Source organism: Saccopteryx bilineata, chromosome 5 (assembly GCF_036850765.1).
Source record: "Saccopteryx bilineata isolate mSacBil1 chromosome 5, mSacBil1_pri_phased_curated, whole genome shotgun sequence".
NCBI classification, from domain to species: domain Eukaryota; kingdom Metazoa; phylum Chordata; class Mammalia; order Chiroptera; family Emballonuridae; genus Saccopteryx; species Saccopteryx bilineata.
This window is the reverse complement of record NC_089494.1, coordinates 17,610,655-17,732,550: the sequence shown is the minus strand read 5'-3', so window position 1 is coordinate 17,732,550 and position 121,896 is coordinate 17,610,655. Positions and strand designations below refer to the sequence as shown.

The 121,896-nt window shown below is 51.5% G+C and overlaps 10 protein-coding genes and 1 long non-coding RNA gene across 25 annotated transcripts; 5 read left to right on the top strand and 6 right to left on the bottom strand.

Annotated features, from left to right (window-relative positions):
* The first annotated feature begins 6,792 nt into the window (after positions 1-6,792).
* ZFAND2B (zinc finger AN1-type containing 2B) lies at positions 6,793-9,990 on the top strand. Of its 3 annotated transcripts, none has more exons than XM_066279392.1 (10): positions 6,793-6,851; positions 6,975-7,047; positions 7,301-7,395; positions 7,570-7,701; positions 7,835-7,986; positions 8,233-8,328; positions 8,404-8,464; positions 8,549-8,616; positions 9,313-9,385; positions 9,689-9,990. In XM_066279392.1, exons 2-10 carry the CDS (start codon positions 6,993-6,995, stop codon positions 9,725-9,727), a joined length of 771 nt encoding a protein of 256 aa, XP_066135489.1. In that variant the 5' UTR covers positions 6,793-6,851; positions 6,975-6,992; the 3' UTR covers positions 9,728-9,990. The 3 variants fall into 3 exon arrangements, with proteins under 3 accessions (XP_066135489.1, XP_066135487.1, XP_066135488.1); XM_066279390.1 differs by having other exon boundaries at positions 9,589-9,990; XM_066279391.1 differs by having other exon boundaries at positions 6,794-6,851; positions 6,972-7,047; positions 9,589-9,990.
* Positions 9,991-10,108: 118 nt separating this feature from the next.
* Positions 10,109-17,290, bottom strand: ABCB6 (ATP binding cassette subfamily B member 6 (LAN blood group)). The gene is made up of 19 exons (XM_066280907.1): positions 16,476-17,290; positions 16,006-16,143; positions 15,563-15,749; positions 15,265-15,366; positions 14,908-15,091; positions 14,200-14,321; positions 13,576-13,685; positions 13,315-13,380; positions 13,019-13,144; positions 12,794-12,870; positions 12,642-12,705; positions 12,440-12,525; positions 12,171-12,228; positions 11,856-11,960; positions 11,275-11,449; positions 11,056-11,168; positions 10,721-10,815; positions 10,579-10,647; positions 10,109-10,390 (listed from the first exon to the last, which is right to left on the bottom strand). Exons 1-19 carry the CDS (start codon positions 17,022-17,024, stop codon positions 10,285-10,287), a joined length of 2,532 nt encoding a protein of 843 aa, XP_066137004.1. The 5' UTR covers positions 17,025-17,290; the 3' UTR covers positions 10,109-10,284.
* A 382-nt stretch (positions 17,291-17,672) lies between these two features.
* On the bottom strand, positions 17,673-27,385 carry ATG9A (autophagy related 9A). 5 transcript variants are annotated; one of them, XM_066279230.1, is made up of 16 exons: positions 27,215-27,385; positions 26,187-26,248; positions 25,711-25,842; positions 25,542-25,585; positions 24,620-24,684; positions 23,682-23,843; positions 23,345-23,486; positions 22,359-23,107; positions 22,119-22,272; positions 21,837-22,016; positions 21,206-21,454; positions 20,822-21,000; positions 20,598-20,715; positions 19,364-19,586; positions 19,024-19,169; positions 17,673-18,741 (listed from the first exon to the last, which is right to left on the bottom strand). In XM_066279230.1, the coding sequence occupies exons 3-16, from the start codon at positions 25,811-25,813 to the stop codon at positions 18,736-18,738; spliced, it is 2,520 nt and encodes an 839-aa protein (XP_066135327.1). In that variant the 5' UTR covers positions 25,814-25,842; positions 26,187-26,248; positions 27,215-27,385; the 3' UTR covers positions 17,673-18,735. The 5 variants fall into 5 exon arrangements, with proteins under 5 accessions (XP_066135327.1, XP_066135329.1, XP_066135330.1 ...); XM_066279232.1 differs by having other exon boundaries at positions 26,187-26,245; XM_066279233.1 differs by lacking the exons at positions 26,187-26,248; positions 27,215-27,385 and having other exon boundaries at positions 24,620-24,686; positions 25,711-25,803.
* Positions 27,386-27,591: 206 nt separating this feature from the next.
* ANKZF1 (ankyrin repeat and zinc finger peptidyl tRNA hydrolase 1) lies at positions 27,592-34,149 on the top strand. Its single transcript, XM_066279014.1, has 13 exons — positions 27,592-28,153; positions 29,578-29,690; positions 29,916-30,018; positions 30,137-30,330; positions 30,697-30,809; positions 30,901-31,048; positions 31,324-31,552; positions 31,739-31,888; positions 32,541-33,024; positions 33,187-33,298; positions 33,431-33,598; positions 33,727-33,812; positions 34,011-34,149. The coding sequence occupies exons 1-13, from the start codon at positions 28,006-28,008 to the stop codon at positions 34,132-34,134; spliced, it is 2,172 nt and encodes a 723-aa protein (XP_066135111.1). The 5' UTR covers positions 27,592-28,005; the 3' UTR covers positions 34,135-34,149.
* A 293-nt stretch (positions 34,150-34,442) lies between these two features.
* On the bottom strand, positions 34,443-46,206 carry GLB1L (galactosidase beta 1 like). Of its 3 annotated transcripts, none has more exons than XM_066279015.1 (17): positions 46,051-46,205; positions 44,721-44,840; positions 44,369-44,535; positions 43,950-44,100; positions 43,734-43,794; positions 37,670-37,764; positions 37,396-37,570; positions 37,249-37,307; positions 37,025-37,146; positions 36,879-36,919; positions 36,581-36,699; positions 36,194-36,268; positions 35,988-36,077; positions 35,732-35,845; positions 35,304-35,435; positions 34,868-35,083; positions 34,443-34,712 (listed from the first exon to the last, which is right to left on the bottom strand). In XM_066279015.1, exons 2-17 carry the CDS (start codon positions 44,799-44,801, stop codon positions 34,443-34,445), a joined length of 1,968 nt encoding a protein of 655 aa, XP_066135112.1. In that variant the 5' UTR covers positions 44,802-44,840; positions 46,051-46,205. The 3 variants fall into 3 exon arrangements, with proteins under 3 accessions (XP_066135112.1, XP_066135113.1, XP_066135114.1); XM_066279016.1 differs by having other exon boundaries at positions 46,170-46,189; XM_066279017.1 differs by lacking the exon at positions 36,194-36,268 and having other exon boundaries at positions 46,051-46,206.
* Positions 46,207-46,217: 11 nt separating this feature from the next.
* STK16 (serine/threonine kinase 16) lies at positions 46,218-49,713 on the top strand. Its single transcript, XM_066279026.1, has 8 exons — positions 46,218-46,347; positions 46,698-46,887; positions 47,464-47,683; positions 47,938-48,071; positions 48,235-48,355; positions 48,480-48,575; positions 48,991-49,112; positions 49,227-49,713. Exons 2-8 carry the CDS (start codon positions 46,802-46,804, stop codon positions 49,363-49,365), a joined length of 918 nt encoding a protein of 305 aa, XP_066135123.1. The 5' UTR covers positions 46,218-46,347; positions 46,698-46,801; the 3' UTR covers positions 49,366-49,713.
* Positions 49,714-51,168: 1,455 nt separating this feature from the next.
* LOC136337595 (tubulin alpha-4A chain) lies at positions 51,169-55,286 on the bottom strand. Its single transcript, XM_066279025.1, has 4 exons — positions 54,875-55,286; positions 52,918-53,140; positions 52,461-52,609; positions 51,169-52,209 (listed from the first exon to the last, which is right to left on the bottom strand). The coding sequence occupies exons 1-4, from the start codon at positions 54,875-54,877 to the stop codon at positions 51,238-51,240; spliced, it is 1,347 nt and encodes a 448-aa protein (XP_066135122.1). The 5' UTR covers positions 54,878-55,286; the 3' UTR covers positions 51,169-51,237.
* On the top strand, positions 54,729-66,849 carry LOC136337594 (tubulin alpha-1D chain). Of its 6 annotated transcripts, none has more exons than XM_066279018.1 (5): positions 54,729-54,832; positions 63,349-63,535; positions 63,978-64,200; positions 64,551-64,699; positions 65,842-66,849. In XM_066279018.1, the coding sequence occupies exons 1-5, from the start codon at positions 54,744-54,746 to the stop codon at positions 66,823-66,825; spliced, it is 1,632 nt and encodes a 543-aa protein (XP_066135115.1). In that variant the 5' UTR covers positions 54,729-54,743; the 3' UTR covers positions 66,826-66,849. The 6 variants fall into 6 exon arrangements, with proteins under 6 accessions (XP_066135115.1, XP_066135121.1, XP_066135119.1 ...); XM_066279022.1 differs by lacking the exon at positions 54,729-54,832 and adding an exon at positions 60,592-60,659; XM_066279020.1 differs by lacking the exon at positions 54,729-54,832 and adding an exon at positions 61,232-61,257.
* Positions 66,850-73,652: 6,803 nt separating this feature from the next.
* DNAJB2 (DnaJ heat shock protein family (Hsp40) member B2) lies at positions 73,653-81,293 on the top strand. Of its 2 annotated transcripts, XM_066280781.1 has the most exons (10): positions 73,653-73,847; positions 74,123-74,223; positions 74,808-74,917; positions 76,323-76,376; positions 76,546-76,668; positions 77,632-77,724; positions 77,924-78,026; positions 78,201-78,271; positions 79,095-79,301; positions 80,369-81,293. In XM_066280781.1, the coding sequence occupies exons 2-10, from the start codon at positions 74,159-74,161 to the stop codon at positions 80,377-80,379; spliced, it is 837 nt and encodes a 278-aa protein (XP_066136878.1). In that variant the 5' UTR covers positions 73,653-73,847; positions 74,123-74,158; the 3' UTR covers positions 80,380-81,293. The 2 variants fall into 2 exon arrangements, with proteins under 2 accessions (XP_066136878.1, XP_066136877.1); XM_066280780.1 differs by lacking the exon at positions 80,369-81,293 and having other exon boundaries at positions 79,095-79,594.
* A 2,873-nt stretch (positions 81,294-84,166) lies between these two features.
* On the bottom strand, positions 84,167-102,098 carry PTPRN (protein tyrosine phosphatase receptor type N). The gene is made up of 23 exons (XM_066280977.1): positions 101,901-102,098; positions 100,413-100,463; positions 100,079-100,192; positions 99,459-99,555; positions 98,337-98,598; positions 97,907-98,258; positions 97,368-97,499; positions 96,364-96,398; positions 95,424-95,698; positions 95,142-95,228; positions 94,777-94,856; positions 94,537-94,601; positions 93,720-93,938; positions 93,085-93,285; positions 92,841-92,988; positions 92,616-92,689; positions 92,112-92,189; positions 91,882-92,001; positions 89,928-90,094; positions 86,008-86,061; positions 85,252-85,316; positions 85,036-85,109; positions 84,167-84,827 (listed from the first exon to the last, which is right to left on the bottom strand). The coding sequence occupies exons 1-23, from the start codon at positions 102,013-102,015 to the stop codon at positions 84,756-84,758; spliced, it is 2,937 nt and encodes a 978-aa protein (XP_066137074.1). The 5' UTR covers positions 102,016-102,098; the 3' UTR covers positions 84,167-84,755.
* Positions 102,099-109,357: 7,259 nt separating this feature from the next.
* Positions 109,358-113,887, bottom strand: LOC136338383 (uncharacterized). Its single transcript, XR_010731957.1, has 3 exons — positions 113,781-113,887; positions 110,992-111,115; positions 109,358-109,440 (listed from the first exon to the last, which is right to left on the bottom strand). It is a non-coding gene; the product is annotated as an uncharacterized lncRNA (long non-coding RNA).
* Positions 113,888-121,896: the final 8,009 nt, after the last annotated feature.

Sequence of the window (121,896 nt, the reverse complement as noted above, 5' to 3'; positions counted from 1 at the left end):
TCACATTATCACTCCCAGACCAATTATCTTTGGCAGAGGCAGAAACATGGCTGCCTAGAGCTTACCCCAGGGCGTGAGAGTAGGTTAAAGAAAGCAGCTGCCAGAATTTCCCTGAAGGTTTGGCCAAAGATGTTGCATAAATACTACTAACTGAATGTTTGGTTGAATTTTTGCATAGAAGTAGATCAAAGTGATCAGTGTTTCCTGCAGATAAGGTTGAATATTTTTTTCTGAGCCATGGCTGGATGGCTCAGTTGGTCAGTGTCATCTCAATATGCAAGGGTTTGACACCCAGTGAGGGCACATACAGGAACAGATTGACGTTTCTGTCTCTCTCCCTTCCTTTCTCTCTCCCTTCCTTTCTCTCTAAAATCAATAATTAAAATTTTTTTTCTGAATACAGACGCTCCTCAATTTATGATGGGGTTAAACTCCATAAGTTAAAAATAACATTAAGTAAAAATGCCTTTAACCTACTGATAATCAGAGCTTAGCCTAGCCAGTTTGTACTATTCGTATCTCACTTATGCATTATCATAAAGTTGAAAAATCATTGCCAAATCATCAATATCGGGGACCATGTGTAATTTGTGATCACTGTGGAAATAGATTTTTTTTTTCATTTTAGTCTTACAGCGACACTCTTCAGTGTTGTTTTTTTTAAAAAACTCGATCTCATAGCTAACCTCTCTAATGAGCTCTTGTTAATTCTAAGCATTGGCCCCATTCTGGTTCAGGCCATCATTTCTTGCCTGGATTACAAAAGCCTCCTACCTGATGTCCCTTCTATACTTCCTCCAATCTCTTCTCCACTCTGAAGCCAGAGTGACCTTCCCAAAACACAATTCTCATGTCACTTCCCGCTTAAAGTCATCTATAGTCTGTCACTACATTCATGGTAAAATTCTCAATACTAATGCGGCCTCCCCCACCTGAGGTGATTTGGCCTCTGCTAGCTCTCCAGCTTCACTTCCCTTCTAGCCTGCCTCCTATACTCTAAGACTCAGACGCTCCAAGCTCTTTAAGAGCTCATTTAAAGGACTTTATTCTCTCTTATCTCCAGGTGTTTGTCCCCACTGTTTCCTCTGCCTGAAATACTATCTCCTTCCACTCCATTCCTTTCTCTCTTGGACTTCAGCTAGTGCAGGGGTTGGGAACCTATGGCTTGCGAGCCAGATGTGGCTCTTTTGATGGCTGCATCTGGCTCGCAGACAAATCTTTAATAAAAAAGAATAACATTAAAAATATAAAACATGGTCCTGGCTGGTTGGCTCAGTGGTAGAGCGTCGGCCTGGCGTGTAGAAGTCCCGGGTTCGATTTCCGGCCAGGGCACACAGGAGAAGCGCCCATTTGCTTCTCCACCCCTCCCCCTCTCCTTCCTCTCTGTCTCTCTCTTCCCCTCCCGCAGCCGAGGCTCCATTGGAGCAAAGATGGCCCGGGCGCTGGGGATGGCTCCTTGGCCTCTGCCCCAGGCGCTAGAGTGGCTCTGGTTGCGGCAGAGTGACGCCCCGGAGGGGCAGAGCATCGCCCCCTGGTGGGCGTGCCGGGTGGATCCCGGTCGGGCGCATGCGGGAGTCTGTCTGTCTCTCCTGGTTTCTAGCTTCAGAAAAAAAAAAAAAAAAAAAAATATATATATATATATATATATATGTTTTATATATATATAAAACATAAAACATTCTCATGTATTACAATCCATTCATTTCCTACCACTCATGTTCATGGTTGTGGGTGGCTGGAGCCAATCACAGCTGTCCTCCGGGACACCACCAAATTTTTATTGGATAATGTATAACATACACAGATTGTTGTGTGGTCAGGAAGTAAACTTCCCTCCTTTTAATCAAGTAGTCAGCTAGCTATTGCAGAAACCCTTTTGACAAAGAAGATGGCTAAAAGAAAAAAAGGTGAGGAGTGATATCATACTTTTCAGCAGGAATGGACAGAGGAATTCGCCTTTGCAGAGAGAGCGGGTTCTGCAGTGTGTCTACTATGCAATGATAAAATTGCATCGATGAAACGGTCAAATATAAAGTGGCACTTCGACACACGCCATACTACATTTGCATCGAAATATCCAGGGGGGGACAGCAGGAAGAAAGCATGTCAAGAGCTACTGTGCAGAGTGCAAGCTAGTCAGCAGCAACTCCGTGTTTGGACCCAACAAGGTGACTGGAATTTGGCTAGCTTTGCTGGTGCTTTAGCAATTGTGAGAAACAGAAAGCCATTCACAGATGGGGAGTATGCCAAAACATTCATGCTTGATGTTGCCAATGAAATTTTTGACGACTTTTTGGATAAAGACAAGAAAATCAAACAAATAAAAGACATGCCTCTGTCAGCAAGAACTGTTGACGATCGTACCATCAAGATGGCAAATCAAATTGAGGCAACACAAGTGAAGGACATAAATGCAGCACCATTCTTTTCTCTTGCTTTGGATGAGTCAACAGACATAAGCCATTTATCCCAGTTCAGCGTGATTGCAAGGTATGCTGTCGGTGACATACTACATGAGGAAAGTCTTGCTGTTTTGCCTATGAAAGAGACAACAAGAGGGGAGGATTTATTCAAGTCTTTCACTGAATTTGCTAAAGAAAAAAATCTGATGGATATACTTATTTTGGTGTGTACTGATGGTGTTCCGTGCATGGTGGGGAAAAACAGAGGATTCATAGCGCTTCTTCGTGAACATGAAAAGAGACCCATCCTATGTTTTCACTGCATTCTACATCAGGAGGCGCTTTGTGCTCAGATGTGTGGCAAGCAGCTTGGTGAGGTGATGTTGCTGGTCATTTGGGTGGTCAACTTTATTGTTGCCCGAGCTTTAAATGATTGCCAGTTTAAAACACTGCTGGATGAAGTTGGGAATAATTATCCTGGTCTGCTTCTGCACAGCAATGTGCGTTGGTTGTCAAGAGGGAAGGTGCTCAGCCGTTTCGCAGCTTGTTTGAGCAAAATCCGGACTTTTCTTGAAATGAAAAACGTCGAGCATCCTGAGTTAGCTAACACTGAGTGGCTCCTGAAGTTCTACTATCTCATGGATATGACTGAACATCTGAACCAGCTCAATGTGAAAATGCAAGGCAGTGGAAATACAGTCTTATCCCTTCAACAAGCAGTGTTTGCATTTGAAAACAAGCTGGAACTCTTCATCACCAACATTGAAACAGGTCGTTTACTACACTTTGAAAAACTGGGGGAGTTTAAAGATGCATGCACAGCAAGTGACCCTGCTCAACATCTTGATCTCCAGCAGCTAGCGGGCTTCACATCTAATCTCCTGCAGTCATTCAAAGCGCGCTTTGGAGAATTTCATGAGCGCACTCGTCTTTTTAAGTTCATCACCCATCCACACGAGTGTGCAGTGGACAGCGCCGACCTGAGTTACATCCCTGGTGTCTTCATCAGAGATTTTGAGCTACAAGCTGCTGACCTGAAGGCCTCAGATATGTGGGTGAATAAGTTCAAGTCACTGAATGAAGATTTGGAAAGACTTGCACGACAGCAAGCAGAGTTGGCGAGCAAACACAAGTGGGGAGAAATGAAAAAAACTTCAACCCACGGACCAGCTGATTGTCAAAACTTGGAATGCACTTCCCATCACATACCACACACTGCAGCATGTGAGTATTGCTGTACTGACAATGTTTGGTTCTACGTATGCATGTGAGCAGTCTTTCTCACATCTAAAGAATGTTAAGACCAACCTACGATCACATTTAATGGATGGAAGTCTCAACACCTGCATGAAGCTTAACCTCACCATGTATCAACCAGACTACAAAGCCATCAGCAAAACCATGCAGCACCAGAAGTCGCATTAATGGTAAGAAGTACTTTATTCATCATTGGTTAGCAACAGCATATAACAATGTTATTAAAAAGAATTCAGAGACTTATTGTACTTTAAAAGTATTGGTCTTACATAAAATGCACACATTTATTGTATTTAGTGTTAAACATATTGTATGGCTCTCACAGAATTACATTTTAAAATATGTGGCGTTCATGGCTCTCTCAGCCAAAAAGGTTCCTGACCCCTGAGCTAGTGTAATGCTGGTGGCCAAGGCCAGGCAAGTTCACATTGGATTTGGGCAGACGGTAGAGAAACTGCGGAGCCAGAAAGCATTGGACCATTACCATTTAATAGAGTCTTGCAAGGGCGGACGAGCAAATTGGCAGGGGCAAAGCTCTTCTCATGGCAGCAGGCGAACAAACAGCAAAAATGACCCCTCACAGTGGTGGGAAGACAATCCTCTAATCCACAATCCACACTGAGGGCAAGCACCCATCATCTTATGTAGACTATACACACATGGCACTGCCATGTGCTCAATGCACTAATCAGGCAAAGTACAAGCGAGCAAGCCTAACACAGCTGTTTTCCCAACACCTAGCCAACATCGACTCAGCCCTCAGGTTTGGGCTTGAATAACACTTGTCAACCCCAGAATGGGACACCTGAAATGTACTGCCATATTACCCTGTATGCTTTTCTTTGAATATATCATCCAGTGATAGGCATGTAGGAAGAGATATATTGTTGAATGAAGGAATAAATGAGTTGAATGGATTCCCTTGCATTTTTGGAAGGATTGTTTAAGCCAGTTGGGTGATTTTCCTTTTAGGTGGAGCTGACTCCCTTCCACCAAACTTGAGACTTGGGCCTGGTCCACATACCCTGGCCATAAGGCCACAGGTCAGGGCTTGGCAGGTGATTCAAGTCAAGATAATAGGGAACAGTCAGAGCTGAGATCAGGCCTTCTGTTTAAGGAACCAAAAAAAGTATTATTATTATTATTTAGCAAGAGAAAGAAAGGAACAGGAGGGACAGACAGACAGGAAGGGAGAGATGAGAAGCATCAACTCATAGATTGTTGTGGCACCTTAGTTGTTCATTGATTGTTTTCTCATATGTGCCTTCACTGGGAGCTGCAGCCGACCCAGTGACCCCTTGCTCAAACCAGCGACCTTGGGTTTCATTTTTTTGTTTGTTTCATTTTTCATTTTTCTGAAGCTGGAAACGGGGAGGCAGTCAGACAGACTCCCGCATGCGCCCGACCGGGATCCACCCCGCACGCCCACCAGGGGGCATGCTCCGCCCATCGGCGTCGCTCTGTCGGGACCAGAGCCACCCTAGCGCGTGAGGCGGAGGCCACAGAGCCATCCCCAGTGCCCCGGCCATCTTTGCTCCAATGGAGCCTCTGCTGCGGGAGGGGAAGAGAGTGACCTTGGGTTTCAAGTCAGCAACCTTTTGGCTCAAGCCAGCAACCATGGGGTCATGTCTATAATCTCGTGTTCAAGCTGGTGAGCTCACATTCAAGCTGACAACCTCGGGTTTTTTAACCTGGGTCCTCAGCATCCAAAATCAACGCTCTGTCCACTGAGCCACTGCCTGGTCAGGCAAGAAAAATGGTTTTAATATCTGCTGCCCTTAGAGCTGTGAGGCTGGAAGAAGCAGACACATAGGGAAACAGCCAAAAGTTGGAAGGGGAGTGTAGGAAAAACAGCTGTGGTTAGGCTTGCTCACTATTTTTCCGTTAGTGTGTGAGCATGTGGTAGAAAGCCACGTGTGTTTAGCCTATTTAAGGCTAGGGGTATTTTCCCACGGTGGGTGTTCCTGATTGCTTGCCCACCTCCTCAAGGTACGGTTTTCCTGATTGCTGGCCTTCTGTGGTGAGAAGCAGTTTCCCCCTGCCTGTTTGTTTGCCGGCCTCTGCAAGACGCCAATAAATGGGAATGGCCCAATGCCTTTCAACTCCACAGTTCTTCTATGGTCTGCCCAAATCCAGTGTGAACCTGCCTGGCTTCAGCCACCAGCATTACACAGAGGGGGAAAAATGAGAAGAGTGTCTCCTCATTTCCAATTGTGTCCTGGGTTATCCCATTTGGGAGGACGCTGCTCAGCTCGCCAGGCACAAGAGGCCAAAGAGGCATATAAGAAGCAAAATGTCCTGAAGCTGAGAGGTCTCAACCTGGGTCTCCCAGAGGAAAAGTAGGACATTAGTCGGGTGACTCTCATGCTTGAAGCATTCCAGAAATATTTGATGAGCACTCAGAAGATTCAATGCCCATGTTTTTCAAAATGTAGTACATGGATAATCTGTCAGGATTCTCTTGCGTGCTCTCTACTGAATCAGAGGTTCCAGGACCCAAAAGTCTGCATTTAAAACCAACTCTGTAGGTAATTCGCATTTACACTGAAGCCGCAGTTACAGGCACTGCACTGGGTGCTGGAGACCTGACACAGGACCAGGTAGCTATGGTTCCTGACTTCCCAGTGTATTTGTGTGTGTGAACAGCTGATTATAAGAAGATGATATGGGTGCTAGAATTGGACCAGGAAGATCATATAGCCGGTGTGCCTAGCTTAGTCCGGGAACTCCTACAGAAATGGTGTCAAGCTAAATGAACCTAGAGGAAGGATCTGCAGTTCTGGAGAGAAATCTGTACTTCAGAGAAACGTGGGAGTAGTCAGCTCGCGGAGAGTAAGCACAACTGTGACACTGAACGAAAAGGCTAGGTGCAGAGTGAGAAGCTGGCGAAGAACCGACTTGTGGAAGACGTCAAACCACCCCAGACCTCTTTCCGCAACATATCCCCGTCCTCGCCTTCTCAGGCCCTTTCGCCCCGGGTGGAGGAAGCCACGCGCAGAACCTACCCCATTGGCTGCCTGGCGGCGCTAGGGACGCTCCTCCAGCCGCCCTGCGCCCCTGGCGGCGCTAGGGACGCTCCTCCAGCCGCCCTGCGGCAGTGCGAGACGTGCCCGCCCTGCGCGATGACGTCAGAGCGTCTGTGCGCGCTGGGGGAGGAGTGGGGGCCTCCGACCCGGAGGCGCAGAGCCTGGGGTAACTCAGGCCAGGCGGGGGAGAGGAAGGGGGAGGGCAGGGAGCCCCCCAGAGTGCGGGGTCGCGGTCCAGACCCGGAGCGGGAGCCCTAGAGATGTTTAGCGTCGCTTCTTCTCCCAGCAGGCCCCGCCCGGCCCGGCGATGGAGTTTCCAGACCTCGGGGCTCACTGCTCCGAGCCCAGCTGTCAGCGTTTGGGTGAGGGGTGGAGCGCGTGGGGGTGGGGCCGAGTGGAGAGGGGCTTGGAGCTGAAAGTGGGGCGAAGTGTGGGCTCCCGCTGGAAATACCAGAGGGGCGGGGTTCGGAGTTGGGGCGGTGTCAAAGAGGGCGTGGCTAAGGGTAGTGGACTAGGGCCGGGGCGGTTTGTTGCAAACAAGTTAGTGGAAGGCTTGACTGACCCAGAACGATGTCAAGGTGCCACTGGACTTGCAATCTGACATACTCCCTGTAGATTTTCTGCCGCTTAAGTGCGACGCCTGCTCCGGCATATTCTGCGCAGACCATGTGGCCTATGTTCAGCATCACTGTGGATCTGCTTACCAGAAGGTGAGGGGGCTGTCTGAGGGTAATAGCGGGTGGGTGAACGATGCATGCAGAATCTCCGCAACCCCTCTGCCTCCTGTTTCCTCTCCTTTAATGTCTTTCTGGGGTTTTTTCAGGATCAGAGATTTGGTGGAAATGGGAGTGGGTCACAGACTAAGCCCTGTTCCTTAACTACAGGATATCCAAGTACCTGTATGCCCACTCTGTAATGTGCCTGTGCCTGTGGCTAGAGGGGAGCCCCCTGACCGCGCTGTGGGGGAGCACATTGACCGAGACTGTCGCTCAGATCCAGCACAGCAAAAACGTAAGGTAAGTGTTGGAGGGGTTGGCCATGACCCAGCTGGGCCCACAGATACCTGGAAACCTGAACAGCTAGCTGTTGACTGGGTTGGAAAAGGGAGTCAGCATCCCAGCAGAGACAAAGTTTCCTACTCTACCTCAGATCTTCACCAATAAGTGTGAACGCTCTGGCTGCCGGCAGCGGGAAATGATGAAACTGACCTGTGAACGCTGTGGCCAGAATTTCTGCATCAAGCATCGTCACCCACTGGACCATGATTGCTCTGGGGAGGGGCACCCAACCAGCCGGGCAGGGTAATTGCATCTGAGTCTTCTTGCCTTGGGGACCATCCCATCCTTCTGAACTGACAGCCTTTATCACTCAAAGCTGGGAAGCTTGAATCTTGGCTCCTTTGACTAGAGGAGTCTTAGTTTCCTATTCAAGTGCTCATTTTTCCAGACTGTTTGGGGGAAGTCTCCTCCTGACTTTTGGTAAGGCCTGGGGAGAGCATGCAAGCTGACTGCTCTTGAAGATATGCCAAGAGTGTCTCTTCCCTACAGACTTGCTGCCATCTCCAGAGCACAAGGTCTGGTTTCTTCTACAAGCACTGTCCCCAGCCCAAGTCGGACCTTGCCTTCATCTACCTCTCCCAGCAGGTAGGCCTGCCCATTTCTTCTCTCCTTTTCTTCCCTTCACATCTCTGACCTCCGCCTCTTGAATGTCTGCCTTAGAGCCACAGCCCAGTCTCTACCATGGACTGCCCCTCCAGTGATTGCTTTACAGAATGGCTTGGTGAGTTGGGCAGAGGTTGGGGGGACAAAAGCAAACCCAACACAGTAAAATCCAAGGCAACTGGTCTTGTTTCTCCTTTTGCAGAGCGAGGATGAGGCTCTGCAGCGAGCCCTGGAATTGTCCCTGGCAGAGACCAAACCCCAAGCCCCAAGGTACCCACTCTCTGGTGATAGATGGTGGGATGTGGGCAAGGTCTCTGGGCAACCCATTGCAAGATAAGTTAGGAACTTGGGCCCCAAATTAAGCTTAACAACTATATGACCTTTGGCAAATTCTTTAACCCACTAGGGTCTTAATTTCCTCTATAAAATGGGAGTATACTAATACCTACCTTATAGGATTATACAGAGATTGAAGTAATACACAGAAGTGCTCAGCACAGAAATGTCTAACAGATTGGATGCTTATTTACATTTTAAATATTGTCATCCGGGGCCCTGGCCGGTTGGCTCAGCGGTAGAGCGTCGGCCTAGCGTGCGGAGGACCCGGGTTCGATTCCCGGCCAGGGCACATAGGAGAAGCGCCCATTTGCTTCTCCACCCCTCCGCCGCGCCTTCCTGTCTCTCTCTTCCCCTCCCGCAGCCAAGGCTCCATTGGAGCAAAAGATGGCCCGGGCGCTGGGGATGGCTCTGTGGCCTCTGCCCCAGGCGCTAGAGTGGCTCTGGTCGCAACATGGCGACGCCCAGGATGGGCAGAGCGTCGCCCCCTGGTGGGCGTGCCGGGTGGATCTCGGTCGGGTGCATGCGGGAGTCTGTCTGACTGTCTCTCCCTGTTTCCAGCTTCAGAAAAATGAAAAAAAAAAAAAAAAAAAATATTGTCATCCAACTTAAGCTGTCCCTCTCTCCCAGTTCTCAGGAGGAAGAAGACTTAGCTTTAGCACAAGCACTGTCAGCCAGTGAGGCTGAGTACCAACGGCAGCAGGTATGCGTATGGGTCGAAATGGGATTCTGCACTGGGAGGGGGTGAGGAGTTTGAGGAGCGGGTCCTTCCAAGTGGTTGATAGTTTTGGAGTGGTGGCTATCCTTTTGCTTTCAGTAATACTCCATGCTGAGCTTGGAAGTGAGGATTGTCCCCTCATTTCCTTGACATCATACCCTGTCTTCCCATCCCTTTCCTTGCTCCAGGCCCAAAGCCGCAGCTTGAAGCCGTCCAACTGCAGCGTGTGCTAGGGCCTTGGGCTTGGGTAGGAGGCTCAGCTGAGAACTGTGGCCCTCACACCTCTAGGGTTCACAGGGAGAGGAGGCCTGGAGCAGCCTGGAGTGAAGACAAGAAGTGACACAGAGGCTGTTTCCAGGGAGCATCAAGAGAAACAGCTTGTGGACCTAAGGCTACAGAAGTCCCTACTGGCCTCTCCAGCTGCGTGGGAGAGGGCAGCTATGAACTGTTCCCTGGCTGGGCCCTTGGAGGATGCTGACCAGGCCCCATTCAACCCCCTGCATCATGTCATCCCCTTTACACTGGGGCTGCCCCACGTGGCAAGGCAGGGAGGGGCCTGGGATTAAAGGATACTGGTAGTTAATAAGACATCCAAGTGGTGTGTTTCTCTTTTCCAACCAAAACCAGGACGGGACAGTCCTGCCAACAATGCTCACCTGACCTGAGGGAACAGGCCCAATGCAATATGCCAAACCATGAAGTCAGTAATCCCAGCACAGTTCACACTTTTATTTCCCCAAAACGTGCTTCACTGAAAGGTTCCTCTCCCTCCCTATAGCTAGCACCACACCCCAAGACCAGGATGAAATATGCCAGGGAAGAAGGATACCTCTTACTCCCCTCTGAGTTACTCTTTGGGAAGGAAGTGGCCATAGCTTTGGTCACTATGCCTCAGACTGGGATTTGGTGTCTTCGGGGACTTCATCCTGTCCCCGCTGCAGCTGCCACATATCAGCATACACGCCACCTCGGGACAATAGAGCCTCGTGCCTGGGGCAAAGAGGAAAATGTAAGTCCCAACTATCAGTTTTGCCACAAGAGTCCTCACCACCAGCCCTCAGTGATGACGGGTCTGACGAGAGACGGCTCCTCCAGAAACGCCTCCCTAGGACTTCACAATTGAATCCAGGGCCCACAACCCAGAGGCCCAGCCCTGTTCACCCTGCTGTGCCTCTTACCGTCCTCTCTCTATAATGCAGCCATCCTTGATGACGAGGATCTGGTCAGCATTGACCACAGTTGAGAGCCTGAGAATTCAGAGACCAGTTACCCAGCACAGTATCAAAAGCGGGCCCTGCTGCCCGCTGCCCAGCCCTGTACCTGTGTGCCACTACGATGGTGGTGCGGTTGGCGCAGACTTTGGCCAGGGAGGCCTGGATGGCCCTCTCGTTAGATGTATCCAGCGCTGATGTTGCCTACAGAGAGGGTCTGGGTAAAACTTCCCCTGCCACCCAAATCCCCAGTGGAAGGAGGATGCAAGCTGCTTGCTGGGGCCTTGGCAATCAACAAGAACCTTGTTTGTGTTGAGAGCTGTAAGGTGTTTTGTAAAACATGGATTTGTGATCTCTCTCCCAGATGAGAAACAGTGCCCAGCAGGAATGGGGCAGGCGCAGGCGGGTCGGGAGGAAGGGGCGAAGGCTGCCCAGGGCCCTCACCTCATCCAGCAGAATGATGTTGGGGGCCTTGAGGATGGTGCGGGCGATGGCCACGCGCTGCTTCTCCCCGCCACTCAGCTTCAGGCCCCGCTCGCCCACCTGCGTCTCGTACCCTGTGGGTATTGCCCACCTCGCTCAAGTCACACATGATACACTTGGCTTCTGTGGCCAGATGAGGCAAGGAAGGGACGGGACAGTTCAGAGGGAGTAACGGCTAACCTTCGGGGAAAGCCATAATGGCATCGTGGATGCCTGCAGCCTTGGCAGCAGCCTGCACCTCGTCGTTCCCAGCTGTGATGCGGCCGTAGCGAATATTGTTGGCAATGGTGTCATTAAAGAGGACGGTGTCCTGGGGCACGACTCCAATTTGAGACCGGAGAGAGACCTGTGTCACCTGGGGCCAAGAGACCATATCGCCCTGGCCTGTGAGATCCACCCAGGCCTGGGAGGTAGGATGGACTGGTGGAAAGCACAGGGCCCGCAAGGCCCTGGGTGAAACTCCTGCTGCCACCACCCCAAATCCGAGCTGGGTGGGCAAATCACTCAACCTCGGTTTCCCCATCAACATAGAGAAATTTCCTTCTCTCCTGCTTCCCTAGACTGCTGATCTTGTACCCTGAATAGCACCATACAAACCATTCTTGTGACTCTTTCGCTTCTGTAGGTCAGATGGTGCTAGAAAGGCTGAGGTCTGCCCCAGCTTTTTGCCAAGGTGACATCTCCTTCTCTCCCTGGATGCTCAGTACTTCTTCTTTTACACACAGGACCCTAAATGACAGTTGTCTCCCCAACCACCTCACCTGTGAAATGTCCTGATTATCTATTCGGATGCAGCCAGAGCTGATGTCATAGAAGCGAAACAGCAGACGCAAAACTGTGCTCTTCCCTGCTCCAGATGGGCCCACCTGTTGGAAAGAAGGAAACCATTCTAGGCCCAACGGTTTTCAAGGCTTTTTCAAGGTGGTGCAAGAGACCACCAACGAACGCTTCCACATTCACTACTGTGACCTCTCGTGACAGGGCTCTCTGACTCCCAGCCTGAGTCACAAGCCACTATGAACACTGCAATAGGGAACATCGAGGAGGCTGGGCCGAGTGGCTGGGTCTCCTCATACCAGGGCCAGGGTCTGTCCAGGCATCACAGTGAAGGACACATCCTGCAGGGTCTCCCGTCTGCAAGGAAGAAGGGGCATATCAGCAGGCCTGCACTCCCAAGCGCCCCCTTCTGTCACCAGAGCCACTACTACGCTCTGATCTTCCCTTGCTTGGGCTCTCTTTCCAAGAAGCCGGGGTGACTGAGAAGCAGGAATAAAGAGCAGGAATGCAGTGTGTAAGTGGACAGAGGAAAAGAGGGCCATAAGATGGCAAACGGGGAGGGGCTCACCCACTGGTGTAGCTGAAGTGCACATTCTCGAACTCTATCAGGCCTCTCTGAAAGCGAAGGGGCCCTGCTCCAGGAAGGTCCTTCACCTGGGAGAGTGCCACCAACGTGTGGCGCTGTTACAGGAGCCTGGTAGTCTCCAAACACAAGAAACACCATGCAGGCTCCCACTCCCCAAAAACCCCACTCCTCTCTCTTTACTCACTTCTGTCTCCTCCTTCAGCAGGTCAAACATGTTCTCCATGTCAATGAAGTTGGTCTGGATCATCCTGCAAGAAGAGCAGTGGTTGGAGCTCCTCTGAAGAGCTGGAGAAATAACAATGCACCTGGACAGGTGAGGGCCAGGGATCAGGTTACCTGTAGTAGGTGCCAAACCAGTTTAGAGGCATATATAGCTGAATGATGTAAGTGCCAAAGAGTACGAAGTCCCCAACCTGTGGAGATCCAGGGTAGAGGACCAAGTCACAAGATGCCTTTGGGTTGTCACCCTGCCCACTTCCTGTCATATCTCCATTTCCCACTCAGGAGCCCTGTGGCCCAGGGAGAGGCCCCTCTGCTCTATCTCTGGCACAGTTCCCTCACCTGTAGCTTCTGTTCGCTGACAAAGTATGCACAGAGCAGTGAGCCAGCAAGAAGCCCAATTCCAATCACCAGGTTCTGAGTCTGATTTAGTAAGACCAGTGAAGCACTTGACTTCCACTCCAAACTCTGTGGACGTAATACAGGAGAGAAGAATGTCACATATGCTCTCACCATCACCAAATCCGAACCTGGACCCAGGCACCTTCAAAGTCACAGCCCAAAGTTTACTCCCCAGCCCTAGCAGTTCCACAAGGCCAGGCCACTGCTCTCGGGAGTCCGCAAACTGGCGTCCTCACCTGGTATTTGATGATGGCCTCTCGATAGCGGTCCACTTCATAACCCTCCGCATTGTAGTACTTCACCTGATGAGTTCAGAGCACCGTTGTTTGACATGGCGGCAGCATTCAGCACCTGGGTCATTGCTCCAGACCTCCAATCCCGCCTTCCTAACTTTAAACAGCACACCTTGCTCCCCCCAGCTCCCTGGCAGCCCCAGCGGTCCCAGGCACATTCCACCTTTCTGTACCTCACACCACTGCCACTGAGGCCTCTGTTACCGTCTCAAAGTTCAGCAAAGAGTCCACAGCTCGTGCCCGGGTAGCATTCTCCTGTGTGTTCATAGCACGTCGAAACTTTGTTCTCCACTCGGTGACCACAATGGTCAAGGCTGAAGAGTGGAAGGAGGAGGGGAAATAAGAAAACATCAAGCTGTCATTCCCAACAGCAGAGACCACATGTGTACGTCTGCTGCCTACTCACAGTAACCCTACGCTACAGTTCAGGGGCCGGGAGTCTGAAGAGAGGACACCCTACGCTCCGTGGGGGAAGGCAGTGTGTCCAAGATAATCTTAGCAGCCTGTACAGAGCCTCACGTGTAAACATGCATTTGATGAACAAATCAAGGCCAAGCTGCATCTGTTACATAGTGAGGTTGCTCTTTGACCCGTATCTACAATGGCCACTTAATGTGACCAGCATGCCCTGGTTCCCCACCCAGGTTGAGCTAAGGTTCCCTTGGCAGAGGAACATACACACACACACCATGTTGGGGAGCAGCAGGAGACTCTTCAAGTCCACTAATCTATAGCCTTCCATACCAGGTCACCCAAGTGGGGTCAGGGCTCAAGCGCAGGGCAGTCCCTGGTGAGTTCAGGGGGCTGGTTTCACCAAGCAGCACTCACTGAGGTAAAGACTCATGCACAGGAACACAATGAGGCCAAACCAGGCATTGAAGAACATGCTGAAGTAGATGATACCAATGATGATGTCAGCCAGCGTGGGCAGAATGTTGAACACCAGGTAGCTGGGAGGGGAAGTCAGGCGACAAAGACAGGTTTAGGGGCTTGGATCCAGCACCTCCTCCTCTAGGAGTTTCAGTCTAGTGTTTTGTTTTCAACAGCAACAGGCTAGAATCAAGCTAAACACCCCTCAAGAGGTGGATGGCTATGTGGAACCCAGCATGCCGGAACTACAGAATGCTCTGGGCCGATCATAATGATAAAAGCAGACCCTCACGCTCAGCGAAGACTACATCTCCATAACGTTTCGTTAATAAAGGAACTCTGAGAATGACGCCCATATTATAACACTTATTTTAGGAAGAACTGGCACAATACCACTTTAGTTTTGGGAGTCTGCACTTATAGACGTAAAAATGCAGAGTATCAGACTCAACATACTAAACGAGGTGGGAACTTCTGGAGAAGTGAGTGGAATTCAAGAGATTTGCTCTCAATCTACTTTATGTTGTTATGAGAGCACATGTTCGTTAATCTTACTAGGAAACGAAGGCAGAGAGGCAGCTCCTCAAGCTGGGGCTGCTCTGACAGCCCCTCCATCCCACTCTTCCATCCCCACCCTCCCACATTCCTTTTCCATGGGTTTGGCACCTGAGCAGCCCAGTGACACTGGATGTGCCCCGGTCCACGATCCGCAGCACCTCGCCTGTGCGGCGCCCCAGGTGCCAGCGCAGTGACAGCTCATGCAGGTGACAGAAGAGGCGCAGCTCCACCTGCCGTGATGTGAACTGCTGCACCTTGATCCACAGGAACGTGCGAAGGTTGCTCACGAAGCCTGGGGGGGGAGGGGCAGAGGAGGCTTCAGTAAGGCTGAGGAGCCAAATGACTCAGCCCAGCACCCAAATGTGAAAAGTCAGAGGGCACCAAAGGGCCCAGGGGAGGAATGCTTGTGGGAGGGGACTATAGGGAAGAGGGGCCAGTACCAACCAGGGTGAGAGTCCCTCATACCTGTACTGCCAGTGCCACCCCCCTGGAGGAACTTGAGGAAGACATAGATGGTAACAGTCCAGGCCAGGGAGTGCCAGGGAGCCTTCTCAGTCAGCAAGTTCACTATGGAGAAAATGAGTTGGAGACCACTCGTTAGGAGAGGCTGCTCTGGTCAGCAGAGACTGGCCCAGGCAACAGCCATAGCTTCTTTCTGACCACCCAGCTCCCAACTCTGTCACACTGCTCCAGGCTAGGCCCCCCACCCACCCACCAGGCCAATGAAGGACCACAGTACTGAGCTGGCACGCCTCCCCCTCACCTATGTCCCTATAGAAGATGGGGACCAACACGTTCAGTCCCCTGTCCAACCCTACGAGCCCCAGGCAGATGAGCACAACAAGCTGCAAAGCTGGACTCCCCTGAGGCCACAGGTAGCCACTCAGTAGGCGGAGCTTCCTGCCCAGGTCTCTCCAGGTAGACCGCGGTGGCCCCTCTGTTGACTGAATCTAGGATGGTGAGACACATGGGGGAGGGAAGCTCAGAAACCAAAGAGAAGTGCACTGTCCAGAATCTTCTAGGGAAAATGTGGGGGATTACTGCTCTTGCTCTCAGGCATTTTGGTCGCACAAGTAATCCCTGATGGGGTCATAAAAGCTAACAGGGTACAATCTGAGATTTGGAAAATAGTTTATTATGGTGGGGAAAAATGATGACAAGAAATGAAATTAAGACAGACCCTAAGGCTCAGAAATTGAGGTGTACCTGACTCCTCTCTACATCCTGATCCTCTTCATTGACCCGAAAGGTGTAGGACTGGGGACGAAGTCCAGGGGCCCAGAGTCCCAGGGCAAAAAGTCCTCCAGAGACCACATACCGGAGTACCCAGAGGCTAAACTGAACCTAGAATGAACACATGTGGGGAGAGTATCAAACAGGGCCAAATCCCATTGTTATTAACAGGGCTGGGGACTGGTGTACACACCCAGGTCCTCCTCAGTGTCCCAGCATCTAATGGGCTGAAAAAAAAAAACAAAACCCAACAAAAAAACCCACAATGACTCAGCACAGACACGCCCCACCAGCTGGCTATCAGCTCCCAGCCAGAACCAGCCCCTCCCTTCTTCCCTTTCTTAAGAGTCGCCCCAAAGCGTGAAGCCAGTAAAACAGAACCTGACATCTTTCTTCCCAGCTCCTCCCACCCATGCGACCCCTCTCCCAATTAAGTCCCTCACCTGCTGGCCCAAGTCCGCCCTTGCCCACCACCATTGTGGGCTGTTCCAAGATACGAGGGCCAAGTTTTCAGCTGCAAACGCCACAGTCCAGAAGATCAGGAGCCCCGGGCTGTGACTGAATTTGATCCAGACGCCCATTGCTAGCTTCTGCCGTGCCTGGCTCCTTTCCACGATGAGCAGCCCCAAGCCACAGGCGCTGGCCAGAGTCCCCAGTACGGAAGCCAGTAGTAGGTAACCTGGTAGCGGGGCCCCATGGGCAGTGCCCACTCGACCAGCCAGGCCGGCTAGGGGCAATGCCACCTGTAGTGTGGCCAGAAGCAGCTGCAGTATGTAGGGAGCGACACGACGGCCGGCCCCCCAAGACAGCACGTCGGCGATACCTGGCCGCTCCCGACGCTTACGAGGAATGGCCAGCACCAAGGCCAGAGCCCCCAGGGACATCAGCATCGAGGGCACGAGCGTGAAGAAGAAGCAAGGACTCAGGCCACCCTTCGCCCAGGCTGGACCCGCGGGCCCTTCGGCCTCGCAGTAGTTGCCCACAGTCACCATAGCAGTGCGTGGCCGCAGACCGAGTCTGCAGGGACTGCGGTACCGGAGAACGGGACCTGCAGCTCGGGGAGGGGCACGGATGCCGGAGAGTCTCGGGTCATGGAGCCGTGGGGGTCGCTGTCAGAGACGCACGTGGACCCAGCCACACCGCCCACTCGCTTCGCGCACGCGCCACCGCCACGCACTCACGCAGGGCACGTACGCCGTCTCCTCGCTGACCGGGACCCTCCGGCTAAGTCCCGGCCCACAAAAATGTTCAGTGTTTAACTCAAGCCACTGGTTCGCAGCAGACCCGCCCATTGTAACCACTCCTAATCCCTATCCAGGGTCCCTATTGGCCAAATGTTACAGAAGGGGCGGGGGTAAGTGGTGCACGCGGGCAAGACAAAATAGACTGGCGCAGTCAGCTTGGTCACGTGCTCAGAGCGGGAAATCTGACCTCCAGCCTAGCTGGAGACCTTGACCTCCACGGAATGATGGACGGAAACGGCCCTTCCGCTAAGCCAGCTAGCTTGGTGTGATTGCTTCACCGCACAGGCCCATTTTCCTACAGGGCCCGTCCCAGTCCCCAGCCACCTGGAAGAATAACACGCACCCTACTCCGCGTGTTCCCAGAACCCGAGAAGCGCGAAACAACGCCACGACCTGGTCAAAGTCCCTTCTTTATTAAGGGTTATCAAGCTGTACACAGTCCCCACCGTGTTCCGCTGTGAGTTCAGGCAGCGCAATTCACCATTCACCCGCAGTGGACCAGAGCTGAGGGGTGGGGTGGAGGGTAAGGGCTGGGTCCCAGCATGCAATGCGGCAGCGCAAAGCCTAGGGCGGAGCCATCCTGTCGCCCCTTTATATACCCCTTTACGGGACAGCAGGAGGCAGGCTAGAGCTCTCTTGCTGGGAGGTAGACAGACCAGGGCATACTCCAACCCTGTCCTTTGTGCAGTTGGTGGGGGAGAGGGAGAAGGATACTAAGCAGTAATGGGGGCCAGGAAGACCTCAATCTCCTAGGGGCCCCTCTGAAAAATTGGACAGGGCACAAAAAATTTCCATCCTGCTCCTGCAATTGAGAAACTTTCCTTAGTGTCAACAGAGCGTGAGAGGAGCTGGGAGTTAGGGCCTCTACGCTAATGCAAATCAAAAGCTGAACAGAAGGGGAGCAAGCGAACAGAACCAGAGCAAGCAGCACACATGCCAGTGATGTGCAGGAAGGAGAGGGGTGAGCAGGCTGCAGCACTGGGAGAGAACTGGGGGTGAGGTAAGGGCCACAGCCTGAGCTGCTCATCTGTTCAGGGCAGGGAGAGGGCGCCGCAAAGGTTGAGGGTCCAGACCCAAGCTCCCCACTCCACAGTTGGCACAGGTTCTCCCTGGTTGGCAGCTTCTGTGGTGGGCAGTCCTCTGGAGACTGTATGGGTGGGTGCAAAGGTGGCAGTACTGGGGCTGGGCTGGGGACCAGTTTCTAGCACCACACTCTGAGCCAAGGGGTTTCCTGGGAATGAGGCTACAGTCCTGTGTGCCCTGGTTCCTAGGCCCCCAATTTCTCTCCTAGGGCTGTGGCAAGCCCAGTATTGGCACCTCCCTCGGCCAGGCACGGACACACAAACACCACACACGTGGAGCCAGGCAACACTCAGAGAAGCCCTCCATGACAGGCGGATGGGATGGCAGGACAACAGAGGCCTCCATCCTGGGGCATAGGGACCCTGCTCAGTCTTCTCTATACCTGTGGAGAGAAAAGGGTCCTTAGTAGAGACAGTCTTCAGCTATCTGCTTACTCAACAGAAGCCTGGAGATAAGGGGAAAGGAAAGTTTGATCCTTTGAGAGGTAAGCGAAGGAAAAGTCAAACCCTGGATTCAGAGATGAGGGGAGAAGGGGAAGTGTATTTTGGAGGGGAGGGTGCAGTATGTCTGCTTCAGAGGCACACCTTCCTCCCCAGGAAAAGCTCTGGCCTCAGCCTGGAAGTTACCCCTCCTGGCAGCTGTTACCAGGTCCTGGAGCCTTTACCTTGTGCACCTGAGGGGGAAGCTCATCCTCCGAGCCCTCCTCGGGAACGGGCTCTGGGTGCCTTGATGCTGACTGTCCATCTTCAGCCCACCCTCCAAGGGGCAGCCGAGAGAAGTGAGAGGGAGCCCGGGGCATTGTGCCAGGGTCTAGAGACACAAGTAAACACACTCTTAGCACAAATGCAAACAGGAATGAGCAGGGCTCCGGGACTGCACTGGGTGGGGGCACGGACAGATTCTTCTCCTTGGCCTGGTTCCTCTGACCTCTTCCTTCTCTGCAAGGCCCCAAGAGAACCACCCTTTCCTGGAGGCTGTGTCCTCCTGTATGCCCACTTGGATACCTGTGATGCCCCCATAGCGCCTCTGGAAGCCCCCCTGCAGGGCAGTGGTCTCGGGTGCTCCAGGACGGGGTGCAGCACAGGGATAGCTGGCAGAGCGGGGGATAGGTTGGGGGGCTCGGGCGCCCTCTGCCCCCTCTTCAGGGGCACTCTCCCCACTCTCGTCACTCTCCCGGCGGTGCCACACATGCCGCTCAGGTTCGGCCTGGGCCTGCTGCTTGTGGAGCTGAGAAGTGGGAGACTCATTAGTTGGGAACAGAGGGACATGTGTCTGAAACAATTGCTCCCCACCATGCTATCAGCTAGTTCCCATTTATACCAACGCACCTAGAATCACTGACCCAGAGTACACACTGTGGTAGTAGTGTCTAACATTCATATGATGGTTTACAGGTTAAATTCTGAGACTCTCACTCCTGGAATGAGCCTGTGCATGGGTTATAAAAGTACTCAGTGTACCTAGTCATTTGATTCAAGAACTAACTGCAGCCCTGGCTGGTTGGCTCAGTGGAGAGAGCGTTGTCCCAGAGCAGCAAGGTTGTGGGTTCACTCCCCAGTCAGGGCACATATGAGAAGCAACCAGTGAGTACACAACTAAGTGGAACAAAAAGTTGATGCTTCTCTCTCTCCCCTTTCCCTCCCTCTCTCTCTCAAATCAATGGAAAAATTAAAGAAGATAAAAAACAAACTGCAGATTTAAGTGCCAGGTACTCTTTTAGGTGCTAGGGATATAGCAATGAAAAACAGACAAAAATCCCAGCCCTGGTGGGGCTTATCTACTCTGGAAGGATGTGGGGAGAGGACAGACAATGAACAGATAAATAAGGAAAAAATACAATTATCAGATGGCACTAAATGCTATGGAGAAAAATAAAGCAGGGTGATTCAGAAAGTTGGGCAAGAGAAGCTTTTACTCAGGGTGGCCAGTGACAGTCTCATAGAAAAGGTAGGAGCAAGGACCTAAATAAGGAGAAGGAGGGAGCCATACGCATATCTCAGGGAAGGGGATTCTTGGCAGGGGAAATCACGGTGTATAAAGGCCCTAGATGAGAATAAGTTTGGCTAACAGATAGTACGAGGGTATATGTTCGAATGGAGATTGCAGACCAGGTAAATGGCAGAGCATGGATTTGAAACTATGTCTTGCTTCTCCACATCTAAGACTGTAGAGAGTAAAGGGTTCTACTTTTCAACTGCCATCTTTGTTCTATGGCCCTGCCCCTTGCTGCCCACTCACCTGGTGCATATAGAGGGCGTGCAGGCTCATCTCGGTGGACGCATACTCCGACAGCACCAGGCTCTGCAGCTGTCCTTCCCACACGCTGCTCCCGGAGCTGGCTGTCCTGGCATCCACCCTATACCTCCCAGCAGAGGCAGACAGCACTGTCAACATTTCTGAGACCCACACAAGTCGTTAGGTGCTGCTGCCACGCCCTCCCATCTCGGCCCACTGCTACTCACCCAGAGCCTGTCATGGTACTGGGAGCCCGGCCTGTGGGAGCCTGACCAGGCTGTAGAGGGGAGAAGGAGCGCAGGGCAGAGGCGACTTCAGCCCTGTGCCTGGAACCCTGCAGGTCTCTGGGCAGTGAGGGGCCCCGACAGGACGGGCCAGCTACCACATTTGCAATAAGGCTCAGAGGCTACGAAAGAAAGGGGTGAGCAGAATTCTCAGGGCAAGAGGGAGGCCCCAGGGGCCCCCAGTATTCTGCATGTCAGGACCCAATGGCACAGACTGAACAAACAGAAGGAAAACTATAGGATAGGCCCTTGTACCCCATGCCTAGTTCTCATCTCCAGCTCCTGGAGGCCCCTCTACCCACCACCTCCCGGACCCCAGGAACGCACCTCCGACTCGGACTGTAAGGACTGGATGGACGTAAAGAGGGCATTTTCAGGGAGTAGACCCCCTTGGGCAAGGCCAGCAGCCGCTCCATCCCGCTGCACCTGCTCCTTGAGGAAACCCAGGAAGGCCGTGCTCTCACGTGGTGGCTGCCAGCCAGGGTTGGTGATGGCAAAGTGCATGAGTGACAACTCTGTCTTCCCATCTTCAGCTTGCTGGTACACTGAAGCCTCGGTCTGGCCAGCAGAGAGCCACTGCGCAAGGGAGGCCACAGTGAGCAGGACAGTTAGTTCTCTTACAGCAACCCTTTCTGTGCCTTCCCTGCTAGGGGAAGTCTTTGCCCTGGAGGACAGAGACCACAATGACCCAACAGACTGCTGTTATCTTGCCCAGGGGCCCGGCTGCCTGCAGGAGTGGCCACGTGTGGGGCTAATTGTTTGGCTGTGCCTTTCCCAAAGAAGCTTCTTGGCCAAGGGTGCAAATTTAGGGCTAAAATCCAGCCCAGGCTCCTGTTTATCGAGCAGCGTGTGCCCTGGCACAGGGTTGCCTTTGTGTGATGTGTTGGCTCAGAAGGGGCGCCCTTCTGCAGTTTGCCAGCACTGCCTCTGGCCAGCTGCCCCTCTCCTCTTCCAGTACCTGGGGATGCCCGTGCTGGCGAACGTCCATCTGGGCGAAGGAGCAGGTATCTCCGACACCAACAACCTCCACGGTGAAATTACGGAAGAAGTCTATAATCTCCAGCGCCCGAGGACGCAGGCAGAAGATGAGGATGAGGGGTGTGACAATGGGGCTCAGTAGCTCTTCCAAGATGAACACCTAAAAGGGAGGGACCAAGGTCACAAGAGCAGGAGGGATCCCAGCCCTCACCACCGATCTATCAGCCAGTTTCTAGCAGGCCCTAACTCCAACTCCACTCACTGCCTTGTACTGGAAGAGCTGGGCAAACTCGTCCCGGGTCTGCGAGCGGTGGGCATTACCCTGCCAGTGGTCAGGCATGTAGTGAATGTGAGCGAGGATCACGCGGAGCAGCTGCTCAGGGCAGAACACCAGGTGCTGGTCCGGGATAAAGGACCTATGGGATGGGATCAGGGTTATGGTGAGAGGTCAGCCTTGCCAGGGAATGCCGGTTGGCTTGTTCCCACCTGCTGCCCTACCCACCTGCACACGGTCACAGTGACCCCCAGGAGTGTGACCGTGGTGAGGACATGTTCCACAGCTAACACATCTTCGTCGTAGATGGTGAGGGCGATAAGCACAGCCAGGATGGAGCCAGCAAAGAAGGCGCCATTCTTAGCCAGCAGTGTCAGCAGAGGTGACAAGAAGCAATTCATGTACTTGGAGGCGGGCTTGTAGCCCCGGCTCAGGCGGGACTGCAGCTCGTGCTCCAGCTCGTTGAAGTGGCGGAGGTAGCAGCGGCCGTAGAGGGACCAGCAGCGTGCTCCCAGGGCCCCCGGCTCCCGCTTCAGCACCTCAGCGTAGCTGAAGAAAGCGTAGAGGATCTGCCAGATGAGGATGAGGGGGCACAGCAGGAAGTTGGCGATGCCAATCCACAGGATACGGTTGCTGAGGCGCTGGGCCAGCTCAAGCCGTTGCCCTCCACGCTTGTACTCGGCCTTGAGGCTCCATTCATTGAGAAACAGAGAGCCAGGTCCCCAGAAGAGGATCAGCTCAAAGTTGTACTTGAGGCCACGGGTAAAGAAGACAACCTCCCCAAGGCCAGGCAGGCGGAAGCGCAGGGGCAGGAGGGACTTGTTAACCAGCGCCACCATGTAGTTCTGGAAACGGAGGATGCGGTGGTAGATGTCCAGCTCCGTCAGCTCACGCTTGTGGATGCAGATCTGGTGCTCTTTCTGGGTCTGCACGATCCGGGCCTGCACTTCCTGCCACGTGCAGTATGGAAGGGCAGACTGCAGGGTGGGGAAGAGACAAGCTATGGCACATTGGGTAGCTGCCTTGACCCCTTGCCCTGCATTAGCTATGAGGCTCAGGGGTCCTGTGCTTAGGTGAGTGGAGCCCTTAAGCAGATGCTCCCTGACCTGCCATGGGCAGCTCAGGGTGCCTCGTGCCCAGGAATACACCCCACCCGTCCCATCCGCAGAGGACGTCTTGGGCTGTGGTGCTAGCTGCCCACTCCCTAGTCTCACCATGGGGATGCGCAGAGCATGCAGGTAGAAGGAGTGGATCTCCCAGTAGCAGCAGATGTTATAGATGAACTTGATAAGCCGGTGAACCCAGAAGACAGCGGCGATGACCAGGATGGTGATGAGGGAGCCGTTTTCCTGAATCCTGGTGGGGAAGAAAGGGAGGGAAGGGTGCTCTTTCAAGAGTCCTGGCAGACATGCTACTCTCCGGGAGGTTTCAGTGAGGCTGAGCCTGAGTCCAGGTTCTAGGGAATTTGTCACTGCCTCATATTACACTCCATTCCCCACCTACTACTAGCAGAACTACAGACTGTGATGCCCCCTGACCTGCAGCCCTTACCTGGCACTACAGACTTGGGCAGGCAGAAAGGCATCTGGCAGAGTGACCTTGACAGGCTCAGTAGGGTGAAGACTGTGGTTCACCATCTTGTTGGCAAACAGGATGTCATAGTCCACACAGCTGACCAGAAAGGTGGTGAAGGCAACCACAAAGAGGAACTGCCTGGGAAGTTGGGAAGAGGGGGCGCAGCCCAAGAGTCAGAGAGGGACCAGTGAATTAACATAAGCAGCAGAGGAGTCTGGAAGCAGCAGAACAAGAGTAGGGAGCAGCCTCTGAGAAATGGAGGGTGGAGAGCTCCCAGTGGGCTCTCTCTACTGCCCAGCCCCACAAACCAGCTCCTACTTTTTTGCTCTTAGCCTGGGCCCTACCGAATCAGTCTGCTTTCCTTCCTCACAGTAATCTCTGACTGCTTACTGGACACTTTCGAAAGTCTTATGATTGTTGTCTCTGATTCATGGTGCCTGATTTCCTTTTAAGATGGTAGTTAAGCAGCCATTCAGGGATTTGAACTCTTTTCTTACTGAGAGAGAGTTTCCCAACCTCTTCCTCTTTGGCAAGGCCATATGGCTCCTTCCTCTTAGAAGGCTCTCTGCCCAAGCACAGGCCTAAGGTGCAACCAAGAACAGAACAGAGACTCCTTTCTCAAGTGGCTGGCATCTCTGACTGAACCACGCCCATTCCACTGGAGCGCTGATGAAATGACCAAATCTGAGCTCTCTTCATGGAAGAGATAGAATTTAGAAAGCTTTCCTTACATGGGAAATAAAAAAAGGTGAAGCCTGTAAATTTTGGTTCCATACCCAGTCCCTGAAATACAAAGGTTTGCAAAATGTTGAGCCTAGGACTGAGAGGCACTGGCAGGTAGGGTCAGGGGGTGAGCTCAAGGAAAGACTGAGCTGTATTACTACAGCAAATCATCCATCCCTTTTTATACTTACATGAGCTCAAAGATCTCCCCGATGAGCATACACGTGAAGCCATTTTTCTGGTGCAGATTATAAACGTGTAATTCTTAAGAAAAAGTGGTTGGTAAAGACAACAATTAAGAGCATAGACTTTGGTGTCACATACCTGAGCTTAAGTCCTGGTTCTATAACTTTCTTTTTTTTTTTTTTTTTTTTTTTTTTTTAAGTGAGAGGGGGAGAAAGTGAGACAGACTCCCGCATCTGCCCCATTTGGGATCCACCCAGTAATCCCATTAGGGCGATGCTTGATGCTTGAGTACTAAGCTACTTTTAACGCCTGAGGCTGATGTGCCTCAGGGCCAGGGGCCACACTCAAACCAATTGGCCACTGGCTGCAGGAGGGGAAGAGAAGGAGGGAAAAGATAGTGTCGCTTCTCCTGTGTGCCCTGACTGGGTCTTGAACCCAGGACGTACATACGCTGGGCCGACACTATCCACTGAGCCAACAACCAGGGCCTATGACTTTCTAGTTATGTGATTTTGGCCAAGTACTTAACCTCTTAAGCTTTTTTCTGCAGTGGTATATTGGGAATAATAGCACTTGTCTCATAGGATTATTAGGTCTAAGATAATGCACATAAAGTATTTAAAACAGAGCTGACACAGAATGAATCAAAGGATAATAACTATAAGGTTATTAGAATCCCATCATAAAGGAGGATCACCCTTACAGAGCTTCCTTATAAATTAACACCACAAAGTGAAAAGCACATAGCTCTTGGTAAATGTGGGGTATCGTTATTTACAATGATCATTATTCCCCGCCCTCTTTTAGCCTCAAGAGTTACATCCCCTTTCAGGGATGGAGTCAAACCCACCCCAACTTCCCATCAGGGGCCTAGCTTGGAGAGGGGCTAAAGGTCCCATAGCTCCAACACAGAGACACAAAGGATATTCGAGAGAAGAAGAGGTCGAGGTTTTCGATGTGATGCCAAGGTGCTGTGGGCACAGAAGCAGAGATGTCAGAGCCTGAAAGGAACGGAAGCCCCTTGCCCCCGCAGTGCTCCTCCACCACCTCTCCCCTGTGCCCCAGCAATGGCTGTCATGGCCAGCAAGAAACTCACACTTGCTCCCCTCAGGGACGTGCACCAACAGGTCCTCCTCTCCTGGGGGTGAATCGCTGTAGGAGGCCTCTAGGCGCTGGTATTCAGTGTCAAACTGCGCCATCACCGCCGCCCCCTGTCCGCCTTGTCCACCTGCAAGGAATGAGGAAGAAGAGACCCAGGGTCAGCCCCGGGTGCTGCCTGTCTACTGCCCTACCTACTAGACCAGGAGTCTCTACTCCCAGTCTCCACTACCCAGTCTTCTTGGCTCAAAAGAGGAGAAACAGCAATGAAAGGAGAGCAGCAAGCTCGGGGCTGGGAGACCTTAACTGACCAATAGAGTCAGTCCCCAGAGCCTTTACTGAGTGTCTGCCCCTTTGGGGGAGCTGTTTTAGCTCTTGTTAGTGGAGAGAAGGAGCCCTCTTCCTGCCCTTCTGGGCACTAGCAGTTTGGAAGCACTTTGTAAACAAAGGTTCGAAATAAGCACATGGCCTTACCAGCTCCATGGACAGTCAGGGTCTGCTCCACTCCAGCCCTTGATGCCTTGGCCCGGTAGCTGCTGGAGGAGGTGTCAGGCCGAGAGTGGGGAGTGAGGAGAGTAAAACCGACCTTCCCAGGTACCCGCCCGCCCCACACTAAGGAGGCCAAGCATGAGACAGGGAGGTACCCTTCCAGCCTAGGGTAATGGGCGTTTCCTCTGGTAGTACTATACAGGGCCACACATTCAATTCAAGAAGTGACTTGTTAAAAAAAGAAAAGAAAGAAGTGACTTGTTGAAGCTGCAAAGACTGAGTCAGTACAGATCTGAGGTCGGGAGACCCTTCTGGACCGTTTCTCCATTGCTGCAGCTCAACCTCAAAAATTAGGCCACCAGGGTCCGCACTGCCCCAAACCCAAGGAGTCTTTTCTGAAGAGGGCCTTCTGGTCAACCCCTTCCTCTGCTTCCCTAGCACTGAAGGACGGGCAGGCTGGCAGAGCTCCCGGTTGGGAAGTCCCGAGTGGGTCAGCGTGGACCCAGATCCTAGGGGAACTGTGTTCCGTAGGTCTGTGGGGCCAGGCATGGTCTGGGTGGCACTCACCCAGTCAGTGGAGACCCTGGGGCCCTGGAGCACGGCCCAGCCTGGCCTCGCTGGGATTCCCTACGTTAGTGAGAACCCTGGGTCCAGAGGAGTAGACCCAACCCTCAGGGAACTCGCCACTTCCCGGAGCAATGTGGACCCCGGGACCATGGAACCCCAGCCAGCCAGGCCTGGGCTCAAGGGTTCCTGTGGATGTTGGGAGGAAGGAGCCAGTCCGACAGCCGATACCCGGGATGGGCTGGGTTGCCTCGCTACACCCAGCAGGCAAGACCCAGCCCAGCTTGCCCCAGGGCTGTCGGTCCCCAGGCCAAGGGTTCGGCTCCCCACAGCGGACAACCTTGCGCGCGGTCCCGTAGCCCGCGCGCGTCCCCGCCCGCGCGCCCCCGCTATCAAAACATTCCGGCTGCGCGCCTCCACCCCGCCCGTGGCGCCCCTTCCCCCGTTACCCGCCGTGAGCTCGCTTAGGTCTCTGCGGGCACTTTTGGCCTGGTCCGGCCCGGGTCCTGAGATACCAGTAACCAAGCTCGCGTTTCACCTCAGGAACCGTGACCCGGGTGGCTCCAGGCACTCCGACAGCTCCGTTGGGCTCAGCCCGACCCTGAGCGCTAGGCCCGGTGTCTGCCACTCACTGTCACACTCAGCCATGCTGGCCAATGAGCTTGGGGGGTGGAGAAACGACGGCCAATTCTTGGCTTCGGGGGCGGGACTAATGGCTCGAAGTGGGTCTTGAGCAGTCAGAAGACCAATAGGACGCTCTACATGGGGCGGGGCTCAGGTGTGGTCGCTGCTGTTTGTCCTCTTCGCTGCTCCGTAGTGAGAAGATTGCTGTGGTGTTGCAGAAATCCGGGCTTGGAATTGTGGATGTATGTTCCGCTCAGCTGCTGGGGAGCTGTGGTTCAGCTTAGAGAGCTGGGAGGAGTTCACCCGGTGAAGTCATTGCTGGAGCTCATCGCACGGGTAACGAAGAGCGGTCGATAGGGAACCTCAGCGATTTTAACTCTGTTGGACTCGATTTGAAACCTGGATGCTCCCCCATTTCACTCTTGTGTGGTCAGATACTGGAGGTTTGAGAGAGCGGGCTGGAATCACGTATTGACCTCAAAGCTGACTCCTGGTACCTGGGTGAGAGCCGAGGTGCCTTGCGGCGCGGTGGAGACCAAGACAGGCAGGCAGGAGACGCGGCAGTCGGATCTCGCTTTCGAGGGGCTCTATTTTTCCCCCTTTTTTCTGCTCAGCCATGTCGCCGGCTCCAGCTGCAGCCCAGGCTCCTACTTCGGTCTCCCTGTTTGATCTCAGCGTGGATGCTCCGGTACTTCTGGGCCTGAGCCTAGTGAGACATCTTCCCGGGGAGACTCCGGCCCCAGCTCTGCGGATTTCCAGTCCAGGTATCAGGGAAGAGTTGAGGTGGACCCATGAGGAACATGACTGGGCTCTTTGCAGTTTACTGCTTGTGCAGAGAACACATTCTTAATTGGTATTTACCAGCGTATGAGCCGTTATTGACATCTCTTTCGACGAGATAAAATTTATCTTAAATTTATTCAATCTCTAAGCCAGTGGTTCTCAAACTTTTTGAAGTTGGGGCGCATTTAAAATCCTACGAATAATTGTAGGCGCACTATATAAAAATTTCTAAGAAATATATTATAATAAGTCAAATATTAAAGAAAAAAATATAAAGGCCAAGCGTGCTTTTATGGTAATTAAATGAAATAAATAGGGCAAAATTAAATTTATTCTGACATTAAAAAACATTTTTATGTTACATTTTTGAGTTATGTCCCAATAGGCACATATTTCTCTGGAATACCATAGGGCGCACCTGGAAATCTTCTAGGGTGCACACTTTGAGAACCACTGCTCTAAGCTGTTTCTAGCACAGGCCCTTGAATCATCTCCAAACAAGTCTCTTGCCTTTGCTTATGTCTCATCTCATTAACACCATTGCCTGTAAAAACACTTCAAAATTCCTAGATGTTGTTTGAATTTAACTGGATTACAATCAAACCTTTCCCTCATGCTGAATACAAAACAATATATTGTTTGGTTTTGTACAACTTCAGTTTGTCTCTGGCAGTGTTTTTCTTGAACCTGTTTTAAAACAAACTGCACACTGTAATGGGAAATGTAAGCTAAAAAATTGACATCTGAACCTGACCAGGCAGTGGCGCAGTGGATAGAGCATCGGACTGGGATGCCGAGGACCCAGGTTCAAGACCCCAAAGTCACCAGCTTGAGTGTGGGCTCATCTGGTTTGAGCAAAAGCTCACCAGCTTGGACCCAAGGTCGCTGGCTCGAGCAAGGAGTTACTCGGTCTGCTGAAGGCCCGCGGTCAAAGGCACATACGAGAGAGCAATCAATGAACAACTAAGGTGTTGCAATGTGCAATGAAAAACTAATGATTGATGCTTCTCATCTCTCTGTTCCTGTCTGTCTGTCCCTGTCTATCCCTCTCTTCTCTGGGAAAAAAAAAAATTTGGCATTTGGGAAGTGTTTTTTACACAGTTAAAAATAATTTTAACCTTGCCAAAATATGTTTTCTGCAAGATTATTTTAAATCCCTTTGGTTAATTTAAAGATATTTGACTTAGTCATTTTACACATATCTTTTTAGAAGCATATTTGTTGTAGTAAGTGATTACTGTGCCATTTATCTCATGATTACTAGACTGTAAATTCCTTGAAGGCAAGGACATGCCATCTCTTTCCTTTGTATCCTTCTCTACTTTATATATCAGACACTGAGTGTAATTCCAGATTCTATGAATTTGTGCTCCTTTACTACTTCTTATTTCTCTCCCTTATTTAGGTTCAGAGAAGAGAGCAAGCCCAGAAAGAAAACCACTCCACGGTCCTCTGGATATTTCAGAGAAGTTATTTTGTTCAACTTGTGACCAAACCTTCCAGAACCACCAGGAACAGGTAAAAGACCAGGTGCAGCACTAAACGGTGAAGCAAACGTAGAATGGTGGGTGAAGAGACGTAGACATTTGACTTGTGTTTAATTAATAAAGGCCCACATTTTGAGTATGGCCGTTGGTGTTACCTGGTCATACTTCCTGGAGCTCTATGACTGGTCTTGGGTACCATAAAAGGCCAGGCTGGTGCCTATTTCCACATTCTGCTTCCCTTATTGATTCCTACCAGAGGGAACACTATAAGCTTGACTGGCATCGGTTTAACATAAAGCAACGTCTCAAGGACAAGCCTCTCCTGTCTGCCCTGGACTTTGAAAAGCAGAGCTCCACAGGTGATAACTGATGGGAGACCTTTCTGGGAGCAGGACGTCGGGGTGGAGGAAGGCTCTCATTTAGGATCTTGAGGAAGTTCAGAGATGGGTCAACAAACCTGAGTATCTCATGTTTCAGGAGATCTTTCCAGCATCTCAGGATCAGAAGACTCAGACTCGGCCAGTGAGGACGACTTGCAGATACTGGATGAGGAGAGGGCTGAGTTTGAGAAATCTAACCGATCCCGAGGCTCCCACTCCCATCGAGTTCTTTTCCAGAATGCCCAGGGCCAATTTCTTTATGCGTATCGCTGTGTCCTGGGCCCTCGCCAGGCAAGTGACGGCACAGGTTGTATGGTGAACTCCAACCTTCTGTACATTCAGCCTAGACTTCCACTTAGCCCAGTCCATTTCTCGCTTACTCTCTTTCTGTTGGGTGTGGGGATGGACCTGGCCTGAACTTTGGAAGGGTCAAGTGTAATGGAATTCAATTTGGAAAGACCAGTCTTGGTTTGGATTATGGTTCTACCACTTGATCTTGACTATCTCTGCAAGCCTCACATTTCCTTATTTGTAAAGTGGAGACAAGCCTCGGGTGGTTTATAAATGAGATAATGCATGTGAAGTGGTTAGCACTGGCAGTTGCTTTCTTACTCTCAGTGAATATAACATATGTTGTGCTGCTCCTCTGTCATCCAGGCGCCCCCAGAAGAGCCAGAACTGCTGCTACAGAACCTGCAGACTAGAGGTCCTAGACACTGTGTGGTACTCATGGCTGCAGCTGGGCACTTTGCTGGTGCCATTTTCCAAGGGTGAGAGGGTGCTGTGTGGGGTTAAGGATGGAATGGATCCTGTTCAACTGGGTGTACCAGGTTTCTGGTACTGAGTCTGTGTTGTCTATAGAAGAGAAGTGGTGACACACAAAACCTTTCACCGCTACACAGTACGGGCCAAGCACGGCACAGCCCAGGGACTTCGTGATGCTCGGGGCGGAGCCTCGCGCTCTGCTGGAGCCCATCTGAGGCGCTACAATGAAGCCACACTATATAAGGTAAGTTAGGCACCTCAGGTCTGGTGGTCCACTAGAGCACATTTCCCCCTCAACTCATTCAATGTTACCGTAAAGAGGTTGATTCCTTTATCTTCCGGTCTTCATTATTTCTGGATAGACAAAGGTAGAACAGGAGGGATCCCCAGGAATTTTAGTCCTCACCTTCTTCCTCCCTCTTTTTAAATTTGTCTTTCACATGGGGCCATCTTCTGGTTGGAATTTAAAAATAACAAGTGAAGGGCTGATACACAGGGCTGAGTTGCTCTCTTCTCTAGGATGTCCGCGACCTGCTGGCAGGACCAGGCTGGGCCAAGGCGCTGGCGGACACAGGGACGATACTGCTGCATGCCCCTCGCTCCGGCCGGTCCTTGTTCTTTGGAGGCCAGGGGGCACCCCTGCAACGAGGGGATCCCCGACTTTGGAATATCCCTCTTGCTACCCGCAGACCTACCTTCAAAGAGCTACAGCGTGTCCTGCATAAGCTGACCACGCTGCATGTCCATGGTGAGCCTTTGACCCTGATCCTGACTCCCGAGGCCTTCTTGTACCTTTTAACCCAAATTTCAGGTTCTCGTTTATGCGTCTAGGTGGTTTTCTAGTTCTTGAACTGACAGCCCAGTCACATCTTCATTGAGAAAAACCTGGCTTGGCTTCTGAGCTAAACTTGAGCAACATCTTGTTTTATGGCAGGAGAAGACCCCCGGAAGACAGTCAAGTTGGATTCACCCCTGACACAGTGGAAGACAGTGAGAGAGAGGAAGAAGGCTATCGAGGAAGAAAGAAAGGTCCCCAGTGATGAAAATGAGGCACTAGGGCAGAATGAGGACTCTTCCAAACAGGGTTTGAGCACCATCTGTCATTGGTTAAATCTCTGTGTGGGTTTCTTCTGGAAATACAGAGCAAATTCCCTATTCTCATTTTTCTATTTATAGATGAGCCCTTATATAACATATACACCGGTCTGTTTATAACAGGGCATATATGGTAGTAGTTAATGAGACATATTTAGTGACTTTCCTAAAACTGTTACTTTTGTTCATTGATGTATCCCCAGTACTCATAAAAAGTACTCAGTCTTAGCGTGAAGTAAGATGCTTAATATGGGTTGCATGAATCTTAGCGGTAACTCTGTTATTGGATCCTAAGGACTGCTTCCCTGACTGCAGACTCTTGGCCTGCATAGCTGTCACTGCTCCTTGCGTTTCTCTGTGTGCACCATGCTAAGACTGTTCATGGGAGTCTGGGGCCTTGTGTTCCGGCCAGCTCCTCTGGACCTGTCCTTGGCTGGGCTGAGAGCCTCAGTTCTGTGTGCGATACTGATGGATTCAGCTCCTGATGTGCTACTTTATCTTGGGTGACAATACAAATAATTTTATTTCAAGATGAACTGGATTATTTCTTCATGTACATTCTTATGCATCTGAGGCGGCTCACATCCTTCCACCCTCTGTTTATTCTTTAGACAGATCTAACATGTCAATTTTTCCCCTAGGTTCAGGGTCAGAGGGAGAGGATGACTTCCAGGTAGAGTTGGAGCTAGTCGAGTCGACAGTGGGAACCCTGGATCTTCGTGAGTTTGAGGTCTTGCCCAAGCGGAGGAGGAGAAAAAGGAATAAGAGGGAGAAGAAAGACCTGGAGGCTGGGGCGCATATGGCTCTTCCCCAGCAACCTCAGGAAGACAAGGCCCTTGCCCAGTCAGCCAGGGCACAGGCAGCCCCTCTGGAGCCTTCCCTGGGTGAAGCGAAGGAACCTGGACAGTCGGAGCTGTGGGATGTGCTTCTTGCTGCGTGTCGAGCTGGAGATGTCGGGATGCTGAAAATCAAGCTAGCTGCCAGCCCCAGAGAACCTGAAGCTCTGTCTCTGCTCAGTGCCCCCTTGGGCTCCAGTGGCTTCACCCTCCTGCACGCAGCGGCTGCCGCTGGGAGAGGCTCGGTGGTCCGTCTGCTGCTGGAGGCGGGTGCTGACCCCACCATCCAGTAAGTAAGGGTCCCCATGCCACCCCTTTTAGGGTACGGAGAGGATGATCTGGAGGCGAACTTTGGCATTGGCTACGTGACAGTGCTCCCCCTCGGTCTGGTTAGATGACGTTAGGAAATGCACAGGACAAGCTGAACCCACTTTGGAGTTTTCACACCTAGGGACTCCCAGACCCGGCCACCATATATGGTCGCAGCTGACAGATCAACACGTAATGAGTTCCGAAGGTTCATGGAGAAGAATCCCGATGCTTACGATTACAGCAAGGCTCAGGTCAGCCGGGGAAGGAGGCAGCAGCAGAGTGGGAAGGCCTCATGGAGCCTGGCTTGACCTGTCCTCCTTTCTTAGTTTTACCAAGGATAGTTCGTATCAGTCTTACCTCGTACCTTCCCGGAAATCCTCCAGGTGCCGGGGCCGCTGACACCAGAAATGGAGGCACGGCAGGCTCTGCGGAAAAGGGAGCAGAAGGCAGCCCGGCGACACCGGGAGGAGCAGCAGCGGAGGCAGCGGGAGCAGGAGAAGCGGGAGCAGGAAGAGCAGCAGCGGTTTGCTGCTCTCAGCGACAGAGAGAAGGTGAGGCTGCAGGCTTTCGCACTGCAAGGCCCTCAGAGCTCGAGTCCCTTCCCAGTGTGCAGCTGTCACTTCGGGTACCCTATTCCCCACTGGAGCCTTGTCCTTAACACAGCCTTCCTTCCCTTCAGAGAGCTTTGGCTGCAGAGCGCCGCCTAGCTGCCCAGCTGGGAGCCCCTGCCCCTCAGATCCCCGACTCCGTGGTCGTCAGTGCTGGGTAGGTGGAGGGGCAGGCCTGACGGCTAGACCGTAATGTTTGGGCAGGCAGGGTGAGTGCCTTCCAGGAAGGCTGTGGAGGGATCTGAGGGTTCTTTGCACCTTTGGAATAAGAACAGAAATGGCAGGAGGGGTAGGGAGAACTTGGATTGAAACGTTTCTGGGGTACCTGTCCACCCATTTTTCTTCCTCTGCTCAGACGCTGCTGGAGCTGTGGGACTTCCCTCCAAGGCCTCGTTCCTTTTCACTACCTTGACTGCTCTTTCTGCTCCACGCGCTGCCTCCAGGATCACCGCCGTCGGGCTGGGAAGCCCTCTTCCTGAGCGCTCACAGCTCCCCCCGGGGCTAACCTGGGCCCTGAGGGGGCACGTTCACACTGCTCCGGGGTTCCTTCTCCCCCAGGAAACCAGAGCATTTGGACAATTGGGGTGAGCGACACTCAGGAACAGGACAAAGATGGCCATAGAGGCGTACTGAGCTGGTTCTATCCCTGGAACTTTAATCACAATAAAACAGGTCAAGGAAACTGCACTTGCACAGTTCTTGCAGCCTTTGGTTCTCTGTGGTCACCATGGCCAGCCCTGAGGCATCCTGCCCACTCCATGTCCCAGGTCCAGCGGTGACCTGTCTTTCAGTGCCCACTTAACTCCATTGATTCTGAGGCACTCTGTATATCAGCTGAGAGGGAATAGATGGATGTCTTATGCAAGGTGCTATTAAGGATAGGGCTCTCCAGAAATTGGATTTGGGGTTGGGGAGGCACATTTTCTAGCTCTAGCAATGTGATTTTGTTGAGAGCTCCCTTAGGAAACAGCAGAGGTCTTGGCACGTAGAGGGTCTGTTGTGGCCCCCTCTTTGTCCAGTACCGGCCCAAGTTAAACCCGTTGATCCAGACTTGGCCCTGTGGTGGAGGGAGGAGAGAAAAATAAATGGTCAGTTCTCAAGTGGGTAGAATCATCCCCTTTTGGGCTTTTAAACAGAGGACTAATTTCTGCTCCCCCTTCCATGATACTCCTGCCTTATCACCCCCACCCTGACCACCACCATCAGCAATACCTTGGTCCATCCAGGTAGAAAAAGAAACGTGTCTCCAACTGAGTCTAAAATCGCAAACGTTGTGGAGTAGAAGGTGGGGCCAGAGGGAGTTTGAGAATGTGATCTTTTCAGCAATTGGTGGGGCAACCACCTCTTGACAAGCTTATCAACTTGCAGAGGGAACATCAGCCAATGGGTAAGGACTGTTTGCCCCAGAAGTGGTGGCTCTAATAGGCCCTGTGAAGAAGGCAAATGAAAATTCCCCATTCAATAACCTCTAAGGCAAAACTGTCCCTCATCAAGCCCTGAGATGCAAGTAGTCGCCATGCCCAGATCCTCACAAGCCACCACTTTGCTAAGGACATGATTCTTGATTGTTGTCCATCAGGCCGCTATCTTCCAGGGGAGTTTGGTCACTGAGGGTAGGGGGGTGAGGGGACGGGCAGAGCTAGCTCACCTTGAAGTCACTGTGGTTAGACCCGAAACTGAGCCTCCCCATGTTCTCCAGCAAGACATCCAGTTTGGACCCCACCTCCCCCGTCAAAAATAGTTTGTGTCTCATGTTTCGTTCCAAAACACCATGAAATACCTGTGGGTAAGAGGATCTATGAGGGGAGGGACTCGGCATCTAGTTCCTGGCCAAAAACGGGAAACCACATTGGGACACTTATTTGGAGGTGAAAGAGATTGTAGCCTATTGGTCAGTTACCCATCCATTCCCGTGTCTTACCCTTAGTCAAACTCTTTCTCATCCCAGCTTATCCTGGGACTCCCTACAAACGTGGGCAGGCAGAGGGAGAGGTAGATGGGGGAATTTAAGGCTAACCGGTGCTTGGGAGGAAAGGAAAGTGGAGCTCACAAAGTAGCCTACAATTAGGTTCGTACCCCGTCCACCATCACGTAGGCACGGTCATGGACTCCGTTCTTTGGCACCCAGAATTGTGTTGGCTCAAAAACAGTGTGGGTTAGATAGGTCCTGTACAACATAAAGCCATGGTCCTGGGTGTGGAAGAGTAAGTACTCAAGATAAACAAAAAATGATACTGTGGGGCAGATACAGAGCTTTGGGGGAGCGTTTGGCTATAGCTGTTGAGGAAGGTTGTCTTACCCACAGGATGTGGGATGTGGGATTATGCCTTACCTGCTTGACAGCCTCAAAAGTCAAGGGCAAGTTTGAATGAATAGGCCCTCCGGGGCACAGGAAGTGCAGGAAATCCAGCAAATCTCCATCCTTAGCACAAAGGGGCAGTATCAGAATAAAAGGGAATTTGCAGAATAGAAGGCAGAACAGAAGAGGGTTATTTAGAGGATAATAGGGTAGAATCAGAAGAGATCGGGAGGACTTACCAGGTGCAGGGTCAAAGGTCCTAGCATCATCTTAGGGCTGGGGGGAGGTAAAGGTCCCAAGGGAATTTCCTGGAACTGAGCCCAGATTCTCTCAGGAGCCACAGAAAAACCACACAGCCCCTATTCCAAGACCCTAGCACAGGGTTCTTAAACTGGGGCCCAGGGAAGGGCTTCAGGGGTCATGAAGATCCTGTAATTTTGCACATACTTGTACTTATCTCCCCAGGTAGTCCCATTTGGGCAATTGAGAAATGCTTCTATGGAATGCTTACAGGGCTCTGTGGCCCAGACAACCACCAGTGATTTCTGGGGACCCTTTACAAACAATTTAGGTACTCCCCCCCCAATTAATAAAAACCTTTGGCACTTAATGAAGTGGTAGGGCACCTGGCTGATGACATTTCGAACAGCAAAAAGCTTAGGTGTGACATCCCCTGCTTCAGATATTGGTGCATCATAGTCATAGCTGGTAGTAATTGGAAGGAAGCGTCCCTTTTCATCAGCACCTGGGATTGAACCAAGTTAATTAATTCACTATATCTAGGCACATGCAGACAGACGATTCTGCCATCAGAGGGCGCAGTGGTGGCCATATCCAGCTTCTCTAGACTGCCCAATCTACCCAGCCCTCATGCAAATTCCTTGCTCCCTCCCTGCTTCCGCCCCAGAGACCATCTGGACTCACCATTCCAGTATCCAAAGTTGGTACCTCCGTGAAACATGTACCTAAAGTGGGGGAAGGTGGCAGGAATGGCACAAGCTAACCCATGGGTTCGTAATTCATCCCCAACACCCAGTTAGAGTCAGATTGACCCCAGCGTCTCCGGTTACATGTTCACACTGGCTCCCAACTTCAGCATGTTCTCTAGCCCTTTGGTTACAGCAGTAATGGCCCGTGTGGAGTGGTTCCGGCCCCAGTAATCCAGCCAGCCTGTGTAGTACTCAGAGTTCACCTAGTGTGAAGCGAAAGGAACCGAGAGCAAGATAGGGCACCAAGCTCTACCCACCCCCAACCCTGACTCTTGCCTTGACTGCCCGCCTCTCTGGCTTCTCACCAATGGCCCGTGGGGTTCATAAAGCCTTTGCAGAGCAAAGATTTTGGTCATGTTGTCAGCTGCGGAAAGGAGGTACAGGCGAAAGATAAACATCACAGAAGAGGGGCCCCTTCCCCAGACTCCACTCCTAACCCTTGCTCAGGCGACCTGGGCCAAAATCTACAGTGGTATAGAGTCCCTCGAGGGAGCCACAGTGGAGTCCTTCCGGCCCGTCTGTGGTAAAGAGCAAGATCTTCTCCCCTAGGATTGCACGGAAGAGCCCAGCCAGGTGCCTCATGTATTTGATGTCGCAGGCCTTGTAGCTACCATATTCATTCTCCACCTGCCAGAAGAAAGGGAGAATGGAGTTCAGCTATGAGGTGGAGAAGGTTAACGACCCCTGGCGTCTCCTTCCCACTGCCCAGGCAACTCTCCACGGTACCTGAATGCTAATGATGTTGCCCCCATTGTGGTAGAGCCATGGATATATCTTGGGCAGCAAGACCTTGAACCAGGAGTCCACTGCAGCAAGGAAGTCTAAAGGAAGGAGCAGTGCTCTGCTCATTAGGACACCACCACCTCCACAGTTCTCACCCCCAGCACCCATGCTAGCAACTGCAATGCTGCCGGAACTCTGGGCCGCAGTTTACACTCCACCTGTCCACAACTAAATGGGGGACGCACTGACTCTTATGATGAGGAGCTCTCAACCCTGAGCACCTGTGTATTTGCATGGCAATGAAATGGGAGCACAGGAAACCATAAAGCATGTTTCTTGTAAATATAGCTTTCCAATGAAGAAAAATGTTAAACATATCTCATAAAACTATTACTCTGTAATCAATGTATGCTGGAGATTGCTATGAAGTAGCATGGGAATTCACAGAAATGCAGAACGTCTGGCCTGCACCTTGATGTTACTGACAGTCCAGATCATTTAAGTCATCAATTGAAAGATCATTCTATTAGGTATCATGCCTTACATTCTCAACTTCCACTTAGGATTTTTGTTGATTCATCCACATGGTCTTCCTGCATGTTATACCTTTGCCTGACCCTTTCTCCCCACCCTCCTTTACCTATCCAACTGCAACTCAGTCTTCAGGTCTTTTTTTTTTTCTTTTTTTTTTTTTTTTTAATTTTTTTTTGAAGCTTGAAACAGGGAGAGACAGTCAGACAGACTCCCGCATGCGCCCGACCGGGATCTACCCAGCACGCCCACCAGGGGTGACGCTGTGCCCACCAGGGGGCGATGCTCTGCCCCTCCGGGCGCAGCTCTTTTGCGACCAGAGCCACTCTAGCGCCTGGGGCAGAGGCCAGGGAGCCATCCCCAGCACCCGGGCCATCCCTGCTCCAATGGAGCCTTGGCTGCGGGAGGGGAAGACAGAGACAGAGAGGAAGGGGGGGGGGTGGAGAAGCAAATGGGCGCCTCTCCTATGTGCCCTGGCCGGGAATCGAACCCGGGTCCCCCGCACGCCAGGCCGACGCTCCACCGCTAAGCCAACTGGCCAGGGCCTTCAGGTCTTAACTTATATTTCACATCCTCAAGAAAGCCTTTGATATCCCGGATTAGGGTAGATCCCCATTATACACTTTCATGTCACCTTGTACTTCTCTTTTAAGCACATAACCAATTACGATTCAGCATTTATTTCTGTAGATGTTACCTGTTGGTTTCCCCCACTAGTGAACAGGAAGGAATTCTGTCAGGTTCTTTGTTTGGTCCCTATCACTGAGGACAATGCCTAGCAGATAGCAAAGGTGGATATGATGAAAGAAATATTGGAAGATATTTTTACATTTTTAGAATTTTTTTTTTTTTTGCAAAAGAGACTGACAGGAAGGGAGAGAGATGAGAAGCATCAATTCTTTGTTGCGGCACCTTAGTTGTTCACTGATTGCTTTCTCATATGTGCCTTCACGGGGCGGGGGGGGGGGGGGGCGCTCCAGCCAAGCCAGCGACTCCTTGTTCAAGTCAGCGACCACAGGGTCATGTCTATGATCCCACACTCAAGGTGGTGAGCCTGTGCTCAAGCCAGATGATGACCCAATGCTTAAGCTGGCAACCTCGGGGTCTTGAAGCTGGGCCCTCAGTGTCCCAGGCCGATGTTCTATTCACTGTGCCACTGCCTGGTCAGGCTATTTTTATATTCTCAAAAGATTTAATTCCTTTATAGTTTGTGTTCTGTATGAAGGAAGCCTAGGTTTTATTGCTTTCTTTAATCCAAGCATTCATTAAATCTCACTCAATAAATATTTATGGGTAGTGACTAAGCACCAAGCACTGTTCTAGATGTTATGGATACAGAACAGAACAAAAAAGACAAAACTCGGCCTTGTGGAGTTTCCTTTCCAGTGAGGGAAGCAGATAATAAATAAGTAAAATATATAGTGAATTAAGGCCAAGGAGAAAAAATAAAGCAGGGAAGGGAGATATAAAATGGTGGTGTGCGGGAGCTTACATATTAGAAGGTGGCCCAGGGAAGGCCTCACTCTAAAGGTGATTCTGCAAGAAGGCCTGGTAGCTCTGAAGAAAACAGCAATGGGGCCATGTGAACAATGAAAAGAGTAGATGTCAGGGAGGTGACTGAGCCAATTAGGGAGGAACTAGTAGACCATTTTAAGGAATCTATGGTTCATATTCCAAATGGGATGAGAACATGTTGGAGAGGTTTAAGCAGAGAAATGACTTGATCTGATACATACAGTGTGTCCGTAAAGTCATGGTGCACTTTTGACAGGTCACAGGAAAGTAACAAGACGATAGAAATGTGCAATCTGCACCAAATAAAAGGAAAACCCTCCAGTTTCTGTAGGATGATGTGGCAGCATGTGCGCATGCACAGATGATGATGTAACAACGTGTATACAGCGGAGCAGCCCACGGCCATGCCAGTCGAGATGTGGACGGTACAGAGGAAAGTTCAGTGTGTTCTGTGGCTCGCTAAATTCGAATCCGTGACCAAAGTGCAACGTGAATATCGGCGCATTTATAATATTTTTTTTGGATGTGTACTTCATAATTTTAATAATCTTTTAGTCAAGTCCTATGACAATTATACCAACAAGTTTCCTCAAATAACCCTCCCCCTCAGCACCCCCATGTTCTGCTTGTCCATATTCTCTTCACCCTTTCTTCTGCTATTATAGCTGGCATCTCTGGCTTATACTTGAAAGTAAAAAGCAATTCCAGGTAACAGCAAACTCAGTGGCCCTGCTCCATAGCCTGGCTGGCCCCTTGCTGAAAAAGTGGAGAAGCAGGAAGGATTCGTGGGTTGAGATCAGGCACTACCAGAAGCCCAGCTTGAGTTTTAAAAGCAGGGTCTTGGACATGTTCCTGGCAGATAAATCTTCACTGGCTTGGAGAACAGGAAGGACTATTTTACAAACACCACTGTGTTTGCATTTCTAGAGGCTAACCAGGCCAAGAGGACATCCTGGCAGTGCTTAACCACACACTCATTGCTGCAGTACTCATTGTCCCAATCCTTACTTGCAACAGGAGGGTTCTCTCAACCAGACCTCACACATCGAGGCTGGGGTGAGAGTGTCACAGGAGACCCACTCACCAATTCAACATCCATTTGAGAAGGAGATTCAACTTCCGGAACGACATCTGTGATCAACTCACAGATTGTATCAGGAGATGTTTCCTCCATTGTCTGGGTCTCAGGGCTGGTGTTCATTGGCCTTTCAGGACTACTTTCATAACATTTCTTTCTTTATAACGAAGCGCCACCACATAGGAATAACATTACTCCGTGGGGTAAGCAGTTGAAGGAAACCGGCAGTTTGGTGGAGAGACCCCGTTCTGGTAGGCCATCAGTCAGTGACGAGTCTGTAGAGGCTATACGGGATAGCTACCTAAGGAGCCCTAAAAAATCCGTGCGTGAGCCCACATTGAACTGCACTGAATAGGTATGAAACTGGGAGAGTTTTCCTTTTATTTGGTGATTTCACATTTCTATTGTCTTTTGTTGCTTTCCTGTGACCGGTCAAAAGTGCACCATGACTTTACGGACACACTGTACTTAAACATATTTTAACAGGATCACACTGGCTGCTGTTATTGAGAACAGACTACATGGGAAAGGGCACTGAAGGGAAACCAGTTAGGAAGGTATTAAAATAATCCAGCTGAGAGAGATGGTTTCAACCGGGGTGGTGGCTATGGAGGTGATGAAAAGTAGTTGAATTCGATGTATTTTGAGAGTAAAGGACAGAATTCTCTGATGGATTGAATGTGGGGTGTGAGAGAAAGACAGGCATGAAGAATTATGCCATAGGACCCTGGCCGGTTGGCTGAGCGGTAGAGCGTCGGCCTAGCGTGCGGAGGAGCCAGGTTCGATTCCCGGCCAGGGCACACAGGAGAAGTGCCCATTTGCTTCTCCACCCCTCCGCCCCGCTTTCCTCTCTGTCTCTCTCTTCCCCTCCCGCAGCCAAGGCTCCATTGGAGCAAAGATGGCCTGGGCGCTGGGGATGGCTCTGTGGCCTCTGCCTCAGGCGCTAGAGTGGCTCTGGTCGCAACATGGCGACGCCCAGGATGGGCAGAGCATCGCCCCCTGGTGGGCAGAGCACCGCCCCTGGTGGGCGTGCCGGGTGGATCCCGGTCGGGCGCATGCGGGAGTCTGTCTGACTGTGTCTCCCTGTTTCCAGCTTCAGAAAAAATGAAAAAAAAAAAAAAAAAAAAAAGAATTATGCCATAGGGTTTAGTCTGACCAGTTGGAAAACAGAGTTGCCATTAACTGAGATGAGGAGACTGTAGGAATAACTGGTTTGGGAGGCAATAGCAAGAGCTTAGTTGTATCATTAAGACTTAGATTTCTCAATGCAGAAGACAAGTCAGCAGTTGAGTATATGTATGTGGAGGCTAAAGGAAGGTCCTGGAGATAACATATTTCAGAGTCATTAATTATTAGACGGAATTTAAAGCCATGCAAATGGATGAGATGATCCAGGGCTTGAACATATTATAGATAAAAAAGAGAAACATCCAAGGACTGAGCCCTGAAACATTCAAGCATTTAGCTGGTGACTTTATCTCCAACCTGGACCTCAATTCTGCTCTCTTCTTTCCATTTCTACCTCCATCACCTTTGTCCAGGAACCATCATCTCCTTAACTACAGGCTTAGTCTCCCAATTGATTTCTCCACCATCACCCTTACTCTCCTCAATCCATTCTCCACCTGCACGCTAAAGTAATCTGAAAACAAATCCAATCATGTCACATCTCTGGTTAAACTCTCAGTGACTCTTTACCATGCTAAGAATAAAGTACAAACCTCTTACAAGGTCCTACAAGGTCCTGCATCAGTAGTCCCTACGTTTCTCTAATTTCACATCATACCACTCTCCCCCTTACCCACTATAGTCCAGCCATGCTGGCCTCAACTATGCCATGTTCTTCCCCATCTCTGCGCCTTAGAATATACTGTCCCCTCTACCTGGTCGTTCTCACTTCACTCTTCATATAACCAGAACTTTTCCTTCCTTAGAGTAAAATGAATGTCACCTTTTCAGAAAAGCCTTTCCTGACCTCCCTACCTAAAAGAGGCCTCCTCTATTGTCTACTATCTCAACTCCCTGTCTATTTTCTTTTTTTTTTTTAATATTTTTTTTATTTTTTATTTTTTTTCATTTTTCCAAAGCTGGAAACGGGGAGGCAGTCAAACTCCCGCATGCGCCCAACCGGGATCCACCCGGCATACCCACCAGGGGGCGATGTTCTGCTCCTCTGGGGTGTCGCTCTGTTGGGTCCAGAGCCATTCTAGCACCTGAGGCAGAGGCCACAGAGCCATCCCCAGCGCCCAGGCCATCTTTGCTCCAATGGAGCCTCGCTGCGGGAGGGGAAAAGAGAGACAGAGAGGAAGGAGAGGGGGAGGGGTAGAGAAGCAAATGGGTGCCTCTCTTGTGTGCCCTGGCCGGGAATCGAACCCGGGACTCCTGCACGCCAGGCCGACGCTCTACTGCTGAGCCAACCGGCCAGGGCCCCTGTCTATTTTCTTGTGTGGCATTTTTACAACTTTCTACAGTCTTTTTTTTTTTTTTCATTTTAGAGAGGAGAGAGAGAAAGGGGGAGAGAGAGAGAGAGAGAGAGAGAAGAGAGAGAGAAAGAAGGTGGGGAGGAGCTGGAAGCATCAACTCCCATATGTGCCTTGACCAGGCAAGCCCAGGGTTTGGAATCGGCGACCTCAGCATTTCCAGGTCGACGCTTTATCCACTGCGCCACCACTGGTCAGACCAAACTTTCAATAATATTACAGGTTTTTGGTTTCTTCAAAAATCTGTTTCTTTCACTACATTATAAGCTCCATTACACAGGGACTGGGTCTGTCGGGTTCCTCGGCTTCTAGCATCCTGCTGGGCATGAAGGAAGCACTCAATATATATGTGAATGAATGAACTCCAATTTGGGGATGATCTCTTCAGCTTTGGGCACCCAAATGACCCATTTTGTAACTGCTGTTCACTTTTTTCTTTGTTAAATCTTCTGTCTCAACTCACCTGGATCTGAGGTTCTCAGTTGAATATTAGGTTTACGAAGCAACCAGGCTGGGAGACCCCCCTGAGATAAACATAAAGACAACAAAGAAGCATGTAGTTCTGTTGTCTAAGAAGTTAAATATAGTGCTAGAAGTGGCCCCAGTGAATGGGTAGAAGGGAGTAGCCTAGGAACCCCACACGGGTGGCTTTGTTCTGTCCCTTCTCCAGCTAACTCACCATATCCCACTCCGCACAGATGTAAGGTCCTGGTCTCAGTATAACCAACAGGTTCGCTAAAGTTGTCTCATTCAGAAATGCAATGAGATCCCGGCTGCCATTAAAGTTATACACCCCAGGCTCTGGCTCATGGTAGTTCCAGGGCACATAACTGAGAAAGGAAGAGGTTAACAGGGCCCAAGGCGGGCATGCAGAGATGCCTGGGAGGCATAAGAGCTCCTGGCCTTACAGGGAATCTCCAGGAAGCTGCTGGAAGGAGGGCCTGCCCCATGGGTTTCCCACCCTTGGCCTGGAAGCCCTTGAAGCTCTCTCTAACCCCTCTTCATACCCAGCCAGTCTTCCTATCCCCACGCCCATCTTAAGGTGGTAGTAAGAAGAGTAAATCCCACTCCTCTATGGCTCTCTTGAGCCCTTCTTACAACTGTATGGTGTTGAGGCCACTCATATGCATCTTGAAAAGCCGGTCTGCCCAAACTACCCGAGGTACCCGAAAGTAGTGCATGCTGCCAGACACATAGCGGAATGGCGTCCCGTCCAAGAGGAATCTGTCATTATCCCGATCCACCACGAATGACCGAGCGTCTGCCTGCAAAGGGAGAGACCGTGCTTAGCACTCAGCAGAGGCCTGGAGGAGGGGCGGGAGGGAGTGTCAGCATCTGCCAAGAGCAGAAGAGATGGAAATAGCTCTGCCCAGTGTTTCATTTTCACTTTCTCTCCTACGCCAGACCTGATCCGGCCTCACCACAGGCTAGTTCAATCCTCTTATCTTACCTGGGACGGTGGCGGCGGCGGCAGCAGCAGCAGCAGCAGCAGCAGCAGGGAGGGAAGACAGAGCGGCTTCTTGGGAGCCATGGCGCTTAGACGGCGGTCCAACTGTCACGTGGCAGATTCCTGGGAGGGAACCTCCGTGAGCAAGGAGGGGCGGAGACCACCTCAAGTTGCCAGGCAATTAGCCCGGACTTTGTCTTCCGCTATTCTACTAGTTTACAAAATCCTTTGCGTCTTGAACCAGCTTTATCAGCGTCACCGGAGAGCTCGTTATTAAGGCAGAGTCTGAGGTCCTACCTCAGGCTTATACAATCAGAATTTGTATTTTAACAAGATTCCCAGGTGATCGTCAGCACATTCAAAATTGAGAAGCAGTGCTCTACCATCCATACTAAGTTCCCTAAGAATTGGGAGTGCCTTGTCCATCTTGAATCCTCAGCTTCTAACACAGGACCCACACATAGCAGGTTAAATCTGGATGAATGTCCTAAGGTGGGGTGGGGTGGGGGCTAAAACAGGTTCAGAAACAAGGGAAACTGTAGGTAAATCTTCCCCAGTGATATGTAAGGGGGGAGGTGGGTTACAAAAGAGATATTTTTCCTGAAGAGCCCTATTTCAGCAAAAGACACCATCTAGGACATCCATCTGCTTTGGATGTGTGCCCCCTTCCAATTTACCCCTTCCTGTCAATTTACCCCAAGAGATGTCAAGGAAAACTGCTTGGTGCCAAGGCTTGGGAATTTGCGAATTTCCATTGCTCTTGCCTTCACAGTCCCAAGCCTGGGATGTGAGGAGTAGGGTAATAAAAATGATAATAATATTACTTGTTTGACATTTACTGAGAGCTATGCATCAGATATTGTGCTAGGCACCTCCATATAATTTAATCTTCAAACAACTCCATGGGGAAAATAATTATCATTTGCATTTTACAGACGAGGAAATTGAGTGACAAATATTAAGTAGCTTGTGCAAGGTTACACAACTAGTTTAGTGGAGTTGGGATCTGAACTAGGCAGTTTGGCCTCATGGTTCATGCACTTAACCTTAGATATTAGTATAGCTATTCTGTAGATAGAGAAAGTGAGGTTAAATAATTTGTCCGAGGTCACACAGCTAGAAGACTATTATTACGACACATTTAGACCCTAGCCTGAGCTCTTAACCAGTGCAACTAGAGTAGTGGGATATAGGCCAGAGTCCCCAGGTTTGTAGTGATCAGAGCTCCTGGAGTCCAGGTCGCCAGCACCGACCCCTCCCTGCATCCTCCCATCCACCCCCAGGATGGACTGTAGTCGGACACCCAGCACGCCAGAGGTATGAGGCCTCCTACCTCCCGCATTGGGAAATGGAGGTCCTGGGGGCCTCAAGGCGAGCCCAGCTTTGCTCCCCCTTGGCGTAGGTGCTTGCGTCTGACCCCTACTGAATGAAGGCCAGGTATCTAACCCTCACCCGGGTCCTGGGACCCGTCCTCCCGCAGATCTCGCCCGCCCACTGCTGGTCAGCTCCGCGCCCCCACATCATCCGGATGCCAGAAGGTTGCTAGGATACCGCGGGCCGTTACGCCGGCGCGGAATGATGACGCAACTACTACTTCCGGTCGCTGGCGCGTCCCTCCTGCCCGAGCCAGGTCAGTGGGGAAGCTGGGCTGATTTATCCCGGGTCTACGCGCTGAGGCCGGGGGGGTGGGTTCTGCAAGGGATGGGCATTCTCCGGCAGCTACCCTACGCCCTGCCTTTGCGTCCCGACGGGCATGGGAGCAGGGCCCGCCCGAATGTGGGCTGGTGGTGGAAGAAGCGGTCTGGTAATCGCTGCGTAGTCTGAGGCTTTAAGGCACCTGATCCCAGCCTTCTTGGAGATGCTATCGCCAGGTCCCATTTCCTCTAGATTCCGAAACCGGGCCTGCGCTTTCCACAGTAGTACTTCAGGGATTATCTGGACTGTGCCCGACCCACGATCCTACCGTTCTTTTCCTTCCAGCATGATCCTCTGGGGCCCCAGCGCATCGCGTAGAAGAGCCCACTCAACCTGGACGAACCCTTTGGCAGCCTCAGACCATCCTTGAGGAGGATGAGTGAGACATTATGGGCCACGCGCTGTGTATCTGCTCTCCGGGAACTGTCATCATTGACAATAAGCGCTACCTCTTCATCCAGAAACTGGGGGAGGGGTGAGTTTGGAAATCATTAGTCCCCATGGTTATGGTGATCGAAAGACAGCAGTCTGCACATGATAGGGGCTCACAAAGGTATTTATTCTATAACCTATCGTTGAAGTCACCTGACAGAGCCTAGTGACATGCTAGTCAAGAAAGAGTAGATTCTGGAGCCAGTTTCCTAATCCACCTTGTGTGACCTTGATAAGCCATGGTTTCTTCATCTGCTTAATGGAGATAATTACTATTCTGCATCGCTGATGGAGCTGTGAAGATTAAATGAGATAATGCATATAAAATGTGTCACTAGTGCCTGATTCACAGTGCTTAATAAATGTTGACTATTCTTAATGTTTATTGAGCATCTCTCATTTGCAGAGCACTGGGTTATGACCACAGGACTTCAAAAATTGCTATGCCCCACCTCTTGAGTTCAAAGTATAATGATCTTCAGACTTCTCTTAGAGCCACATCTTGGGAGGGTTTCTAGCAAATAGGAAAGATAACCCCCTGTTCTCCCCAGGGAATTCCTCTGGGTCCAAGAAATGTGGGAGATGACCATGGTCCTTCACTGACCCCTTTGGCCCACAGTGGGTTCAGCTATGTGGACCTAGTGGAGGGGTTACATGATGGACACTTCTACGCCCTGAAGCGAATCCTGTGTCACGAGCAGCAGGACTGGGAGGAGGCCCAACGAGAAGCAGACATGCATCGCCTCTTCCATCACCCCAACATCCTTCACCTCGTGGCTTATTGTCTGAGGGAGCGGGGCACTAAACATGAGGCCTGGCTGCTGCTACCCTTCTTCAAGGTCAGAAAGTCTCCTGGCTGTGGAGGGGTTGCAACAGAGCCACCAACCAAGGGCTGTGTGAACAGTCAAGTATGTTGGGAAGCAAAGGCTATGTCCTGGATTTGACCACTTCAGATTTGGAGTTTAGAGGAATCCAAATGGGACTGTGGAGTGTAGTGTGTGTGGTGAAAAGGGTGATAGGCTTTTGACATAAGGAAGGAGTTAGGATTAGGGAGCAGAGGCTCAAAAAACAACTGGGGATACTTGTGTTGCAGAGAGGTACACTGTGGAGTGAGATTGAAAAGCTGAAAGACAAAGGCAACTTCTTGACTGAAGATGAAATCCTTCAGCTGCTGCTGGGTATCTGCAGAGGCCTGGAGGCCATTCATGCCCAGGGTTATGCCCACAGGTCAGTAGGAGGGCCCTGTGACTTTCTGGCACAGAAAGGAAGAGCCCCACCAAAAGAAATGAGAGGTCTCACCTCTCCTCCCAAGGAACAGCACATGTGATTCTTTTGCCCCCTGTGATTCTCTGTCCAGGGATGCTCATGTGTCATTTCCACTTCCCAACAGGGACCTGAAGCCTACCAATATCTTGCTTGGAGATGAGGGGCAGCCAGTTTTGATGGATCTGGGTTCCATGAATCAAGCATGCATCCATGTAGAGGGCTCCCGCCAGGCCCTGGCCCTGCAGGTAGGAGTCTCCAGTTTCCTTTGCCCGCCTCTTCCCCACCCCTGACCCTTGCTGGTGCATGCCACAATTTGGTCACATGACCATAACCTGTGCCTCATTCTGAGCTCTGTGGCCACTGTTCCAGGACTGGGCAGCCCAGCGGTGCACCATTTCCTACCGGGCCCCGGAGCTCTTCTCTGTGCAGAGCCACTGTGTCATCGATGAGCGGACTGATGTCTGGGTGAGGAGCCTGTGGGTGGGACTCTGGGTGGGGAGGAGTGCTGCTCTGTCCCTGCTGTGGAGTAGAGGAGCAGGTCTTTGGTTCCAGTGCATGGCACCCCAGCAACCATGTATGTCCCCATCACCCTCAACTTCCTTCCTGGGAACTGTCGCTGACACTGTACTCAATAGCTCAGGAAGTGGTATAACCCTTCCCTTTGAACAGGGTTGGTACAACTCAGTGTCAGGGCTGAAAACAATGGCTAAGCAAGGGGGGCAGAGGCATCCAGCTAACTGGCAGTTTCTCTGGGCCCTGGTGGTATCATGTGGTTGAAGTCAGCATAGTCCTTTTAGCTTATGCAGTCTCCTCTCACTACAGTATTGAAAGTTATCGCCTCCATTTGTCCCCTCCCATGGAATAATCAAGTTATGCTCAGTCCCTAGGCTGTGTGCTGTATGCTATGATGTTTGGGGAAGGTCCTTACGACATGGTGTTTCAGAAGGGTGATAGTGTGGCCCTGGCTGTGCAGAACCAGCTCAGCATCCCACAAAGCCCCAGGTGAGCAATAGAAAGGGCACCAAGCACTTCAGACTCTCCTTAACGTTGTTGGAGGTGGAGTCTTGGTGTGGCGGATGGGTGCCCCTCAGCCACCCTGCCCCCCTCCCCACACAGGCATTCTTCAGCACTGCGGCAGCTGCTGGCCTCAATGATGACTGTGGACCCCCAGCAACGCCCTCACATTCCTCTCCTCCTCAGTCAGTTGGAGGCACTGCAACCCCCAGCTCCGGGCCAGCACGCTACCCAAATCTGAACAAACCAGTGGCCATGTAGAGGTGGCCCCTGTGCCTTGGAAAGAGGCCCCGTTCCTCACTGGAGCCTCCATCCTTTCTATGCAGACCTGTTCTCCTGTAACTGAGGGCAAGGGGGTGGGGAGACTGAGGGCAGTCTTCTGTTTCTGCTGTTCTCTTACCTCAGAACAAACGGACAGGGAGTCTGAATTGGGGTGTGTGAGTGAGGGGAGGGGGGAGGGGGAAAGGGAAACTGATAAAATTTGGTAAAGGCTCTGCGCAGGACTGCTGAGCTTACATCATGATCTGGCTCCAAATCTTGGAGCAGGAGAATGTATAAATAGAATAAATTGGAAGCCGTTTGGTTTGAATCTTAGTCTCTCTGTTCCTGGACTGAGAGAAGAGATGCGAGGGGCCCAAAGGCCAGCTGCCATTTCTAGGCAACAGCCTGGAAAGAGGGACTGGTCTAGAATCAGGATGGCATGACTTCATCATTCCACGCGAGGAAGCAGTATCCTTACCTTAAATCTGGCTGGTTGGCAATGGGCAGTTCTTCTAACTTGTCTTAGTTAAAAACTTAAAGCTGTTACGCCAAGAACAGCTGCTTCAATGCCAAGAACTGGGACCAGGGTCCCTTAAAGGCACATTCAACCCATTCTTTCCTTCATTCCCAGGGGTGGGTAGCTCAGGCAGAGCAGCCCAGCCGGTTTGCCGGGAAGGACTTCTGGGTGGAGGCACCTGAGGAAGTTTTGGGACAGCTACGTAACAGGTCTCCCAACCTCAGCCTGGAGGCAAAGAGTGGAGGTGGCAGCCATTTTGGCCTCCAGTCTGTCCCAGATGGTTTTAGCTCACACATGGTTAATGATTAATGGAGCCAGTGTGGTGTGGCAGTATCCAGCCTCCACTTCCTGCCTACCCTGCTGAGTAAACAGGGGCCCTGCCTCTTCACTGGGCTTGAAACCTGTTCCCCAGGGAAGGGCACAGCGTCCCTGAATCACAGGGAGGGGAGGCAAGGGTAGGGTTGGCATCTCCTGCTCCCGAGATTGAAGCTTCTTTCCCCCAACCCTTCCCACCTCTACATGCTGAGGTCAGTGTGAGTCCTGCGGTGCCTATTAGCAAAGTTGAAAATTTCCCCAGGGCCCTGGCAAGAGGTCCCCACCAGCTAGCAGAGGCTGAGGCCAGAAAGAAAGCACAAACGAGGGAAACAACCTGACTTTTAATGGCACGGCCTTAGGCCCCAGCACAGACAGCAAGACAGCTATGCAAAGCTGCTGGGAGGTGCAGTGACATAAACAACTCGAGGAGATGGCCCTGTTGCCTCCCATCCCCCAAGCTTATGACTAGGCTCCATGCCAAGGAACTCTGGGCCAGCTCAGCCCATTCCCAATCCCTCATAACACAGAGGCGCCTGGGCCAAGTCTTGCTTCCAGAGTCGACGAATGCAGCGCAGCAGCAAGAACAGGGTGCTAGTCTAACTCAATTACAGAAACTGCTGGACTCAAATTCCTACTTGTCTTAGTAGGAGGAAAGGAAGTAGAAACTCATCCTTCAATATCTTGTGGTTGGACAGACAGGTCAAGGATTCAGTCCTCATTTCCTCACTATCCTGGGTGCCCTGGAGGATCTTACATCAAGGTCTCTGGGTCATGTTTCCTGGGCCTGGCAAGGGCTCCTTGGCAGCTCCCAACTTCAGCCATGGAAGGAAAAGGGTCATAAGCAGCAAACTGAGGGCGGCGGCGGCAGCAGCAGCAGCAGCAATAATAGCAATAGCAGCAACACAAAGAGGAAGGCAGCAGGAAGCTCAAGTACTCACAGAGGGAACAAGAAACCGTGCAAGGAGACTGTTTATTTCGAAAGGATTTTGCAATAAACATAGTGGGCTCCAGGCAGCTGGTCTATTCTTCTCCTTCATCCTCATCCTCATAGGAATCAATGCCCACCTCCTCGTAATCCTTCTCCAGGGCAGCCATATCCTCCCGGGCCTCGGAGAACTCACCCTCCTCCATGCCCTCGCCCACATACCAGTGCACAAACGCCCTCTTGGCATACATCAGGTCGAACTTGTGGTCCAGACGGGCCCAGGCCTCGGCGATGGCGGTCGTGTTGCTCAGCATGCACACGGCACGCTGCACCTTGGCCAGGTCACCTCCGGGCACCACGGTGGGTGGCTGGTAGTTGATGCCAACCTTGAAGCCCGTGGGGCACCAGTCCACGAATTGAATACTGCGCTTGGTCTTGATGGCAGCGATGGCGGCGTTGACATCCTTGGGGACCACGTCTCCACGGTACAGCAGGCAGCAGGCCATGTACTTGCCATGACGAGGGTCACACTTCACCATCTGGTTGGCAGGCTCGAAGCAGGCGTTGGTGATCTCTGCCACCGACAGCTGCTCGTGGTATGCCTTCTCTGCAGAGATGACTGGCGCGTAGGTGGCCAGGGGGAAGTGGATACGTGGGTAGGGCACCAGGTTGGTCTGGAACTCGGTCAGGTCCACGTTGAGGGCCCCGTCAAAGCGCAGGGAAGCTGTGATGGAGGAGACGATCTGGCTGATAAGGCGATTAAGGTTGGTGTAGGTGGGGCGCTCGATGTCCAGGTTGCGGCGGCAGATGTCATAGATGGCTTCGTTGTCCACCATGAAGGCACAGTCTGAGTGCTCCAGGGTGGTGTGGGTGGTCAGGATGGAGTTGTAGGGCTCCACCACAGCTGTGGACACCTGGGGGGCTGGGTAGATGGAGAACTCCAGCTTGGATTTCTTGCCATAGTCAACGGAGAGCCTCTCCATCAGGAGTGAGGTGAAGCCGGAGCCGGTGCCCCCGCCAAAGCTGTGGAAGACCAGGAAGCCCTGAAGGCCTGTGCACTGGTCAGACTGAAAGGCAAGAAAGAGAAAGAGCAGTGTAGGTGGTGGGGCCTGAGGAACTCTATTGTCCGGCTCCACAAATGCCTAAACATCTCAGGAGCCAGGGCAAAGGTGAACGAGTACTCCGGGTTCTGGAGTAGCAGCATCTCTGGAACATGTACGATTAGAGATGGCTCCCTGAAAAGACTGGGAAATAAAATGTTCCTGACCATTAGTATCATCTTAAAAGCTCCTTCTCTTCCCTTCCCTGCCAGACTCACCAGCTTACGGATCCGGTCCAGTACTGGGTCAATGATCTCCTTGCCAATGGTATAGTGACCACGGGCATAGTTGTTTGCGGCATCCTCTTTCCCAGTGATGAGCTGCTCTGGGTGGAAGAGCTGCCGGTATGGGCCATTTCGGATCTCATCTGCAAAAGCATAAACCACATTGTCAGGGCCCAAACCACAAGGCTGTGCTTAGAAGGACCTCCCTCCTCAGTGTGGTAGCTGCAGTCAGATATGTGGAAGAGCACATCCTTCTGCCAGTTTTAGATACCAATGTGTGAGAAAAACCCAGACCTGCTGTCCAGGCCCTCCTACGATTAGATTGCCCTCTTTCAATTCAAACTGGGCAAGGAGTTTTCAGGACCAGGAAAACCAGGTCTAGATACCCCATCTCCAGAAGGAAGCTTAGAATCACATTCCAGTCCCCTTAATTTCACTCTCTTCCTCTCACCAATTACAGTGGGCTCCAAATCCACAAAAACTGCCCGGGGCACGTGCTTTCCAGCACCGGTTTCACAGAAGAAGGTGGTGAAGGAGTCGTCTCCTCCACCAATGGTCTTGTCACTGGGCATCTGCCCATCAGGCTGAATCCCATGTTCCAGACAGTAGAGCTCCCAGCAGGCATTGCCCATCTGGACACCTGCCTGCCCCACATGGACTGAGATGCATTCACGCTGAGGGGTAAAGAGAGGGGACACAGCATAAGCCCCACATCCATAAGTCCTCACTCATAAACCTCTCCCACCCTATCACCCATCAGTTAGGATGACCATTTGACAAAAGTGGAGGCTTGGGGCTGGACAGAGGTCAGAAAAGGCTGGCAGCCTGCCCAGACTCCCCAACTGGAGGCACCAGTGGGGCAGGGCAGGCCCTTAGCCTGTCTCTCCATGGGGACCTTGTCAAGTAAGAGCTGTGGCGCCACATGACCCTGCCACCTTCACAGGATACTCAGGGAGGATGGGGAGGGCAAGTGCATATAAGACACTGCAGAAAGTGAGACAAGGACAAGCGGCTTTTCAGCTGTTCCCGATTCCTACTCCCACAAAACCAGCTTCTCAAGAAGAGCCTGAGAAAAGACAGGTTTTCCAGACCTATGAGTTTATAGCTAGAGGACCCACATGATTACCTGTTTGCTTTGAGGACAAACAACTAAAATTTCCTATATCCCTCCCCCTCTTTCTTTCCTATGGGCTGCAGAGGTATCTCAGCCTTCCAGTCTGGCATCAACTGACCAAATGCCATCAGGATGTCCTCTCCCCCACCTTTAAATCCCATCTGGCTCTGGGGATCAATCCCATCTGGCTCCTCCCCCCCCCCCCCCCCGGGTGTCTACCACCTTCATCCAAGGCGACAGCCCTCAGGAAAATAGCGATAATGCTGGTGAGCGCAGTGTGCAGGTGCGGGAAATAAGGGTTGTGAGCACTGGGGCTGTCGCTGCCCTAGGCTAGTCCATGCCAGTCCGAAAGTAACCCCTGAAGTGCCAAAGCGGTGCGGAGCGGGGCCGCGCAGCCTCCCTGCCCAACACCGAAATGGCGGGGTGATGGCTTCCAAATACTCAGAAAAGGAAGAGGAACCTGCGGTGAGGCCCCAGAGGTAACCCGCCTTGCCCCGAGCAGGACGAGCGCCATCCTGCACCTCGGCCCTGTATTCGCCCCCTTTCTAGATTCTTTTCAATTACATCCCAACGGAACGCGAGGATTGGATTTCGGCCTCGGTTCCTGGGCTATAAATACCATCCCCCTACATACACCTCTCTTCCCTCCCCCCAACCTGGCCTCGGCCCGCGCTCCCGCTCGGCGACAGCTGTCTCTGCCCGTCCGCGCAACCGGGCTCAGGCTGGAGAGGGGCCGACCACCCTCACGAGACCGAACCCCACTGCTGGCTCAGAAGCGGGGTGCTGAGTCACGGTGGGAGGAGGCTGTGGGTGGGAGGGATGCACACTCAGTCGGAGGAAAGGGGGATGCTGGACCAAGTAACCTGACCCCTTCCATCTCCTTGCGCCAAGCACGTGTGCGGTTGGTTCCAGGGACTGGGTGAGAGGAGGCCAGCAGCGGAGGGCAGCCAAGCGGGTCTCCCTCACCGCGGGACCTGGGCGCGGGACCGCGTGACTCCCCACAGGAGGATTAGGACACAAATGCTTGGCAGAGCACGAGGGGATTCCCCGGAGGGCTCCTCTGCTGGGGAGTAATCCCACTCCACCCTCGCCCTTCCTCTAGCCTTCTAAAGTGGACAGCACGGCTCGGCCCAAGTCAGCAGGGCAGGGAGGGGGTGGGGGCAATGCCAGCACCCGCGCGCCTCCTCGGGACCCGGAACGTCAGGTGCAGGGCCTTCAACAGCTCGGGAAGAAGCGTCCCTGAAGGAGAGCGGTAAGTAAGGGGCCGGCAAGATCCCAGCGGGGCCGCACTCACCATGGCTAGTCAGGGCGGTGGGTCTCACGCAGAGTCCAGGCGACGGGTCTCAGTGAGAAGTGCGCTAGCTGCAGTGCCGCACCGCTCTTATAGGCGGGGGCGGGGCGGCGCGCCCGGTCGCCCACTAGACGCCGAGCAGCCCGGAGGCCACGCCCCGAGGGGTAGGCGGGTCCGAGGGGTGGGGCCAGGGCGGGCCCCTCTCCTCCCCGCCCCCGCGCGGCGGCCGGATTCCTCACCTGTCCGACGTGCGTTAAGAGTAGCAGCCTGGGCCTGACCTGTGGTGGCTCAGTGGATAAAGCGTCAACCTGGAAATGCTGAGGTTGCCAGTTCAAAACCTTGGGCTTGCCTGGTCAAGGCACATATGGGAGTTGATGCTTCTTGCTCCTCCCCCTACTCTCTCTCTCTCTCTCTCTCTCTCTCTCCCCTATAATGAATAAATAAATGAATAAATAAAAAAGAAATGACACAGAGAAAAACTTAAATAAAAAAAAAAAAAAAGAGTAGCAGCCTGGGCTTTAACCCCTTGCTCCAGGTTTTGAGCCCACACTCCGGGCTCTCGAGCTTCACTGCACGTACGCAAGGCGCGGTGCCAGGACGCGTCTCGCCGGCACCTGCGTCAAGCGGACGCCGGTCGCTCAGGTGTTCTGCCTTAGGCTGGGAGTCTTAGAGGTTGTTTTTCCGCGGTGACTGCAGCAGGCCTTCGCCCTTGCCCTCCTCGCCCCGCCTCCCTGGAGTCTCCAACCCACTCTCTGGCTCCAGCCCGTCCTCGAGGAACCCCTGGCGGCTGCACGCCGCCTGCTGGTGCCCGGCCGGGACGGCTGGCCTTCGCCAACGCCTGTGGGCAATTGAGGACCGCGAGCTGCACAGCCTGAGCCCCAGGGTGCCGAGCCCATGGGCTGCCCCGTCGAGCTGAGCCCCGCAGCCTGTCTGCGAGGGCAGACTTGAAGAATCTGCCGCGGCTCGGCCGCTACCCGCCCAATAGTGGCCAAGTCATCAGCGCCGTCACTATTAGCGAGCCCTTGCCACTACCACCTGCCGGCTTTCCTGCTGCCAGAACAGCGGGAGCGCTGGACTGAAAGTCCTTAGGACCTGGATTCGCATCCTGACTGCCCTATGTGACCTTGGGCAGGTGACTTAACCTCACTGAATCCTTGGCTTCTTCACCGGTGGAAAGGAGACGATTCTGCCCTGAAAGCATTGTTGAGAGGTATCAAGATATTTGTTGACGCTGAAGAGGAAAAAAGCAAATGAAGATTCTGATATCGTGGCCGATTGTGACTTTCACATTCTCCTCTGTCCCTCCGCCATGGGCATGAACTTCGACCTGCATATTAACACCTCAGCACTCAGGTGGAGGCCTCAGCAGAAGCTATTCCTTCTTTTTATGTTTCATGGGCTTTTCAATTTACTTCTGTTTTCCCGCACGTGATGTACACTTTCTAACAGTCTCCTTTCACTGGGGAAATTCTCAGGAAGTGCCCCATGTGCCCATTGGCACACCCTCAAGAAACCTGTCTCCCGGCTAGTCACTTGGAAAGGATTCACCTGCCTCTCCTACCATTTTGTTTCCTAGGGCCAGGCTGCCTGACAGCACAACATAGCAGGGTAAAATAACTAGCATGGCAACTTTCTATCGACAAAATAGCTCATCCACACCTTACTTAGGCAAGGCATGGAAAGGAATACAGTGAAACATGACAAGGTTTCTCTTCCCAGTGGACTTGCCATCTGCTTGGAAGAACAAGACTCATTCATCAAAAAGAAAACTGACAAGGCCATGCAGTGAGGCTGCTTTGGGAAATGGGGTCATGGTCTCTACAGAGCAAGAAACTCTGATGATTACAGAACACAGGGCCTCTTGCAGACCCTCCCTGGCTCTCTTTTCTCCTTGTGTGCCTCTGCCCTAGCAAAATGACTATTGAGAGAGCTTTTAGCTTAGGCAAAACTCTAAACCTCTTTGAATTATAAGTTCAGGTTTTTCATTTGTAAAACTGGGATAACTTCAGATTGTGAGGACCAGATGAATTTAGGAATGTGTACAGATATAGCAAAGCACTGTAAGCAACTATCTTGTTTGTTTTTTTTAACTATCTTGATTTTTAGAGCATTTTCTTCATTAATTTTAGTGCGTGTAGTGCACAATGCTGCATTTATTTGTGTACATTTCCATTTTACCACATAGCAAACCTGTTGGAGGTAAGGACTGTTTTATTCATCTTCGTGTCCCTAGTTCCTAGCATGCGGTAGGCATTTGTTGAGTATGTCTCGGGGGGAATTGTTTCACGTCTGTGATGGGACTAAAATTAGAGTAGAAGTCTAGGAAGCCAGAAGTTACAAATCAGCAGCCTGGAGGCCAAAGTCTCTCTCAGAAATGTTTTGTTTGGCCCTCACAGTCTTAACCCCTGTAACATTTAGAATATATAAAAAAAATCAGGAATTGTTTTTGAGCTGGGGTATCTCCAAAACCACCCTCATGTCAGGAGACTAGCTGGGAGGACTCAAGGGACTAATTGTTCTAACAACTAAGGTTTATTACAACAATGTAGGAAGGATACACAGCTGGATCACAAAGGGAAAAAGCACAAGGGGAGTCAGGAGGAATCCATGCCCTCTCCTTCTCGTAAGGGCTCACAAAGCATGTTCTTCCTCCAGAATGAATATGAAGCAACATTTCCCGCAGTGTTTCTGCCCAAGGAAGCCCATGAGAGTGAATAATATCACTTTCCACTCACATGCTTAAGTTAAAAACCTAGGACCATCCTGCATTCTTCTCTTTCCCTCTCTCCTTCTCCTCTTTTATTAGTTAAAACAAATATTTTTTTTGGCTGAAAATAATGGAAAGCCTAACTAATGGAAAGCAGCTTAAACAATGAGGATATTTATTATCCCACAAGAAATGTGAATGGAAGGCTGTTCAGGGTTGATTCAGTGATGACACCAATACCTCTGGTGTTTCCAGCTTTCTGCTCAGGCATCCTCAACGAGCTGGTGACATCTTCCCCCACGATCACAAGATGTCTGCAGCAGCTCCAACTGTCATGTCTTCATTTGGCACTGTCCTAAGGCAGGAAAGGGGGTTTCCTCCCACATCTCTTTTTATCAGAGAGAAAACCTTTCCTCAAGCACCCTTGCAGACTTCCCCTTATATCTCACTAGCGCCATGCCTAAACAAGTCACTGGAAAGATGAATAGAATTACCATGAATGGTTAAACTGCTCTAAACTCACCCCTAGGTTTGGGGAAACTCCATATTCCTTGAGCAAGTGGAAGGGTGAGTAATGAAACCGAGTCAGGACCCTGAAGAAGTGGAGGCAGGGTGCAGGTAAGGCTGCTAGGTAGGCCTGCCGCACACTTTAGCATTCCCATTACCTTGAACTCAGCTACTTCCCACCATCCCCAACTCTAGTCTACGCACCCACCTCCTTATTTCTGGATGCCTACAGTAGCCTCCTAACCAGTTTTCTGCTTCTATTCTTGAACTCCTATAATGCAGTTGCCACATAGCAGCTGTAATAATCTCTCTGTACTCAAAGAAGGTGCTAGTGCTTGCTTAAACCTTCCCATCACACTCTCGTAACAAAAGCTATTCTCATTCCAAGTCCCCTCTACTTCTGTGATCTCACCGTATGTAGCTCTCTCCTTTCCTCACTCGGTTTCATTGAGCACATGGAGTTTGCTCCTACCTGTGAACCTTGGCACTCATTTTCTCTGCCTGGAGCACTCTTATCTAGATCCTACCATGGTTGACTCTGTCACGTGGTCTCCATTCAGATGCCTTCTTAGAGAGCTGCTCCCTCCCAGTAGTAGCCCCCACCTCCCATCCCTTTCTGTGCCATTATCCCAGTCTGTTTTCTCCATGTGCTATTGCTCTCCAAAATTGTCTTCTTCGTTTGCTATGTGTCTCCCCATGAAAATGTCAGCTCCTTCGGAGCACAGACTCTCTTAGTCCACCACTGTGTCCCTGACAGCTAAAACAGTGCTTGGCACATAGCAAAAATAAATATTTTTGTTGAAGGAATTAAAGAGTATTGACTGCCTCTTATTTTATAACCTAGATACATTAACATGCTTTAAAACTCTATTCTGTTTTACATAAGGACCCCCATGGCCTTTAGGATAATTTTTTCCAGAGTTGGTGATACATCTATTGACTGTGAGCCAAGTTGGGAGAAGGTGAAGTGCTAAACAAGACAGCTGTGCACACCATGGGCCCTTTAGGCCGCAAATTCTGACACCTGGATAATAATTCCTCAGGATGATCATTCCTGCGGTCTATGGCCTCATGGACCAATCCCCTGGAAGCCTGGGCTTCCTTACCTTTGACGTGCTGGTTGGCTGTGTCTTCTCTCTGGGGATCCTGGCCTCTTAGTTCCAGGTGGAAGAGAGAAGACTTCAGTCTACAACCAAAACCAGAGTTAACCATCTTGATATTCTGGGCCACTTCTTAGTATACTACGATGAGAAGGGCTCTGAAAAGGCCCCTACCTCAAAGTAGCCCCCACCATTAACCATTAGCCACAGTGACTGAAATTTCTCTATAGCAACTACTTCCAGGATAGGGTTGCTAGATGAAATTCTATTATTTGCTAAGTTTGGATTCCTATTCCGGGTCATTGTCACTGTTTGGAAAAGTGACAGAAGAGATGTAACGTAGTTCCCAGGAAGCATTCAGGTCCATTTGAGGTCACGAGTTTGAAGTCAGCTTGGGCCTGGGTTTTTCCACTGTTTTGATGGGTCAGTACAGGCACAGGGTTGGTGAAGAAGTGGAATTAACTAGAGTTGTGGTTTAGTCAAGCAGGGCCACTGAAGCTAGAGGGAGGCCGGACAGTCAAGGGGTGTGCAAGAGGGCAGTCACCACTGACCATGCAATCTAATATGAGAATAATAAAGATACAGGATGGGCACGAGGGACAGTGACAACTCTGCCATATGGAAAAGGGAGAAGCACTGAGCTTGAGTCCCGGATGACTTTTAATTCTACCATTAATTAACCCCCATGTAACCTTGGGCAAGACATAATAGGTTTCAATTTCCTTCATCATGGGAATGGAGGCCCCGCCTTGCTTATCTCACAAAGTTGTTGAGGGACTCAAAGGAGATAAGGGGTGACGACACTTCAAGAAGTACAACATAGAAAACAAACGTGAGAGATCAACATTCTTATTTCATAATTTTGCCTAAGGGCAAAAGGCAAGTCCTTTTGCGGAGAAATCAGGCCAGGCTGGACCAGCAACAACTTGCACTGAAATAGGGGGAGACACTGACAAATAGCCCTGAGTCCTGCTCATCAGCTTGCTTTCCCCATGGACAACAGCAGCAATTCTGGACAAAGCATCCAAGAAAGTGCATGTTGTTTAATCCTCACAATACCACCTCTCCCCATTCTACAGATGAGGAAACGGAGGCGAAAGCAGTTAAATACTATAGCGATGGGGCCAAAATGGAGCTCTAGTTCCCTCTGTCCTATGATAGTCTGAGTTTCTACCCAGAAGGCCCGAGGTTGACCTCTTGCCCCAGGACTCCTTATTTCACCGCAGATTCTTCATAGCCCCACCCACACTCCGCTTCGCTCCCCTATTTGGGCCCAGTCCCAGGACTTGCCTACTGCCTGGTAACCAAGTCAACAGGCCTGCCCTCCTGGGGATGTTTCTAACAACATTCTCACCCTGAGAGCAGACCAGAGAGTGTAAGGAGATCAGAGGCTGTAGGTCTCCCACAGACCTGTTTCTACTTTCCATCTAGCAGCGGAGAGACAACCCCAGCCAGCCCCCAACCAAGCAGCATGGTGAGCAGAGGTGGGGGGCTGAGCATGCAAGTGGGCCCAGGTGGTTGGTGTGAAGGAACTTTGGGGGTCTAGGTACTCATGGGGCTACAGTGTGTGCACAGGTGGGGTGGGGAAGGGGGAAGAGACTTCCAAATGGGAGTATGCCCCTTCCCAAACATCCTGGGCATGTACAGGATTGAAGAAGAACAGGGTCTTGGTAGCCAGGATGTGGGTCTGGGTCTGGGTTCAGAAGCAGGGCTGCTTAAGGGCTCTGAATTTAGGGGTAGGGAGTGGAGGATAAACAGGATTACAGCACAAAATGTAGGCACTACCCTGCAAACCCTGCACCCCTGGCAGAGTCACTGAGGTCCCGCCTCCCAGCTGCAGGGATACATTCTCATAGCCTGCCCAACTGCACTTACATATCAGTGGAAGGAGAGAGGGAAGGAGGAGGCAGGAGAGGGCGGGTGCTCCTAGTTCTCGAAAGTTGGCTGGGCATGGGATCATTTGATATCTTTAACCGTCTCCCCACTAGGCGGGATAGAAAAGCAGTTGAGAGCATGTTTGGAACCAGGCTGTCCCTGCTTTGAATATTCTTCGTTTCGCTCATGACCTTGAGGTAGCTGTTTAACCGCCCTGAGATTCAATTTCCTCATCTGTAAAATAGGTTAATAAAAGTACCTACCCAAGGGGGTTGTTGTGAAGATCGAATGAGATAATGTGTGTGAAGCACTTAGCATAGTGCCTGGAACCTAATTAATGCTTAATACATGAGAACTAATCAACACAATCACAAAGCCTGCTGGGTCCAGGCACGAGATTATGCATTTTTTTTTTTTTTTTTTTACAGTCAAGAAAAAGAAGCTAGGGCAGCTAAAATGAAATAATCTGTGTGAGGTCATAGAAAAATGGAGGTTTGAGGCCAAGTCTATGTGACTCCAGGGGCTTTCTTTGCATCAAACCTGCTGCCCCACCATAAGGGGCATCGATTCCAGCACCCCAGGCATACCTGAGAAGTCAGAAACATCGTGAGTGAGCCAGTAGCTGTGAGGGCTGGGACACTGTCTGGCTTTGGAAACAGAGCCTGGCCAGGCTTGGAGGTGCAGCACTGGCCTCAGCCTCGCCGGGTGACTGGTGGGTTGAGAAGCTGAATCAGCTCTCTCCCCAGGACCTGGGAATTTCTGAACTTTTTGTGTCCTTAAATCCCTCCCAGACTAATTCATTAACTTCTCTATGACACCGTGATTGGGGGATGGGGGAGTTGGTAAGGAAACCCAACATATGGTGCAACAAGTGTCATGAAATGCGCCAGGCAACATGCATGCATTCTTTCATTTAATCCTCAGAGAACTTCTCGGAAGGGGTTCTTATTATTGCCCCCATGCCATAAGGAAGGATGTTGACAGAGAGGTTAAGACTCTTGTTCAGACAAGTAGAGGAGTAATGGGTCTGGGATACAAATGACTTATGGATTAATCCCCATCATCTAAAAAATCATAAGCCAAGGCCTATATTTCAAAATGAGTATGAAATGATAAAATATCCCCTAATTTTTGTGAGCAGTGTAAAAAAGATCAATGTCATGTTAAATTTACAGAGAAAGCATCCTCATTAAAAACTTATGCCCTGGCCAGTTGGCTCAGCAGTAGAGCATCAGCCCAGCATGTGGAAGTCCTGGGTTTGTTCCTAGTCAGGGCACACAGGAGAAGTGATCGTCTGCTTCTCCACCCCTCCCCCTTCTCTCTCTCTCTCTCTTTCTCTCCCCTCTCTCTCTTTCTTCCCCTCCCATTGTCATGGCTCAAAAGGTTTGAGCGAGTTAGCCCTGGGCACTGAGGATGGCTTCATGGCCTCCCCTTAAACACTAAAAATGGCTCAGTTGCCAAGCAACAGAGCAGTGGCCCCAGAGAGGCAGAGCATGCCCCCTAGTGGGCTTGCCAGGTGGATTCAGGTCAGGGTGCATGCAGGACTTCTGTCTCTCTAACTCCCCACCTCTCACATAATAAAAAACAAACAAAAAAACGTACGGACTATTTTAGACATACAAAAAGGTATAAAGAATAATATAACATCCACAATCCACTTTAAGAAATAAAATCTTTTCCCAATTGCATTCATCTCTACCAGAAAGAACCATTATTCCAATTTGGTGTTAATATTTTCCCTTGCTTTATTTTTGCAATATATAATGTGAATATATACACATTATAAGACTATGTATTAAACATTTAAATTTATCTGTAAATGATGCATAGTATCATTTTACAAGTTAAATATTTATATAAATGGTATCATATTATATGATTCTTCTTAATTTGAGATACATCGCTTTAAGCTTCCACCAGCAGTGTAAGAGTTCACATTTCTGCACATCCTCCACATTGTTCAGCCTTAAAGTTTGGGGAAATCTGATGAATGTGCTCATTGTATTTTTAAGGTCTGTGGTGATTACTTCTCAAGCATAGAAGTACTCTGGGAGACGTCCTCTGGTATCCCACTTACCACACTGTCACACATCTGTTAACACACGACATTCCCCTTTCCCTACACAGTGAGCTCCTCGAGGGCAGGGACTGAGTGTTAGGTGTTTTGTATCCCCAGCACCAGCACAGTGTTCACCACATAGCAGAGGCTCAACACATCTTTGAAGAAGCAAAAGGTCAAGCCCTCCTGGTTCTTATGAGGAAACTGACCTTTCTTTCTCTTTTCCTAGACCAACAGGCTTATCCCCGTCCTGCTTCAGGGGCCACGAGTTCTTTGACCACCAGCCTTGGCTCACGTGGGGAAGACCTTTCTTCCCAGTCCCAGCCCACTCCAGAACCATGCACGCCCAAGAGAGGAAGGAGCGGCACCTGCACATAACAGTCCCCCTCTTCCCTTCCTCGCTGCCATTCCCAGCTGTAACGTGAATCCAGAGCTCTCTCTGCTTTTATAAACCCCGTCCTTATCTTTGACCCCTGAAACTTCATTAAGATCTTGCTTCCCTCATCTGTGGCCCCTAATTTCTCTCTGAACATGAGTGAGTTGACTTTTGTACTCTGCCAGACTCATTTGATCCCCTCGACATTCCTCAAGATGCTTAGCCACTGAGCAAGAACTGCGCACATCTGCCCCCTAAGGGTTTTGGCTCCAGCCCCAGAACCCCCCAGAAGAACAGGTCCAGCCTATTGGTCCTCAGTGTCACCAGTAAATGCTTAGCCACAGGAGGTGGGACAAGGAGAGCAGAGTCCAGGAGCCTTGGCCTTCAGCCAGAGACCCACTCAAGGAAGGAAGGCAGGAATTGTGTCCAGGCATGATATACTTGTCTCTGCTAAGAATGTTTTCTGCCCTTTGTCTGCTCAGCGTGAATGCATCTCAGTCCACGTGGGGCAGGCCGGTGTGCAGATTGGCAATGCCTGCTGGGAGCTCTACTGCTTGGAACATGGGATCCAACCAGATGGGCAGATGCCCAGTGACAAGACCATCGGGGGAGGGGACGACTCCTTCAATACGTTCTTTAGTGAAACCGGGGCTGGAAAACACGTGCCCAGGGCGGTGTTTGTGGATCTGGAGCCCACGGTGATCGGTGAGTGATGGTCCATCTCTGCCACGGCCTTGTCCTAGGTTCCAGGGCAAGTCCCTCTCTGTAACTGGAGAGCACTGCAATTTGCGGTTCCCAGTTGCTGCAGCCAATTAGGACTCCAGATCTGCAGAACCACTGTCACTCAGCCCCAGAGTCTCAATGTCACCCCGTATCCCTTTTCTTTCCATTGCTGAACACTTAAAGTCAAGGACAACTGACTTTAATTCAGCAGCCTGAATGGGGCTCCTCCAGGGTAGGGCTTGGGGCCCAGAGACCTCACTTCTACAGGGTGCCCTGTGCCTCTGAGAGCCAGGCTACAATAAAGGCGGGGCCTAAAACTCTGTTCATTGCAGACGAAGTTCGGACGGGCACGTACCGTCAACTTTTCCATCCAGAGCAGCTCATCACTGGCAAGGAAGATGCTGCCAATAATTACGCCCGAGGCCACTACACCATTGGAAAGGAGCTCATAGACCTGGTGCTGGACCGGATTCGGAAGCTGGTGAGAGAGGGACTGAAGGCTGGAAGTCCCTGTTGTAGTCTGGACACCAGATAGGGGAAGGGCAGCTTCAAGGCTTGGTAGAGCCTCCTGGAAAAGTGTTAAACATGCAGGATCAGGGCCCTACACTCTGATCAGGGGAGATAGAGTAAGGCTGCAGCTTGGATCTGGGGGTCTTCATCATCTTCTATAGCAATGGGCCCAATGCTGGGTGGTGTGGTCACCAGGGCTAGCCTGTCCATGGGCTGCCTAGCCCAGTGATGAAGGTCCATAGCACTGCCAGAATATTACCTTGTATTGTAGCAGTGTGGGCTGAAGGCCCTGTGAGAAACAGGATCCAAATAATGCCAGCCCAATGCTCTATGATCAACTTTGCCCTCCTCCAAGGATGGGGATGGAGTTCCTGGATTATTTTATTTTTATTATTTTTTTTTTTTGTATTTTTCTGAAGCTGGAAACGGGGAGAGACAGTCAGACAGACTCCGCATGTGCCCGACCGGGATCCACCCGGCACACCCACCAGGGGGCGACGCTCTGCCCACCAGGGGGCGATGCTCTGCCCCTCCGAGGCGTCGCTCTGTTGTGACCAGAGCCACTCTAGCGCCTGGGGCAGAGGCCAAGGAGCCATCCCCAGCGCCCGGGCCATCTTTGCTCCAATGGAGCCTCGCTGCGGGAGGGGAAGAGAGAGACAGAGAGGAAGGAGAGAGGGAGGGGTGGAGAAGCAGATGGGCGCTTCTCCTGTGTGCCCTGGCCAGGAATCGAACCCCGGACTTCTGCACGCCAGGCCGACGCTCCACCACTGAGCCAACCGGCCAGGGCCGTTCCTGGATTACTGATCTCAGCAGAGAAGCTCTCCAGAAACATCTGAGATTAAATCAGGGAGACAGAGTTGGCAAATTATAATGACAAAAATGACTGTTACAAGATTCAAGAGAGCTGTCTGTTAGAGACCTCAGTGGGTCTTAGAGAGGAAGAGGGATAAGGGGAAGAGAGTGGGCTGACCTTAGGCAGATAGGTCTTGTTCTCTTGGAAAAGTCTTCTAAGGATTTGATGACACTTCGAGGGAATTTGCAACAGCACAAGCTGGTTCTTTCCTGTTTGTCAGCTGGCTTTACACCCACATTTCTCTTCACCTTCACTTTCAGTCTGACCAGTGCACAGGCCTCCAAGGGTTCCTCATCTTCCACAGCTTCGGTGGGGGCACCGGCTCCGGCTTCACCTCGCTCCTGATGGAGAGGCTCTCCGTTGACTATGGCAAGAAATCCAAGCTGGAGTTCTCCATCTACCCAGCCCCCCAGGTGTCCACAGCTGTGGTGGAGCCCTACAACTCCATCCTGACCACCCACACCACCCTGGAGCACTCAGACTGTGCCTTCATGGTGGACAACGAAGCCATCTATGACATCTGCCGCCGCAACCTGGACATCGAGCGCCCCACCTACACCAACCTTAACCGCCTCATTGGCCAGATCGTCTCCTCCATCACAGCTTCCCTGCGCTTTGACGGGGCCCTCAACGTGGACCTGACCGAGTTCCAGACCAACCTGGTGCCCTACCCACGTATCCACTTCCCCCTGGCCACCTACGCGCCAGTCATCTCTGCAGAGAAGGCATACCACGAGCAGCTGTCGGTGGCAGAGATCACCAACGCCTGCTTCGAGCCTGCCAACCAGATGGTGAAGTGTGACCCTCGTCATGGCAAGTACATGGCCTGCTGCCTGCTGTACCGTGGAGACGTGGTCCCCAAGGATGTCAACGCCGCCATCGCTGCCATCAAGACCAAGCGCAGTATTCAATTCGTGGACTGGTGCCCCACGGGCTTCAAGGTTGGCATCAACTACCAGCCACCCACCGTGGTGCCCGGAGGTGACCTGGCCAAGGTGCAGCGTGCCGTGTGCATGCTGAGCAACACGACCGCCATCGCCGAGGCCTGGGCCCGTCTGGACCACAAGTTTGACCTGATGTATGCCAAGAGGGCGTTTGTGCACTGGTATGTGGGTGAGGGCATGGAGGAGGGTGAGTTCTCCGAGGCCCGGGAGGATATGGCTGCCCTGGAGAAGGATTACGAGGAGGTGGGCATGGACAGTGTAGAGGGGGAGGAGGAAGAAGAGGAGGGAGACGAATACTAGGGAAATCCTCTGGCTCTGTCCTAAATAAAGTGCTGTGATCTTATTGGCTCACAAATGTCTTTTTCTTTTGGGAATAACCATGGGGTGAGGGAGGCTTCTCCTTAATGAGAGATAGGAAGGCTGGTGTCTTAGCTTGGGCTCTCCAGAAAGCAGATCTGATTTCAGATTTCATTAAAGGGTGCAATTTCAAGAAGTAGAATGGGGCAAAAGGGACTAAAGCAGGGAAAAGGGGAGAATTTATCCTAGAGTAGATGCAGCTGAACTAACGGCATCTCAGAGCCATTCCTTGGGCGAGGGTGTAGGAGTAGCAGCGAGGGTAGGGAATTGACGCACTGCCTCCATTCTGCCATTGGTTAAGCCTTTGGCTCATTGAGCATGAACTCCTCTGCACTTCCGGGTTGCATACCCTCGGGCTGCAGGGTCCCCGGAGAAACCCTGGGACAAGAGGTAAGGTGCTTTTCAACTTAACGTGTGTGAAGTTATTCCAAGACAAGACTGCAACCGGAGCCTGGTAAGGCCAGGAGGGTCTGAAGCGTGCCTCTGAATAGTCTGAGATAGCTGGGGTTCACCCTATAGATTGAATTTTATCTTCTTCAGGTAGGTTGTTCGGGTTTAGAGAGACCAGAAGTTGGCATTAAGGCAGAACAGGGGCACAGTGGCAGCGACATTGGGAGAGTGGCTGGGGAAAGGCTGGGCTTACTTTCCAGTAAGCTCCATCAACATTCCCACTTTTTTTTTTTAAAACTTTATTTATTTATTTATTTTAGAGAGGAGAGGGAGAGACAGAGGGGAGAGACAGACAGAGAGAAGGGGGGGAGGAGCTGGAAGCATCAACTCCCCCCCTTGTGTGCCTTGACCAGGCAAGCCCAGGGTTTCGAACCAGCGACCTCAGCATTTCCAGGTCGATGCTTTATCCACTGCGCCACCACAGGTCAGGCCAACACTCCCACTTTTTGATGGAAACCATTGACCCTTTCTTCAAATGCTACGTGTTATGCAAGTACAGCTTCAAGCCCTCACTTCCAACCAGGTGGCTGCCCATAAAATCTTAGCATATGGACTTTCTGTAGCCCCAGCTGGGCAGGAGAGTTGGTTTAACCATTGGAGGTACTGAAATATGGGCAATTCCTACCCTACCCCTCCAGAGAGATTCAATGCCCAATGCTGTTGCCCTCCACTCTATCCTTCCGACAGGCTCCCTTTCCCAGGATTGGGCTCTGGGAAGCCAACCCTAAAGTGAGCAACACCAGGGAGCTGCTATCACTCCTTGGGCTGGAGGCAAAGGAATGAGATGGTGATGCCAGAGTCTTGGAGCTGGGACACCAGCAGGGAGTTGAAGCCACAGCAGAACTATCTAGAGTGAGCAGGAGGGAACAAGTTGGGAAGCACCTTTGGCAAGACTCAGAGCTATGGAGGAGACGCAACCACTGTCTGAGGTGCCCCCTGATTTAATTTAGAGAAAGGGAGAGAAATACCCTGGCTTCTCCCTTCCTCCCACCCTCCACGTGACTCCCACTGGTTGAACCTAGACAGAAGCTAGTTGGCAAAGAGTAGTAGGAAAAGAGAGCGCAGCCTGTAAGATAGAGAGCAGGGCAGGGAAGATGGGGAATGGGTCTCAGAGAAAACAGGCAAATAAAATATATGCCTGCATCTAGGTCTAGCACTGGAAATGGAGTGACTTCAGCCCTCTCCCCGGAACCCATTGCCTGTCCCTGCCACTCTTGTCCCAATAATTACTTTGTAGTTAATGGAGGATGGAGTGGAAGCAACAGGGTGGTGGGGGAGTTTATAAAAGGAACTGAGCACGCCCAGCATAATAATTTCCTCCTTCTAGTTCGTAATCATTTGTCCAGAGGGAGCCAATATTCTCAACTCCAGTTGGGGGATTTAAGGTCACAGGGGAAGCTCTGTCTTGGGAAGAGAGAGGCCTGCAGTTGTGTGTATATGGTGTACGGTGCTGGTGGGGGTGGTGTGGTAATTTAATTCAGAGAGAATATTTAGAAGCCCATTCTGGCTGAATAGCTTAGCTGTACCCTCAAATCCATTTATTTTTCCACTAAAAGGACTGACTTTCAAATTTCTATTAGACTCATGTCTTTCTCTCAACTGGTTTTAAACTTGGGAAGGGAAAAGGGGTTCTGGGGGTATCCCTTCAAACCCCAAGAAATCACTGTCACTTATTGAGCATCTACTATGTAGTAGGCCCTACTACTACATATCAAAATTATCTTGTTTAATACTGAGATAAGTACAGTTATACCCACTGGATTGGAAGCTTCATATGAACAAGGCTTGTCCTACTCTCAGTACCAGAATGTCACCCAACCTATATGAGATACTCAATACTTGTTTAGTAGACTTGTTAAATGAATGCCTATTTTATAGATGTGGAGACTGAGACTCAGAGAAGTTACATGACTTGCCTGAGGTTACTTGGCTAGTAAAGGGAGGAGTAAGGATTCAAACCCAGGTCAGCTGAGCCAAAGCGTATGCTGCTGCTTTCCCCTTCTTCAGATGCCCTCCCCTCCTGCCCACAGCAGTCCCAGGCACCCCTCCACACCTCCTCTTCAGGGCCTGCCAGGTCCCTAATTCCCAGACAGTGACTCAGGCGCCTCAAAGGCAGGGTGGCGGTGACACTCCCTTTACACTGTCCTTTCCAGTCACTGAGGATAGGACATGTGTTGGGGAGGGTGTAGGGACCCAGTTTCTGGGCTGAACAAGGGCAGAGACATCTTTGGGGCCATGTTTTGGGGCTGTCATTGGCCTCCGAAAAGCCCTTTCCTTAACCCCCAACATCTCATAGGAGGTGAGGTGAGGGCCAGCAGGGAGAGGCCAGCAGGGAGGGCCAAGATGGAGGTGCGTGTTCACCTGCCAAGATGGCTGGGCGTCCAGAGAGGTGGTCAGGCTCCCTTCCCATCCACTGTGCCAGCCAACTCACACCGGGCAGCTGTCATCCCATTTCCTCTCAGATCCCAAAAGGTCTCGCAGCTAAAAGCTCTGCTGGCAGGCACCAGCAGACCTAGGTTGGCCTGGGTGTGGGTGTGGGGAGGTGGCAACTCTGACCTGCATGGGGCAGCTGGCAGTGCCACCCAGCCTGGCTCCTGGGGAGTCCCTCAATGCAAGGAAATGCTTTCATCCCTGACGCTTGTAAAGCCAGGTTACAATTATCTTCTGCAGGCAAGCACAAGAGACTGAGTCCCAGCCTCGTATCCCTCCAGAGCCCTTATTCTTTCACCTCTGATGTGTCCGGAACATCCTGCCTCCAAAGTGGCGTTCTCACCATTCCTTCCTTCCGGAATGCTGCCCGCCCCCTGCTTGTCTCAATGTTGCCATTCCTTCCAGCTTAGGTCACGGTCACCTAGAACCCATCCAACCCTTGGAGCTCTGCCTCCTCTAGATTTTCTCAGCCCCTATGCATATTCTACTGTGTGTACACACATATAGAAACACTTTGTTCTATACCTGTTTTTTTTACTTCATAATAAATCTAGAAAATGATCTATAGCAGAACATGTAAATATACCATGTTTTTTTTCTGCTGGCAAAATTGGTATTGCACAGTATTCCATTCCATTCCATCACTTATTTAACCAGTGTCTATTAATGGGTATTTAGGTCATTTCCCATTCTTTGCTGTAACCCTTGTGCAGACTTCTTTGCACGTATGTACAACCATCAGTTATTAGAATTGCAATTGCTGGTCAAAGGCTATGCACTTTGAATTTTGATATACCCCACATTACTCTCTTTAGAAGTTATACCAAATTCCCCTCCCTCTACCAGTGTCTGAGAATGCCTGGCCTACAGCCCTGCCCGTACAATATATTATACTTCTTGATCTTGGTCAATCATCTGATAAGTAAAACATTATTTTTCCACAGCTTTCCTTTATAATTCTCTTGTTATGAATGAGATCAAGCATCTTTCCAACTGTTTAAAAGTCAGTACTTGTTCTTCTGTGAACTGTTCTGTCTGTGTCCATTGCCCATTTTAAGGATGGCAGTTTGTCTTTTCTTATTAATTTGTTGGAATTTTTTTGAACAAAGGAAATTAACCCCATTTGCTGGATGTGTTTTAGGTAATCTCCCTCAGCTTTCATTTGTCTATGTCCCAACTAGGGTTTCATCTTCTTGAGTACAAGATGGGAACTTAAACCTCTTTGTATTCCTATTCTTAATATAATAGCATACATGGTAGGTACTAGACAAATGTCTGTGGAGATAAGAGAAGTAAAAAGAGAGATTTGGAAGATTTTAGAGTGGTCTAACCTAACCTATTCCTTCCTTTTATACCAGATCAGTCAGGACTCTTGTTTTTTTTTGTTTTTTGGGGTTTTTTTCTTTTCTTTTCTTTTATTTATTTATTTAGTTATTTTTTTACAGAGACAGAGAGAGTGAGTCAGAGAGAGGGATAGACAGACAGGAAAGGAGAGATGAGAAGCATTAATCATCAGTTTTGTATTGCGACACCTTAGTTGTTCATTGATTGCTTTCTCATATGTGCCTTGACCATGGGCCTTCAGCAGACCGAGTAAACCTTTGCTCAAGCCAGCGACCTTGGGTCAAAGCTGGTGAGCTTTGGTCAAACCAGATGAGCCTGTGCTCAAGCTGGTGACCTCGGGTCTCGAACCTGGGTCCTCCGCATCCCAGACCGACGCTCCATCCACTGCGCCACCGCCTGGTCAGGCAGGACTCTTGTTGTAAACAGCAGAAACTAACTCTGACAAGTTAAAAAAAGATACATACACACACAGAGACTTGGAGAGATGTTGGGTAGTACACACAGAATCAATATGAGGGCCACCAAACAAGCCTCTGCAAACAGGTAGGCACCAAGGGAACCTGGGCAGCTAGCACTATTGTCAAGGTCAGGGCACAGGACAGCCTGCCTAAAACACCCCTGTCCCTTCTACCCATGGCAGTGAGGCCTCTTCGACCCACGCACTGAGGCTGACATTTTCTCCTCCAGACACTAGAGGCCGCTGCCGGCTTCGCTGCCACCAAAACTGCAGAAATAAATTCTCAACTGCCCCAGCTTCTCTGTGACTTGATCCACATTCAGTGTCCCAGTGGGAGCTTCCCACTGGCAGAGCTATGTCTTTTGCCTGCACCCTTGGAGCCGAGAAGTCTAGATAGCAAGTGTCCGGGCTTTGTGGCAGGTGGTGACCGGCCTGCCTGCCAACAAGCCTTACGCAATGGGAATTCCCCAAATGTAGGCAGGGGGCTCAGACTGTGGGCAGTCAGGACAGCTGGACAGAAGACCCCACTCTTTTTTCTCATATCTGGCTCAAGCCCTTCTCTATGGTGAAGCATTTCTGGGTCACCCAGCCTAAAACACTCTTCTGGACTCACATAACCATTACTGCTTGGGCCATTAATGATGCCAGAGAAGATTTGTCACAATACCTACTATGTAACGCACCTCATCTGACTTTCAAACAGCCTTAGATGTTACCTGTATTTAGGGAGGAAAATCCTCAGAGGTTTCCCCAAGTCACACCAGTGCCAGGTTGCAAACCCGGGTCTGTATATTTCCAAAATTTTGGGGTTTCCCAGTGGGTTATATTAACGGACTGGTATCTTACCAAGTTGGAGCTCTGAGAAGGCAAGGATTGGGCCACATTCTTCTTTTTATATTCCTGCAACATCTGCTGTGTAGAAGATGCTCAGTTAATGCTTGGTAGATTGGCCTGGACAGATATCAAGCAGGAATCAATTCTGGAAAGTTCTCTAAATCTCCCATGAGGCCTGCCTAAACCCAGGAATCATTTTGAGGTAGAAGTCTACTCAGGATCACTTTGGGAAGAAAAACTTTAAAACCAGGTAATTTCTTTTCCTTTTTTTTTCTTTTACCCTTTTACCCCACTTTCCCAAATGTGTTAAAACTGTCAAAAGAGCCTGACCAGGCGGTGGCACAGTGGATAGAGCATCAGACTGGGATGCCGAGGACCCGGGTTTGAGACCCTGAGGTCGCCAGCTTGAGCGCGGGCTCATCTGGTTTGAGCAAAACCTCACCAGCTTGGACCTAAGGTTGCTGGCTCAAGCAAGGGGTTACTCAGGCTGCTGAAGGCCCGCCATCAAGGCACATATGAGAAAGCAATCAATGAACAACTAAGGTGTTGCAATGCACAACAAAAAACTAACAATTGATGCTTCTCATCTCTCCGTTCCTGTCTGTCTGTCCCTGTCTATCCCTCTCTCTGACTCTCTCTCTGTCTCTGTAAAAAACAACAACAACAAAAAAAAACAGTCAAAAGAGGTCCGCACCTGTGCATTATTTAATCATCAAATTGGTTATTTTTAACCCCCCCACCACCCTAATACTCTAGTGGAAAAAGAGAATACTCTCAGCCATTTGTTTACATTTTAGTAGGAAAAGTGAATGTCAATCAAATAAACAAGAAATGCTAATTTATAACTCTAACACGTGTGATGAACGATGCCACAAAATGCTGAGGGGCAGCTCTGACCTACTCCGGTAAATCGGTGCGGCCTCTTTTGAGGACCTGGGACTAGAGCTGGAATCTTTAGAAGGGAGAGGATTTAGGCCCAAAGGGGAGTCTGGGAGTCCTTAAGGTGGTGACCTCCTCCGGGATGAGTAGCTATCGATCATCCTGCCTGTTTATAGAAAAGCTCCAGAGGGACCGGGGGCCAGGTGGCTTGTTGGTTGGCAAGTGCGTCATGCCTGGATGGAGCTGGCCGCTGTCTTCCAGGTCCCCAGCTGGAGATGACGTCGTTCTGGTGCAGGCCCGAAATAGCCGGCTCCGCCCCCATGTCCCGGCAGTCCCTGCAGCAGCACTCCCCCCACCCCTCCCTCCGCCCCCGCCCCCTCCCCGGGTGACAGGCCAAGCCTGCCTCCTCGGAGTCTCTAGTAGTTTCTGTGCAGCTGACGCCTGCTGCGCGCACAGCTGGGCCGGGCGCGTCCTACGCAGCAGCCGCGAGCTGGGCAGCGGGTGCCAGACGATTCCCGGCGGGGTGCAGGGGCGGGGAGCCGCGGGAGCCCCAGGACTCCGGGCGGAGGAGGTGCGGTCGGGATGCGCCGTCAGGCTGGGGGCCCTGGGCCGGGCTGCGGAGGTGGGGGGCTGCGATAGCGCTGCCGGGACTGGGGACCGAGATAGGCAGGGGCACCGGCCTGCGAGGGCCGATAAGGCTGGCCCGGCGAGCCTAGTCATCCTCCGCAAGTAGAGTCCGGTGGGCTCCGCTTCCCCGTGGGAGCGCCTCCTGCCAGCCTGGGGGGCTCTTAGCCCGAAGGAGGCGCCCTTGGGTCTTCCGGCCCGACTCGTCCTTCTCTCCCGCAGCCCCACGGAGGCCCGCCTGCCAGCTGACGAGTTGCCATGGCATCCTACTACGAGATTCTAGACGTACCGCGGAGTGCGTCCGCTGATGATATCAAGAAGGCGTAAGTGCCTCCGCTGCCTACCGCACAGCCTCTCAAACCCCCAGCCCCCACCACCAGCACCACAGGGCCCTTCAGTGGCAGAGCCCAGGGAACCAGGTCCTTGACACCTGTGGGGAGCAAGGAAACCGTTGGATGAGTAGGAGAAAGTCCATGTCTGTGAAGTTCTGCTGGGATCTGCATTGTGGGTTCTTCTTTAGTAAACCCTCTCTTCTCCTTCCTTCTCCTATCCGGACCCCTAGAAGAGGGCTTTCTCAAGGTGCAGGGCAAAGATGCCCAGACAATTTTATCAGGAGGGACCTTTGCCCCTCTACCCTGCATGCCCTCTACCCCGCGCTTTGCAGCCGCAGCCCCACTGAGCTCCCGGGAGGAGTTAGGGCCAGGGCCTTCCAACTCTCACATTATAATCTGTACAGTATTCCTAGCGCTGACTACAGAGGGGAGATAGCACTGTCACCTCGGCAGCGTCAGCCCACCGGCTGGGGTGGACCAGGCTGAGCGGTGAAAGGACATTGGTTGGCTAATGGGAAAATAGAAAGTGCCTGCATGTGTCCGTTGACCCTCTCCTCTGAACCCACTTCCTACAGGTATCGGCGGAAGGCTCTGCAGTGGCACCCAGACAAGAACCCGGATAATAAAGAATTTGCTGAGAGGAAGTTCAAGGAGGTGGCCGAGGCATACGAAGTGCTGTCGGACAGTAAGGCCAGGGGCAGGGCAGGGCAGGGCAGCGCCCATCACCCTCACTCCACTGCCCATTGCATTCCTTCCCAGAGCCATGGCTTTCCCAAGCTGGCATTTCAGTGCCCCCCTCCCACACGGACTCTGGGACTTCTTTCCTTTTTTCCTTCCTACCATGTGCAAAGCACCTTTTCATTCTTCCCCTAGTTCCCTGGGCTCACTGTCTGCCCCCCAGGATCGGGTAGTTGCAGCATGGGTCCTGTCAAAGCAAGTCACCAATGTGTGTGGACCCTCCTCTGTGCCAGGTGTTGGTGGGTATAGTCACCCTGAATGCTCACAGCCATCCTGCGGCACAGGCTTTATCACCCCCATTTTAGTGGCAAGGAAACTGAGGCTCAGAGAGGTGAAGTAATGATCAAGGTTATATGAATGACATTTTCATTCATTCAAAAAAATATTCATCGAATGTTTATGGTGGTGGGCCCTTTTTGGGTGTAGGGGAACAATGGAGGACAAGCAGGCACAGTCCTCATCCTGGTAGGGTTATCACATTCCACTCAGGGACGATTGACATTAACCAAATAAATAAACAGACAAAAACATTCCAACAGAAAGCAGCAGGGGGATGTGACAGGCAGTAACAGGCAGCAATTTTTGTTGCAGTGGTCTCAGGAGGGCTCTCTGAGAAAGTGACATTTAGACTAAACCCTGATCAATACCACAGTAATAATTAGCTAACATTTATGGAACATTTACTATGTATCAGGCACTGTGCTAAGCCCTTTACATGGATTATCTAATTTAATCCTGCGACAAGCCTCGGAGGTAGGTGCTGTTACCATGTTCTGTTGTACAGATGAGAGGAGCCACTGTGTGAAGGGCTGAGCCGTAGCCCCTGTTCCCTCCCTGTGCACCCTGCTGCCCCCAAGTGTCAGTCTCTGGGCAGTCCTCTGAGGGTTTTTTTTTTTTGTATTTTTCTGAAGCTGGAAATGGGGAGAGACAGTCAGACAGACTCCCGCATGCACCCCACCGGGATCCACCCGGCACGCCCACCAGGGGCTACGCTCTGCCCACCAGGGGGCGATGCTCTGCCCCTCCGGGGCGTTGCTCTGCCGAGACCAGAGCCACTCTAGCGCCTGGGGCAGAGGCCAAGGAGCCATCCCCAGCGCCCGGGCCATCTTTGCTCCAATGGAGCCTTGGCTGAGGGAGGGGAAGAGAGAGACAGAGAGGAAGGAGGGGGGGGGTGGAGAAGCAAATGGGTGCTTCTCCTATGTGCCCTGGCTGGGAATCGAACCTGGGTCCCCCGCACGCCAGGCCGACGCTCTACCGCTGAGCCAACCGGCCAAGGCCTCTGAGGGTTTTAACCCAGAAGGGGAGGCCGTCATCCCAGGGGGAGGGAGAAATGATCTGGTCTCTCCTTCCAGAGCATAAGCGAGAGGTCTATGACCGCTATGGCCGGGAAGGGCTGACTGGAGCAGGTAGGTGGAGCAGTGGGGCCCAGGGAGGGAAGTGGGTCAGGGAGGAGAGGGGGCAGGCAGATTCTTGCGATGGGTGCTATTGGGGCTCCTGGCCATGCCTGAGGTGGGGTCCCCTGGCTCGGGCAAGATGTACTCCCTGAGCCTCCTCTTCATCCTGCCTCTCATCCAGGAACGGGCCCAACGCGGGCAGAAGCTGGCACTGGTGGGCCTGGCTTCACCTTCACCTTCCGCAGCCCGGAGGAGGTCTTCCGGGAGTTCTTTGGGAGTGGGGACCCTTTTGCAGAGCTCTTTGGTGAGTGGACTCAGGAGGCGTCTAACTAGCCTGCGTCCCCCTCCAGGCCCGCCCTCCATCAGCTGGGAGGTGCTTAAGGGGGAGGCTGAGAGGAAAGCAGAACTCCACAGACTGAAGGTTTTGTGGGAGTAGGTCCAATGAGGGCAGGGACAGAACCTTACACAGGCCTGAATTCACATGACCCTGTGTGACACGTCAGAGACTTGTCTTATTAAACGATAACAATAACACATTGTTAGGCCTCCACAGTGCCAGCCATGAAAGCAAGCCTCAAAGCCTCGTCTGACAGTAATGATGCCATTATTAACAACAAGATACTGGTTTTTGGAATGATTAATATAAACCCTGTGAGGGAGATAATTTTATTCCCATTTGCAGATGACAAAACTGAGGCACATTCAAAGAATTCACTTGGAGACACAGAGCAGATGGCAGAGCGGGACTCAGAGCCATGTTTGCCTGACATCACACCATCCTAATCTTGTATCAAAGGAGCTGGCTGTCCTCCCTCCCTCTTTCCCTTCCCCCTTTTCCTTCCATCCTTCTTTTTTAAAAAAATTACTGATTGATTTTAGAGAGAGAGGAAGGGAGAGAGAGGGAGAGAAAGAGAAGCATCAATTTGTTATTTCACTTCTTTGTGCATTCATTGGTTGATTCTTGTGTGTGGTCTGACCAGGGATCGAATCCACAACCTTGGTACATAGGATGACACTCTAACCAGCTCAGCTACTTGGCCAGGGTTCCCTTTATTCTTTATTGTGGATGAAATTTACTAGTGAACTTTTTCATATACAATGTTAAAAAGGAATTTAATTTGTAAATAAGTCTAAGCAAAAAAGAAAAAATTCAGGAATGTACCCAGTTTCCCAGTAGCTTATGTTTATAGACATAAGAGCAGAAGTTACACATTTTTTGGAGGAAATCTCTTCACCTGATGATTGTTAATCTGCTTACTTGTTGCAGAAGACTTGGGCCCCTTCTCAGAGCTTCAGAACCGGGGTTCCCGACACTCGGGCCCCTTCTTCACCTTCTCATCTTCTTTTCCTGGGCACTCTGGTAAGTGCTGTCCCTTCCCATTTGCAGATTCTCTGAGTGCTGTGATCCCTTGCCTCAGCTCGTAGCTTTTCTCTCTGGGGCACCTGGAGCCCTTCCTGTGGGGAGAGCCCACAGAGGTCCCTGGCTTATTGTGACTGCTGCCTGCCACGTTCCCTCGTCCCCTTATCTAACAACCTCTCCTCCTCTGTCCCAATGCCAGATTTCTCCTCCTCATCTTTCTCCTTCAGTCCTGGGGCTGGTGCTTTTCGCTCTGTTTCTACATCCACCACCTTTGTCCAAGGACGCCGCATCACAACACGCAGGTGAGGGCTCCCTCTGGGACCACACCGGGTGGACAGGGAGCTACACACAATTAGAAGGTGAGGCCCTTGAGGGCAGGGCCCAGCCCGTCCTGTTCACTATAGCGTCCCAGAACCTGGACGAGCGCCTGCAGGACTCGGGCCTGCCCGCTGAGTGACCTGTGCTGTGTCCCACAGAATCATGGAGAACGGGCAGGAACGGGTGGAAGTGGAGGAGGACGGGCAGCTGAAGTCAGTCACGATCAATGGTGAGGAGCTGCTCGGCCACTCAGTCCCTGGCAGGAAGCCCCAGCCCCAGGTCCCAGCGCTCCCTCCCAGACTGCTCCCGTCTGAACTCCCCTGGGGTAGGGAGGGAGTGGCAACCACAGGCCTGACTGGCAGGATCTCTGGAAATGGTGATCACAGGGAAGCGGGCCAGGACAGTGAACTGACAGGTCTCAGAGGGCCGGCTGATCACCGTCATTAGTGGGGTGCGCTTGCAGAACCCGACTGTTTTTAAAGCACTCACACATACCATGTCCCCTGTATTCCTCAAACAGCCGGGGGAAAGCAGGCCAGTTGTTTGCCCTAGTTTTCATTTGAGAAGGCTGTGCCTTGGCACAGTTAAATGGCCGTAATTCTAAGTACCCCCAGGTCCCAGGTTCCGTCCTACTTAGTAAGGGGGAAATCCAGCCATGCAACTCAGGATACAGGGTTCCTGGAGCTGGACTCTTGCTACAACACCTCACTGTACAGGGTGGTCACCTTGGCCTCCTGTTCATGCCTGCCCACCCTGGGAGCACTATGCTGTCTTATATAATCATTGGAACAATTTGACAGTGTAGACATTCTCATCATTCCCATTTTATAGATGAGCATAGGGAGGCTCGGGGAGGTTGAATAATTTGCCCAAGGAGAGAGTTCAGAGGCTGCTGGAGCTAAATACCTGCCCACGCTGGTGACCACAACACGAGGTGTTAAAATGCACGAACGCCAGTTCGGAAAGAGGCGCTGGAGTGGTCAGCATGGTTGCTGCATGGGGATTCCCCTGGCCTGGGCCAGAGCTTCTCATGGTGGGCGTGACTCCTGTAGGTATCCCAGACGACCTGGCCCTGGGCTTGGAGCTGAGCCGTCGCGAGCAGCAGCAGTCTGTCACCTCCAGATCTGGGGGCCCGCAGGTGCGGCAGACCCCTGCCTCACGTCCATCCGACAGCGACCTCTCTGAGGACGATGAGGACCTGCAGCTCGCCATGGCCTACAGCCTCTCGGAGATGGAGGCGGCTGGGAAGAAACCGGCAGGTGGGCGGGAGGCGCAGCGAAGACGGAGGGGGCAGCACAAGGCCCAGAACCAAGATCCCAGCATGGGGGGGACTCGTGACAGTACCAGGGGCGACGCGGCCAAGTCCAGCCCACCCCCGGAGGAGAAGGCCTCTCGGTGCCTCATCCTCTGATCGCCAGGCTCCACCCACCCCCCATTCTGGGCGCCCTGGGGTCCCGCTGTCAGAACAGAGGGGGGTGTGGCCCCTCCAGCTCCGTGCTCCCCTGCAAGTGTCCCTCCAGGTCCCCTGCCTCCATTGTGGACTTGGGCTTCGCTCTGCTGAGCTGATAGGTCCCTGGTACAGCCCAGGGTGGGGACCTCAGGGCTGTGAGAGGGCCTGGAGAGCCCAGATGCACTTCTTATACATGATGGGGGGTTTCTACGGGGCGTTAGTGGTTTGGGGCAGGCCTTTTATGCCCAGATCTTCTTGCTGATTCTGTCAAGGAAGGAGGACTTGGCCTGGGGTTCTCTGAGCCCAAGTCGGCTCTCCTTGTCCAGCCGCGGACACTTCCCCACTGGTTTCTGTGCAGTGTTGAGCTCTGACTGTCTCCGTTGCTTCCCTTCTGGTGCCGCTTCTTCCTCACACTCTCCTCTCTGCAATTCCCCGTGGGCCGCATCGCTTGCTTTCACTGCCGTCTGGCTAGGACTCCCTCCTTCCTTCCCCGAGAAGGCCTCAGTGTGGCGAGGAAGATGCTGTGGCATGTAGGGCCATCAGGTCTTCCGGGGAGGCTAGCTGGGTGGGGCGGGAGCCTCTCGGCCATCCAGATTCGGAACCGGAGCCCACTCCTCCTCCCTCTTGCTGCCTCAGCCTGCCCCAGGCCTCGGGACTAGGCAGAGGTGAGGCCGGCTAACCCTGGAGAGGTGGGATAGGGCCAGGGTGCCCCAGGAGGGAGGCCCAGCAGGGGACTGTGCCCCATCCCACTTCACCATGCATCAGGGCTCAGGGAGAGGCCACAGGGCTAGCCCAGGTCTGCATGTTGAGCGGCACCATCCTCCACGGCTTGCTGCTGACCCTCTCTCCTGTCGCCCATCCCCGCTCTCTCCCCAGATGTATTCTGAGCTGGATGTCCGGGATCCACAGTCGATGCACAGTTCCGACAGGACAGCGCCCTCCCCTGTGCCCGGGGAGGGGAGCCTCCATTCCTCTCCCTCACCTGTGCTGAGCATAGAGCTGGGCCTGGCTGGTGGGTGGGGGCCGGGTGGGAAGCATCGGTAGTCTTAGCTGTAAACTCTTCACTGGGTGTTTGGTGCTGTCTCTTGGGAACTCCTAGCCCCAGAATGCAACACACCCTGCCTCATTTCTGATAGATCATGCTTGGGTCAAGTGGTGTGTGGTTATGGAGCTGTGCATCTTGGTACATGTAGTTCCTGCCAGGTCAGCCTGTCACTTGTGAGATGTGGAAGATTTTATTATTTGATTTGTCACTGGCAGGGGTGGTGAGAATGTGGATGAAGGGGTAATGGCCCGAAGTTTTATTCCCCTGACACCTCTTGCTAGCACTGAGGTTAGAGTACAAATCTAACGCAAAGCCCTGTGGCATCTGGGAGAGGCTCTTGTCCTGTGGGCAGTACTGAGGTCTGAGGAACAAGCTGGGGCAGGATCATTAAAGCTGCTGGGTGTGGACCGGCAGAGAGCTGGAAGTGAAGGGCCCTCTGGGGTGTGTGTGTGTGTGTGTGTGTGTGAGAGAGAGAGAGAGAGAGAGAGAGAGATGGGCATGCAGTGGGTACCCCAGGCATGTTGCTGCTTGTGTGGCTTCTGTGGTCTCTGCTGCCCATTCTTTCTCCGACACCACAGCTGAGCTGCCTGCCTCTCCTCCTCTCTGCCTGGGGCGCCCAGTGGCCGGGGAGGGGAGTGGTAGAGCCAGGGTGTTGCCAGGCCCTGTGACACTGTGTCTCAAAGACCTATCAAAACCAGCTGGGCTGAGCTCAGCCCCGAGGGAAACACTGGAAGTCAATAAAACGGAGTTTCGAGAGCTTGGTGGTAAGCTGTTCCTGTGTGCTTCCTTTTCCGGGGGACCCTGGGGACATACAGGACCAGTGTGTGACCCACTTTCCCTTATTGCCAAGATATCTAGAGCAGGGGTCCCCAAACTATGGCCCCCAGGCCACATATGGCCCCCGCCGCACTTCCAGAAGGGGCATCTTTTTCATTGGTCAGTGAGAGGAGCACTGTATGTGGCAGCATCACTCACGTACAGTACTACTTCCAGTGACGAAGGACACACGCATCACGGCTCCGGAAGCGCATTATATCACTTGTTACGGCTAGCAGTGACAAATATGGAACTGGACATTGACCATCTCATTAGCCAAAAGCAGGCCCATAGTTCCCATTGAAATACTGGTCAGTTTGTTGATTTAAATTTACTTGTTCTTTATTTTAAATATGTATTTGTTCCCGTTTTATTTTTTTACTTTAAAATAAGATATGTGCAGTGTGCATAGGGATTTGTTCATAGTTTTTTTTTGTTTGTTTGATTTTTGCATTTTTCTGAAGCTGGAAACAGGGAGAGACAGACAGACTCCTGCATGCGCCCGACCGGGATCCACCCGGCACGTCCACCAGGGGGCGACGCTCTGCCAACCAGGGGGCGATGCTCTGCCCCTCCGGGGCGTTGCTCTGCCGCGACCAGAGCCACTCTAGCGCCTGGGGCAGAGGCCAAGGAGCCATCCCCAGCGCCCGGGCCATCTTTGCTCCAATGGAGCCTTGGCTGCGGGAGGGGAAGAGAGAGACAGAGAGGAAGGAGGGGGAGGGTGGGGAAGCAAATGGGCGCTTCTCCTATGTGCCCTGGCCGGGAATCGAACCCGGGTCCCCCGCATGCCAGGCCGACGCTCTACCACTGAGCCAACCGGCCAGGGCCCATAGTTTTTTTTATAGTCCGGCCCTCCAATGGTCTGAGGGACAGGAACTGGCCCCGTGTAAAAAATTTGGGGACCCCTGATCTAGAGGTTGCAAGCCTTCTCAGCCTGCGGCGATGTCCCCTCTCTGATCAGGCTGCCACCACAAGTGTGTTGTGGAACCCGAGAAATGCTCGCATTTCTGCCCTCACCTCCCGGGACCCCATGAACGGCTTTCCCAGGCATCTGCGCTCCCCTTACGCAGGGACCCACCACCCGGTGCTCCATAGCAGTTAGGACCAGACTAAAGTGACTTGACTGAAAGCATGGAGACAGTAAAAAGCAAGGAACACACGGTGAAAACCTGTAAAAATGTCTGTAGACTGAGCCCCTTCGCAAGTTTCCTTAGCCCAGAGCCAGTGGCAAGTCGTAGAGGCCTGCCTCCCCCAAATGGAGTGGCACAAGTCTGCGCCCGACTCAGGGCCCAGGCCCGTGCCTCAACAGGACCCCGGGAGGAGAAAGCCAGGTGTCTCTCCTGTCCCCTAGATACCTGTCAAGATGCCCCTCCAGCCGCGGAACAAGTAACTCCCCTGCCCACCAGGGCAGTGTGGCTCCCCACCAAATCTCTCCCATCCCAGGATAAATGTTTCACTGTATCTTGGGTAGCCAATGGGCCAATAGTGTATTTTTCTCAAAGCAAGGAAGAAGCCGGCCCTGAAAGAAGAACTTCAAACTTCTGTCTTGAGAAATAGAGAACATCTGCTGGAAGTTTGCAAACTGGCTGTTTTGTGCACTTCTAGCCTTGAGAGGTCCAACATACTGGACTTATATATGCATCTCAACAACCCCAGTGAGATGCAGGAGGGCCACCAGTCTCCTCGCTGGTCCCTTCGCTGGTCTCTTCACTCCCTGCCCGGGGCAGAAGGCAAGTGCCCTCTTTGCCATGGCAGGGCACTGGGCGAGGTCAAGCAGCCCTAAGTACCAAGTAGCTCCAGGCCCAAGGCTCATTATGTCTCGTTTCTATGTCCACCACCTTTGTCCAAGGCCTCCTCATGCCACACAAGTGAGGGTTCCTCTGGGGCCATAGAGGACGGACAGTTATGGGAGCAAGGGGATGACAAGAAGGTGCCCCTTGCCACCAGGTGAATGTCTGTTGTGACATCTCACAGGTTTCATCTATCCAAGTTAAGCTCATTTTGCTTAAGCTGTGGCAGGCAGTGTGTTTAGTCTTAACCTCAGTCTGCACAACGTACATTATTCCTGAGGCCCAAGGGCACAAAGCAGCTACCGGAGAACCGAGTGGAGAGGCAAGTAAAGAGGTTCAGTGTGCCCGGGTTCAAATCCTAACTCTAGGCCCTGGCTGGATGGCTCAGCAGTACAGCATCGGCCTGGTGTGTAGAAGTCCTGGGTTCGATTCCCGGCCAGGGCACACAGGAGAAGCACCCATCTGCTTCTCCACCCTTTCCCCTCTCCTTTCTATCTCTCTCTTCCCCTCCCGCAGCCAAGGCTCCATTGGAGCAAAGTTGGCCCGGGCGCTGAGGATGGCTCCGTGGTCTCCACCTCAGCAGAGCAACACCCCAGATGGGCAGAGAGAGTATCACCCCCTGGTGGGCACGGATCCCCGGTCAGGCGCATGCAGGAGTCTGTCTCTCTGCCTCCCCCTGCTTCTCACTACAGAAGAAAAAAATACAAAAAAAAAATAATCCTAACTCTACCTCTTACAAGTCATGCTACCTCAGCAAATTCTGTGCCAGTCTCTTCACGTGTAAAATAGGGCTAAGAAGTGGCAGTGTTGTAATGAAGATTCAACAAGTGAATGGATGCAGGCGCCTAGGAGAGGGCCGACACTCAGGAAACAGCAGGGAGACAGGACCACTCCTTGTTAGCTCCCATTCCCATGCTGGAGAGCCAGCGCCCATTCGGGGAGCCCGGCAGACCGGGCTCCAGAAGGAGCTCTGCCGTCCTACAGCTGAGCGGGCGGAAGCGCGTGGGCGTCCAGGATGCGGCTGCACACACAACACACTAACTTTATTCACACTGATACAAAAGTAGAGTTTTCTAGAAATGTTCTCTTGTGCCAGAGGGAGAGAGCCGAGTAGCAGGTGGCGCGACGGCAGGGGCTGGGGAGAGGAGCTCTGCGAGAGGTTAGGACGGCAGGGGCCAGAGCGGGGGCCAGGGAGCCGGGACAGTGGGCAGCGGGGGCTGGGAGCGCAGGGGAGCGGGGTGCGGTGGCCCCTCCACCCTGTCTGTCCACATTGAAGGGTGGGGGTGGGGTATCCCCACGAACATGTTAGGAGCATTCAGAATGGGGAGGGATGGGGGCCAGGACAATCAGGCACGAGAAGGCTCTAGGCGCAAGGCCTGCCCATGGCTCTCCTGTCTGGCTGCCAGCTCCCCCAGGGCGCCCTGGGTTCCGCACGGGGGAGGCCGGGCAGGCCTGCCCCGCCCACTTTGCCCACCTTCCTTCCACACTCCTGTTGGAGGGGCTGTGTCCAGGAGGGGCTGGGGTGCGGGTTGGGGAGTGAGGAGTGGGTACACAGAGAGAGGCTCACACAGGCAAAGGGACAGAGCCTGGCTGCCCGCGGGGGCCCCGGGGCTCACTGGGGCAAGGCCTTGAGGATGGCATTCACCTCTTCGGCCACAGCTGTCAGGGCAAACTCGAACTGGTCCTGGGAAGGGCAGTTGGAGGAGGGTCATGGGAGGCCTGGTCTCTGCCCAGCCTCAGTGTGTGTGTTGGGGGGGCTTTAGGAAGGGGAGCAGGGGTTCTCCTGGGGAGGTACAGAGACAGGTAGGGGGAGGCGGGCAGGCAAGGCAAGCTGTTGCCGGTTTCCCTGGGGAAGGGTGACAGTCAGGGTTGGGGTCGGGAGGAACAGTCACCTTAGAGCGGACAAGGCCGGGTCGTTGGTCACGGACATGCTCCAGGGTGGCTGCGATGTCGATCTCTTTCACTCCTGGGGGCAGTGGGGGGGGCAGGAAACAGGGGGCCACTCAGAGGGTGCCCGGAGGAGGACAGGATCCAGAAGGCCTGGGGCGTCCTGGGGCGGGAGGCTAGGGGCTGGGCTGAGCTGCAGGCACTGTGGGGAAGGTCCTCACCTTTGGCCATGCGGTTCAGTACCATGTCGATGAGGATGTAGGTGCCAGTCCGCCCCGCGCCATCACTGAAACAGGGGATGGCAACAGGCTCAGCTCAGCTCGGGATCCAGCGGAAAAGGGAGAGGGGTGGAGGAGATGAAGACTGGGTGGGGAGGACGTGAGTGGAGCCGCTAGGGCCGGCTCAGAGGGGGTGTCAGTGAGCTAAGGATGAGGGGACAGTTATAGCACCTGGGCCCTGGGAATCAAGCCTTAGGCTGGGAGCCTGTGACCTGTGGGGTGTCACTTGGGCAGCGGGTCAACAAGCAAGGAGAGCCCTGGCTCAGCTCTGGGGAGGGGATGGGGGGGGAGGCAGCAGGAGGGAATGCAAATGGGTTTCCCTGCCTCTGGCCTGGTTTTGGTTCAACAAAGTTTTTGTGTACACGGCCAGCTGGTAACTATTTCCAACTTTGTGAGCATGTAGTATCTGTTGCGCATTCTTCCTTCCTTCCCCTTCGACCATTAAAAAATGTGAACATCATGCTTAGCTCATGGGCCATTAAAAACAAAACAAAACATGGCATGTTGAATGTGGCCCAGGGACTGTTGATTGCCAGCTGGCCTCAGGGGACAGGCAAGCAGCACTCATGGGAGATGAGCACAGGGTGTAGGACTAGAGGGGCAAATTTCAAGAATGCCCCACCTCAGGGCCCTCTGGCCTGGGATGTCCCACCCTGTCCCTGTCCATCCCCAGCCCCGCCCCCGCCAGCCTCCACGCACCTGCAGTGCACAATGATGGGGCAGGAGCGCCCCCGGTAGCACTTGTTCACCTTCCTGTAACGAGAAATGGGGATGAGGGCCGGGGCACCCACAGAGGGGAAGGAGAACCGGAACACACACCTGTAGGCCTCTCTCTCTTTCTCTTCTCCCCACGTGCCCAGGACAGAGAGGGAAGAGAGCGAAAGAGAGGAAGCAGGGCTGAAGGCAAAGAACTGAAGAGGGTGTGGGTGGCCCTGGGCTCGCCTTGTCCCTTACAAGCTCTGTGCCCAAACTATGCACCTGGAACAACTGATTTAACCTCTTTGAGCCTTGGTTCTCTACCTGTAAAGTGGGGATGATAATAACAGTCACCTTCTTCTTAGGGTTCATACCATGATTACATGAGATAATCCATTAAAGAACAACTAAGTGGCCTGACCTGTGGTGGCGCAGTGGATAAAGCATCGACCTGGAATGCTGAGGTCGCTGGTTCAAAACCCTGGGCTTGCCTGGTCAAGGCACATATGGGAGTTGATGCTTCCTGTTCCTCCCCTCTTTCTCTCTCTCTCTCTCTCTCTCTCTCTCTCCCTCTCTCTCTCTCTCTCCCTCATTCTCTTCCCTCTATAAAGGAATAAATAAAAAAATTAAAAAAAAAAAGAACAACTAAGTGCAAGGTCTGGCACACAGTAGGTGTAGGTGCTGAATAAATGGTAGCTACTTTTTTTTTTTTTCTTTACAGAGACAGATTGAGAGTCAGAGAGAGGGATAGATAGGAACAGACAGACAGGAATGGAGAGAAATGAGAAGCATCAATCATCAGTTTTTTGTTGCGACACCTTAGTTGTTCATTGATTGCTTTCTCATATGTGCCTTGACCGTGGGCCTGCAGCCGACCGAATAACCCCTTGCTCGAGCCAGCGACCTTGGGTCCAAACTGGTGAGCTTTTGCTCAAACCAGATGAGCCTGCGCTCAAGCTGGCGACCTCGGGGTCTCGAACCTGAGTCTTCCGCATCCCAGTCCAACGCTCTATCCACTGCACCACTGTCCGGTCAGGCCTATGGAAGCTACTATTAATGATAATACATAATATTATTAACAGACACCTCTGCTAGAAATACAGGGAGAACGGGCTTTCTGGGGACTTCAAGGGTGTCAGTCTGACCATGTCACTGTGCTGTCCCCTGCCCTCCTCTACATCTGCCCAGGCTGACCTGCTCCCCACTCCGGCTCCCTTTAGTGCTCCTCAGCTGTGAGGTCCGATAGCTCTGGGCACAAAGTTCCTCTGGTCAGGGGAGAATAATCCCTCACCTCGGAACATTGCACTGCTGCCTGTCACTCTGAATCAGCCTCACCTCAGCACAGGCACTCTGTGGTTGGGTCATATGCAGATTCGGGGTCTACCTGGAACTTAGACCCTTGTCCGCTGCACTGACCACAGCTCACCAAGGAGCAGAGGGATTCTCCCTCCCTTAGCGGCCCAGTCCCACCTGCCCTTGCCCCTTATAACTGTCTTGCTTTAAAAATCACTTGCAGGCCCTGGGCGGTTGGCTCAGTGGTAGAGCGTTGCCCTGCAATGCAGGAGTCTCGGGTTCAATTCCCGGCCAGGGCACACAGAAGAAGTGCCAATCTGCTTCTCCACCCCTCCCCCTCTCCTTCCTCTCTGTCTCTCTCTTCCCCTCCCACAGCCAAGGCTCCATTGGAGCAAAGTTGGCCCGGGCACTGAGGATGGCTCTATGGCCTCTGCCTCAGGTGCTAGAATGGCTCTGGTTGCAATGGAGCGATGCCCCAGAGGGGCAGAGCATCACCCCCTGGTGGGCGTGCCGGGTGGATCCCGGTCGGGCGCATGCAGGAGTCTGTCTGACTGCCTCCCCGTTTCCAGCTTCAGAAAAATACAAAAAAAAAGGAAAAAAAAAGTCATTGCAGAACCCTGATACCCTCAGTGGATCAGGACTAGGGAGGATCTTCTTACGGATTAATAGATTGTTTCAAGGGAAGCTTGGAACTTAGTGGTCCCCCACTCTGATTTCCCTAGACTTGTAGCAGTCAGGTGACCCTGACTGGTTTTACAGGAGTCCACATGGTTTTCTAGCACACTGGTATGTCAGTGCTGGGGTTGAACTGAATTTGCAATAGTGGTTCCCAATCATTTAATAATCATAGAATTGAGCCCTGTTATATGTGCTAGTCACTTAAACAAGATTTTACAGACTTTATCCTATTGATTCTTGCCAAAACCCCCTAAAATATGAGTCCTCATCCTCATTTCACAGGTAAGCAAACAGAGGGAGGTCAATGAAGTTGCTTAGGTCACTTTCTGAGAACTTTAAAAAAGTATTTTGCCTTTCATCTAGTGACCTTTAATAAATATTATATTTATTAAGTAGCAACTAATTTGTTCCCGGGCGCCTAATGCCATCTGAGTTTATATAATTCCAGCCTAAACAAAGGAACATAACCTTTTAGCTTACTTGTACAGCTTTAAAATGGGTTCATGTTCTACAAGGATTTTAAAAATGTGGAAAACAGGAAATGGCTCTGATGCCTTTGGCATTTTTTTAGAAACCATTGTTCTGAGGCTCAGAAACTAGTCCCAGGCTCTGTGGCTCTGCTCTCTGCCCATCATCTAGAGACCTCAGGCCAGCCTGGCAAGGGGGCAGGGAAAGAGCAGGAGGCTGCAGTGAGGGGGAGGTCCCTGCCAGTGGGACAGGCTTCTCAGTCACGGGTCTGGGGAGGGTAGAGCAGAGGATGCTGGAGGCCAGGCCTGGTCGTGGTTTCTGTGTCAGAACAGGGTAAGTCCCTCAGTGAGCTTCCCGTCCCAGCCCCACACTATTACACCAAGTCCCCAAGACCCAGAGATTCTCAGGCACTCCTGGTGACAGCATTTTTCCCTTCTCTGTGTCTTCCCCATCCCCAGCTCTCCCAGCATCCTTTAGGGGGGTCCCTGGGCCCACACTCCCCATCTGTCCTGTCTATGCAGCGGCCATCCCTGCCAATGATCATGTTTGTGCCTATGCAACTGGAGTGAGAATACTAGCTACAGACTACAAAAATGACACTGGCAGCTGTGTGTGTGTGGGGGGGAGAGGCAGAAGAGGGAGGGGAGAAAGAAAGACAGAAAGGGGGAGACAGACCAAAGAAGGGCGAGACGGGGAAAGGGAGGACAGAGAGGCAGAAATAAACAGGCAGAGATGGGAGGGAAGCAGAGAAAAAGAGGGGTGGAGAGAGACAGAACAAGAACCAGGCGCAGAGAGAAGTGGGATGGAGAGTAAGAGACAGAGACACAGAGTTACAGGAATAGGGAAGCAGGTGGATGGAGGGGAGACAGGATGGGAAAGAGAAGGGAGGGGAAGAGAACGACAGTCAGAGGAAGAGAAATGAAGGTGGAGGCAAAGAGACAGAGAGGGATAAAGAGGGGGAGACGGGCAGGAGGGAGTGAGATCAGGAGGGGACAGCAGACACAGAGTAGTGCCAGCCCAGCCGCCTGGAAGAGCAGGCAGCGGGAAACAGAGTCAGGAGGCAGGGGCCAAGTAGAGGGACAGAGGGAGACAGGGCAAGGCCAGAAACAAGGTGAGCTTCTCCGGGGAAAAGAGGAGCCAGACAGAGAGGCAGAGAGAGAAGGAGGGCCTGAGAGGGAGACAGCAGAACATCTGAGAGAGCAGAAACGCAGCTGGACCACAGCGGTGGGGGGATGGGGACGGAAAGACGGAGCATCAGTCCCGGTTTGGGGCTACCTGGAAGGGGGCGACTGGAGGTCAGAGGCCAGGCTCTGGGGCAGGAAGGGTCTGCCTCCCAAGGCCAGGAGGAGCCCGTGGCCTGGGAGACCGTGGGGGAACCCAGCCCCGGGTCCCCTGCTCCTGTGCTGCTCTCTCCCCGGGCCCTGGTAGCCTCCCTCGGGACGCCCCACCGTCTGCCCCAGGCCGGCGACCCCCAGCGCGCTCACCTGCGGAAGTCCAGTAGCGGCCGAGTGGAGACCGGAGTGCCCTCTGCCGGCCAGCTGAGGAAGTGGAACTGCGTGAGCGTGCGCGTCTCCTGGGTCTGCACATTCTTCAGATAGAAGCTCCGCACCAGGAAGTCCTCGCACCAGATGTGTTCAGACACCAGGTTCACCTGCCCAGAAGGAGGGGCCGGGCCTGAGCACATCAGGGCCTCTCCACGTCTGCGTGCTCGCGCCTTGGCTTCACCAAGTCCTCCCAGCCTCGTAGGTCTCTTCAAATTCTAAATCCTCCAGGAAGCTTACCCATCCGCCTGCCCCGACGGCCCCAACTGTCCCCAAGAATTTTAGCTATCTGTGTCACTTATCTACTGCTTAGGACAACTGGTGGCTTTTCCACCTACACATAACTATTGTGAGCTTCTTGAGGTCAGTTTCTCTTTCCTCTTTCTCATAGTGTAGCAAAGTGTCTGTGCTACACACGCACAAACGTAAATTCTGTAATATAATTTGATTTTTTTCTTGAACCATGAGTAAGACCAATAAAAAGAAACTTAAAAAAAAAAAAAAGACTGTTGGCCCTGGCCGGTTGGCTCAGTGGTAGAGCGTCGGCCTGGCGTGCAGAAGTCCCGGGTTCGATTCCCGGCCAGGGCACAGAGGAGAAGCGCCCATCTGCTTCTCCACCCCTCCCCCTCCCCCCTCTCCTTCCTCTCTGTCTCTCTCTTCCCCTCCCTGGAGCGAAGCTGGCCCGGGCACTGGGGATGGCTCCTCGGCCTCTGCCCCAGGCGCTGGAGTGGCTCTAGTCGCAACAGAGCAGAGCGCGCAGAGGGGCAGAGGCTGAGGAGGGCGGCCCCCTCGTGGGCGTGCCGGGTGGATCCCGGTCGGGCGCATGTGGGAGTCTGTCTGACTGTCCCTCCCTGTTTCCAGCTTCAGAAAAAAAAAAAAAAAAAAAAGACTGTTGAGCATTCATCTGGTGATGAACAATCTACTATCCAGTGCTCATCTGATGATAAGCTTCTGTTGTGTTCTTAATGGTTCGTGTCTTACAGGGAGGGTCACCTCCCATTGGTCCCGCACTGCTCCTCCTTTCCCTGCTGCTCAGCCAAGTTCCCTACCTAGCCTCTCTCCTAACGAAAAACTTTGTTCCTATTTTTCATAAGCAATGTATGAGTAATGGTATTTCTTTGCTTTGGCCTCCAGGGAACTTGAAGCTAAGTAGATCTTTTATTTATTTATTTTATTTTATTTTGTTATTATTATTATTTTTGTATTTTTCTGAAGTGAGAAGTAGGGGACAGGGGAGGCAGACAGACAGACTCCCACATGCGCCTGACAGGAATCTACCCAGCATGCCCACCAGGGGGCGATGCTCCCCCCCACCCCCCACCCCCACCCCCACCCTCATCTGGGGCATTGCTCCGTATCAACCCGAGCGACTGTAGCACCTGAAGTGGAGGCCATGGAGCCATCCCCAGCGCCCCCGCCGAGGACTTTGCTCCAATGGAGCCTTGGCTGCAGGACAGGAAGAGAGAGATAGAGAGAAAGGAGAGGGGGAAGGGTGGAGAAACAGATGGATGCTTCTCCTGTGTGCCCTGGCTGTGAATCAAACAAGGGACTTCCACATGCTGAGCGGATGCTCTACTGCCAAGGCAACTGGCCAGGGCCTAAGTAGGTCTTACTCATGGTCTTTGGGCATATTTATCTTCCCGATCTCTTAGCTCTTAGCTTTTTGCTTCTGTTTTGGCAGTTTATGGTTTTGTTTCTGTACCTTTCCTGATAGGTCCTTACAAATGCTTCTGGGCCCTAGAATGGACATGCACACCCACACCCACACAGAGGTGTATGTCTGAATATACGTATGTACGCGTGTGTATGTTTACATACATATATATTCATAATGTATAAATGCTTACCATCCATTTTCCCCACTCCCATTGTCCCCTGGCTGTGGGGTCTTGCTGACCTCATATATATGGTAGAGAGAGGAGCCCTCGTCAGGCCAGTAGCGATCACATTGCTTGACACCATCTTCCACCAGTGGGGTCAGCATGACAATGACAGTGCAGCCACTCTCCCACACCATCTGGGAACAGAGACGCAGGTGAACTCCATTCTAAACTCGCTGCGACCTGGCTGGCGCTGGCTGCCCACGGAGCTCTCGGCCCTGGAGAAGCCCTCCCTCCAGGAGCTCACCTGCCAGAAGTCTGCGATGGTATGGGACAGCGGGCCCTGTGTGGCTATGTAGGCTGGCATCCGAGGGTCATGCTCAATCTGGGGACGGGGAAGATACACTGTGAGCCACAGGGGAAATGCCTCCGGAGAGAGGCTCGGTCACAGGGGGCAGGTCAAGGTTTGGGAGAGCCTGAGAACCCTCCATTTCTTTCTTTCTTTTTTTTTAAATTTATTCATTTTAGAGAGGAGAGAGAGAAGGGGGGGAGGAGCTGGAAGCATCAACTCCCATATGTGCCTTGACCAGGCAAGCCCAGGGTTTCGAACTGGCGACCTCAGCATTTCCAGGTCGACGCTTTATCCACTGCGCCACCACAGGTCAGGTGAACCCTCCATTTCTATGCAAGGATATCAGGCCCCACAATCCCAGGGCTTCAGGTGGGGTGGGTGGTGATCATACAGGAGTGGGATTTATGGGAAAAGGATAAGAATGGGGCAGAGGTGGGGGCAGGACCCAGGGCCACTCACAATGGGGCTGGCATTGATGTAATCACTCCGAGAAGGGTTGCTGTCCAGCTTCAGCTTGATGCGGGCATGGTCATCTGCACAGAGCCCCCCCAAGCATCCCTCCAGTTACTGGGTCCTAGCCCCTCTGTGGCTCCGCCTGAACCAGGAGCCCAGCCTCTGCCCCCACGCCCTCCACAGCTCCACAGAAAGAGGGCTGGGCCAGGTCAGCCAGCAGGACTCACTCACAAGGCAGGAAGTCCGGGTGGCGATTCTTTTTGATGTTGCCCTCCCCCTGAGCGGTGGCACAGGTGTTGGGTTCTGCCTGGTAGGCACACAGGGCCTGCCACTCCTTGGCCAAGCGATCCCGGTTCCGCAGGTGGTCCTCCATGTACGTCTGCAGAGGCAGCAGCACAGCCTGGCTCTGGCCCCGCCCACCAGCCCTGCCTCTCCCACCACCCCGTCCCCTCCCCCCTCTGGGCCCGGTCCTGACCAGAATCATGTGTCCTGTGGAGATGTCCATGTTGGCCTGGGCGGGCTCCTCGCACCAGGACGGCGTGCTGCTGTGGGAACTGGGGCTGGCTTGGGCCGCGTCGCTGAACTGGGAGGACACGCTGCTCACCCGCGAGGGCTCCGGCGGACCCTCTGCCCGGCTGAACAGGGACTTTGTGGCCATGTGTTGGCGACACAGGTCCTGCAGAGGAAGGATCAAGAGGGGTCCCCGGAGGCCTTTTCAACGGGCCCTGCATTTAATTCTGGGTCCCTGGGCTCATCCCTGATTGATTTTGAATGACTCCCACTTCCTCTGGTGTAGTTTTCTGCCCTGGCCCTTGTCTTTTGGGGGTTGTTCTGCAGTGTGATGCCTAGGACAACCTCAAATATTATGGACTGGAATGACAGAACCCCAAAACTACAGCACTGGGAAGAGCTTAGGGGCCATCTGCTTCCAAGTCCCATCCATTTAAAACACCCCACAATCCCTCCCCTGGAGCTCCTCCAGCAACCCCCAGGGACCCCATGGGATGGGTGCTCACTCCCCACCCAACTCCCCACCCTCACCCCCTGTGAGACCCAGGCTCCCAAGCCCCTTCCATTCACTCCCTTTCAACAACTTCTGAGGCTGCCCACCTGGTATTCAAATGTAGTGTCACCGTGGGCCCCCTCAGGTCCCAGGGCTGCCAGGCGCTCCTTTTCCCGCTTCTGAGCATGCTGCCGCACACACAGAGCCAGGGCCAGAGCCACCAGCAGCCCGGCCACACCCGCCAGGGCCACCAGAGCGAGCAGTACTGAGCGCACGGGAGAAGCTCCGTGTGCCTGTCTGGGGAGGACTGCGGCCGCCTCCTCTCTCTGCGGGAACAAGGCTCAAATGAGGCGGGTGGTGGAGGGGAGACGTTCAGGAGCGGCTTCTCACCCCCCCCCTCCCATGACACGCTCCCCGCCAGGATAACTCCCGGGGCAGAGCTGGGTGGGCAGGAGCACGGTGACACAGACAGATGGACCCCAAAACCTCCTTCTCAGCTACACTGAACTGCTGAAGAGTTGGCAGGTAACACCCACCAGGAGTATTTGCATTAAAAAAAATGGATGTTGAGAAGTGGAGAGAGAACCCAAGGAATTGAATAATAGACTGTGAAGTATCAGTGTTGGATGCAGAATAGAAATCTATTTTGAATTCAATGTCTTTTCTTTGTAAGGTCGTCCCTTGGAATTTAGAGACTGCTCAGAAGGCTAAGGGCATCTTAGCTAATTCTTGCCAAGCATGCTGCCTTCCTAAGAATGGAAAAGGAGATACTGGGGCCATCTTCTGGCCAGAAAAAAAACTACATGGCGGAGAGCTGCTTTGGAGAAGTGGGCGGGCCAACCAAATACACGAGGTTTCAGCTCCAGTTCTTGTGGGCAATATCAGCCCTCTGGGGCTTTGACTGACTCTCCAGTTAGCTCATACCTGTCCCATTCCTGTCTGCAAGATCTGGAACCCAGTCTGTGCTTCCAGTTCAGACTTCACCAGCCCTGCAGGGAGGACACAGGTCAGGCTCTCTCCAACCCCAGGTAGTACCCACCACATGTCATGCTATGCCAGTTGGCTGGCAAGACCCATGTAGAATTGGACTATTTCAAGGGGAGCATCAGTCATGGGCCTGGGCTTATTCTACTAGGGCTGGGGCTGGGGCCAAGCAGGATTTACCAGCTTGCTGGGTCACATCAGCCAAAGACAGGTTCTGCTCATTGTGCCGGATGCGGAAGGTGAGAGCTGGTCCCACCACACTGCCGAATAGGAGCTATGTTACTACCTCACCCACCCTAGGCCCACGGCTCTAAGAGAGAGGCCAGCTCTGACCATCTCCCCTCTAGAGGATAGGGCTGGGGCCAAGCAGAGATGCCCTACAAGGGGTTTGAGGCCAGGGAGACATTGGATGGGGTCAGCAGCAGGACTAGGGTGGCATCTTTGACCTCACCCTGGATTTCCCCTCCTCCTTTGAACCCCTCCGGGCACCTCCCCACTCAGGCTGCCTTCTAGATCCCCGCTCCCCAGACGGGTACCAGCAGCACCTGATGTTGATGAAGCTGCCTGCGGACATGTGCACGTGCTCAGCCAGGATCTCCAGCAGTTTCACTCCTGCAGCCAGACTCAGGGGCCTGGAGGGGCAGCCGGCAGAGGAAGGAAGGCGGGGACCCTCTTGGCCACTTTCTTGAAACAGGCCAACTCCCGGAGTGCAGGGCAGCCCAATCCCCTGTCTACTTTACGTCTGGATTTCTATGCTCTGTTTCCGGCCAGGCAAGCCAGCCCAACCCCCAGGAGACTGGAAGGCTTCCCCAGGCCAGAGCCCTTACTTCTGGTCAGTGACAATGTAGCCATATTCCTCCGCTGAGGGCTGAGCCGCAGGCTGCCCGGCCACCGTGGGCTGGCTCTGGCCCAGGGGACTCTTTTTCTCCATCAGCACGGGCACGGCGGGGGCGTCAGCAGCTTCAGGGGGCTCAGAGGAGCCAGAGTTCAGCACCTGCTGGGCTCTACTGGAAGTAGGGTGGGCAGTGGGGTTTCCAAGCAGGGTGGGTGTAGTGGGCAGAGGCTTTGCTGTGTCTCCGCCTTGCACCTGCTCCTCCATTGTCTGTTTAGAAGAGATGAGAGCAGTCTGGTCTCTGGACAGTGAAGGGTCGAAGGTCTATACCCTGGACCCCAAGCTCGCTCTCTACAGTGGCACTCAGGCTGTGCTTCCTCCTCTATTCCCAGGGCCCAGTGCAGGGCTAGGTGCAGAGAGGGCACCCAGGAAAGTCAGCCATGCATGAATGAATGGAGGATTGAGTGAGTGGCCCATGATCAGTGCTAATCCACAGGATGGGGCTGGAGTGAGGGGAATCTCTGGAGCGTGGTTAGGACTTAGGGGAGAAGCTGACTAGGCAGGCAAGGGATTTTAGACTTTGGTTTAGTCACAAAATCCAGATGAGAAAGAGATAGAGCTCCTCAGGTGCCAGGGGCCTCCGAATCCTGCCTGCTCACAGCTTCCCTCTTCCCCTAGAGACCCTCGGAGCATGGTCGCAAATGAATGTATTGGACAAAGCAGTGAATCAGGAATTCTAGCTTCTAGTCTGGGCTCTGCCATCAACTTGAGGTGAGACTTAGGCAATCAATGACTTGCAGTCTATGGGCATTGGTTTCCCCAAAACGAGGGGTTGGAGGATACAGATTCTGGTTCCTGATCCTGAGGTTTCGATTTCAGCAAGGGGGGTTGCTGTTGTGGGGCACTTGTGGGTCAGAGAGGTGCTGGGGACTCACTTTCTTGACGTCAGCTCCAATGTTTACAACCCCTCCTGTAGAGACAGGAAAAACAAGATTCTGGGCAAAGGGCCAAGGCCAAGGTCCACACAAGGAGCAGGGAGGAAAGGCAGAGGACTCAGCCTGTCACATCTGCTGTGGCCCTTTTCCTCTTATTCAGTGACCTAGACCCTGTCATTGGGCTCACCCTTAGCACGGCCTCATGACTCTGTGCTTCCGTCTTAATTGATTGTTTTATTAACTCTTCCCTCTGTCATTGGCCTCATCTCTCAAAACTATTTGTTCAGTTCTCCTTTCTTTTTTTTATTTTATTTTATTTTAATTTTTTTTCTGAAGCTGGAAATGAGGAGGCAGTCAGACTCCCATATGCGCCCGACCGGGATCCACCCGGCACGCCCACCAGGGGGCGATGCTCTGCCCATCTGGGGCGTCGCTCTGTTGCGACCAGAGCCACTCTAGCGCCTGGGACAGAGGCCAACCCCAGCGCCCGGGCCATCTTTTGCTCCAATGGAGCCTCGACTGCTGGAGGGGAAGAGAGAGACAGAGAGGAAGGAGAGGGGGGAAGGGTGGAGAAGCAGATGGGCGCCTCTCCTGCGTGCCCTGGCCGGGAATCGAACCCAGGACTTCCGCACGCCAGGCCGACGCTCTACCACTGAGCCAACTGGCCAGGGCCTCAGTTCTCCTTTCATCCATAAATATTGCCTTCTCCTGTGAACTGGCCATGCAGCTCTTTCGGTTCTTACTACCATCCACCCACCCTTCTCAGTGCCTCTTGATGCCTGCTCACACCCTCGTTGACTTCTTTTCCCATTATTTCCACCCTCCAGTCCTTTCCTGGTCTAACTCCTCCCTCACCACTGCACCCCCTTGCTCCCTGCCCTTTGCTGGCAATGACCTGTATCTTGAAAGAACTCTCTTCCCTGACCCCTCCCCTCTGGGCTGCTACATCTGGCCTTGAGAGGTGGGGTCAAGAGGTTGTTGCCCGTCCCTGCCTGGACACTCACCCAGATTTCGTCCTGCAGCCTTGGGTAGCAGCTGCAGCAGGGCTGAGAGCGTGGAGAGCTGCTCCGGAGTCAGCTGGCGCAGCTCTACCCCACGGCCTGCCAGCACGGCTGTCAGTCTCTGCAGAGCCACGTCTGCTGGGAAGGGGACAGAGCTAAGGGCTGGTGGCAAGATGGCCTTGTGGGGTTCAGATGTGTAAACTGAGGTGAGAGGGGACTAGCACACTTAAGAACTTTTTCTCAAACATCAGAACACTAATTCCCTCCCCTCCCAGCCTTTGTCCACAGTTTAAAGGAAAGACCTTCCTGGGGCCAAGATCAAACTTCAGGCCCACCATGGACATCTTGCCTCTCTATCTGAAAAGTCATGTCACTCCACCCCCAGCTGTCTTCACACTCCTACCCAGAGCCTGGCAGAGATCAGTACACAGTAGCTAAATGTACGACTGACTCCAAAGACAAGTGAACAAGTGCATGGGTAGTCAGAAAGGAACCCACAGAAGCAGCCCCCACAGGAAGGGAATGACGTTGAGGACGATCACCTGGCTGCCCTGACAGAGAAGGAGTCTTCTCCCCACGACCGTCTAGTCTGTCCTCTTCATAGCCCTCTGAGGAGTCCTCTGCCCGGCCGCTGTCCCCTTGCTCTGGCAGGCGCGGTGCCCTGGCCCCGCTGGGCACTGGCAGCTCCTGGGTCAGGTAGAGCACACCTGACTCCTGGAAAAGCTGAGCAGGCGAAGGCCCTGGCGGGTCCCCATAGGAGTGGCCAGGGTGAGTTCCAAACATGCCTTTGGGGGCAGTTCTGAAGAGGGCAGAGGCTTCGGCCTTGGCCAGGGGGCCGACACTGACCATCCCTGGGGAGCTCTCTGAGCCTCGGGAGGCATCGTGGGAGCCAAACTGTGGAAAACCAGAGAGCCAGGTAACAGCGACATCAGGGTTGGGGATGGGTGAGGGCGGGCAGTGTGGAGGGCTCACCTGAGGGAACAGGTAGGGCTGCAGCAGGGTGGGTTCATAACTCAGGGCAGGATGCGGGGGCTGTGGGGGCAGCAGCAGGTGCTCCAAGAGAGGGGGCAGCAGCTCAGCCTGCAGAGGGGACAGGGCGGAGCCAGGCCCAGCTCCGGCCCCACCCACTGGAGGTCGAGGAAGTCGGTTAGAGGCAGCAGGGGTGGAGCCAGTGGGGATGCCCTGTAGAAGCATCTCCCCAGCGGGACCAGGTCTCCTGGGCACCCAGCCAGATCTAGGGAGGAAAGCAAAGTGTATGTGGGAAGGGAGGAAGTTGGCTGTGTGGGGCAAGGGCATAGGGAACCTACAAGGCAGAGCTGGTGAGGCCAGACAGGGGCAACAGTTTAGAGTAAGCCTGACTTCTTAGAACACGAGGCAGCCTCAGGGGAGGAGAGAGTAGCATGGGGAGGGGCCAGAAAGCCATGCCTCCCTGGGAAGTGTCCCCGAGTCCCTGAAACACAGGGTAAAAGCTAGGGAAACATGAGGCTAGGGATGGAGAAGGGGAGCACAGCAGCAGGAGGAGGCAGCTGGGTGCCTCTCTGATGAACTGTGGCCGCAGCTTGCCCCACTGCCCCCGTGTGCCTGTCCCCACACCTGGCTCTCCACTGGTTCAAATATCCAGTACACTGCACCCTGCCCCACTCTGCCTGCTTCATCCTGATATCCTCATCTGGGTCCCATGCCCTCATTGACACTTCTCTGCTCTACAGGGTCTGGACAAGGCCTTCCAAGGCCCTAACCACAAAAAGATGACAGTATCTCTTATATACAATTCCATGCAGAAGCGAAACTAAACATTAAACAACTTCGGTCCAATAAAATTCTAATTTTTCCATGATGACTACTTTGAAACTTCTTTTAAAATACCAAATATCAAGTTTTTTCACAACATTTAAAAAACACTCTTGCTTTGCCGGATCGCCAGGGATGATCTCAGCTCCTAACTGTGTGTGTGGCCATTTCTGAACCTCTTGTATTCATGCACCAACCAGCCTGTTGACCTTGGTGCCCAAGTCCCAGCCCCTTCCCCCTGTCCATCACGAAGACCACAGACCTGCCAGCCGTGGGTACTACTGGTTGAGAAAGAATGCCTACCGGTCCCTTGGATGGGGTTCTGGGAGGCGAAGTTTGGGGATGCGTTCCATCTCCTGGGAGATCACATACTGGGTGAGGTCATCATGCCAGGACAGTCCTGCCAGGGGACAGGATAGGGCAAAGTTGGCTGGGGGCAGTCTGAGGGCCTAGGACAGGGAGCAGTGAAGATGAAAACTGCACCCCCTCCCCTCAGTGTATTACATGTGGCAGAGCAGAGGGGCAATGGGAGGTGTCCAGAGACGCAGTGGGTGATCTGAGCTGTTCTCCTCCCACCCCCAAGAGCAGATTTTGGAGTCAGACTGCCTCCAGTAAGACTGAGTTTGAGTCCTCTGCCACTTACTAATTGTGTGACCTTGGGCAACTTGCTGAACTTTTCTGAGCCTTAATTTTCTCATCTGTAAAATGGAAGTCTATACCTCCTGAGATTGTTGTGATAATTTAAACAACATGATATAAAATGGTTAGAATAGTACATGTTACATAGTGACCTTTCAATAAATATTATTGTCATTATCATAATTATTATTCCTATTCTTCTTCTTAAGTCAGATGGCCCCTCACTTCCCCACCCTTATCTATTCAAGTTCCAGTCTCTCTCCTCTAGTGCACCCAGACCTCACCTTGAGACATGAGCTGTCGGAGCACACTTTGTAAACGTTGAAGAATTGGGGAGGTGACTTGCAAAAGAGGCCGAGCCTGCCCCATCCCCACTTGGCACTGTCCAAATAAGCCATCTAAGAGCATAAACATTGTGTTAATAGGGGGCTTGAACAAAGTCCAGGTTGCAAATGGGCAGGACTCTCTTCATCTCCTCTCTTGCTTTCAGAGAGCTCTGATTCTCCAGGCCATTCACCCTCTGGCCAAGCCAAGGACCTTTCTCCCTTCCAGGCCTCCCCCCAAGTCTTTACTGTCTCTCTCTCTCTCTTGTAAATCCTATGCCCGGGCCTCACTCACCCTGAATACAGACTTCGAGGTGGGAGCAGAGTCTGTGGTCAAACAGACAGCCTGTAGAGGGACAGGTGAGCAGAGGTTTAGACAACCACACACATAGGATGGTCAGGTGAATGGACAGGCTGGGGAAAGGGGAAGCAGATGGGTCCGTTTTTTTTCATCAGAAGGAAAGGATTAAACTAGGAGGAGAGGAGGAAGAGAAGGAAACACAGGGTCTGGCTTTGGATTTTAAGAATCTAAGAGTCTTGGGTTCTTTCCCTAAAAGGTTCAGTTTGCTTAACTGAATGACGGGGTCCAGGTACATAGGGGTAGGATCATACCCTTCTATTCTCACAGAATTACTATGGGGGAGTTTGTGGCCAAATTCTGAGGGAAAGAGGACTTTCCTTCCCAAATCTTTAAAAGCATCCTGACCATGATGGTCTGGGGGCCTCAGAAGAGGTAAAAACCCTAGCACATCTACGCTCTGTGTAATAAAGGGAGAAGGGTTGGGTGACTCTAAGGCAATGCTCCCCACGCTGCCCCTGCTTGGGGTCGCTGGCGCTGTCCGTGGTGCTGAAGTCCTGAGCCTGGAGCTGCCGAGGGCTTGTCTGGAAGAAGTTATGGGAGAGGGAAGGGTGACAGGGCACGGAGTCTCCACGGGACAGGACCCTTCCACCGCTCCAGCCTTCACCTACCATCCTGCCGACACAGCGCCACCGGAAGTATCCTTCACTGGCCTCCCAGCCCGCGCTGAAGGAGAGTGCCAGGCGGCTAGGCTGCGCCCCTTCCCCCACGCGCCCCTTGCCCCCACCCTCCCCCGACCCATGAGTCAGCGCTGACTGTCTCTGTCCGCTAAGACGTGAGTCAGCACCGGGCCAGGCTGTGGGGAGAAGGAAGGGAGAGGACCCTTCCCGCTTCACCCTCTTCTTGCCTTCTCCCGCAGCTGTCCCTCTCTGGTCGGAGACCAGATCACAGCAATCGACCTCTCTCGGCATAAAGAAAAACCCTGACCCCTTCCCGTGGCCTGATTTTCTACGGGGAGCTGGGACAACGAAGATCGCTGCCCCGACTCCTACGGCCCGGAGATCAGGGTCCCCCCGCCCTCCTCCTATCCCCCTCTCCGCCACTTTGCACCGGTCGCCGCTTCTTTGGCGCTTTAGCACGACTTGCTTCTCCCGTGGACTTGTAGCTTGTTTCTGAGTCCTTCTGTTCATACGCACCGCTTGTTTCTGAGTCCTTCTGCTCATACGCACCTCCATTCCTCTTCCCAAACCCGCTATCTGCCCCTGAGCCCCCTGCTCTGAGGTCCCGCCCCGTATTCCCAGCCCCACTTCCAGGCCTACGCCCCTTTCCTCTCAGACGCCCTCTCCTCTCACAGTGCCTCCCCCCACCCCGCTCCACGCACGTTCTACCCGAGCTTCCCACCTTCAAGGCACTTCCCCGCACCCCCACTGAGCTGTGCTCCCGGCACCATACTCCTCCATCCCGGCTTCCCCCTTTCCTCCTGACCGTGGGCACTAATGGCGCTGCAGCCTCCCGGGCGGCAGCTCAGCAGCAGGAGGCAGAGGAGCACCCGGAGACTCCCGGATCCCCCGGGACCCCCAGGCCGCCGCGGGCGCCGCATCCTCCCCGGCTCCGCGCGCTCGCTCCTCAGCCTGAGCCGCAGCGACGCCGGCGGGAGCCCGGCGGAGGGTCCAAGGCGGGGCCTGCCACTCCCCACCCACCTATGAGGCGGGGTCTACACGCCCCTCTCGCCGCAATTCAGCCAACCCGGGGTGGGTGGTGACAGCATCTCCACCCCCAGCTCTTATGCTTATTTGCGTCATACGTAGCGTAAGAGCCCTGTCAGCGGGGCGGCCACCCACCTCATCCATCCTCCACCGGATATGTGCCTTAGTAGAATTCCCACTTGGCCATACCCTTTTTGATACATACTTTTCCCCAACGACCACCACCTTTATTTCCTAGTCTCAGGATTGGCAAAAAGGGTTATATTTGGGTGGGGACCAGTAAAGATACATGAGTGGGGAAGCATAAACCCTAAGATAAGGAGCATAAAAATCAGAATAGGCACGCTTATGAATCTTAATTAAGAGCAGAAAGGGTTCTGCGTGTGTGCCTGGATTCCAGTTCTATCAATGTCACCTACTGAGGGCACTGAGAGGAGAAACTAGAAGAATGCAGGACAAGGGGCCTGCAGGAATGACTGTTCAGCCAGTTAAAGATGATCCACCTCTTTAACTCTAACAGGAGATCTCTAACTGACCTACTGGAGACTCTAACAATACTTACAAGAGAAACAAGATCTGTAAATAGACAGGGCCAGGGGTCCGGAAACCCCTTCAGCCTTGCTGGCCCGCCAAGAACTCCCTCACCCCAACCTTGAGTCAGGAGGTGCAGTAGGACCTCAGACAAAGGAATCACGAGCCCCTTGCTCGGACACTGTAAAAGGTGACTAACTTTTTAGTCTAACTTCGGGGAGCTCGTGCTCTGGTGCTACTAGCCCCTCGTGCTCCACTGGCTACTATTAAAATCTTCTTCCTCCACTAAGTTGTCTGGGCAGCTATTATCCTCCATTGGGTGGCATTTTCCTGCAACAGCATAACTTTGGGCAAGTAGCTTAACCTCTCTGCACCCAAATTTCCCTGGATCTATAAAATGGAGGTGCCCATAGCACCTAGCTCACAAGGTGATTGTGAGGATTACAGGAATTAAACTCATGTGGATCGCTTAGAACAATGACTGCACTGTCGTATACTAAATATTAGATGCATACTTGCTTTTGTTATTAGCCTTGACTCCTTTCTTTTGCCCTCATCCTTCTCAAGTCTACCAAACAAAATCTTGCGTTCTACCTGCTAAATGCTGTGTCTCCCACTGATCCACGTTTCTCCATACTCACTGCCCTATCTAAACCACAGTGCTCTTTCCTCCTGACTACTGTGCTAATCATCTGACTAGTGTTTGGCTTCCACTTTCATCATCCAATGAGCTAGGGAGTGAGCTTTCTAAACTTCAAATTTAATCACTTTACTCTCTTGCTTTATAGCAAAAATTTTCCAAAATGCAAAAAACGATAGTAGTACATATTAAATACTCATATACTCATCATCTGGACTTCACAGTTATTGATATTTTGCCACATTAGCTTCTTTTGAGCACTAAACGTAAATAATAGGCACATTTCCCTTATAAATATTTCTTTCTTTCTTTTTTTTTTTTTCATTTTTCCAAAGCTGGAAACAGGGAGGCAGTCAGACAGACTCCTGCATGCGCCTGACCGGGATCCACCCCACATGCCCACCAGGGGGCGATGCTCTGCCCATCTGGGGTGCCGCTCTGTTGCATCCAGAGCCATTCTAGCACCTGAAGCAGAGGCCACAGAGCCATCCTCAGCGCCCGGGCCATCTTTGTTCCAATGGAGCCTTGGCTGTGGGAGGGGAAGAGAGAGACAGAGAGGAAGGAGAGGGGGAGGGGTGGAGAAGCAAATGGGTGCTTCTCCTGTGTGCCCTGGCCGGGAATCGAACCCAGGACTCCTGCACACCAGGTCGATGCTCTACCACTGAGCCAACTGGCCAGGGCTCCCTTATAAATATTTCAATATGCATCTCCAAAAAATAAAGATATTTTCTCACATAACTAAAATGCTATTATGCCTGACTGGGCATTGGCACAGTGGATAGAGCGTCGGACTGGGATGTGGAGGACCCAGGTTCGAGACTCCAAGGTTGCCAGCTTGAGCGCAGGTTCATCTGGTTTGAGCAAGGCTTGCTAGCTTGGGCCCAGGGTTGCTGGCTCGAGCAAGGGGTCACTCAGTCTGCGGTAGCCCCCAGGTCGGGGCACATATGGGAGGTCAATCGACAAACAACTAAAGTGCTGCAACAAAGAATTGATGCTTCTCATCTCTCTCCCTTCCTGTCTGTCCCTCTCTCTGTCTCTGTCACAAAAATTAATTAATTAAAATGCTATTATGACATCTAATAAAATTTACAATAATGCCCAAATATTATTTGATTCTGTTCATATTCAAACTCCTCAAACTGTTTTTAAAAATTTCTTTTCAGTTGTTTTGTTCAAAATAGAAGTCATAAACAACCATTATGCTGGTTATGTTTCTTAATTCTGTTTAAATTAGCATAGACAGGGTTTCTCCCATCCCCTCACCCCTGATTTTTGATATTTTTTTGTTGAAGAGATGAGGTCAGCTTTTCTTCGGTATCTGTCTGATTATTTCCTCATGATATATTTCCCCAGTATATATCCTGTATTTCTCCTTTATTTCCTATACACTGGAAGCTATGCCTAAAGTCTTGATTGGATCAAGTTTTTAAAAAATTAAGTAAAATGGCCCTGGCCGGTTGGCTCAGCGGTAGAGCGTCGGCCTAGCGTGCGGAGGACCCGGGTTTGATTCCCGGCCAGGGCACACAGGAGAAGCGCCCATTTGCTTCTCCACCCCTCCGCCGCGCTTTCCTCTCTGTCTCTCTCGTCCCCTCCCACAGCCAAGGCTCCATTGGAGCAAAGATGGCCCGGGCGCTGGGGATGGCTCTGTGGCCTCTGCCCCAGGCGCTAGAGTGGCTCTGGTCGCAACATGGCGACGCCCCAGAGGGGCAGAGCATCGCCCCCTGGTGGGCAGAGCATCGCCCATGGTGGGCGTGCCGGGTGGATCCCGGTCCGGCGCATGCAGGAGTCTGTCTGACTGTCTCTCCCTGTTTCCAGCTTCAGAAAAATGAAAAAAAAAAAAGAAAAAAATTAAGTAAAATGGACCCTGGCTGGTTGGCTCAGTGGTAGAGCGTCGGCCTGGCGTGCAGAAGTCCCAGGTTTGATTCCCGGCCAGGGCACACAGGAGAAGCACCCATTTGCTTCTCCACCCCTCCCCCTCTCCTTCCTCTCTGTCTCTCTCTTCCCTTCCTGCAGCAGAGGCTCCACTGGAGCAAAGATGGCCCAGGCGCTGGGGATGGCTCCTTGGCCTCTGCCCCAGGCACTAGAGTGGCTCTGGTCGCGGCAGAGCGACACCCCAGAGGGGCAGAGCATCGCCCCCTGGTGGGCAGAGCGTCGCCCCCTGGTGGGCGTGCCGGGTGGATCCCGGTCAGGCGCATGCGGGAGTCTGTCTGACTGTCTCTCCCCGTTTCTAGCTTCAGAAAAATACAAAAAAAAAAAAAAATTAAGTAAAATGTTTTATAGGTGATGCTGTATGCTTCCAATTGCAGAGGAGAAATGACATTGGCCTATTTATTTTTTACTTTTTTTTTTTACAGAGAGAGGGACAGACAGGAAGTGAAAGACATAAAAAGCATCAATTCTTCATTGCAGCACCTTAGTTATTCAATGATTGCTTTCTCATATGTGCCTTGACAGGGGGGGTGAGGAAGAGGGCTACAACAGAGTGAGTGACCCCTTGCTCAAGCCAGCAACCTTGGACTTCAAGCCTGTGACCTTTGGGCTCAAGCCAGCGACCATGAGGTCATATCTATGATCCCATGCTCAAGCCAGTGACCCTGTGCTCAAGCTGGTGAGCCTGTGCTCAAACCAGAGACCTCAGGGTTTCGAACCTGCGTCCTTCGCGTCCCAGTCTGATGCTCTATTCATTGTGCCACCACCTGGTCAGGCTCTTTTTTTAAACTTTTTTAAAGAATATGACTACTAGCCTGACCAGGCGGTGGCGCAGTGGATAGAGCATTGGACTGGGATGTTGAAGGACTCAGGTTCGAGACCCCGAGGTTGCCAGCTTGAGCACGGGCTCATCTGGCTTGAGCAAAAAAAAAAACCTCACCAGCTTGGACCCAGGGTCGCTGGCTCCAGCAAGGGGTTACTTGGTCTACTGAAGGCCCGCAGTCAAGGCACGTATGAGAAAGCAATCAATGAACAACTAAGAAGTCGCAACGCGCAACAAAAAACTAATGATTGATGCTTCTCGTCTGTCTCCATTCCTGCCTGTCTGTCCCTATCTATCCCTCTGACTCTGTCTCTGTAAAAATTTTTAAAAATTAAAAAAATTTAAAAAAAGAATATGACTACTAGAAATTTTAAAATTACATTTATAATTATATTTCTACCAGACAGCGACTGACTTAGAAAATTCTTTTCCATTCTTACCAGGACAAATAGTATACCCTATATCTGTCTTACTTCAATTATAAGGGAAAGTTTATAGATCATTTTAACTTAATGTATCAATGTACCATATTTTACTTTATTTTTAGAACTTTTGTTTCCTCTTTAAGAAATATTCTCCAACCATTAGGACATGATGTTATTGTCTTATACTATCTTCTAAATGCTTCATCCACAAAGTTTTGCAGAGTAGCAATTTAGAAAGGTGAAATGAGTGCAGAGGACCCAGGTTTGATTCCCGGCCAGGGCACACAGGAGAAGCGCCCATTTGCTTCTCCACCCCTCCGCCGCGCCTTCCTCTCTGTCTCTCTCTTCCCCTCCCGCAGCCAAGGCTCCATTGGAGCAAAGATGGCCCGGGCGCTGGGGATGGCTCTGTGGCCTCTGCCTCAGGCGCTAGAGTGGCTCTGGTCGCAACATGGCGACGCCCAGGATGGGCAGAGCATCGCCCCCTGGTGGGCAGAGCGTCGCCCCATGGTGGGCGTGCTGGGTGGATCCCGGTCGGGCGCATGCGGGAGTCTGTCTGTCTCTCCCTGTTTCCAGCTTCAGAGAAATGCAAAAAAAAAAAAAAGAAAAAAAAAAAAAGAAAGGTGAAATGAAACCACCAAATGGCTTAAAGCTATGGAATAAGATTAGTTGTTTAATTCTTCACATTGACCTATAATCCACCTGTATTCTATTTGTGTGTATGTTTTAAGTGATGGATAAAAGTGAATTTCTCTTATACAAGGGTATCCAATGGTTCCTGAACTATTTACTGAAAAGATTACCCCCTTTTATCTGCCATCTTTATTATAAAGTGTCCACGTTGTGTGTCTTTCTCAGGACCCTCTGTTTCATAGATCTACTCATCTACCCTTTCATCAATATCACACTTTTCAAAACTTTATACTGGCCCTGGCCGGTTGGCTCAGCAGTAGAACGTCGGCCTGGCGTGCAGGGGACCCGGGTTCGATTCCCGGCCAGGGCACACAGGAGAAGCGCCCATTTGCTTCTCCAACCCCCCCTCCTTCCTCTCTGTCTCTCTCTTCCCCTCCCTCAGCCAAGGCTCCATTGGAGCAAAGATGGCCCGGGCGCTGGGGATGGCTCCTTGGCCTCTGCCCCAGGCGCTAGAGTGGCTCTGGTCTCGCAGAGCGACCCCCCTCCAGGGGCAGAGCATCGCCCCCTGGTGGGCGTGCTGGGTGGATCCCGGTTGGGCGCATGCGGGAGTCTGTCTGACTGTCTCTCCCCGTTTCCAGCTTCAGAAAAATACAAACAAACAAACAAACAAAAAAAACACTTTATACTAAGTATTGATATCAGGTAGAGCAAATGATCCCATCTTCATTTCTTTCCTTTTTTTTCTATCTTCTTTTCTTTTTCTTTTTTATTTTAGTGAGAAAAAGGGAGGCAGAGAGACAAACTCCTGCATGTGCCCCAACCCAGGATCCACCTGGCAAGCCCACTAGGGGGTGATGCTTTGCCCATCTGGGGCCGTTGCTTCATTGCTCAGCAATGGGAGCCATGGCTGTGGGAGGAGGAAGAGAGAGTACTTAGAGAAGGGGGAGGGGTGGAGAAGCAGATGTTCACTTCTCCTGTGTGCCCTGACCGGGAATGTAACCCGGGACATCCACATGCAGGGCCATCACTCTACCACTGAGCTAACTGGCCAGGGCCTCCATCGTCTTTTCAAAAACATTTTCTCTTATTCACTTTTTTTTACATTGTTGAGAGATTCATAGTTATTATTATTTATTAAATTATCACTTATATCTAGTAAAGTATACAAAGTTATATTTATAGCTATAGAGTGATTATTAGTATATTAATACAACCCCATTACCCCTTAGAGACACCAAATCTTGATACCTGCCCATTTTCTTACACCTATGAATACCCAATGAGTGAGAGTATTTCGAGAAGTATAAAGCTCTGCAAATGGGCTACCCCAGTGTTCAGTTGGGCTGAACATGGTTGGTCAGATTACTTACTCCCTTTTAAGATTTTAAGTTACTAGAAGCAAACTGGCAAAAGCCTTCAAAACAGTTAAGAATCAACAACTTGCCCTGGCCGGTTGGCTCAGCAGTAGAGCGTCGGCCTGGCGTGCAGGAGTCCCGGGTTCGATTCCTCACCAGGGCACACAGGAGAAGCGTCCATCTGCTTCTCCACCCCTCCCCCTCTCCTTCCTCTCTGTCTCTCTCTCCCCCTCCCGCAGCTGAGGCTCCATTGGAGCAAAGATGGCCCAGGTGCTGGGGATGGCTCTGTGGCCTCTGCCTCAGGCGCTAGAATGGCTCTGGATGCAACAGAGCCACGCCCCAGAGGGGCAGAACATAGCCCCCTGGTGGGCATGCCGGTGGATCCCGGTCGGGCGCATGCGGGAGTCTGTCTGACTGCCTCCCTGTTTCCAGCTTCGGAAAAATGAAAAAAAAAAAAAAAAAAAGAATCAACAACTTCTCTGTTGATTCTTGGGAGCAGGATGAGTGGGAGAGCCCTGGCAGGGGCCATGATGTCCAGGGTGAAGACCCTCACAAAACAGCAAGATGCAGGCCTGTCTGACATGGAAGGGTGGGTGACTATATCACACAGTGGAGCTGGGTGGGGGTGGGAAAGGCTGGCGCTCCAGCTGCAGCCCACCCTCACTTTCTCCACTTCAGGAATGGTCTGAGAGGGAAACAAGCTGGAGACTAGCCTCCCTCAGCACCGAGGGAGGAGCTCTCTCCTTACCCCCACCTGCTTTTCTGGTCCCCCACCCACCCGCTTCAAAGACCAGGTTCAAGCCCCATCCATCCTGCCTCATGACAAGTCACAGAAACAGTTTACATGAAAATCCAATTTAATGGTCCAGATTTGGGTCATCCTAGAACTGCGCCCCTGGAGGACACTGGGGCAGAGACAGTTTTCACACGAGGTCTCAATCAGCGATTAGGTTGTGGCTCACAGTGGGCAGTGGCTCAGAGAAGCCCTAAAACAAGAAGAAACAAAGGATTGGAATCAGTACATGGCGAGGTGGCTCCTCCCTCATCTACTCTTTTTCCCCCAAATGATTCAATAACAGCCTGATCTGACTAAGCCCACAGTGATTCAGCCCACCAACTGCCTGTCCCTTGTTTCCCACCTAGAGTTCACCCTCGCTCCTGTGACTTTCCCTCAGGCTCAGGTTTGGAGAAGAATGACAGAACCTTGTTTGCATTCGCAGAAGCACCATGGTAACCGGTACCTCACAGGTGGGTCTGTTACTTAGCTCTCAGTGTGTGGATCCAGCAACAGATTCAGGCTCCGGAAGCCCAACTGCCACTTTACAGGAGTGGGAGCCAATGGAACCCACCTAGGAGAGCGTGAGGGGCTGGAAGATCCCTGGGGGGCAGGCTGCCTCTGGATGGAGTGCAGGGCTAGCTGGGGGTGCCAGTTTCAGTGCCACTGCCCCAGTCCAGGCCACCTCAGCCTGCCCTGGACCAGGACGATGAGCTCCTTAAAGGCCTCACAGTTTTTATTCTTGCTTATCACAATCCATTCTCCAACATCACTAGAGTGGCCTTCTAAAATCATATATCACACTATGAAACCCTCTTCCTTAAAATTTCCCAGTTAACTTGCCACCTACATTTAGAATAAAATCAGGATGTTGGTTTTTTTTTTACCACCATCTATGAAGCTCTGTATGGCTAGTCCTGGGCCTACTTCTCCAACCTAATCTTCTACCCTTGACTTTGCTGTCTGTTCCTCTAACATGCCATGGTATCCTTGTCTCAGAGCACTTGTCATTGCAGTGTTCTCTGTCTGGGAGACCTTTCCTTTATATGTTCTGGCTGCCACCTTCTTGTAATTTGGTTTTAGTCCCCCCAAAAAAGATGTTTGTCAATGCAGAGGAGCCTGATGTTTGGAATGGCTACCCAACCCCCACTGCAGTCCCAGAGAGGAAAGGCAGAGGCCACAGGGGAAAGGGCCGGATCCAGTTCCAGCTCTCCCATGAGCCTGATATGCAGCTTTGAGTAAGTCCTTTGACCAGCCTGGGCCCCAATGCAATGTCTCATCTAGAAGGATAGATAGGAGTGCTAGATGGGTGTTTCCAAATTGGATTCCGAAGACTTCAAGCAGCTCAAGGAAATAACTCTGAACTTTACCAGGTGACTAGCCCAGGCTACAGAGTACAGGAAGGGGTGTGTGTGTGTGTGTGTGTGTGAGAGAGAGAGAGAGAGAGAGAGAGACAGAGAGACAGAGTGACAGAAACAGAGAGAGAGACAGAGAGAGGGACATATAGGGACAGACAGGAAGGGAGAGAGATGAGAAGCATCAACTCTTTGTTGTGGCTCCTTAGTTGTTCATTGATTGCTTTCTCATATGTGCCTTGACTGGGGGACTACAGCAGAGCAAGTGACCCCTTGCTCAAGTCAGCGACCTTGAGCTTCAAGCCAGCAACCTTTGGGCTCAAGCCAGTAACCATGGGGTCATGTCTATGATCCCACGCTCAAGACAGTGACCCCACACTCAAGCCAGCAAACTCAGGCTTTTGAACCTGGGTTTGGTTGGGAAAATTGCCTTCCCATCCTTCAGACAGGGATCCTGGAGACGGAGTCCGCTGATGCGCTCCAGCTTCTGGGTCATCGTATCCTTGGTGATGTCATCCTTCCAGAGCAAACCTTCAGGATGAAAGGATGCAGTGAATTGACATCTAGGACAAGTCCAGCCCAATCCAGAAACCAGGGGAGATCAACATTCTCCCTCTCCCTCAAGCAGGTTAGTGATCACAAATTGTAGAGATATTTAAATGAGATGGCATTTACAAATTGCTTAGCGTATTGCCTGGCATGTAATAAATATTCAGTTAGGATTATGCTCTCTTTGCTGATTCATTTGATGTTATTGTGACTATTAAATGAGATTAGGAAGGTAAAGAGTGCTTACAAAACTTTAAGGCAGTGGTTCTCAAATTTTTGAAGTCAGGGCACATTTAAAATCCTACAAATAATTGTAGATGCATTATATACAAATTTCTGAAAAATAAGTTACAATAATTAAGTCAAATATTAAAGAAAAATATAAAGTCCAAGGGTGCTTTTATGGTAATTAAATGAAATAAATATGACAAAATTAAATTTATTCTGATGACATTAAAAAACACTTTTATAGGCCCTGGCTGGTTGGCTCAGCGGTAGAGCGTCGGCCTGGTGTGCGGGGGACCCGGGTTCGATTCCCGGCCAGGGCACACAGGAGAAGCGCCCATTTGCTTCTCCACCCCTCCCCCTCTCCTTCCTCTCTGTCTCTCTCTTCCCCTCCCGCAGCCAAGGCTCCATTGGAGCAAAGATGGCCCGGGCGCTGGGGATGGCTCCTTGGCCTCTGCCCCAGGCGCTAGAGTGGCTCTGGTCGCGGCAGAGCGACGCCCCCTGCTGGGTGTGCCGGGTGGATCCCAGTCGGGCGCATGCGGGAGTCTGTCTGTCTCTCCCGTTTCCAGCTTCAGAAAAATACAAAAAAAAACCCCAACAAAACACTTTTATGTTACATGTTTTGAGTTATGCTTTTTAGAATTTGTAAAAAAGAGGGGTTAAAAATAAAAACAAAAACAAAAAAGTTATCTTCTTATATATATAGATACATTCTTAGTAAGATTTAGTAAGTTCAGCAGGTTCTGGTACAAATGTGTTAAGTTTTTTCATTCTTTTTTTTTTTTTTTTTGTATTTTTCTGAAGCTGGAAACGGGGAGAGACAGTCAGACAGACTCCCGCATGCGCCCGACCGGGATCCACCCGGCACGCCCACCAGGGGGCGATGATCTGCCCACAAGGGGGCGATGCTCTGCCCCTCCGGGGCATCACTCTGTTGTGACCAGAGCCACTCTAGCGCCTGAGGCAGAGGCCAAGGAACCATCCCCAGCGCCCGGGCCATCTCTGCTCCAATGGAGCCTCGGCTGCGGGAGGGGAAGAGAGAGACAGAGAGGAAAGAGAGGGGGAGGGGTGGAGAAGCAGATGGGCGCTTCTCCTGTGTGCCTTGGCCAGGAATCGAACCCGGGACCTCTGCACGCCAGGCCGACGCTCTACCACTGAGCCAACCGGCCAGGGCCAGTTTTTTCATTCTTGTGTTTATGAGAAACATGAGCCTGATGTGTCCTAGTGATTTCTTCAATGTTTGGGCATATATTTGAAAAGGAAACTCTCATTTTCTCAATACATTGAAGAATTCCTCTCTTTTTACTCTTAATTGTGTTGAGTGCAGAAAACCCCCACCATACATATCATCTTAACTTTACACCAAACAAAGGATAGAAGAAACTTGCCTCTAGTCTTTCCGGGGAACATAGGGGTAGTGTAAACACTCCAGCACCACAGTTTAATAGCCTTTTGCAACCTAATCAGGCAAGTGAGGTGGGGGGTTGGGCAGACTGTCAGCTTACAGCCAATTCCCCACACCTCTGTCCCCCCAAAAATCTAAACTCCAAAAACCCTGTTGGTTTTTTGGTCCCCAACAGGCACATATTTCTCTGGAATACCATAGGGCACACCTGGAAATCTTCTAGGGTGCACCAGAGTGCCCTGGCGCACACTTTGAGAACCACTGCTCTAAGGCAATGATACTCAAATTTCAGTGTCCATCAGAATCTTCTACAAAGCTTGTTAAACTACAGATTACTGTTCCCTAACCCTAGAGTTTCTGATTCAGTAGGTCTTGGGTAAAGCTCAATAATTAGCATTTTAAACAAGTTTCCTGATAATGTTGATGCTGCTGATCCTAGGATGCACTTTGGGAAACACTGCTCTAAGGCATTATAGACACATACTAGACACTGGCCATAGCAGTAGCAGCAGCAGTAGTAGTATGAACTCATATCTGACCCTCCCCCATTTATAAAACTCTGCTCTAAGGAATGGTCAGCCATCTGTCTCCAACAGTCTTTTACTCCCTTTCATTCCTTCCTTCTATTTGTCATACAATTTTCTCTTCTTCCGACTCAGACATGGGGGAGTGTGTGTTTTCCTGGCCGAGAACTTAAGGATTCCTGGGTCAGGAAAAATTCAGATAAAGCCATGGCTTGAAACTAGCCCAAAGGAATTAGATGATGACTTCTTTCAAGGATTTCTTCTAGATGCCTCTGCTGGGCTCTTCTCAAGAGTGCTCAAGGGCAAACAGCTCACTTGCCCAGCTCCAACCCCACTCTCGTATCATCCCTTCTCCATGAGGTGAGCATGGACAGGAAAGTTTCAAGGAGAGACATTTGAAGAAGGAAGCTTGTCCTCAGGGCAAACAGCCCCTCACTGCCTCTCCCTTCATATCTGGCTATGCCCCAGCCTCTCTGTTCCAGCCCTTACTCACCTTGGGGCACAATCTGCTGAAGTACAGCTTGCAAGTGCTGGAAGACAAGGGTAGTAAATCCTTGGAGGGGCCGGAGCTGCCTCACTTCTGCTTGGCCTTGACCATCTAAAGGCAAAATAGTGGCATCAGCGAGGAGCTTGGCCAGAAGGTTTCTAAATTCCAGTTGAAGAAAAGCAGCTTCTTCCACTATGACCCCTGGGTTCCCTGGTCTCTGTCCCTCTTGCCAGATCCCTTCTTCCTTTCAAGTGCTCCTTCTTTTCATTTTCCCTTCCCCCATCGCCACCTGCACTGCTCTTCAGCCCCTCCACCTCATTCACCTTTGGTACCAAATTCCAGGTAAAAACCAAGCTTATAGGCAGACAGTCGCCTGTGGAGGTTGAAGTGTGCAGAGACTCAGACATCTAGACACATGGAATGCATAATCAGGTGAACAGGTAGAGCGTGAGAAACAGGAGAACTGCATCTCCAGGAAGGATTCTAAGGCTGAAGGAGGTTAGAGAGGAGACCTGGAATCCTTAAAGGAGAAAGTATCAGTATGTATAGGGTTTGAATGTCTGGACCCTTGTTCTGAAAGCCAGTTAGCCCACTGTGCATAGGGAAAGGACGGGGTGGGGGAAGATAGTCCCTAAAGCTAGACACATCTTTCTTATTCCAATTAGATGCGGTAGGGTTGGCAGAGAGTCCGTTTATTTTATTTTATTTCTTCCCCTATAGTGGAATTACCCTGAGTCATTTCGGACAGGCCTTAAGAAAAGGGAAATCTCCTCCCCAATCAAATGGATCCTAATATCAATGTCCTGGCTTTAGGAAGGAGAGCAGAAACTCCAGCACTCTACTGAGAAGGAGAAGCGTTTCTAGAAGGAAAGATCCTTCTCTGAGGCAGCGCTCCCAGGATTGATAGGAAATGAAGTGACTTGAACACCCTCGGTCTGACCCACAAGACGCCAGGCACTGTCCGTGGTGCTGAGATGTAGCCGCAGCCTGGCATGGAGGCGGCTCTGGGCGATAAGGAGGGTGAGGTATTCTATTCCCACAAGGCTTGGCTGTCCTCCGGCCCACCCCAGGCCCGGTCCACCCTCTCCCGTCATCTGCCACTAGGCCTACTCCCACAATTCTTCTCGAGCGCTCTGCATTGTTAGCCTTTCAAACCTAGAATCGGGAGGGGAGAGTTTGCGCGGCCCCCTCCAAACGCCTGGCACGGAATCCTCGAGTCTGCGCAGTTGGTCTCTGGCGCTCAGAGAGGAGTCTGCGCTGGTCTGCCCAGCCGGCTCAGAGCCGAGGGGGATGGAAAGGCTGGACACTTGCTCCTTGCATCCGCTTTTACCTTAGTCTAGCCCGTCCCTGCTTAACAGAAACTGGATTGCGGACACCAGGCTCGGAGGGCTTATAAAGAAGCCCTGGTTCGACTCTCGGCCCAGATTCTCTCCGGAGCCAGGACGCCGAGACCCGTGGTCTCTGCTCCTGTCCCCGAAGGTCCTGGGCCCCAGCCTTTCTTCAGCTCCGGGCATCTCTCTCTCCCCTGGCCAGGAGGCACGTATGGCTTCTCTTTGGGTCGCATAGGTCCCTTGGCCCGTTTTCCCGTCTTCCTGCAGAATCTCCCGTTTTCCCGAATGCACTTCTCTTAGGTCTATAATAGATCCCAGATGAGGAGCCCCACCCCAAGCCTGCACTTCCTTTTACATTTATCTCTTTTCCTGTCCCCAAACACCTTCTTTGCTTCTGAAGTTCCTAACCTTGAGGCTCCCTGACCCATGTTGTTCAGGATCGCTCTCTGGCCCTTCCCGCACCTCCAGGTTTCCTCCTGACCGTGGTCGCTATGGTCTCTGCAGCCCTCTGGGGAAGCAGAGGGGCCGACAGAGCCCCCCGGAGCCCCGAGGCCACAGCTGGCGCCGCACCTCCCCAGGCTTGGAGCGCGCCCAGCCCCACCTCGGTCTCAGAGCGGGAGGAGACCGCAGCCGGGGGGGCTAAACAAGGCTATAGCTTTCCAACCGCTTGCGGGGCTCTCTAAGCAGCTCGGCCAGCGGTGGGCGGGCCCTGCCCCTGTGGAAGCCTATCCAACTCCTTCTTTGGTTTAAGGTCCCCATCCCCGGGCGCCCGCTCCTTTTTTTTTTTTTTTTTTTTCCTTCTGAAGCTGGAAACGGGGAGACAGTCAGACAGACTCCCGCATGCGCCCGACCGGGATCCACCCGGCACGCCCACCAGGGGCGACGCTCTGCCCACCAAGGGGCGATGCTCTGCCCCTCTGGGGCGTCGCTCTGCCGCGACCAGAGCCACTCTAGCGCCTGGGGCAGAGGCCAAGGAGCCATCCCCAGCGCCCGGGCCATCTTTTGCTCCAATGGAGCCTTGGCTGCGGGAGGGGAAGAGAGAGACAGAGAGGAAGGAGGGGGTGGGGTGGAGAAGCAAATGGGCGCTTCTCCTATGTGCCCTGGCCGGGAATCGAACCCGGGTCCCCCGCATGCCAGGCCGACGCTCTATCGCTGAGCCAACCTGCCAGGGCCGCCCCGCTCCTTTTTTTATATAAACTAGGTCCCAGGGACTACCGCTTTCTACTCCTGTTCCAAGGTTTCAGTAATGAATTACAGGTAAAATGTGGGTGCGAGTTGTACCTTCCTCATAAGTTTGTTGTGAGGATTAAATATGAACAAGCACTGAACATTAGACAATCAGTGTGTTTCGTCTATTTTTATTATCCTTGATGCTCCCTTTACTCTCATCCTCCTAAAGACCTTCAACATACATGGATTTAACCTGCAAAATGTATTGCACATCTATCCACTTTTCTCCACTCACTGCAATCACCCTGGTTCACTGTACTGTTTAAAAAAATTTTTTATTCATTGATTTTAGAGAGAGAAGAAGGGAAAGAGAGACCGAGACAGAAACATTGATCTGTTCCTGTATGTGCCCTGACTGGGGACCAAACCACAGCCCTGGCATAGCCAGATGATGCTCCAACCAGCTGAGCTACCTAGCCAGGGCACCAAGGAATTTCTAGTATGCAATTTTATTTTATTGATTTATTTGTATCCCTATTATTATTTTTTAATTTTTATTAATTTTTAATTTATTGTGTTTACATGGATTCAAATGTCTCACTGAATATAACTCCCTCACCCCACACCCCCATGTCCCTTTTTATACCCTCTTTGCCCCCCTCCCTCTAACTCCCTCCCCCCTTTCCTCTAGGATTTGCTGTCCTGTCCTCATCTATATCTCTCTGTTATGTATATATAGTTTCACTAATTCCTTCACCTTCTCTGATCCCATCCCCTCATCCCCCTTCCCTCTGACTGCTTTCCCTCTGGTCCCTGGGACACCCTCTCTGCCTCTATTCCATTCCTCAGTTCACTTTGTTCATTAGATTCCACATATACGTGAGATCATATGATATTTTTCTTTCTCTGCCTGGTTTATTTCACTTAGCATAATAATCTCCAGGTTCATGTATGCTGTCACAAAAACCTAAGATTTCCTTCTTTTTCATGGCCCCATAGTATTCCATTGTGTCTATATACCACAGCTTTTTAATCCACTTGTCCACTGACGGACATTTGGGCTGTTTCCAGATCTTGGCTATTGTAAACAATGCTGCAATAAACATGGGAGTGCATTTCTTCTTTTGAATCAGTGATTTGGTATTCTTAGGATATATTCCTAAAAGTCAGCTGGGTCAAAAGGCAGTTCTGCTTTTAATTTTTTGAGGAATCTCCATACTGTTTTCCACAGTGGCTACACCAGTCTGCATTCCCACCAGCAGTGCAGGAGGGTTCCCTTTTCTCCACACCCTCGCCAGCACTTATTGTGTGTTGTTTTCTTAATGAGCGCCATTGTGACTGGTGTGATGTGGTATCTTATTGTGGTTTTAATTTGCATTTCTCTGATGATTAGTGATGTTGAACATTTTTTCATATACCTATTGTCCATTTGTATGTCCTCTTTGAAGAAGTGTCTATTCACTTCTTTTGCCCATTTTTAATTGAATAGTTTGCCTTCCTTAGAAGTTCTTTATAAATTTTGGTTATTAATGCCTTATTAGACGTATTAACAAATATGTTCTCTCATTGTGTGAGTTGTCTTTTTATTTTGTTCATGGTGTCTTTTTTTTTTCTTTTTATATTTTTCTGAAGTTGGAAACAGGGAGGCAGTCAGACAGACTCCCGCATGCGCCCGACTGGGATCCATCTGGCACACCCACCAGGGGGCGATGCTCTGCCCATCTGGGATGTCGCTCTGTTGCAAGCAGAGCCATTATAGCGCCTGAGGCAGAGGCCATAGAGCCACCCCCAGCGCCTGGGGCCAACTTTGCTCCAATGGAGCCTTGGCTGCAGGAGGGGAAGAGAGAGACAGAGAGGAAAGAGAGGGGGAGGGGTGGAGAAGCAGCTGGGCGCTTCTCCTGTGTGCCCTGGCCGGGAATTGAACCCGGGACTCCTGCACTCCAGGCCGACGCTCTACCACTGAGCCAACTGGCCGGGGCCTTCATGGTGTCTTTTGCTGTGCAAAAACTTTTTAGTTTGATATAGTTCCATTTGTTCATCCTGTCCTTTATTTCACTTGCCCTTGGAGATAAATCAACAAAAATATTGCTACGAGATATATCGGCGAGTTTATTGCCTATGTTTTCTTCCAAGATGTTTATGGTTTCACGACATACATTTAAGTCTTTTATCCACTTTGAGTTTATTTTTGTGAGTGGTGTAAGTTGGTGATCTAGTTTCACTTTTTTTGTATGTACCTGACCAATTTTCTGAACACCATTTATTAAAGAGACTGTCTTTACTCCATTGTATGCTCTTATCTCCTTTGTCAAATATCAATTGACCATAAAGGCATGGGTTTATTTCTAGGTTCCCTGTTCTATTCCATTGATCTGTATGCCTGTTCTTATGCCAGTACCAAGCTGTTTTGAATACAATGGCCTTGTAGTATAACTTGATATCAGGAAGTGTGATACCTCCCACTTTATTCTTCATTTTCAAGATTGCTGAGGCTATTCATGTTCTTTTTTGGTTCCATATAAATTTTTGGAATGTGTTCTATATCTTTGAAGTATGCCATTGGTATTTTAATAGGAATTACATTGAATTTATAGATTGCTTTGGGTAATATAGACATTTTAATGATGTTTATTCTTCCTATCCATGAACACGGGATATGCTTCCACTTGTTTGTATCTTCCTTGATTTCTTTTATCAATGTTTTTATAATTTTCTGAGTACAAATCTTTAGTCTCCTTGGTTAAATTTACTCCTAGGTACTTTATTTTTTTGGTTGCAATAGTGAAGGGGATTGTTTCATTAGTTTCTCTTTCTGACTGTTCATTGTTGGTATAAAATGCCACTAATTTCTGAGTATTAATTTTATATCCTGCCACCTTGCTGAATTCATTTATCAGGTCTAGTAGTTTTTTGACTGAGACTTTAGGGTTTTCTATGTACAGTATCATGTCATCAGCAAATAATGATAGTTTTACTTCTTCTTTTCCAATTTGGATGCCTTTTATTTCTTCTTCTTGTCTAATTGCTGTGTCTAGGACTTCCAGAACTCTGTTAAATAACAGTGGCGAAAGGGGGCATCGCCGCCTTGTTCCTGATCTTAAGGGGATTGCTTTTAATTTTTGTCCATTGAGTATGATATTGGCTGTGGGTTTGTCATAGATGGCCATTATAATGTTAAGGTATGTTCCCTATAGTCCCACTTTGCTGAGAGTTTTGTTCATAAATGGGTGCTGGATTTTATCAAATGCTTTTTCTGCATCTATTGATATTATCATGTGATTTTTAACCTTCCTTTTGTTTAATTTTTTAATTTTTATTTTATTTATTCATTTTTAGAGAGGAGAGAGAGAGGGAGGAGAGAAGGGGGGAGGAGCTGGAAGCATCAACTCCCATATGTGCCTTGACCAGGCAAGCCCAGGGTTTTGAACCGGCGACCTCAGCATTTCCAGGTCGACGCTTTATCCACTGCGCCACCACAGGTCAGGCCCTTTTGTTTATGTGATGAATCACATTGATTGATTTGCAAATATTGTACCAGCCTTGCCTCCTCAGAATAAATCCCACTTGATCATGATGTATGATTTTTTTCATGTATTGCTGGATCCGGTTTGCCAATATTTTGTTGAGAATTTTAGCATCTAAGTTCATCAGGGTATATCCCTTTGTATTATTTTTAAGATGTTGCCTTAAAATTTACAATAAGCATCCTTAACTTATCACAACTTCTTTAAATAAATATTATGCCATGTGACTTAAAATATATAAACCTTACAATATAATTCATTTACCCCTCCCATTGTGTAGTATTGCTTTTTTTTTTAAAGATTTTATTTATTGATTTTACAGAGAAAGAAGGAAGGGATAGCGAGAAGTGTCAACTCAGAGTTGCTACACTTTAGTTGTTCATTGATTGCTTGTCCTATGTGCCTTGACTGGGCAAGCCCAGCATTTCCAACTGACGACCTCAACCTTCCAGGTTAGCGCTTTATCCACAGTGCCACCACAGGCCAGGCTGTGTATTATTATTGTTCTGTATTTATTTCTTTGTAGTTTGTAAGGCACGATACTTTTGAAACTTATTTTTGCCTTGATAAGTCAGTCGACTTTTAAAGACATTTAAAAAAAATTATTTAGCCTTACCGGGCAGTGGTGCAGTGGATAGAGCGTTGGACTAGGATGCAGAGGACCCAAGTTTGAGACCATGAGGTCACCAGCTTAAGCGTGGGTTCATCTGGTTTGAGCAAAGCTCACCAGCTTGGACCCAAGGTCGCTGGCTTGAGCAAGGGTTTACTCGGTCTGCTGTAGCCCCCCCCCCCATCAAAGCACATATGAGAAAGCGGTCAATGAACAACTAAGGTGCCGCAACGAAGAATTGATGTTTCTAATCTCTCTCCCTTCCTGCTTGTCTGTCCCTGTCTATCCCTCTCTGTGACTCTCTCTCTGTCTCTGTCAAAAAAAATAGTCATTTATATTTACCATTTCTGGTATATGCCCTTTTTTTTTTCATCAAATCTCAGTTTCTATGTGGGATTGTTTTTCCTCAGTCAGAAGAGCTTCTTCTGGCCTTTCTTGTGCAGGTCTGCTAACAGTGACCTCTTATACCTTTTGCTTGTTTAAAAAGTCTGTTTCTCTTGCATTTAAAAAAGATGTTTCCATAATATATAGAATTTGCGGTTTACCTTTTTTCCTTTCAACATTAAAGATACTCTGTTGTCTTCTGGCTTCTATATCTAAAAGACAGCCTCCATTGTTAGTACTGTCTCTCTGAAAAACATGTCTTTTTTCTCTGTCTGCTTTAAATATTTTCCTCTTTAGTTTGGTTTTCAGCAACTTGATTATGATGGGCTTGAATGTGACCTTTTTGTGTCTATATTGCATGGGTTTGCTGAGCTGTTACCTGTGGTTTGATGTATTTCATCAATATTGGAACATTGTTAACCATTATCTCTTCAAACACTTTTTCTTCCCCATTGTGTCTCTTCTCTTCCTCTGAGACTTCAATTACATATATGTTAGCCTAGTTGCTATTATCCTACAGGTCTTAGATTCTATGTTCTCTGTTAGTTTTAATCTTTTACTGTCATTGCTTCTGTTTGGGTAATTTTTCTGACTCATTTCTTCCTACTGCTGCATCCAGTCTGCTATTAAACTCATTCAGTGAATTTTCATTTCAGATGTTATTTTTATTTTTAATTTTAATTTTATTTTTTTGTGAGAAGATGGGAGACGGGAGACAGATTCCAGCATGCACCCTGACTAGGATCCACTCCGCAGCCCCCATCTGGGGCCAATGCTCGAATCAACTGAGCCATCCTCATCGACGAGGCCGAGCAGACCGATGTTCCGCTCGAACCAATCAAACCCCTGGCTGTGGGAAGGGAAGAGAGAGAGGAGGAGGAGAGGGAATGGAAGAGAAGCAGATAGTAGCTTCTCATGTGCTTCTCAGGATCAACCCTGGGTTGTCTGCATACCAGGCCAACATTCTATCCATTGAGCAAACTGGCCAGGACCTCAGATGTCATATTTTAACTACAGAATTTGAGGATTACTATTCTTTACAGTTTCGGTTTCTCTGCTCAGTTTCCCCAATTGTTTATCCTTTTTCTTAAATTATTTAACAT

What these genes read in the sequence shown, in the direction of transcription:
- ATG9A (XM_066279230.1), bottom strand. Translation starts at nt 25,813, where the DNA reads ATGGCGCAGTTTGACACTGAATACCAGCGCCTAGAGGCCTCCTACAGC. An exon ending in CGTCCCTGAGGGGAGCAAGT is followed by an intron (nt 25,586 to 25,710) that starts GTGAGTTTCTTG and finishes CTGTGCCCACAG; the next exon opens with CACCTTGGCATCACATCGAA. An exon ending in ACGCCCTCTATATGCACCAG is followed by an intron (nt 19,587 to 20,597) that starts GTGAGTGGGCAG and finishes CCCACTTCTCAG; the next exon opens with CTCCACAAGCAGCAGGCCCA.
- ANKZF1 (XM_066279014.1), top strand. Translation starts at nt 28,006, where the DNA reads ATGTCGCCGGCTCCAGCTGCAGCCCAGGCTCCTACTTCGGTCTCCCTG. An exon ending in GTGTCCTGGGCCCTCGCCAG is followed by an intron (nt 30,331 to 30,696) that starts GCAAGTGACGGC and finishes TCTGTCATCCAG; the next exon opens with GCGCCCCCAGAAGAGCCAGA. An exon ending in GGTGCTGACCCCACCATCCA is followed by an intron (nt 33,025 to 33,186) that starts GTAAGTAAGGGT and finishes TTTCACACCTAG; the next exon opens with GGACTCCCAGACCCGGCCAC.
- STK16 (XM_066279026.1), top strand. Translation starts at nt 46,802, where the DNA reads ATGGGCCACGCGCTGTGTATCTGCTCTCCGGGAACTGTCATCATTGAC. An exon ending in TGCTGCTACCCTTCTTCAAG is followed by an intron (nt 47,684 to 47,937) that starts GTCAGAAAGTCT and finishes CTTGTGTTGCAG; the next exon opens with AGAGGTACACTGTGGAGTGA. An exon ending in ATGAGCGGACTGATGTCTGG is followed by an intron (nt 48,576 to 48,990) that starts GTGAGGAGCCTG and finishes AGTTATGCTCAG; the next exon opens with TCCCTAGGCTGTGTGCTGTA.
- LOC136337595 (XM_066279025.1), bottom strand. An exon ending in TTTGGAGCCCACTGTAATTG is followed by an intron (nt 52,610 to 52,917) that starts GTGAGAGGAAGA and finishes ATGCTTTTGCAG; the next exon opens with ATGAGATCCGAAATGGCCCA. An exon ending in TGGACCGGATCCGTAAGCTG is followed by an intron (nt 52,210 to 52,460) that starts GTGAGTCTGGCA and finishes CTTGCCTTTCAG; the next exon opens with TCTGACCAGTGCACAGGCCT.
- ZFAND2B (XM_066279390.1), top strand. Translation starts at nt 6,993, where the DNA reads ATGGAGTTTCCAGACCTCGGGGCTCACTGCTCCGAGCCCAGCTGTCAG. An exon ending in GTGGATCTGCTTACCAGAAG is followed by an intron (nt 7,396 to 7,569) that starts GTGAGGGGGCTG and finishes CCTTAACTACAG; the next exon opens with GATATCCAAGTACCTGTATG. An exon ending in ACCAAACCCCAAGCCCCAAG is followed by an intron (nt 8,617 to 9,312) that starts GTACCCACTCTC and finishes CCTCTCTCCCAG; the next exon opens with TTCTCAGGAGGAAGAAGACT.
- LOC136337594 (XM_066279018.1), top strand. Translation starts at nt 54,744, where the DNA reads ATGCCAGCACCCGCGCGCCTCCTCGGGACCCGGAACGTCAGGTGCAGG. An exon ending in AGCGTCCCTGAAGGAGAGCG is followed by an intron (nt 54,833 to 63,348) that starts GTAAGTAAGGGG and finishes CTCTTTTCCTAG; the next exon opens with ACCAACAGGCTTATCCCCGT. An exon ending in CCTCGCTGCCATTCCCAGCT is followed by an intron (nt 63,536 to 63,977) that starts GTAACGTGAATC and finishes TTGTCTGCTCAG; the next exon opens with CGTGAATGCATCTCAGTCCA.
- DNAJB2 (XM_066280780.1), top strand. Translation starts at nt 74,159, where the DNA reads ATGGCATCCTACTACGAGATTCTAGACGTACCGCGGAGTGCGTCCGCT. An exon ending in GCTGATGATATCAAGAAGGC is followed by an intron (nt 74,224 to 74,807) that starts GTAAGTGCCTCC and finishes CACTTCCTACAG; the next exon opens with GTATCGGCGGAAGGCTCTGC. An exon ending in CCCTTTTGCAGAGCTCTTTG is followed by an intron (nt 76,669 to 77,631) that starts GTGAGTGGACTC and finishes TACTTGTTGCAG; the next exon opens with AAGACTTGGGCCCCTTCTCA.
- ABCB6 (XM_066280907.1), bottom strand. Translation starts at nt 17,024, where the DNA reads ATGGTGACTGTGGGCAACTACTGCGAGGCCGAAGGGCCCGCGGGTCCA. An exon ending in ACATCATTCTGCTGGATGAG is followed by an intron (nt 10,816 to 11,055) that starts GTGAGGGCCCTG and finishes CCCTCTCTGTAG; the next exon opens with GCAACATCAGCGCTGGATAC. An exon ending in ACCATCGTAGTGGCACACAG is followed by an intron (nt 10,648 to 10,720) that starts GTACAGGGCTGG and finishes CTGAATTCTCAG; the next exon opens with GCTCTCAACTGTGGTCAATG.
- GLB1L (XM_066279015.1), bottom strand. Translation starts at nt 44,801, where the DNA reads ATGGCTCCCAAGAAGCCGCTCTGTCTTCCCTCCCTGCTGCTGCTGCTG. An exon ending in GCAACATCATTAGCATTCAG is followed by an intron (nt 37,571 to 37,669) that starts GTACCGTGGAGA and finishes TTCTTCTGGCAG; the next exon opens with GTGGAGAATGAATATGGTAG. An exon ending in TTCTACCTGGATGGACCAAG is followed by an intron (nt 34,713 to 34,867) that starts GTATTGCTGATG and finishes CCTCCACCACAG; the next exon opens with GGCCAAGTCTGGATCAACGG.
- PTPRN (XM_066280977.1), bottom strand. Translation starts at nt 102,015, where the DNA reads ATGCGGCGCCCGCGGCGGCCTGGGGGTCCCGGGGGATCCGGGAGTCTC. An exon ending in CCGACAGCTCATGTCTCAAG is followed by an intron (nt 99,556 to 100,078) that starts GTGAGGTCTGGG and finishes GTCCCCTGGCAG; the next exon opens with GACTGTCCTGGCATGATGAC. An exon ending in GGCTGCAGGACGAAATCTGG is followed by an intron (nt 96,399 to 97,367) that starts GTGAGTGTCCAG and finishes CTGTCTCTACAG; the next exon opens with GAGGGGTTGTAAACATTGGA.